The 144,179-nt window shown below is 34.9% G+C and overlaps 1 protein-coding gene across 26 annotated transcripts; it reads left to right on the plus strand.

Annotated features, from left to right (window-relative positions):
• Nucleotides 1–22,125: 22,125 nt before the first annotated feature.
• TRIQK (triple QxxK/R motif containing) lies at nucleotides 22,126–107,209 on the plus strand. Of its 26 annotated transcripts, XR_012019852.1 has the most exons (11): nucleotides 22,130–22,266; nucleotides 34,129–34,288; nucleotides 36,318–36,503; nucleotides 40,555–40,659; nucleotides 64,555–64,633; nucleotides 65,165–65,230; nucleotides 66,902–66,983; nucleotides 88,940–89,091; nucleotides 98,706–98,791; nucleotides 99,661–99,741; nucleotides 104,036–107,209. XR_012019852.1 is itself a non-coding variant. In XM_072803927.1 (9 exons), exons 5-9 carry the CDS (start codon nucleotides 66,923–66,925, stop codon nucleotides 104,147–104,149), a joined length of 402 nt encoding a protein of 133 aa, XP_072660028.1. In that variant the 5' UTR covers nucleotides 22,130–22,266; nucleotides 34,129–34,288; nucleotides 64,555–64,633; nucleotides 65,165–65,230; nucleotides 66,902–66,922; the 3' UTR covers nucleotides 104,150–107,209. The 26 variants fall into 26 exon arrangements, 25 of the variants coding, with proteins under 25 accessions (XP_072660041.1, XP_072660048.1, XP_072660029.1 ...); XM_072803927.1 differs by lacking the exons at nucleotides 36,318–36,503; nucleotides 40,555–40,659; nucleotides 88,940–89,091 and adding an exon at nucleotides 102,410–102,469; XM_072803931.1 differs by lacking the exons at nucleotides 36,318–36,503; nucleotides 40,555–40,659; nucleotides 88,940–89,091 and adding an exon at nucleotides 102,410–102,469 and having other exon boundaries at nucleotides 66,905–66,983.
• Nucleotides 107,210–144,179: the final 36,970 nt, after the last annotated feature.

A 144,179-nucleotide genomic window follows, 5' to 3' on the forward strand; every position in this document is an offset into this window, starting at 1 on the left:
CTTACTTTTAGCTCAAAGATTTGTTCAATTTGTGTCAACAGTAACAACAAGAGAAAAGCATTTTACTTACATTTTCCTCAGTTAACTAACATGTTTTTGGTCAAGTTTGTCAGACTCTTTGTGACAACAAGGCCTGGGGGAAACTTGGAAGACTTTAGGATATGTCAGACATGGACAAACAGTTAGATACATGACATTAAAGGTTAGCCTTTGGTTTCCCATAGCGAATGGCAACTGAAAATATAGTAAAGTCAAATCTCCTCTAATGTCTCTAATTTAAGCTATCTCCCAGTTTGTTTGTTTTTTTCTACCAGGAATAAATAGGTGTATTGGATTTCATCTACTGAGAGTTTCATCTAGGAGTTGTCAAGGCAATAAAAAACAGAAGTGGAGGAAGAAATAGGAGATGGAGTCTAGAAACTATTGAGTAGTCATAAGGAATAGAGAAAATATGGTCACTAGCAAAATTTGCAATGAGCATTTATTGTACAGTACTAGCTTTTTCTCTCTCTTTTGCACATATAGACACATGCATACTTCAATTCACATTTAAGTAAAAAATAAAGCTATGTATTTTAGAAATGGCATTATAAAGTTTGGAGAATAATAATAGTTATACAAAATCTATTACAGTGTCAGTTGACTTCCAAAAAAGAAAACTAAAATACAATAAATATATAGTAGTATCTGACTTAAGTCTAGGAAAAAATAAGACAATGCATTTATTAACCTTTGGACACATGACAGGTGGAAAGGAATTTGTCATGATAATTAGCAGAAGAATAATTTATTCTGCATGGAATTAAGCTCAGTTAGAGGTAACAAGTGCTGCATTATGCATCATAGTTGAATATTACTGTTGTGGTTTCCAGATTTTATAGAATAAATACATAAAAGACATACATAGTCAAGAAAATTTTTGGAAAAATAATGAAGAAAATGTAGGGGAAAGACAGGGAGAGCCACAATGGAAGGTAAGAGAAGAGAAAGAGGAAAAAAAAAATTTTTTTCAGCCTACCTAAAAATTGTAACCTGGGACTTCATTGAACCGGCACATCATTTTCCAATTTGCATGAAAAACAATTTGATCTTAAGTTTCCATTTAGGTGATTAAAAACAAATTTGTAAATGTTAAATAAGTAATGACTTTTTGCAAAGGAGGTATGTTTGAAAGGTAGGCTAATGTCTTTAACAGAATAAAAAGGGGAACTAAAGAATTAAGCTCCTCTTTTCAATTCTTTAATGAAGAATTAGCTTAAGTAAGACCCTATACTTAGGTTTCTTTCTTATTCTGATATCTAATATAATATTAACAACCAACTGAATTCTCCACTTTTCAAGCCTCTGCTTAATGTGACCTTTAAAAACTTCTTTCTCCCTTTTCTTCATTTGAATCTTTGTCTTCCAAATCCTTTGCTCATTACAAAATGGTAAGATCCTGTCCCCTGTGATGACTTCATTATTTTTTACCTCATAGCTCATTTGAACCTTCTCAGTATAAGAAAGTGTTAACTAAATATCGATTCTACTTGTATGGTACATGTGAAATTCAAATATACATCTGACATTTAAACACCATGATTTGCACAAGGATGCTAATGGACTGGATGAAGACAGGGCCGAGTGGAAATAGAATGCCACATCGTTACTACAGTAATTTTTCAGCCATCTTTTCATTAGTAAAAATAATGCCTCATGCTTCCTAATTTATAAACACATTTTCATGTATTATTTCAATTTAACTTTCCATTTCTGTGATTTAGATAGACATTTTTTCAGGTGAATGAAACTTGGAGAGAGGTTGAGTGATGTCAGCTTTACAAAGAGATAGTAAAAGAATCCAGCACTGAACTAAGATCTGCTGAGCTGAGCTGATCAGTAAATCATAAACTATTCTTGAGTTTAATCTTCAATTTAAGCAAAGATTGGATGTTTATTTTGAAGATCACGTGAAATGAGCATGCAAAAGCTTAGGTGAGGAAATTAAAAAGACCAAATGTCATTGACCAAATGACAGCTGTGGCAGAAACAATGTTATGTAGTTATCACACTTTATTTCCTTTCCACCCTGGGCACACAGAGTATATCTGCAAGCCTCCTCTCTTCCAGTACATGCGACCATGTATGACTAAGTTCTGGCCAATGCAATATGAAAAATTTGGGAATGATATATACTGCTTCTGTGTGTGGTCCCTAAGAATGCATCCATTTGTTTCTCTGATTATTCTTTTGTACTTCTGCTTGACAGATGCAATAGATTCACCCAAGATTTTCAATACCTAGGAATAGTGGCACCTGTAGGTAAAGAAGCCTGATTCTCTGGGTGACTTCATGGAGCAGCAGCCTCGCTGTCTTCCTGTATCAATTATGGACTCAGCAAGAAATAGCCCGTGACTCTGTTAAACCACTGAAATTTGGCACTTGTTTCTTATAATAGTTACTCTACTCTGTACATATGAACAGCTGAGGAATATTTTGTTCTGACCTGAGTTGAAGTGAAGTTCTCTCATCTGCTGTCTTCCTCTACTTTGTGTCTGCTGTGGCATTACTCCAATAGAGTGACTTGAAGAGACTAGTAGTGTCTTACCACATAGATAGCAACCCTGCTCCTCTCTTCAGTGTAGCTAGGTCTTACAGAGTAAATAAAAGCAATTTAGAGTAAATTTAAATTTAAAAACCATATAATTCATAGTACAGGCTTCACTGTATTTGTAACTTTTCAAACATCATCTTGTATAATTTTTATAGTAGCACTGTGAACTGGATATTATTATCCTAATTTATGGATGAGAACTCTAAGGCATAGAGACATTAAGTAATTTGTCCAATCTGTCACAATATAGATTTTAAAGACCTAACATTTAAATTCAACTCTGAAAGGCCCCAAAGCTCCTTGAAATGGATTGTAGCAAGGTCCATCCTTCTCTTAATACTTCCTCGAGGCACTACCACCCCCACCAAAGAGGAAGAAGAGCCTCGATATCACATCATAACTTTACCTTCCTTCTGAGCTTATGATGTGACTCCCTTCAGGAAGCATAACAGAGGACAGTTGGCTGTACAGAAAAGAGAATATAGTAGCTCCCCTTGATACCTGGGGCATCTGGTACTGCAGGAACACTTAAAAGACCAGTATATCCTTAATCTATTCAATCATTTAGAAGTAGAAAAATTATTTCTCTCAGATTTTTGCATCAGTTCTAGTGGATGTTCCAGCATGATAAAATTGCCCTGAGAGCAGTCAATCATGATCTCTTCCTCATCCTGGACATTTCCCACAACTGAACAACATATGGTTAATTCAGTGTCAGAATGCTGAAGGAATTTTTTCTCATCCAGTAATCATGTATTCGGCTGGCTGACAAAACACTTTATTGAGTTTGCAGAGTACAATTATAGTTTAACATTCCACAACAAATATATTATATATAAAAACATGATTTCCATTGAAATTCAGAAAATATACATTGCTAAAATTAAAGTGGACCAACTGTCTAGCTTTTCCATTTTTAAGTCTAATTGAATCTCAAAATTATGTTTTCCATAGAAAAATCCCCAAGTAAGGTAATATTGCAAATGATGCAGTTGTTAATTGAGCAGATTTCAAATAAAAAATTACCAAAGAGAAACCAGATTTCCAAAATTAATGATGTCTTTTTACTACCTATTGCTAATTTTAAGTATTTCTATTTTGTCTTCATTTACTGATTTTTTTAAGATTCTTAACAAAAATAGAATCTTATTTACCTATTTCTGGATATTATGAAAATGAGACTTTATTGTATATTCTGTAATATAAAATGAAATGTATTATTTTCATAAAGAAAAATAATGCCTTTGAGATATGGTAAGATGTAATAGAATAGCCTAAAACACTATTAATATACCAGGATCAAAATGACACAGTAGGTAAATGCTGTATCCTATCCTTCTGTTTCAGTTTCTTAGAGTTCAGAGTAAAAATATTTTTTAAGTATCCAGGATTACATTGGAAAACAAGAAGGATATTCCTTTTTGGTCTAGAAACTATGAGAAACTTTAAAAGATCCAATCAGATTGCATTCAATAGAAGAAAGCTCACCTGCAGCCAAGGACACATTATATTAGGACATAATGGAAGAAATAAAAAACAAATAAACCAGAAACTTGTTAAGAAAAAATTAAATAGCAATATTAACATTAAACCAAATAGAATTTAAGGTAATCAGCATTAAAATGAAATGATATGAAATATAATAGAGGAATTTTAGCAGTATAGACCAATAAAGGTTCTTTATGTACCAATCAGCATAGTTGAAAAAAACATAAAGTAAAACTGATAAACACAAAAATTTAAAGAATCCGCAATCATAGTCAGAAACTTTAATAAATACCTTTAAAAACTTTTCATTTGCTGAATTGAGGATATAAAAATCAGTAAGGATAAGCACTCTGAAACAGTATGGAGTTTCCTCAAAATGTTAAAAATAGAACTACATTACAATCCAGCAATTGTGCTACTAGGTATTTATCCAAAGGATTCAAAAATAGTGATTGGAAGGGGCACATGTACCCCAACGTTTATAGCCACATTATCAACAATAGCCAAGCTATGGAAAGAGTGCAGATGTCTACTGATTGACAAATGGATGAAGAAGATGTGAAAGAATGAAATCTTGCCATTTGCAATGATATTGATGGAGCTAGAGTGTATTAAGCTAAGTGAAACAAGTCAGTCAAAGACAAATACCATATGATTCCATTCATATATGGAATTTAATAAACAAAACAGATGAATGTAGGGGAAAAAAAGAGAGAGGGAGGCAAACCATAGAAGACTCTTAACTACTCTTAACTACAGAGAACAAACTGAGGGTTGCTGGAGGGGAGGTGGGTGAGGGATGAGCTAGATGGGTGATAGGTATAAAAGAAGGCTCTTGTTGTGATACAACTGATGAACCACTAAATTCTGCTCCTGAAACCAATATTACACTAGGTGTTAACTAACTGGAATCTATTTAAACATTTTTTAAAGATTTATTTATTTGAGAGAGAGCAAGTGAGCAGGTACATGCAAGTGGGGGACAAAATCTTCAAGTAGACTCCCTGCTCAGTATGGAGCCCAATCTCACAACCCTGAGATCATGACCTGAGCTGAAACCGAGGCATTTAACTGACGAAGCCACCCAGATAGCCCTAACTCAAATTTAAATAAAAACTTGAAACATAAATAAAATCAAAAATAGCAAAACAAACAAAACAAAACAAAAACAGTAAAGGGATGTCTGGGTGGTTCAGTGGCTCAGCCACTGGGTGGCTTTATATAAATAAAGTGTCTGCCTTTGGCTCAGATCATGATCCTGGGGTCATGGTCCCACATCAGGCTCCCTGCATGGAGCCAGCTTCTCCCTCTGCCTGTGTCTCTGTCTCTCTCTCTCTGTGTCTCTCATGAATAAATAAAATCTAAAAAGAACAACAAAACAAAAACAAAAACAACCCAACCTTGAAACAACAACAAAAAAAACAAAATTAAGAGTTTAAGCAAGGTATAATATATGTTAATTCTAGATTCACCACGAAGAGAATGAAGGTTATAAAATATTTGTATAACGTAATTAGCAAACTCGATCTAGTAGATACATAGAGAATTTTATAGACGTTTGTATTCAATAGAGGGTTTAAACACAAATGGGACACCAAAAGAAAAAAAAACAACTGACTATGCACTAAACCACAAAACACATCTCAAAAAAGTCACCAGAAACTGGTATCATAGAGGACATATTCATTGAAGATACAAGAAAATAAGAAATTAACACAAAAAATTAACTCTCTTACAAGCCCCCTCCAAATCTACAAGCCTATCAATTAAAGAAAATGCTTTTAAATAATTATTTAAGAAAAATATAAATCTTAAACTATTTTTAAAGAATAAAACCACTACTTATCAAAATGTATACTTTGTGTTGATGACAGAAGTCAGAGAAAGATTTATGAATCTTAATTCTTTATTAAAAACAATAAACACTAAAGATATGTAACAAATATAGAACAAAAATAACATAAGCTTAAAAAAAGAAGTCAGGAAAATTAAAACATACTAATAAAATAACAAATAGAAAAATACAAAAAAATTCTAAAGTTGATCAACAGAAATAGAAAGCAAGATTTTTAGAGAGAAAAATACAAAATTAACTGGAAATTATGGTCATGAAAAAAGGGAGAAACCCATTAGGAACTCAAATGGACAAAGTTACTGAATAAAGTTTAAAATATTATAAGAAAATGTACAAAATTATATGCCATAAATTTTAAAACTACAAAAAATGTATATATGTTTCAAGGAAAATGTGAATTCCCAAGTGTATTCAAGAAGAATTAGAACGATTGAATTAAACCTTTAACCTTACAAGAAATTGCAAGCCCAGAAAATTTTTGCCTAGATAGTGAGCTCTGGCAAGAATTCAAAAATAAACTATCTCTCTTCTTCTGCAAAGATTTCCAAAGCAAAGAAAATAAGGTATAAAGCTCCTAACTCAATTTATTAACCTAGTGTGCTCAGTAGCTACCAAAAGTGAGCAATGCTAGCAAGCACCACACACACACACAGACACACACACACACCATACACACATCTCACAACATGCCATTTATATTTATAAAATAGACAGAAAACCATATAAAATATTAACAAGTCAAATTAAGCAATATTTTTAAAAAGGCATAACTAGTTAGTGTTTCTTCAGGGTAAAGTATATTCCCATATTAGAGTATCTATTAAATGTAATGATAGTAAAATGTTATTTGTTTATCTCAATGAGTAATGATAAACATTTAATAGAAATAAATATTCATTTATAATAAAAGCATTTAACAAAACAGATCTAGAATAGAATATCTTTAATTTAAAGTACCAGATATTTAAAAAAAAAAATAATAAAGTACCAGATATTTAAGGAAACACCATATTCCAATGGTGAAATATTAAAAATATTTCAAATTACAGTTAATAGCAAGATGAAGATTCTCTCTATTGCTCCTATTCTGCAACATTATATTGGAGGTCCTAGTTACTGGAATAATGAAAGTAAAGTAGTATCACTTGAAAAGGAAGAAATGTCTCTGTCATTCATACACGATGCCAAATTCCAAGATAGTCCATTACTATTTGTACATGATCCCAAATTTCAAGATAATTAGCAAGCACAATTGGCAACAGCAAGTGGAATGGCTTGATACAAGATCAATAGGCAAAAATCAATAGCTTTCCCACAAACCAGAAGTAGGTAATTAGAAAATATAGCAGTGTGTAGTAAATACCATGCATAAAACTACAAAACTATAATATTCCAAAAAACAAACCTAAAGAAAAATGTGCATGACCTGAATAGAGAAGATTATGAAATTTTAGTTAATGAGCTATAAAAAAGACTAGTAATACGTATGTTAAAAAATGAGAACACAATATTAAAAAGGCATCTAAAAATCAGTAATGTGAGTGAAATGCCCACCAAAATGTCAACAAGATTTTCATGGAATTTGAAAAACTGATTTTAAAATACATATAATAGTTGAGAGGTCCACATCTAGTGATATGATTGAGCCTAAATACCCAGATTGACCTCTGGAATTCATTGCTTAATTCTTAATGCCTAAAACAACTAAAAACAATGAAAAATGCTTAAATATATATCCAAAGAGTTAGTAAGATTAAAGCATTTTACAACCACAAATATAAGAGAAGGTATGGCAAATCTGATTTTCCAAAGATGAGTATAGTAATTCCTTCCACCCCACAAATCTGCAATGTGACCTCAACATGCTGTGAGAATCCCAAGCCATACCGCGAGGCTTTGTATAGGTCCTCCTATCAACAGCTCCAGCTAAGTGCAATGCAGCTTTCAAAACTTCTGACCCAGGTACCAGATATTTGTATAGAAGGGCTTAGACCATTCCAACTACTAGCCATTTAGATCCTTCCTTAGCAGTTCAGACTCCCAGGAGAGACTTCAGATACTTTGGAACAGACACTTCCTGTTGAGTCCTGTCCAAATTACTGACCCACAGAATTTTTGCTCCTAATAAAATTATCATTTTATACCACTGGATTCGTGGTGGTGTAACAGTAACAGTTCATTGGAACAGCTGTATTTTAGCAAATAGCAGGAATACTGAAAGTGCTTTTGCCCAGAAACTATATGTCAAAGGTAGAAACTTTTGGTGGTTCTCACACCCTTTAGGAGTCAGGACCCATCCAAGGCAACTCTCAAACACTGAATTGGGAACCTCAGTGTAAGAAGGAAGCAAAGTTAAATATACTCATGCCTCTATCTTCAAAGAACTGTTGTTGCCATTTCAAAGCAGAGAAAAGAAAAAAAAAAAATCCCTGAGAAGTTGTACCGACAAGCTAGACTTTACATGTACGTGCAGACGAAAGTTGACATTCTTATGCTTCAATTCAATTTTTTTAAAGACCTTATTTATTTGAGAGAGAGAGAGAACACAAGTAGGGGAGAGGGACTGACAGAGAGGGAGAAGCATACTTCCCACTGAATAGGGAGCCTGATGTGGGGCTCCATCCCAGGATCCTGAGATCATCACCCAAGCTGAAGGCAGATGCTTAACTGACTGAGCCACCCAGGCACCCCTCAATTAGGTTTTAAATGATTCTATAGTCTTACTGCCCTAACGCGCTTACTAGGGTGATACAAATCTTCTCTGAAAGATTGCACCTTTCTCCTACAACCAAAAGGTTCTGATAATTTATTTTCAAGTACAATTGAGTACCTCAGAATTTCTGCTGTCTGTTATAAGTAAGCAATAGATATCAGAGCTAATTTTCACCTGAAACAAATAAATTCAACTGTATCTATCAAATACAAATACAATGGTGGACATTAGGCAGCATAGGACATTGATCCCCACTGAGATGAAAAATTTTGAGGCCAGGGCTCTGAATGCCCTAGTTTACTGCTTGGACAGTTCCTAGGCTACAGTGTAGGGAGAGGAGACCCAGCCGGAGGCTGCTGGTACTCCTCAGTCAAGATGATGAGTTGGGTATCTGGTAGGGCCAAGGCAACTACAGTTCACAGGAAGGAATCTCAGACCTCGGAAACCTGCAGAGTGAGAGTTCTGTATTGACATAGAAGTTCCCTTTTCAAATTTCAGCTGAGTACCTGTCAGTGAGTGTGTGACAAGAGACAACCTGAATTTGAGAAAGAACTACTTGAAAGAGGCAGAGGGAACAATCTATGGGGCTAACACAGTCATTAATAGTTTATGTTCCACCAGGCAAAGTGGAAATGCATCATAATTCAAAGGGCATTGTTTGGAATAAACACAAATTTGGGGTTATTAGTGGAGAAAGATTAATAGACTAAAGTCTGCTCAGCTTCTGCAAAGCAAGCCTGAAAACGATTAAACTATTTCTAAGTAACAACTGTATTCAAGAAAACAGCTCAAAAATATTTCAGAAATACAAACATTTCTAGCATTCAAGAAGGCAAAGTTCAAAATACTTGGCATTCAATTTAAAAAGTTGCCAGGCATTCAAAGAAATAGGAATATATGATTCATATGATGAAAACAAAAGATCAGTCAATAGTAACAGACCCAGAGGTGACACAGATGATAAAATAAGCATATAAGAATGATGAAATAGTTATAATTTATCTTCTAAATGCTAGAGAAAGCAGAGGAAAAGAGGTATTTGTTAGGGAAAGGAACGAATGATACAGAAAAAGTTAGCAAATTGAACTTCTAGGTATAGCAAGAAATTCCTTACATGAAAAATACACTGGATGGGATCAACAACAAAAAATATGAATGACTTGAAAATAATGCAATGGAGCAATACAAACTATCAAAAGTATATACAGAGAAAAAAATATGAACAGGTCAAGTAGCCTAATGTGTATGTGTTTGGAGTCCTTGAAGGAGAAGGAGGAGTAGGAGGATAGAAAAAATATTTGAAGCAATGACTGAAAAATTTCCAAATTTAACAAAAATCAAAACCACGTAGGTCCAAGATACTCAACAAACCCCAAACATAAGAAGCATGAAGAAATCTATATTATAATCAAATTGCTTAAAGGGACTGAAAAAGGGAAAATTTTAAATGCATCTGGAGAGAAAAGAATCATTAGTTATAGAAGAATAAATATAAAATGATAGCAGATAGCAGACTTCTTGTCGGAAATAACTGCAAGGCAGAAGAAAGTGGAGTAATATCCTTGAAATGCTGAAATGAAAACCACCAACCTGGACTTCTATACCCAGCAACAATGTCTTAAAAACTTAAGACAAGATAAAGGCTTATTCAGTCATACAAAAGGATTCACCACTACAGGCATCATAAGAAATGTTCAAGGAAGTCCTTCAAGCAGAAAGAAAATAATACCCAGTGAAATATGCATGCACGCAAAGAAGTAAACAGCACTACGAATTATAAATATGTAGGTAAAGATAAACTAGCTTTTTCATATTTTAAAAATATTTCTAAAGGAAAATTATTAAAAGAAAAATAATAACATAGTGCTGAGTTCATAACATACATAGAAATAAAATGCATGACAATAACAAAAAGCCTGAGAAGTGTATGTATATTGTTTTAAATATAGTAATATGTAAAATAATATAATTTCCTATCAGCAGAAATCAAGGAGGCCATAAGAGCAGACCACCTGGGACAATACATGTTATACAACCAGGTCTCCTTGGTCAGTTGCTGATATGCAGAAGAACTGAAATTATACAATTCATATGTCACAGCTCATACATGCATATGCATTTTGTTCTTGCTAAAACAGTAGTCACACCACACAAAACTAACTCAACTATTCTTATTTCACTTCTTTTTTTTTTTTTTTTAAATTTTTATTTATTTATGATAGTCACAGAGAGAGAGAGAGAGAGAGAGGCAGAGACATAGGCAGAGGGAGAAGCAGGCTCCATGCACCGGGAGCCTGATGTGGGATTCGATCCTGGGTCTCCAGGATCGCGCCCTGGGCCAAAGGCAGGCGCCAAACTGCTGCGCCACCCAGGGATCCCTATTTCACTTCTTTATATGTGTACATTCTGCCAATATTCAACTGATATTACCAGTGACTTTCATAACACACTTACCTTGTATTTTGTGTCATGCTGAACTCTCACACGTCACCATCTGCCAGAATTATGGGCTCACGGGGCATCCTGAACTCTACATGCAATGGGACGCCAAGGAATGGTTGCAAAATGCATACCATATATATCTCCTCTGTTCATGCACATCCTCCATTATCCAATTAGACTCCCTTTACAAAAGAAAAGTTCAAAGATAAAATTATTAAGAATTTCTTGATGGCAACAGTAGAGCATTGAGCAAGCACAGGGCCTTTCTGAGCATGGGGTCCTGTGGGCCCATATAGTTCTCATGCCATTACTCTGGCCTTGAGTGGTATATTCCGGAGCTCAGTAAAAATTAGGGGGAAGTGTTGGGTTTTAAAGGACTGCTTGGCCTAACACGTAGTGGGACTGGCCTTATCCATCCTCTTCGTTCACTTCCTTCTCTCTTTGGCCCAAGTAGAGAAGATAGTGTTGTCACCCTCCTGGTTGGGGTCATATCATGTGACATGATGCCAAAGGATGAAGAAAGTTTCTGGCTCCCAATGTTTACCCAGGCCAATAGCCAGGGCTTCAACTGCACCTGGTCAGATAGTGTGAAAGGCCCTGGGGTTAACTTCAACATTGAAAATTATATAATTCATTACACCAATAGGAAAAGTGGAAAAACGTTATGATGATTTCAAAGGATGAAAACATATATTTGATAAAGCCAATATGCACTTGAAACCAAAAGAAAAATTCTTTGAAAGCTAGATGCAAAAGGGAACTCCCTGAACTTGGTAGAGAATACCAACAACAACGACAAAAAAATTCATGGCTAAGAAATACTTAATGATAAAACTGATGTGAAAATGTTAGGGTTCAGAGTGAATGGTCAAGAAAGAATTCAGTGCAAAGAAGTGTTTTTTTTTTTTTTTTAAGGTATGGGGGCATGATGAATGGGCAGAAGGAGCTGCTTTGGGGTTGGAAGGAGTGGCTAATTATATACTTCCAAGTTGGAAGGGTTTTAGGGATAGTGTAAGTCTCTATGGAATTTGGAAGCAAGGTTTCCAAGATCTTGAGGGGCTATCTGTTGTTAGGCAAAGCATTTACTACCGACTAATAAAATCTTAGTCATGAGACCTTTCAGTTGCATACCAGTGGGCCATATGTTTGAAGAATGATTGCTAACATATATTTTGGAGGGTACAAATAAAGAAAGCTTCCAAAGGAATTTTTCATGTTAAATGAGACTTACTGGGTCCTGAAGGTCAGGCTAATGTTAAGCTAAAGTATTAGCATTGAGGCAGTTGACTTCCTCAAGGAAGGTCACTCTGCCTGTCTCAAGGACTTGTTGTAAGGAAATTTAATTTTTTTCTTTTTCCTTTGTTCCCCACATCAAAAATGTGTAAAGCTTTCCCTTTGAGAATATGGGAAAGACAAGAAAGCCTGAGAAAGAACTGATAAATATTGAAAAGAAAAAATGGTCATTATTTACAAAATGATTGTGTAAAAAAATAAAATGATGTAGACAATTAAAAAAAAGTTTAGCAGAGTTTTGAGACAAAATGAAAATTCAAATATCAATGTGAACTTCTGCTTCATGCCATGATAGAATGGTTAGTGCTAGACTAGCCCTCCTACCTTAACAACTGGACAAAATACGTGAAGCAATATTTTCCAGGCTTTGGGCAAGACTTAGCACATGACTGTGATTCCTTAAAGAAATGAACACTTGACATGGGCCCAGGTTCACTGCAGCTCTCTGAAGCCAATTTCCTGATCATAGCATAAGGAGATAGAGCACAAGCAAAGCACATCGGTTTCACTGATTTGCAGAGGCAGATTTCAGCATTTGAGGCTGTCAAAACAGCTGGAATCTGCAGGATATTGGAGAGAAGACACATTAGAAAGGATCCCAAAATCTGTTTGGGGGTTTCCTACAGGTCCTTGGCCAAGGAATAGGCCAGGCACATGCAATGAAAGACCTAGCAAGGCTTACCAAAGACCAGTGGCTATGAGATTGGGAGAATAAAGATATTAACGATTGATCAGAGCTGAGAGCTGAAATTCCAGCCCAAGTAGAATGAAGAAACCTCAGAAATACTCCAGGAATAAAACGGAGACAGCAGAACAACCACAACTTAAGTGCAAGGGCCATGTTCTAAAGAACTGCTCTGGACCTATACCATCAGAGCTTAAAACCAAGCTTGGACAAAACAGAGGGGAAACAGAGTTCAGAATTTGAGAATAGCCAATGCAAAGGGTTTTGGGAATCATTTTGGAATTTTCACGAATCCACCTTCACAGAGTATAAAACCAGGCCTGGACAAATGCAAGGTGATTGGATATAACTGAACTTGCTGATAGTAAACAAACAAACAAACAAACAAACAAAATAAGAACAACAACAACAACAAAAAAACATTTCTCAGAGGAATTTAACATACTGTAAGGCCCCTACAATGTATCATCTACAATGTTCAGTATACAATAAAAAGTTACCAGATATGCAAAGAAACAGGAAAATATGACCAACAGCAAAGAAAACAGCAGTCAATAAAAACTGATCTTGAGAAAGCCTAGGTGTTTTAATTACTAGATAAAGTGTTTGAAACAAATATTATAAACATGTTCAAGGACTTAAAGGGAAAGAGCCTTAATGAGTAAAGAGTTAAGGAATCTCAGTAGCAAGAAATATAACAAATAGAAATAGAAATGTAACAAACATTTAAATGGGAATTCTATTCTACAGTAGCTGAATTAAAAAAAAATACTGAATAAGCTTAAGGGCAGATTAAAGACAGCAAAAGTGGGCATCCGATTTGAAGAACAAAGAGTAAAGGTGTAAACATTACCAGAGCCCCAGTGATCTGGGTGATATGTTATCATTCATGTAACTGGCATTAAATAATGAAAGAAGAGATGTTAATTACACTTCTCTGGTGAGAATTGCATAAATGTATATAATTGTCAAACCACTATGTTATACACCTGAGGCCAATATAATATTGCATATCAATATACTTCAATAAAAGATAAAAACAAGAATGAAAGAAGAATGACAATGGGCCAGAAAAGTTAATTGGGAAATTATAGCTGAAAAATTTCCAAGTAGTGCAAAGCCTTGGCTTATAAATCCCAGTTAAGCAAAATCAAAGTAAGATAAATGCAAAGAGAAGCACATGTATACACCTAGACATGTGAAAGTCACAAGACAGAAAAACCAGGAGAGCATCCTGAAAGCAGTCAGAGGTGCGGAAAAAACAAAAAGGTGGATTGCAAACAGGTACAGTAAGATAAATAATGGCTAACTTCACAAAAGAAACATGGTGGCAAGAGGACAATGGAATGACATATTTAAAGTGCTCAAAGAAAAATTACTTTGGCCTTAAATTTTTAAGGAACTTTCAAAAAGGAAGGAGAAAACATGTTTTTTCAGATAAACAAAATCTGAGAGAAAATATCACCAACACACTTGGACTATTAAAGAATACTAATTCTTAACACTGTTTATTGAAGAGACTTCTCTCCCCATTGCATATTCTTAGATGCTTTGTTGTAAGTTAATTGACCATATATACATGGGGTTATGTCTGGGATCTCTATGCTGTTCCTTTGATCTATGTGTCTGTTTTATGTCAATTGTTTTCATTACTATAGCTTTGGAATATAGTTTGAATTCAGGGAGCATGATGCCTCCAGCTTTGGCTAAACGTAAACTGGTTGTAGCCACTGTGGAAAGCGGTATGGAATGTGCCTCAAAAACTTAAAAAATAGAACTACCATATGAGCCAGCAATTCCACTTTTGAGTATTTATCTGAAGAAAATGAGAACACTAACTCAAAAAGATACAAGCACCACTATTCATTGCAGCATTATTTATGATAGTCAAGATGTGGAAACAACCTAAGTGTCCATCGATAAGTGGATAAAGAAATTATGCTATGCATATATTACGGGTATATATATGTGCATATATATATAATGTGTATACGTGTATAATTCATACAATGGAATATTACTCAACCATAAAAAAGAATGAAATCTTGCCATTTGCGAAAGTGGATGGATGTCAAAGGCATTATGCTAAGTAAAATAAGTCATAGAAAGGCAGATGACATATTATCTGCTTTATATGTGAAATCTAAAAAGAAAAAGAAACAAACAACCCCCATCCCCCCAAAAAACAAACAAACAAGCAAAACAAGCTCATAGATATAGAGAACAGATTGGTGGTTGCCAGAGGCAGGGGCAGGGGGTGGGAAAAAATGTACTCTAATTGCATTTTCAATCCAGCATCTATCTATATCTATATCTATCTATATCTATACCTATATCTCTTAATCCTATATCTATGTCTGTACCTATATCTATATCTATATCAAAATCTTGGATTCACTCTTCTATGTATTCATTATCATTTTTGAAGATCTACCTAGGAGGTTCCCAACAGTGAGCTAAGTAAGCACTATACTATTGAAGAGTATTGGGTTAGGGAAGATGGATGCTAATTAAAAAGTAAAAATACACAACAAGTTTTAATGGCTTATAAAGTAATTGTTAAAAATTTAATCTCCCTGACCCTCAATTTCCTTATTTCTGAAGATGATGCAGGGTAGTAAATGTAACTTCAGATAAATGTTGCAAGAAATAATTGAAATGTATCGACATACTTTGTTGAGTCCAAAGAAAATGTTCAAAAGTAAAAATGTATGTATGTGTTTATTTGTACTTATTTTTATTTGACATATATGCACACAATAACAGAATCATTTATAATCTTGTATTTTGTGTGAAATGACACTTGAAAGTTGGAGAGGATAGAAAAATATACTAATTCTACACTATAAAGGGAATTGATGTTATTCAAGATGTAGGAAAGAACAGAAAGCTCCAGAAATGGCAAATATTTGAGAAAACATAAAAGACAATTCTCTGTTTTCTTCAAAACAGCTAACCATCTAGGTCAAAAGCAGATACATTTTAAAGTGAGGCTTTGTAATGCATTTAAAGGAAACATATACAACAGTAATACAAAAGATGGAGTTGGGCCAGATGAATGGAATTACACTGTCATAAGGTTCTGACATTTGTGAAGTGTGATGTATGAATGAGAAGTGTAAAGTAATATGTGTGAAATGTGCAACTGTGAACTCCAGATCTGGGCCACTGGGAGTGGAGGAGAAAACTAAGGGTGTGAAGGAGGGGCACAGAGGATCACTCAAATACATAATGTATAGACATAATATGAATCTTAGCAGTGATTTTAGGATATATATCATCAATTCTAGAATTCTAGAACACTATCCAATAAATGCTGAACACACATTCTTCTCAAGTACCTTGGGAACAGTCATTGAGATAAATCATATGCAGGGCTATAAAATAAATTTCAGGGATCCCTGGGTGGCACAGCGGTTTGGCGCCTGCCTTTGGCCCAGGGCGTGATCCTGGAGACCCAGGATCGAGTCCCACATCGGGCTCCCGGTGCATGGAGCCTGTTTCTCCCTCTGCCTGTTTCTCTGCCTCTCTCTCTCTCTCTCTCTGTGACTATCATAAATAAATAAAAAATTAAAAAAAAATAAAATAAATTTCAATAATTTTCAGAAGTTCGAAATCTTACAGAGTACATTCTCTAACAACAATGGAATTAAATTAAATGTCAATAGTAATAAAAGACATTTAGAAAACCTCCAAATACTTGAACTCAAAACAATACAATTCTAAATAATTCAATGATAAAACTCACAGAAAGAGAAATTTAAAAATATTTTCAAATGAATGCTAATTAAAACACAACATATCAAAATTTATGAGATATCACTAAAGCAGTCCTTAGAGGTAATTTTCTAGCTTTCAATGCCTATGATTTTAAAGTTTAACAATTTAAATCAATTATCTTACTCTCCACCTAAGATTATGGAAAAATAAGAAAATTAAGTAAGTAGAAAAAAAGAAATAATAAAAACAAATCAATGAAATAGAAAACAAATGTGGGAAAGTTAACAAAGCCAAAATTTGGTTTTCTGAAAGGTCAATGAATCTCATAAATACTTCAGTTAGGAGGACAAAATACAACACCTTGGGGGAAAAAATGTAGTATTACATTTTTATTTAGAATGTGGACATGCTCAAAAATCTCTGATTCTACTCCCAATTATAAACCAAAGAGAAACTCTTATAAATCTATACCAGGAAATTTACATAAGAGTGTTTATAACTACCCTGTTTATTACAGAACAAACCCTGACATAGCCCCGAAGCCCTACAATAGAAGAACAGGTAGATGAATTGTAGCATATTTGTGCACTAGAGTATGATAAGGAACTAAGTCAATTACAGCTATGCAGATCGATTAATTTAATCAAAAATTTATTGAGTGCCCATTAGGTGCTTGACACCGATCTCAGCACTTGGGGTACACCGGTTAAGGACAGACAGGATCTCTACCCTCAAGCAACATACACTCTTGAGGTAGAGAAAGATAATAAGTAATTCACATAATAAACAGGTAAATTATGTATAAAGTACACTAAAAAAATGATGGACGACTAAACAAAAGAGCAAGTGAAGCCGTGGTAAGTGGGCTCTGCAGTACTTGAGCTGGAGAAAGTGGGGGGTAAGATACGTGGGGAGCGCAGGAAGGTTGCTGTTATCAGTGTGATACTCAAAGAATATGACATTGAGGAGCCTTACAGATAGTGAGTGACAAAAGCACATACAGATGCTGTGCCTCAAGTCCGTGCTGTAGCAGTGAAAACTATAAAATCCTGCAGTTGCTCTTTTCTCCTGATATGAGGAATTCAGAGGCTTTGTTTTGAGAGGGAAGGGGTATGAGATCAAAGCAGTTTTGATTAATGAGTCACCACCTGGATATAAGGCAGCTGTCAACTGGAAAGGCCATTATTATTATTATTATTATTATTATTATTATTATTATTGTGTCCCCTTAAGAAGAGAAAAAAGTCCTGTGGGGAATTATTTATAAACTGTATCCTGATTTTGGTTTAGAGTCATTATCATACTGGGTTAAATTTTCAATAAACAGAGAAAAAAAGTAAATGTAAACAGTTTCAACTGGCTACAAGATATACCTTTTACCGACATGTCATTTGTTGGTTAAAGAAATAGCTGGCATCTATACATTGAAATTATATCCTCAAAATATTTTGTAATATGTGTTTATAACTTATTTTTTATGGCTTATTAATTTTATGAGGTTTGTGAAGGAAGTTTTTCTTTAGGAAAAGCATACCCATTTTCAAGGTTTTATTATAGCATTATGGGCTAAAACCACGATTTTCAAGCTCTATTACACAATGTTGCTTGATTAATTATTTTTAAAAACAAGTTAATTTATTCTTGGTCTTCTTATTTGGCTATAATTTTAAGATCTTGGTGTTTAAAGACATTTAGTAAAAAAATAAATAAAATAAAGACATTTACTTTGCTATATGGCAAGGTTTCCATATATATATATATATATATATATATATATATATATATATATATATTTTTTTTTTTTAAAGCAGAACCTTAAATTTACATCTGAGTGTATTGCATAGAAGCCTATTTTATCAATAAAGATGAGCAGTTAAAATAGAAAAAAATGAAGACTTTGGGGATCACAGGGGTTTCTTAAATGAATTCACATGAAAAGTCATTTCTTTAAATGTCTTAAACAAAATTCACTTTAAATGCCTCCCTATGGGACACCTGAGTGGCTCAGTTGGTTAACCGTCTGCCTTCACTCAGGTTATGATCTCAAGGTTCTGGGATTGAGCCCCACGTCAGGCTCCCTGCTGGGATTGGGGGGAGCCTGCTTCTCCCTCTTTCTCCGCCCCTCCCCTCCTATTCATCCTCACTCTCTCAAATAAATAAAATCTTAAAAAAAAAAAGGCCTCCCTATATTCTAGGATGACTGAACAGAAATAGTAATATGTATAGCCGATCTACTAAGCAGCCATTTTCTGGCTACTGAGAGGACTAATTTCGATATTTAAACTTTAATATTTAAGGCAAAGCACTGCTGAAAAATATCAAATAATTTGATATTCTATTTATTTTAATATGCCTAATGAATATCATATATTTTGACAGAACCATAATTTCTGCAAATGATCCATATTGGTTCCCCCAAATTTCAAGCTATATGCATATTCATCTAAAGTGTTAGCACATGTAATTATTAGATTCCAATTTATATTTCAATCTACTACAAATTTAAATAAAGCATGTCTGTCATTACATGGCAAAGGAATAAGCATATTCATAACATACATCTGGATGTTTTAATTTTACATTAAGCCATTTACTTCTTATTCAATGTCCCTAAGATACATTTTATTTCATATTAGGTTAGTTTGTACTTCATTATTTCTTCTAATGTATATTTGTGCCTACGGGGAAATTTCAAATTATATATGTGCCAAGTATTGGAGCAGAAGCATAAGTTAAAAAATGAATAACTGAGGCATGGATAACGTGAGACTCTCCTACTCCAAAGTGGAGAACTAGAAACATTATTTTTTGGAGTTTAACTATTTGGATAGAAGTACTATAAAACTACATTGCAATGGTCATATTCGTATAGGGTGAGGTGGCTAGTGCTCATTTTACAGAACAGCAAAGTGTTTGCAGCACAACTTGCCAGGACAAGCTATTTCATGAGAAAATGTTCAAGATAAGAAAATTAGTGACAGAGACTCATTATTCATTGTTCTGGCCTGATTTCCCCATTGCGGGTAGAGTTTTGACGTGTATTCCTATGGATTTGTAGCGCAGTATTTTCTACTGGATGTTTAAATAGATACCAAGGTGTAGAGTTCCAGAAATTTGAATGTATGCTTCAAACATCTGGAGCTATACATATGGGAAATATACAGCTGTGTTTATTTCAATGATTACACATTTACATGCATACAATACATTTATTTAAATGTATAATCTCTTATATATGTGAGAATATTCAAACAAATGCATTTGCTGTACTTATTTGAATATGCAATTGAAAAAGGATTCAAATAAATAATTCACCACTTTTATTTTAAATCTTACAGTATTTATTTATGTAACGTGCTTATTAATATACAATCATAGCTCTTTCTTTTTAGTCTAAAACCAAATATTTTTAAAAGATTAAAGAAACATAATGGTGATCATGAGTCATACAAATCAAGAAATTCTGGGGAGAGGTATTCATCGTTAGTGAGCTTTCAGAAGAATCTGAAAATTCAGCAGGACAAGAGAATAAAATCAGTTGCGATTGGCATGTTTCTTCCCCCCCCCCCAATTTTATCATAGTATAGTGGATATTTTAAATATTTAAAAAAATATTTTATTTATTTATTCCTGAGAGAAAGAGAGAGAGAGAGAGAGAGACAAAGACACAGGCAGAAGGAGAAGCAGGCTCCGTGCAGGGAGCCCTATGTGGGACTCTAACCTGGGACCCCGGGGTCACACCCTGGACCAAAGGCAGCACTAACCCACTGAGCCACCCAGGGCTGCCCTGGATATTTTAACTGAATCTCAACGCACTTCTCGTCCAGAAGTATTGATTTGTTTTGTTTTCCTTTATGATTACAACCGTATCCGACAAGGTAATACACTCCTGGGCATTGGTTTAAGATAGAAGGAAAAGGGGTGTGGGATCCCCGGGTGGCTCAGTGGTTTGGCGCCTTCGGCCCAGGTCGTGACCCTGGAGACCCGGGATCGAGGCCCGCATCGGGCTCCCTGCATGGAGCCTGCTTCTCCCTCTGCCTGGGTCTCTAACTCTCTCTCTCTCTCTCTCTGGGTCTCTTACGAATAAATAAATAAAATCTTAAAAAAAAAAAAAAAAAGAAGGAAAAAGGGTTGCACTATTTTAAAAACCTCGTGTATACAAATCTGGTTAAGAGTGTTAAGATACCCTCCTTGAACTCCACCTCTATTTCTGGGACAGAGACTGGAGACCAGCAAATGATGGAGGAGAAAATAAAATAAAATCCCATTTTGGATTCAATTCCTGGCCCTGATACCCTGAGAGATTTCAGAGACCTTCCAGCTGGGTCTCTATTTACCCTGGTCTCAATCCTTCTGCATTCTGCGTGCTAGTTCCTTTCTCGGGGCGGATTTTTTTCGTTTTTTGTTTTTGTTTTTGTTGTTTTTTTTGTTTTTGTTTTGTTTTTGGTCCAAAGCGCTGGCCCTACATACAGGAAAATGACTTGACACTGGAGCAAGGGAAACACTGAGAATTAAATTAGAACTCGCATTTTTTTTTTTTTTTTTCCTTTGGAAAGAGGGGCCGCCCGGGGTGGCTGAGCGGTTCAGCGCCTCCCTTCCACCCAGGCCGTGACCCCGGGGTCCCGGGATCGAGTCCCACATCGGGCTCCCTGCGTGGAGCCTGCTTCTCCCTCTGCCTGTGTCTCTAATTTAAAAAAAAAAAAAATTTTTTTTTGGAAAGAATTTTAAATTTGATGGACCACAGTCTTAAAAATAAAAATAATAACGATGATGAGCGCAGACACTTTTGCAGTGGCTGGAGGATGAATCCCTGCAGCCCCCCGCGCCCCGCCCCATCGTCCAGAGGTCCTGGGCACCTGGAGCTCTCCTTGGGGGTCGGGAGGGGCACCTGGGCGAAGGTGTGACTCACTCCCTTGCCCCAAACTCTCTGGCTCCGCAGCTCACCCCCATCCAAGTTGTGGGTCCCGTTGCCCTAATTGCCGGACCTCGGGCGAGAGGCTTCAGCCCCGCCCCCCCCGCGGTTTTCAGGGGGGTCCGATGCCTCCTCCAGGGATGCTCCCCGGGAGCGCGGATGCCGAGTGCGTGCACGCGCGTGTCGGGTGGCCAGGCTTCAACAGCGAAATTACGCAGTTCTGCGTGTGTTTTCTGCCTATAAAACAAGTCACAGCCCTTCGTTCTTCCTTCCAATTCCTCGGGGTCGCCTCATGGGTCCGGGGTCGGGGCTCCAGGAGCCCGCGCTCGTGGGCGGCCGGGACCCGCGGCGGCGGCGGCAGGAGACACGCTGGCCAATCAGCGCGCGCGGCCGCCGCCAGGCCCCGCCCCTTCCGCCGGGCCCCGCCCCCTCCCGCCCCGCCCCTCGGGAGTAGGGCCGCGCGGCCCGCTGGTCCCGCCCCTCCTCTGAGTGACAGCACCGTGGACAGCAACCGCCGCCGCCGGACGCCAACTTTGTCCGCCCCGGGCGCCTCGGCTGAGCTGAGGTGTGTGTGTCCGGCGACGGCGAGGAGGGCTGGAGGGGGAGGCCCTGCCAGGGAAGCCCGGGGCGGGATGGCGGGCTGCGGGGGGGGGGGAGCGTCCAGGCCTGGAAGCGGCCGCACGTCCTCAGCGAGCGCCCCCCGCTCGTGGGCCCCCCACAGGCCTTGAGGAAGGCTCGTCCCGCCCCCTGAGAGCGGCCCTCGGGCGGGCCGCGTGCGCGGAGGTTCTGGAACGGGGCTGTGCGGGGGGGGAACCCGAGGCCCGGGAAACGCAGGAGGTACGGAGCCACCTTAGGGACCCCTTCCGGCGTTCGGGACGCTCGCGCGAGGGGGGGGTGCAGAGGAGAGGCGGCGGGGGGCGTGGCCGCCGCTGTTGCTTAGCAACGCGCGGTTCCCGCCCTGCCAGCGTGTCCGGCGGCAGCGCGGGGCCCTGGACACTTTAGCCCCGCCCACCTCCCCCCCACGGGGCCTGGGATTGGCTCCCTCGTGCTGTCACTTACCTCGCTGTCGTTTCTCGCGCTGCCCAGCGCTGCGGGTGTGTATGTAGTGCTTGCTCCCTCCTCCTCCGTGCCCCCCTCCCCCCCCCCGCCCCCCCCGTCTCTTTACTTTTTTTTTTTTTCCCCTCCGCCTTTCCTTCCTAATAAGTATCTGCAGACCAACACATTTGCAGGGAAAAGCCTCAGGCAGCGTGACGGGTGGCTTTAGGTGCAAGGAAGCGGTGGGGGTGGGATGGGGTGGGATGGGGTGGGCATCTTCGCCTGCTGCTTGGTGCGTCCCTGAACCCACAGTGTCGGTGTCCCTGTGCATGGCCGGGAACAGGAGGTGCGGACATCTGCTTTCTCGGACCTAGAATTCTCTTTTTTTTTTTCCTGCTGCTGCCCGTTTGAGCTCAGGGGGCAAGCTCAACAAGTTGAAGCAACTCAGGTTTGGACAGGCCCCACCCCAGTCCATGACCTCCCTTTCTTGACCCTTCGGTGGAAAAGTGGGTGATACTCAGCGCCTACAGCCCCTTTGCTCCATTGACCCACATTTAATGATTAACTGTGAGCTGGTGACTACAGATGATAACCCCTTCGGATCTCCTGGCTCCTATCAGTTGGCCCCAAATGATTCAGCAGAACAAACATTAAGGAGAGAGAAAACACAAAAGGAGCTAAAAATCTGCTTTGACTTCCTTCTGCTAGGCTTACTGTGTAAATCCCCAAGAAGGAAGGAAGCTTGTGCTGCTTGATAAGGCAGTGGAGGACTTCTGGCCTAGAAGTTAGAAACCTGGCAGGGTTAGGAAATATTTGTCCTTGGGCAATAACCTTCGTAACTGTATTCTCATCTATAAAGTGGGGCTACTGTGCTCTTTGTTCCTAAAAAAGTAAGGAGGGATAATTGATCATGAACATATTAGTAATGATCTACACAGATGTGAAGTATTATTGGCTACACTTTATCTTTTGGTCTGTATGATCTGAATTTGTAGACACCAAAGAAGTATGATGATTCAGATTAAAGTATTTTCGCACTTCCCTTGTGACTTATGGTTGGGCTATTTAGAATTGGGGAAGAAACTCCTTTATTTGTTATTGATTCTCTGATAGTTCTGGTTACATAGCACCGTAAATGTCTTGCATGACGTTCCCCCCCCCCACCCCTTGACATCGCTAGGTTTTTCAAAGTATGTACCTAGCCTGCAAGGACTGGGAAAGATGACCTTCAGATCCAAAAATGAATGACCTTTTTGGTGTCATATACTACCTTGAGAAGACAAGGAAAACTGATGACTCTCCCCTGAGAAAAAGACACAGTTTGAAGCATTAAGTGGTCCTGGATTAAGATCCTGTTTTGGATCAACTTCCTAAGGGATAAAGAAATCACTCTCCCCATTGCCTCGACCCAGAGAGAGACTGAGTACGTAGCTGGGAACAGAATGGGTCTTTTTCCTTTCTTCCACAATGCATTTTACCATAACTTTAATTCAAGATTTTAAGTCAATCCCACCACCACCCTTCTTTTTTTTTTTTTTTTAACTATTTAATAAGCAGGAACTAGTAGTGCTCGATAAATTTTTGCTGTCTTTTCAAAACCATGTAAGCTATAATTTTTTTCAAATGCTTTTTTCAAAAGCAAGTGGAAAGAGAAATTATTGTCAAATATTTTGAGAAAATGTGAAACTGTAATTTTGAGATAAACATTCAATACATAAATTGTCTCTTCTATAAAAGTCCATTTTTAAAAAAGATTTTATTTATTTATTCATGAAAAGCACAGAAAGAGAGAGAGGGGGCAGAGACACAGGCAGAGGGAGAAGTAGGCTCCATGCAGGGAGCCCGGTGCGGGTCTCGATCCCCGGTCTCCAGGATCACACCCTGGGCTGAAAGTGGTGCTGAACCACTGAGCCAGCCAGACTGCCCAAAAAGTCCATTTTGGACAAAGAAAAGCTGATTATTTTTAGGATATGCCAGTTGAATACTATGACCTGACTCCTAAATCTCTTTTCTTAAGTGAGTTATCTTTTATACTATTTTAATTTTCCTGTGGCTAAGATATATTGTGGTTGCATTGTGGTTCTTTTCCTGATTTCTATATTTAAATAAAAGGCTATAAATAGTTACTTTGTTTGCTGAAGTTTCCTCACCTAGGTTTCCTTACCTAGGTTTACCAATAAAAGTGGGTATCTAGTAGATATTATTAGATAGGGAAACATTGAAAAGAGAAAACATTTATTGCTTTTGTAATAAACATAAGAGTATATAGGAGCGCTTGTTTTCTTTATTAGCATTTATAATTTTATTGAACTCTTTAATATTTAACTATTCCTTAACTCCATTTCTGGATAAGAAGCACATATAAAGACAAATTGATTAGGGAAATCATTCTAATGAAGTTAAAGTTTTAGGGGCTCAATAGATAATAGCTTTTTTTCTCGAGTTTGTAGACAGGTGGAATTTACAATATCAGCTTCATGACTAAATGACTAGGCATAATGCTAGGCATTATGTCTGACTAGGCATAATGCTTTGGATAGGAGACCAAAAATGAGTACTTCCCACCCATTTCTACGTCCCCTTCTTTTTCTCAGAACCTAGACTTCAGTGAGAGAAAATTTCAGTTTGCTGAAAAGGTACATTTACGCAGAATTACTGATATGCATGGTCCAGGGCAGAAAGTGAAGTAAAAGAAGGAAAACCTCTGATATTTACAGGGTTATAATAGCTAATATCTACCCGTTGGAGCAATATGGACCAATGGATTTCAGCCGCCAGTCAGATAACTCTCCTGTTGGGAAGCTGCAAATAAGGAGTGGGATCTGAGACCGGGACTGTTAACCTAGTGCTCTGATTTTCCAACCTGGATCATCCCTTCGGGTCATTTGAAGGAAGTGGAGGTGTTTTCAAATTATTACTATATGTTTAAAAGCTACTGGCAATGGGGGCCCTGTGTAATGTAGAGGTCCAGCTCAATGAAGAATTTTCTTCCCCCACTCCCAATGCCAAAAACATCTCCTTTGAGAACCACTGTTCCAGTGGAAGTTCCTCCACATGGAAATGTGTGGCTAGGCCAGATTTCCCGCTCATCTTTATTCCTCTGTATTCGTATTTTTGATATCAATAGATTTAGCTCTAGGTGTGAAGGTTTTAATAAAAATATTGCTAAGAAAAATTATAATTTTTTGGCATTCTTCCAGAATGTCTAAAACAATATGGAAAATAGTGATACATATTTTATATTTGATATCCTTAAGACATTTCTAATGAACAGATAAAGATCAGAATCCTAGAGCTAAATCTTTTCACACCTGTTTCATACGCACCTGTTAAGTATCTTTGCAATGAAGGAGTGAAATAGGTATGCATTTTCTTGAAAAAGAAAAGATGATTTCCTAGCTTCTTAATGTGGAAATGTTAAATAATGATAGAAAGACAAATATTCTACTCAGAGGCTTAATAAATTCTGTTTTGTTGAATCAGAAAGTGGAGGCAGTTCCATAAGTGAGAGGATCTTATCAATTTCATGGTTTTCAAACCACTGAACATGGAGAATGACAAGAATAAAAAGAAGCTTAGTTCTTCCATAATAGTATTATGTGGTGGTGTAGGTGCAGCCTAATAAATTGAACAACTTAAAATTTTGTCTTTTGGCAAAGACAAAAGGAAGATGGTTTAACCCAAAAAACATTTTAACATACTTTAGATATTAAAAATATCCAAATATTGCAGGATGTAGAATAACAAATCGTGTGGATACCTGTGACAAAATCCTACTTGTGGATGACAGTTTATAACCTACCCTAGGTAGAAGGTGCAGGGGACTGAAAGTCTTAGACTTGTCACCAGCAGTAGATACGTTATTTTGAGGGAGGGTAGTTACAATGTTCCAGGCATCAAGTTCCTTTTATGTGGATATACATATTTTATGTGGATATACATATTTGAAAATTTGTGATATTCTTCCATTTTTATGAAGAATGTACTTGAGCATTATAACACATTCTCATTATTCACAGTGGTTCAATATAGCACTGAATGTCTCTGGGCAGGAGCATATCTGTTTTTTTTCAGGATGGAAAGGTATAATTTTAAAAAGAACCAGTTTCTGATTCCATTTTGTCATTTCCTAGGTGTCCATTCTCTGCCTCTTCTCTCCACAACATCTCCACCCCCCATACATACATACTTACATTTGGAAAACACTGGGCTATGTAGAAATGATCTGTATAGTCTCTCTCAATGGCAAAATATTCTGGATAATAAAGTGGAACCCCAAAATCCCACAGCTCCAAGGAAAATGTAATCAGAAGTTTCAGTGGGATACCTGTGAAAATCAAGAGTTTTAAGCTAAAGAAGAATATTTGAGGGAATTGTTTGACATCTAACACATGCAAGAATTCATGGCCTCTATGGACAGGAGAACTCCATATAAAAAGAAGAGACCATGATTAAGCAACAATAAGAAGATAAGATAAAACAAAAAGACGAAAAAACTAAAAATGAACTGTATTAGTTTTATATTCCTGCTTTAACAAACTGCCACAAATTTACTGACTTTAAAAACCACAGATTCATCATCTTACAGATCTGTAGTTTGGAAGTCTGACATAGGTCTCACTGGGTGGAAATCGAGGTGGTAGGAGGGGTGCATTCCTTTCTGGTAGGGGATGTTTCCTTGCCCCTTCCTGCTGCTGGGGGATGCTCGCATTTCTTGGTTTATGGCCCCCTTCCTTCACCTTCAAAGCCTGTAACACTCCATCTCTGTATTTTTTTGTAGTCAAATCCTATTCGGACCATAGCAGGAAAAGATCCACTTTTAAAGACCAACAGGGATAATTCATGATAATCTCTCCATTTTGAGGTTCTTCATTTTAATCACATGTTTAAAGTCCCTTTTGCCATGTGATCCTCACAGGTAATCACATATTCACAGGTTAGGGAATCAGGACCTGGACAGGACATCTTTGAGAGGCATATTTTTCTGCCTCCCACAATGACATATTAAAAATCCCATATTTGGGGCAGTAAAAAACAGAATTGGTATTATTGCAGAAAGTTTAATCAGTGTGGAAAATAGACTCGAAAAGTTCTCTGTAAATATTGAATTCATGAACAGAAATGTGATATAAAGAGGAAGAAGAATGAAGCCTATTATGTGAATATTTGGAGTTTCTGAAGAAGAGAGACCGGTATATAGGTAATTGTTCCTAAAGAAGAGTACACAGATTTTGGAAAAAAAAAAAAAAAAAAAAGCAAGGAGGTAACAGGAAACAAAACTTTTCTGAGCTAAAAAAAAAAAAGGCATATAGATGCAGAAAGGACATATAAAATGTGACAACTCAAAGAGACACAATATCAAAAAAGTTTCAAATTAGTATAATGATAAAAACATTTTTCATATACCTAGAAAGAAAATAAGATAACATATACTGTTGGGAAACAAAAATTAGGCTGGTCTCAGACTCCTGTTCTGTAGCAGTAAATACCAGAAGACAATAGAGCAACATCTTTAGTTTTTTGTTTATGTTGTTTTTTGTTGTTGTTGTTGTTGTTAAATCCATGCAATTTGTATTTCTTGTGTGATGACAACAGAAAACCATTCCTAAGTTTATAAGAGACCCTGAACTACACCTTGTTTGCTTTTCTGGATTGGGGATGGAGATGGGGGGAGAACTTAAGACCTACAACAATTTATTAGAAAATTATATAATATAAATGCAAAAGTCATGGCATATTAAAAAAAAACAGCTGATGGTATATCCTAGGGTTCTAGAATATAGATGTAGCTCTAAATAATTTTGTTAAGTCGAGTTAGAAAATCAAATGCAAAAAACTGCTTGTATGAGAAGATGTATAAATGCAAAAGTTAATTCAGCAACAACAATCTAGATTTGAATAACATTTTGTGATTTTTCCGATTTATTTATGCTGGCAGTGAAACCTGGTAATTTAAGAATATGAACAGATTTTAAAATATACCTAAATCATTCATCGCAAACTATGATCCACGGGCTCCCCAAATCTGGCTCACTGCTTGTTTTTGTATGGTCCATGACCTAAGGAGAGTTTTTATGTTTTTAAATGGTTGGGAAAAACAATGTTCTGTGATGTAAACATATGAAATTCAAATTTTGTTTATAAATAAAGTTTTATTGGAACACACCTACCCATTTATTGACATAGCATATGTGGTGCTAAAACAGCAGTGTTGAATGATTGCAGCAAATACGCAGATGTGTTGCTGTATTGCTTTGCATGGCTCAGAGCACTACAGATTGTTGTGACACAGTTGTAATTTGATTTTTCCTCTTGACCTTCAAAGCCTAACTATTTATGATCTGGCCCTTTACAGAAAAAGTTTGCAACTCCTGCCCTATAAACTTTAAACCATAAACTTTAGTGTATAAAGATTGGAATTTTCTTATTATTTAGGTAGCCAAATTTACTAAGTAATTGCCCTTTGGTGTTCTATCTACCCCAGCATTTCTTTGGTCTTCTATGGACCGGTGTTAAAAAACACGTCCGATATTCTTCATATTTAATCATCCAAAATTTCTGTTTTTCATCTCTGTGCCTTAAATGAAACATATTCATGTAAAGATTTTAGAATTTCATTTCCAACACATTCAGTTAGCTATTACAGTCTTATTAGAAATAGCAATGTTTTACTCTTGTATGCCAAAAATCTGTGTGCTTATAGAGATAAGCATGTACTGTATCAATAGGTAAGTTAGGTTATCAATCAGTTAATTAGCAAAGATTTGTTTGGCAGGTACAGTTATAGGTGAATTATATAGGGACAGTGGCTTTGAAATGAGGTTTTGAAGGATGCCTGTGAATTTAAGGTAGATGAGGCTGGGGCTAAGGTAACATCAAGGCAAAGAGAATGAGATCTGTAAAGCTGCTAAGCTGCCAATAGGGTCACATAGTTGGGAAATGAAAGAAATTCAGTGGCTAGAACACAATTTGGAGAAAAGTGACTGGAGTTGAGGCAATAAAGACCTGCTGGCCCAGGCTGAGAAGGCTGTTATATGCCACACAAAGTGATTTTCATCTATAGGCAGTAAGGATCCATTTTAGATTTTCATGCTATGAAGCCAATGTAATTGGATCAGTATCTTAAAATAATGGCTCTTAAACTTTTCAAATATACCACTCTCTAAATTTTTTTTTTCTAAATTTTTTTAATGCTAGGAATATACCATCACAGAACAAAAGTAGCATTGGGCTATACCCCCTATGTCCCATTTGTAATAAAAGTTTCCTTGAGGGAGGATATATACACAATCCCCTAATTATCCTAATAATTTATATAGTATGTAAATTTTGTGAGGAGGCTTTTAAATAAAATCAAATAATTTTAAATTTTCAAAATATTAAGAAGTTACCTGTAAAGCAAATCATCATCATCATCATCATCATCTGTCTGGCCTCTCCTGGGTACACAGAACTACCTTAAAATCAAACAATGTATGTTTACACACTGTACCAGTTTTATATGTGGCTTGTAAAACCTTTTTAAAACTAGAGATGGGGTGCCTGGATGGCTCAGTCGTTGATATTCTGCCTTTGACTCAGGTTGTGACCCTGGGGTCCTGGGATCCAGTCCTGCATCAGGCTCCCCGCAGGAAGCCTGCTTCTCCCTCTGCCTGTGTCTCTGCCTCTCTCTCTCTGTGTCTCTCATGAATAAATAAATAAAATATTTAAAGAACAAAACAAAAAAACCCTAGAGATAGATGTTTAATTATGGACTACTTGAACATATTTGGATTTTCTTTTCTTAGATATTTAAAAAAACAATATTAATGCTTAGCATTTCTTCTGATAAAATAAGCATATTTATTTTGAACACCTGTAAAGAATCTGACTAAAACTATATCTCACTATAAACATTGATTTAGATATAGTAATAAAAGTAGTTTTCCGGGTAATATTGTCTCACACTTACATGGACCTTTATATTTGCCACATTGTTTTCATAATAATGATCTTATTTCATCCTTACAATAATCTGTGATATATATAAAAGTGTTCTTTACTCCATTTTATAGATTTGAAGTCTACATCTCAGAGAGATTATCTGAACATACTCTGCACTGTAGAAGAAAGCCAGTGTGCTCTGTGATCAGATTTGCATTCAAATTTCTACCCTTTTCTTTGTTAACTGTGTGTGCCTGGAAAAGTCACTTAATCATTAGGAAACTCATCTTTCACGGTTGGAGTGAATTGTACTTATCCCATAGGCATGTTATGAGAATTTCTTTCTGATAATATGTATGACATACAAAGCACAGTAAATGGGGACTGCTGATAAGATTATTGTTGCTAATATTAATCGTCATCATTAATAAGGGCCCAACACCCATTAGTCATATTTTCAAAACCCTAATGTTCTGAAAAAATAAAAAAAAGTTCTGCAAAATAAGTTTTTCCCCAAGTTTTACATAAACTCAGTTGTGGCATAACCATATTTAAAATGACGTGGGGCTATTTATGTAGTGTTGTTTACTTTTCTAGTCAGTGTCAATAGTGGTAAGATTTTGCTATGAATTACTAATATACTGATCCTGCTTTGCTCCAGGAGAGTTACATAATTATAGTAAATGGGACATATTCCCTCTCTGGAATCTAAAAACCTTCAAGACACAACTGGACCAAACATTTTAGATTAAGGACTATAAATATATTTATTATTTGTGACTCTTTTAATAACAACTTTATTGAAATGTATTTCACAACCATTACATTTATTACTTTAGACTGTGTAATTCAGTAGTTTTGTAGCATATTTACATAGTTGTACAACTATCCCCACTATGTAATTCTAGAATGTTTTGATAAGCTCAAAAAAGAAACCCTGTATCCATTATCAGTCATGTCCCATCTCTTCCACTCTCACTCTCAGCCTTACATAACTGTTAATCTATTTTCTATCTCTGTGGATTTTCTCATTCTGGACATTTCATAGAAAGAGAAGAAGAGAAATGATGTATTAATTGGAGTTTTGTGCCTGGCTTCTTTCACTTAGCATATGTTTTCAAGGTTCACCCATGGTGTAACACGTATCAATATTTCATTTCTTTTTATGGTGGAATAATATTCCATTGTATGGTTATATAACTTTTCCTTATCTATTCATCATGGATTGTTTCCACTTTTTGGCTGTAAGAATAATGCTGCTATGAACATCCATGTACAAGTTTTTATGTGGACATATGTTTTCATTTCTCCTGGGTAAATATTGGAGTTGCTGGATCATATGATTTACTTTATGTTTTTTGGGGGGAACTGCCAAATGGTTTTGAAGGTGGCTGTGCAGCATTATACTTTTCCACCAGCAGTGTGTGAAGGTTCTAGTTTCCCTTAATCCTCACTGACACTTTATATTGTCTGTCTAGTGAAGTAGTTTTGATTTGAATTTCGCTAGTGACTAATGAAATTTAGCATCTTTGCATGTGCTTGTTGGCAATTTGTTTTTATTCTTTGAAGAAATCTCTATTTAATCCTTTGCCCTTCTAAAAATTGGATTATTTGCATTTTTACTGTTGAGTTGTAAGAGTTCTTCATTATTCTGGGTGTAAGTCCCATATTGGATATATGATTTGCAAATATTTTCTCCTTTCCTGTGGGTTGTCGTTTCACTTTGTTGGTCATGTACTTTGGAGCACAGAAGTTTTTCTTTCTTCTAATGAAGTGCAATATACCTATTTTTCCCATAGTGGCTTGTATGTTTTGCGTTGTTTCTAAGAAACTGTTGCCTGACTCAAGGTCACGAAGTTTTACTCCTCTGTTTTCTTCTAAGCATTTTTAAATTTCAGTATTTACTTCTAAGTCTATGATTCATTTGAGTTAATTTTTGTGTATGGTATGAAACAGTACTTTGATGTAGGAAAGATGTTAAGATTTGGACCCGACAGCCAAGAAAGAATTCTTGAGACATCTTTGGTCCAATAAGGTGATTTTATTAAAGCACAAGGTTAGGACCTATGGGCAGAAATAGCTGCACTGGGGTCATGAGCAGTGGCCAACTATATCCCAATTTTCAAGGTGAGAGTTGGTTAAGGACAGCATAAGTCTCTAAGGAACTTTGGAAGCAACATTTCCAGGACCTTGAGGGGGCTAGCTATTGTTTGAGAAAAAGTCATTTATTACTATCTAATAAAATCTTAGTCATGAGACCCTTCCAGTGTATATCATTGGGTCATATACTTGGGGGATGATTGCCAACATGTATCCTGCGAGGAGGTAGAGGTGAAGGAAGTTTCCAAAGAAATTTTTATGTATTAAAATGGACTTATAGGATCCTGAGGGTCAGGCTAAGATCGCCTTTTGCCCTTAGCAAAGTGTTCGCATCAAGGCAGCTGAGCTCCTAAAGGAAAGTCACTCTGCCTGTTTCAAGGATGTGGCAGTGGGCTGTAGAGAGTAAGGAAATTTAATTTTTCTTTTTGCCTTTTTTTCCCATATCAGACTTCCATTTTATTCTTCTGCAGCATCATTTTTTAAAAAGACTATGCTTTCGTATTATCATGCTTGAGCTGGATTATTATCACTACTTAAAAACAGTCTAAAGATTGCAAGCTATTTTTAATGATATGATTAAAATTAGTGAAACTTGTGTTCTTAAATGCTTGGGGTTAGATTTTGAGTTGGTGTTATTATTATGAGACAGTGGTTAAGAACCATTTAAACTTGATACTCTTATCTATAAAAGAGCAGTTGCAACATAAAACTAGAGGTAAGTTCAGTGCCTGGCACATAATAGGTATTCAGTAAATAGTTGCTGAACAAAAAATGAATAAATAATATGTTATTTGATTATTTTTATATTGCTTTTTAATGGGCATTTAGTTTAGAAAGTAGCATATTTAAACATTTAAGGTTAAATAAATACAATTATTTTATAGGTCAATACTGTATAAATTACAATAACAGAGAACAAATTCAAATTGGTCCCTTTATATCATATTCAACTCTAAAATACAGTGAACACATCTCTAACTACTTTTCAGATAATCACTATAAAATCAACTATTCTTAAAATATGATCTGCAGAAATAATGTTACTATTTATTACAGTGGAAAGGGGGTCTTTAGTTAAATAAATTTCAGAGACATTGGGTCAAGTAAATTAAATAGACTTAGTACAGGATTTCTCAGAACCTTTTTTTTTTTTTTTTGAAGGTGTGCCTTGTGAAAAAGGGACACAGTATACAACATTTTCTGAGTATATTTGACCAAAGAAACTTAATTCAATTGAATATAGAACAGACTTAGCAAACCCAGAAACACCTCTTGGAAAATGCTACCACAGTGATTTTATTTTGCGGGTATTAGGGCACTGGAGGTCATCCATTTTTAATGTTTCCATATACTCTATTTCAAATTCCAGTAAGAAAAAGCAACCAAGAGCATTGTTATTGGTATCTGGAATTGAATTTGCCAGGAATGCAAGCACAGCTTCCTCAGTAAAGATCTCGCCTTTGGAAACATCTTACCCCTTGGCAGCTCTCCAGAGTTCAGACTTGGCAGCATCAAGGACACAGCACAAGGTGTGTTTATTTGATTTAACATTTGGCAAAAGGTGTTTTGACTTGTGGTTTGTTTTCTCTCACTTGTTTTTCTTGTTTTGGTTTGTTTGCTTCTGGCAATGAACTTGAGTTTGGAATGTGGTTCTTTCTTAAGGAAGATGGGGGTATGTTTTTACTTACATTTGTTTTGTGGCATTTGGGCAAATCCAAGTAAGTAAAGCAAGGTCTGCAGAGCTATAAATCTATATCTGACTTATTGTTTAAATCGTTTAGTATTATTAGTTGTCTATTAGGATTTGGTCCTCCATAAAATACTTCATCTCTCTTATGTTTGATACACTATGATACTTTGGTACATCACGATATTTTGGTAATTATACATAGATTATAATCAATGTCCCTATACAGTAAGTAATGAACAGATTAGGATCATCATAAAATGTCATTCAATGTCACTTTTAATCTTTCTTGATTAATGGGTATATTTGCGTTTCACCTGTTTTGTGGGAAGAGAAAATATGTTACCCAATCAAAGCATATGAGCCCCCATACATCTCTGACCTTATCTTCTGCTGTCCTCTTCCACCTCTTCCTCTGCTCAGAACCTTTCAATGGCTCTCTCTTTGACTCAAGATAAAAGCTAAAGCTCTTAAACTGGCCTATAGGTCTCTGCAAGAGATGGTTCCTTGTTACTGCTCTAATCTCATCTCTAATCACTCACTTGCTCAGCCATACTGGCTCCTGTCTTGTTCTTTGAACATACCAGACGTGTTCCCATCTCAGGGTTTTTATACTATTCCCTCTATTGAATTACTCTTCCCTAGGTATCTGCATAGCCAATTTTTTTTTTAATTTTTTTTTTTTAACTTTTATTTATTTATGATAGTCACAGAGAGAGAGAGAGAGAGGCAGAGACACAGGCAGAGGGAGAAGCAGGCTCCATGCACTGGGAGCCCGACGTGGGATTCGATCCCGGGTCTCCAGGATCGTGCCCCGGGCCAAAGGCAGGCGCCAAACCGCTGCGCCACCCAGGGATCCCTGCATAGCCAATTTATTTACTTTCTTTTGGGTCTTTATTATGAAGATCACTGTCTAAATGAGGTCTTACCTGGTCACCATCCAAATATCCCTGCTCTCTATTTTCTACTCCGCATTTAACACGATATAATAAACTGGATATTTAATACTTAATTGTGTTGCTTATGACATTATTCTTCACAAGAATATTGTTTCCTATGAGGGCAGGTGTGTTTGTTTGTTCTCTTTTACTCCATCTCTAGCAACTGGAGTCATCCTTGGTCCCTGATGAGCGAATGAATGAACCACCAGTTAATATAGCAAACATTTTTTAAGCGCTTAACCATGAGGGAGGCACGAGGCTGATTGGTGACCACACATGTGGTGTCTAAATGGAGTGTGTCTCCATCCGATGGGGGTGATGAAGTCATGGCACAGGAGGTGAAAGAATCACCTGGGGCAGAACAAAGGAGCCAGAAGTTTATTGAATACACTGAAAGGGAGTGGTGAGCAGAACAGCAGAGGAGAGGTTGCCTGCAAAGAGGCTGTTTTTGAAGGGAGAAGGGGAGGAGGTATGCCATCGGATGGACTTCTCCTTTCTGGTCTCTGTGCCTAATTATAAGTATCCCATCGGTCAGGTAGAGCCTCTGGGCATTTTGAGGTGGGTCTCCCGATGGGCCCTTCCACATTCCATTGCTGAAGCCTGTTTACCTGAGAGCTGCCTCCACGATACAGGGATGAAATACACAGGTCCTGTCCTCAGAAGTACCGTTTGAAGGGCGGTGGGCGGTCACAGCAGCCATCTCACTACACTGTAGTGTTGTGATAAGAGTATGAATACCGTGCTGTCATCACTCGGAGAAGAAACAGCATTTGAGTCAGAGTGTGTTGGGCTTATGGAAGGCTTCTTTCTTTAAAAAGGTAACTTTTTATTTTTATTTTTATTGATCAGTTGGAATAGCCTAGGTTATGCTGTAGGAACAAACATCCCAATTCAATGTCTTTACACAACAAATGTTTGTTTCTCATACAGATTACATGTCCAAAATGTGTTGATAGGAAGGCTCATGTACTTCCATGATCCAGGTGCAGCAATGGGAAGAGAGTGGCTAATTATGCACTGGCATGTAGAGTTTTATTGGTCAAAACAAATTTCAAAATGAGGACTGTGAAATGCAATATCATCTCTACCCAGAGGGAAAGAAAAATTGGAAGATATGTGAGTAGAATTAATGACTGCTATACCTTTCTACTGTTTTAAAGGAGTAGAAGATATCCAGGTAAAGAAGTACTTGAAAGTATTTCAGAGAGGGGAGGAGCATGAGCAAAGGCAGTAAGATGTTATGTTGTGTGATAATTTCAGGGAACTGTATGCAATTCAAAGTAGTCAGAGCACAGTGTTGGTGTGGGGTTAAGACAGGTAGAGAGTGGAGGGAGAACAGGGTTTAGATCACATCAAACTACGAAATTAGAACTCCATCCTAAAGGACATAGGGAAACACTGAATGATATAATATACTTCAGGGAAGTTTCTTGATTAAACTTAATTTGTGGAAGATTATGCTAGAAGCAGTGTGGGGGATGGTTTGAGGGGAGCAAGACCTGAGACAGCAAAACCAATTATGATACTAATGCAGTAATGCTGGTGAGACTCCAGATGAAGGCAGACAGAGAAATGATAAAGGAGCAGAGCAAAGGGTAAAAAGGCAGGAAAAGTATATACATGGGGGTGGTGGACTCCAGGGCACTGAGGGGGCCTTGGTAGAAAAAAGGGCACTTAGTCCACTGAGATGATAGTAGAGGTAATGGCATGAACAGTATTCATACCTTAGCATGTGTGTGTGGATTTACGTGTGTTTGGTGTGTATATAAATGTGTATGTTGGTGCGTGAGAGTGTGAGTTAGAGTAGGCTTGTAAGTGTGCAGTTCTTACCTAGTGATCCGTATATTCTTTGCGGCTTGGGGAACCAGCTCATGTGCCTAGAATAAAATGAAGGTGGGTTGAAGACTTTAGGAGAGCCCTGCAAGTTGTAATGGGTCAAATGGGACATACCGCCAAGTTGGAGCAGAGAAGTTGCTGGGAAGTGTCATTATGTACTTGAAAAAAATCAGATTATACATTGTACTGCAAAAATTGCTTTGGGAAGCTCAGTTGCTTTTTCTTTAAATTGTTTAGAGTTCAGTAATAATTCAAAAATGTACACTTGAAAAGACTTTTGTGTATACTACTTCCATTAGAGGGACTCATGAGATGTAATCTAGCTCCAGCCCCAGAATTTTGGTTAATGTGATAATAAGGACCCAATCATTTCACAACAGAGGGAATACAAATTTCTAAAATTAGTGAGGTAGTTATCCAGTGCTTTTGTAAAATCCTTCTTTTATGATACACTTTCAAATAAAGTAGTGTAATGTGACAGTGAAGTTTAATTTTTGAAGAGAAGATAGAGAAATGACTGGAATACTTGTGATATTTTTCTTAAAGGTTTTAGAAGAGATGGTTTGGAATGTTCTATAATTTAAAGGATATTTTAAAATCATGTTTCTTGTTTGCCGTGGTGTATTAGACCCATGGTTAAGATATTTGGGAGCTACATTTATTATTGCAAATTAAAGTTTTGAGGCCTGGATGACAGAACCAGTTTTATCTAATAGCAGAGTACTTCCCTAGGGACCCATACTGGCCTGCTCAATGCATGTAGTGGGAATATAGATACATACAGATATCGATATAGGTATATTAACTTTATATATATATATATACACATATATAAACTTAGTACAACTTAGAGATACAGTTATCAGTTTTAAAACTGGAGAGAAGTGTTTAAGCCTGTTTGATTGTTTGTTTAGAAGCCAACCATTTTACAAAGTATTTTTGAGTACTGATTATGTGCATATACTGAAAGCATATGAAAGCATGAAAGTGCTACTCTCTTAATCCAGGATTTCCAAGAATACTGAGAATAAAACAGCATATGTAATTTGGCATCTTAAAAGTTAATCCACAGATACTTTTGTTGAAGCCATTTAGCTGATAATAGAAGATAGGAGACCAAATAGTAGCAGACAAGTGTATAATTTATATGTAATTAAGTTAGTATAGGCATAGTATATCCTGAGACCATTCTCATACTCTAAGAACCTTGAACTATAAAGGAACTCATTGACTTTTTAAATGAATGTGAGGTCATCAAGTTCAGGTTGTGTTTTTTGTTTATAAAAGCCATTTGGACTGTGTTGTAACCTCAACAGTGAGTAACCGATTAAACCGGCATGACAGCATGACGTAATGATACTAATAACATTTAATGAACACTTACTATGTGAGAAGCGCCATGTTAAGTACTTTATATCTTTAGCTATTTAATTGAGTGTTCACAACAGCTGTATGGGAGAGGTATTCTTACTGTGCCTATTTTAAAAATGGTAAATGAGCTTAGTTTGGTAAATAAGTAAAAAATTATAGAACCAGAAGGAAATAAGTTAAAATAGAGAAAAGTTAATCCATCTTTTATCAAGCTCATATTCCTATAAGACATAGAGAATTAATAGTTACATTTTAAACCTCCAGGTGTTTTTAACTTTTTACAATAACTAATCATAAAATATGGGTGATTTAAGTTAACACAACTGTCTTCTGAAAAATATTTACTCAATAACGTGTATTGAGTGTCTACTATGTGCCACAGTTTTCTAATTGTTTTGGGTTTCAGTATATAAAAACAAAGATCCCTGCTCTTGTGGTACTATATTCGAATGGAGGGAATTCAGAAAATAAACAGTAGAGTAAATTTGATACTAAAAAGCCTTTTTAATATTTTCAAATAGTTGATAGAACTAAGGAAAAACAACTTTTCTGTTGCAACATTGATAGTCTAATTGTTCCTATTGTTTTATAGTGCTTACGTCAAATCATGAAAAGGATGAAATATTGATTGTCATTTATTTTAAATAATTAATTTGAGATTAAATATTATTGACCATTATTTTGAAGACATCTCTCCCTTTCCTCCCTCCTTACACACTGAAGATGCAGCATTCCAAGAAAGCAATTAAATGTCATTTGCCATTTGTAAAAGAACTTTGTTTTGTATAATTACAGACCTGGGTGGTCTGTGGCTAAAATGGAAGGAAAGTGAATTGAAAAAAAAGAAAAAAAAGTCTTCGGACATATTTTTCCTATGAAGGACACATTAAAGTGTGGTCTTAGCACCTTAAAATAACTGCAAATGCTCATGGTTGAAGATTCAATTTTGCTCTCTTTGTTCATCTCTATCGGTGTGTCTTTATGTGTGCATGAGAAAAAAGAGGAAGGGCAAGAATAAATATGAGATTGAATTATGCCGGGGCTCCCTAGGTGCTTTTGTTACAGGAGCTTTTCAGAATCCTACCACTGTAATTCCAGGAATTGACTAAACATTTACATATATTGTTAGAATACAGGACGCCATTTGTCTGTGTCTTGGGGTTCTTCTACTCTCTCTTAAGCGATCTTAGTATTGCTAAATAGGATCTTCTTTTATGTATGCATCTCCAGTAGACCACTCTGAACCGCTCTATTTGGTAGGCCATCTTTCATTAATTCTCTCTTGTGAATGCTTTAAGGAGTTAAATAATGGATATGGTTTATGGACTTCATTATTGAAGTAGTAATGATGTGGTACAGTGAAAAATTAAAATGTTCAATCACAAGGTCATTAACAAAGAATGAAAAATAATTAAGGGCAAAAGAAGAAAGACGGTTTTAAGATAAAATTCAAACTTGCGTATAAAAAGACCACTGTGTTGAGAGGCATTGGAAAGATTTCTGCAAAGGATAGAATCTGTATTAAAAGAAAAGTCCAGTTCTGTTAGTAACTAGATTTTTGTATAGAAGAGATAACATGAAAGTCTTTGGAACAGGCTGTAGAAAGGTTTTGGAAAAAGTAGAGGTAACTAAAGTGACAAGTGTAGTTAAAAAATGAACAGTAAGGAGTATGATACATTATGGAGAAATATGGTCCCATCAGAAATCATGATCATGGCTAATAAATGTGAACAAGTTTGAGAAGATTTTTTCTTTATTAATTGCTTTAGGGACTTTATTCATAGACTAAGAGTTGCTTACTTTCATGAAATCCTGTTTTCTGATCTGAGCTAAACAGGGTAAGTTTAAAGTCAGGGGCTCAGAGCAGTTCATAGCCTTTTTACTACATTCATTTTTAAATGCCTTATTTGAAAGAGGATGTCCTAGTTTATGATTTTCATGTTTTTTTTTTCCCTTTTAGAAAGAGGCAGATGGTATGAAAACTGGACTCCCTTATTTAAAGGGAATGTTGATATTTATAACCAAGCTTATCTCCAGCAAGATTTGTTTTTTGCAGCTGTTCCAGGTTGGAAAAAAAATATTATATTAAAGCCCTGGCTTGTTTTTCTTTCCATATTTGGGGGGTGGGGGGAATCTTCAGAATGTGAAAAAGTGATGTTTGATTTTAAACATGAATGCAATGTAAACTGTGATTTTTTCCTTCTATATGTGAATTTTCTGTTTGTATGCTGTGATGATATTACTCTTTTTGTTTCGCTGATCTATTTCCTAGATACATCACACTTGAAAAATAATTTACTCATCATTTTCATATCATCAAAGTATTCTAGGAAGTATAGTAGACTTTTATTAAGAGCTGGCCTGTTTTATTAAACAAACCATTTTCTAATTTTCTATTTTGATATTTTAGTCATTTTCTTTCTGCTCAGAGCATCTTTTTCACTGGGAAATTAAGGTTTTTTTTAATGTTTTTTTTAACATCTAATATTTATTTTTCTTTTTTATTTTCTAGTCTTTGCTTTGGTTTTTAATAGAAGCTGCTGGACCATTTCTGTGGCATAGTTTAGACATTTTAAAAATAAATAAAATTAAAATTAAAAATTAATTTTATTTTATGCTCTAAACTTAATACATGGAACTATCTCTTTGGGCACATGGTAACACTAAATGAATATGCTGTACACACAAAATCTTTGTGCATATTTGTCCTGTATATGTACCCACACATACACAGTTTTTCATAAAGAAGGGTGTCTTTGTAGTAAATATATTGATTCATTGTGAATAAATGTTATTACTGATTTATTAGAGATAATTTATGCAGCTTGCTTGTCAAATTAAAACAAGCTCCACTATCTTCTTGAATATGAAATTTTATGCAAATTATGATTGTCAGACTTATATATTTTTTCTTTTTAACAATTGAAACCAAAACTTTTATTTGAAAGTTTTTATTGCCTGAGATGCATGAGTGGCTCAGTTGGTTAGGCATCATCTGACTCTTGTTTTAAGCACAGGTCATGATTCAGGGTGATGGGCTAGAGCCCTGTGCCAGGCTCCACACTCAGCACAGAGCCTGCTTGTCCTTTCCCCTTTGCTCCGCCTCATCTGCTCATGCTGTCTCTCTCTCAAATAAATAAGTAAATAAAATCTTTTTAAAAAGTTTGTATTGCCTGTCTTTTAGCACTTATAGTTAAACTATTTATTTTAACATCATGAAGACTAGCATATTTGCTAAATCTATTACAGATAGTTTATTTCCAGAGAGTTTCTGTTTTCTGAGTAAATCCTGTAAACTTCAATCTTTAATTCACAAAATTATCACTCTTATCTCTTATTATGTAGATAATGAACACCTTTAGTTGATTTTTATCAGTTCCATTTGTTACAAATCTTTTATTATTCTCTTATTCGTTATAATGATACTCATAGTTTAAAGTGTTAAGTGAAGGACATGGGAATTCTTTGTTGGTTATCACTTATTTGTCTTTTCATAAGGAACGCTTTTCATGCTAGTATAACAGTTCATTGCACAAATGCCGTTCTTTCCTTGCATGGATGTTTGCCTAAGGTAGGTTTAGTAGAAATTTAAATGCAATTTTCAAATTAAGAAACAAATCGACATGAAACAATGAAAGATGTTAGTTAACATTTTGTTGCTTTGTCTTCTCACCATGTAACAAAGCAAGTGATTCTACAGAAGGTATTAAACTGTGCAAATAAAAATCATGCATGTCACTATTCCTGGTTTTCTTGTTATTACTGCATGTTCCCAATGGATACCTATATGAGTGAGCATTTAAGGACCATGTGACTGGGGTCGTCTATATTCATTTTCTAGTTCTTTAGCCAAGAGATCCAAAGTATGTTTTTCAAATTATTTGAAAATAATAAAGGTGAAAAGATGCTTTTTCAACCAGTACCTTATATTTCTGAATGACATATAAGTTCAGATACAAATGGCAGGGGCAGAAATAAAATGAACTCTTATATGACATAACTGAAGGAGATGCTATGTTTAATCATATAAATATAGAAGTAACAGTGTATGAGAGAAAATGAAATAAAGTATATTTATAAAGAGAAAATGAAATAATGTATATTTATAAACTATATTAAAATAATTGACTTTTTAAATTCAGAAAACATTTATGTATTTCCTGTGCTTGTGGCCTTTAAACATCAGTGATCATTATTCTGTTTGTTCATGAGGGCAAATAGCAAACAGCTGACAATAATCATTCTCTTTTAGAAATAACTTCTAGAGGACCTGGTTCAGAGGCAAAATGTTAATTAATTAATTAACTAATTAATTGATTAATTTTTAAAGATTTTATTTCTTCATGAGAGACACAAAGAGAGACAGGCAGAGATACAGGCAGAGGGAGAAGCAGGCTCCCTGCGGGGAACCCTATGCGGGACTCCATCCTGGGACTCCAGGATCACGACCTGAGCCAGAAGGCAGACACTTAACTGCTGAGCCACCCAGGTGTCCTGCAAAATGTTAATTTATCTGGAGGAGGATTTTATCAACACTGTTGAAAATTGGCCAGTGGGAAAGAGAGAAAACTTGCAGGGTACTAAAGCTGCCTTACAGTAGAATAAAAATTGATCCTAAAATAAAAACCATTAAAACATGTTTGTTTGTGTTTTAAGATTTTATTTATTTATTCATGAGAGACAGAGAGAGAGAGAGGCAGAGACACAGGCAGAGGGAGAAGCAGGCTCCATGCAGGAAGCCTGATGCAGGACTTGATCCCAGGACCCTGGAATCACAATCTGAGCCAAAGGCAGATGGTCAACTGCTGAGCCATGTAGGCACCCCTAAAAACATATGTTAATGTAGTGACATTTTAACTTATTAATAAAAATATAGTTTAGGAAAGGATTCTTTAAAATTACACATTATTTTGTGTTTAAAAATAATTACTAGTAATAACTTGTATAGCTGTGTTTAACTGAATAATTACTATCAGGTGACCCATTCCAGGTATATATTAATTAGTTTTCTTTAGCTGCATAACAAATTACCATAAACTTAATGGCTTAAAGCAACAACCATTTATTAGCCCCAGTTTTGTGGGTCAGAAGTCCAGCGTGGCCTGACTGAGAGTTCTCTCCTCAGGATCTTACAAACCTTAAATCAAATGCCAACCACGATGCTTAGGGCTCTGTGGCAGCATCTACTTCTAAACTCGTATAAATTGTTTGCCAAATGTAGTTTCTTGTGGTTGTAGGACTGAAGTCCTCATTTCCTCTTAGCTAAGTGACCTCTTTCAGGCCACTCATATGTCTTGCCACATGGCCTCATCCAGCAGTGGAGAGTTTCTCATGTATTAAATCCCTTTCAGATTGAATCTCTCTAATTTCTCTATGACCTCTAAATCAAGATTTAAAGTGCTCTTATTATTAAGTGAATCCCACTTCGATAATATCCCTATTTTAAAGTCAGCTGATACAGCCATTAATTAAATCAGTGAAACTTCTTTTGCCATTTAATGTACCGTAATCATAGAAGTTATATTTCATCATATTCATAGATTCCCATACTCAAACTTTGATTTATTATGTGCTCCAAGATCACCTCATTATTTCTGTAGCTAATACCAAGTCTTTCTTGCTTTACTCAACGTTTTTGTATTTACATTTGACACACCACTTCCTACATCTCTGCCATATTACCATACTTTTTTCTTACCTGGGTTTAAAACAGGATAGACATAGAGAATCCACACACTGAGATTTCTATTTTTAAAAAGCAGCTTATGAATTTCTAGGCAAAGTTACTCTGGGTCTCTACTGGACATTCAAAACTCTTTTGAGAAACCACAGAGTATCCCAGTTAATTGCAAAAAGCTGTAATATATTTAGGAAATGATGTGAGAGAAGTATAGTAATGAAATATCTTATAAGGTCATTGGACAACATATTTTGAGGTACAGGTTAAGCTGGGTGCAATACAAGGGGGGCATGAGAGAATAATGGAAAAAAGAAAACCAGTGTGAATACAAGGCAGTTATTACGCTGGCCGTGGCTGCAAGTAGAAAACATAGACTTTTGTTTAGTCAAGTGGGAAATCTCTGGACATGCTGTACAGAGCCAATTATAGTTGACCCTTGAATAACATGAGTTTGAACTATGTGTTTAAAATATACAGATTTTTTCAATAGATACAGCATTTTCTCTAGCTTACTTTATTATAAGAATACAATATATAATACATACAATATACAAAATATGTGTTAATTGACTATATTATTGGCAAGTCTTCCATATAATAATGAACTGTGAGTAGTTAGGTTTTGGAAGAATTAAAAGTTATGCATGGATTTTTCCCTGTGTGGTGGATTGGTACCCCTGACCTTGTTCAGAGGTCAACTGTAGCTGAACTGAGGAAGAGAAAGAAATGTATTGCCCACATCTTCCTATCTTTTGTTTCTCATTTGTCAAAACTCATCTCATGGTATGTTACTGTCTATGTGCTTTTCAGATTGTTGTTGGAGAAGTCAGATCTCACACTGTATACTGTGGGATCATTAGGATCTTGGAGGTGATGGGAGGAGCCACGCTTCCTATGGGTGCAAGAGTAGGTATTTCTGTGACTGTGGAGATGGTAGGGAAGTTGTGCTTTTTTACCTTCACACCCAGAGGATGTCAAGGCAGAGACTGGTATTAGAAGATGAGTTGAAGGTAATGGCTGGTGTCGTCCACTGGGCAAGTGACTGAGGCCATAGTAGGCAGTGAATCTGGGGAAGTGCATAAATTAGGTCTAATTTATGATTTATAGCGATTGCATCTGGCCAACCTCTTTAAAGATTCTTTATCATATGTAAATATGATAGCATCTAGGACACAGTTAAAAGTCATTAAATGCTTGTAAAGTTTAATTTTTACATAATCTCCTTGGTTCTTAGAGTCTCTTCAGAATTTGGATATTTTTTTGGGGGGCAGGGAAATATTTCAATCATAATTAATATGGGAAGCAATAGATATCATTCCTTTGGATACCTTTGTTAATTGAGTCCTAGCATGATACTGAAAAACATTGATCTTGTCGATGTGTGGCATTTCAAATGTGAGAATTCTACTAGGTCAGTATTCTTTACTGGTATAGACAGAAGCCATTTGTCTAAATTTCACACAATTGCAATAGAATTCATATTAGAATTATATTAGAAATATTAGAAAAATATTTTCTTATTGTCATTTATTTTGCTGTCATCATTAGCAAGATCAGGGTAGGGTGGAACCCCAGTTCTCTGATAAAGCTAGTTGAATGGTCCCAAGAACCCCTACTTGGATAAAACGTAAACAGACACCAAGGCACATCAAAATTAAATTGCTAAAAACAATGACAAAAGAAATCTAAAATAGTCAAAGCAGGGGATTCATATGAAGTAAAGAAAAAAAATAAATTTGAAGATTTTTTTAAGATTTTATATCTTTATTCATGAGAGACACAGAGAGAGAGAGAGAGAGAGAGAGAGGCAGAGACATAGGCAGAGGGGGAAGCAGGCTCCATGCAGGGAGCCAAAACAAATACTTTTATATCTAAAAAAACAGCTGAGAGAATTTATTGCCAAAAATTTAAACTACAAGAAATATTAAAGGAAGTTCTTCAGGAAAAAGGAAATTGAGGCATCAATCTATACAATGGATAAAGAGCTGGAAATGTAAATATGTTGGTAAATATGAAAAGTATTTTTCTCATTTTTAAATACTTAAAAAATATACTTGATTGTTTAAAGCAAATATATTGGCTATGACTTATTTAATTTACATGTAGATGTAACATGTATGATAATAATGGCCCAAAGGATTGAGGAAAGGGAATGGAAGTTTACTGTCGTAAAGCCTTATATAATATGTAGTAAAAGAGTATTTGAAGATAGACTGTGATAGCAATACATATACATTATAAATTATAGAGTGACCACTAACAATGCAAAACAAAGAAGAATACAAGTTAAAAGGGAAGATAGAATACTAAAATATGTTCAGTTAATCCCAAAGCAGCACATAAAGAAGAATAAGAAAAAGAATAGATGGAACAAATAGGAAATAAATTACATGATAGCAGATATAAACACAAACACAATTCTATTAAATTAAGTGATTGTCACACTTCATTTATTATTTTTTTTTAAGATTTATTTATTTGAGGGGGTAAGGGGCAGAGGGAGAGAGAGTCTTAAGCAGACTCTATTGGGATGAGCCCCTCAATGTGGGGCTCAATCTCACGACCCTAAGTTCATGACCTGAGCCGAAAGCACGAATCAGACGCTTCACCAACTCTGCTACCCAGGAGCCCCTTAATGCTCCATTTAAACGAAATATTTTCAGATTGGGTACAAGAGCACGACCCAACTGAATGCTGTTTTTGGATCTAATTAAATATCTTTGTGCAAGCAATCTCAATTTTATCTGTCTTTTTTGTTTCCACCAGATAACCAAAGAAATTGATTTTTTGATGTTATTAAGAAGCATGAAAATTTATATATGTACTATATATTTTCCCTAAATAGTATCAGCTATTGATTTGAATTTATTTATTTATTTATTTATTTATTTATTTATTTGAGATAGAGATAGAGCATGAGGGGGGAAGGACAGAGGGAGAGGGAGAGGATGACTCCCTACTGAGCAGGGAGCCCTACGTGTGGCTGTGTGGCTCCATCCCAGGACCCTGAAATCATGACCTGAACTGAAGCAGACATTTAACCAACTGAGCCACCCAGGTGCCCCTTGAATGTTTTAAAATGTTATATAAATGTATTAACTTGTGTATCATTGTCCACAGATGTAAAAAAATATATATATTCATTTATTTTAGAGAGAAAGAGTGAATGGTAGGGAGGAACAAATGAGAAGGGAGAGGGAGGAAGAAAGAATCCCAAGCAGATCCTGCCCTGAATGCAGAGCTCGGGCAATCCCATGACCTGAGCTGAAACCACGAGTGGGGTGCTCACCTGACTGAGCCACCCAGGTGCCCTTCACGGCATACACATTTTAGCTGCATTATATTTCATTGATGAGTCAATTGTGGTGTACTAACAGGGCTTTGGATTTTTTTTTTCAAATTTTAAAGTTTTGCTATTATTAAAAATGTTGCATTAAATGGTCTTATTAGTGTTCTGTTCACATAGAGGATTATTTTTCTAATTCATATAACTAGCAGTGGAATTGATGATTCTGGTATATACATATCTTAGATCTTACTAGATATTGCTGTTGCACTCCCCCAAATGCTATTAAAAATGTTGCATTAAATGGTCTTATTAGTGTTCTGTTCACATAGAGGATTATTTTTCTATTTCATATAACTAGCAGTGGAATTGATGATTCTGGTATATACATATCTTAGATCTTACTAGATATTGCTGTTGCACTCCCCCAAATGCTCATTAATACTGCGCTTATTTTATTATAACCTATTCTCTTAAAAAAGTTCCATAAGAGTTTTTGCATATATTTTACAGGTATTCATAGTATTTATAGATATTTAAAAATTTGTATTGCTATAGTAATTATGATTTTTGCATATAAATTTTATAAATTGTAACTTTGCTGAGTTTTTATGAAGAATCTTGTGCAGATTCAAATAATTTGCCTGTAGTTTTTCTCTGCCCCTTCCCAGTCATATTATTTGTGAATAATAACTTTTTTCCCCTTTCCAATCCCTATATCTTGTCTCCCCTTGTCTCGCTATATTACCTAGATTTCTGATAACAGTGATTATCTTTGTCTTGTTCATGATTTTCACTATTAGAGATAATCTTTTCTTTATCTGTTTGCTGTCAACAAAGTAAGAAAGTTCTTTTCTATTGCTATTTACTTCCTTCCTCTCTCTTTTCTTTCCTCTCCCGCTCCTCCCTTCTTTTCTTTTTTCATTCTGTAAGAATCAATAAATACTGAATATAACTTTTTTTTTCCCCTGTATCTGTTGAGGACTTCCAATTTTTTTCACCTTAAATCAGTTAATACTGAGAGTATTATTAGTGTGTTATCTAATGTTAAACGATCCTTCCATTTTTGTTATTTGCCCAGGTTTATCCTGGTAAATTTTGTTATTATGATTATGAATACTCTATTTATTTTCAATATTATATTTAGGATTTTTATCTCTCTCTTTATAATTGAGTCTGTCCAATGATTTCCCGTTTTCATAATGTCCTTGCCTTGGGGTCATTGAAAGGATTTGTTAGCCTTATGAAATGATTTGAGAAGTGTTGTACCTATTTGTATTTTTCAAAACAGCCTATCATTTTATGGATATGATATAGCCTGTTTACGTGGATTATCTGCTTTTGAATGGTTAATAGCACTTACCTGTAAAACTATCCAGTCTTTTTGGTTTCGTTTTATGTGTATATCTTTTACTTTTTAAGGGTAGATTTTAAACACTGATTGGTTTCTTTAAATGACTTTCGTTCTATTCAATTTTATGCTACATTTACCTTCTTGAACTATTTAGAAAACAGTAAATCTGTATTCTAAGAAATGATATTTTATCTTAATTTTTAAATTTATTGACAAGAAATTTTTTATAGTATCCTCTTGTTAAATAATAGTAATAGTTGCTGAATGTTTAGCCATATTCCCTTATATATTTCTAATACTTTTGTACCTTTTTTCTTGTTCTGTCACATTTGTTCCATGTTCTTCTTTTTTAAAAGTTCAACTTTTGTCTATGTTGATCATCTCATCTCTTTTGCATCTTTATTTCATTGTTTATTGCTCTTAGTTTATTTTATCACTTCTTGTAATGTGGGGGGCGTTACTCCTTTTTTTCCTAGTGTTTTTAGTTCCTTTTTTTCAGTCTCTTGTCTATTTTTATTTCTTTCTTCTAAGTATTCTGTTAGTTGAATCTTATATTTTTTGTAACTTTTCATTGATGTATAATATGTAAATTATAAATACATAATAATACATAGAACAACATAACACAAGAGCATTAGATGTTCACCTTTCACAAAATGAACACTCATGTAAACAGAACCCTGATAATGTCTTGGTAATTTGCAGTTGAAGTGTTTTAATGTCAGTAATCCATAACATTGATGGAATGTAAAGTCTTTTATTTCTTTTTAACTATTTCAAATCAACATTTTCTATATTTTCACTTGATCGCTTTCCTTTATTTCTTTTTTCTGAAACTGAATGCTCCTAGGTCAGCTATCAAGCAATATTTTGATATCTTCTTTAATGAAATGCCTTATAAAAGGCATTACTGGGATGCCTGGGTAGCTCAGTCAGTTGAGCCTTGAACTCTTGGTTTTGGCTCAGGCAGTGATCTCATAGGTCATGGGACAGAGCTCTGTGGTGAGGCTCCACACAGCAGGGAGTCTGCCTGGGGATTCTTTCCTTCTGCCCCTCCCCCACTCACACAAACACACTCTCTCTTCTCTCTCTCTCTCTCTCTCTCTGGAATAAATAAATAAATATTTTTTAAAAAGACATGGGGTACCTGGGTGACTCTGTGGTGGACCATCCACTTATGGCTCAGGTCATGATCCTGGGATCCTGGGACTGAGTCCCGCATTGAGGTCCCCTGCAGGGAACATGCTTCTCCTTCTGCCTATGTCTCTGCCTCTCTCAGTGTGTCTCATGAATAAATAAATAAAATCTTTTAAAAAAGATATTACGTATTTGATAGAATAGGAATTAAGGAATAGGCAAGGGTAAATAGAACTTGGTACACAATAGAATTTATGGTTTTCTCATTTGTGTTTTGGCTCATACCTGGGATATTTTTTCTCTATTTATCCATTGTTATAGAAACCTATAAATGTACTTTTGGGGTGTGCCTGGGTGGCACAGCTCGTTAAGTATCTGACTCTTGATTTTGTCTCAGGTCATGATCTCAGGGTCCTGAGATCGAGCCCCACATTGGGCTATGTGCTCAGCATGGAGTCTGCTTAAGACTGTCTCTCCCTCAAATAAATAAATAAATCTTTAAAAAAGAATAAATGTACTTTTGTATTTTTGTACTTTTTTTCTCTATTTTTCTTTATTTTCTTATTTCTACATAGTGGAATTATATTAGTTAATAACCCAGTTCTTCTCCCCATTAACCTTTCTCCACATTATTTTCTCAATTTTTAAACTTAATACTTTTTATTGTATTAATCTGGTAGTTTAGTTTGGTGGTTTTAAAAATGAGTAATGTGCATCATTGTTTATAAATATAAGGTTTAGTAACGCAATCTGTTTGAAAACTACCAGTCTGAGAAATCCTTATATTAGTTAAATGGTAATGATATAATCACATGAGACTTCAATATAATGAATGCATTTAAATGCAACTTCTATGAAATTATATGTGTACTAGTTATTTTTATACTTTTGATACTTATTTACTAATAAAGCTATTTTTTAGTAAGTCATACAATATTATGAAACTATTAGAAACAAAATTATCATAAAGAACATTCTGATGATTGCTTTGAGATGTTTATTTCCTCTTATGTACTCAGATTATGTTTATCTCAGTGAACATATCTTTCATTGGTTTTAAAAGATATGTTTAAGATGTAGGTAATATTATTATTGGGCCTCTCCAATTTGTTTGTTTCTAGGATTTATTTCTAGGCATGAAAATAATTATCCTTAACCTGATACAAATGTTCATGTATACTCCTCCTTTCCTCTGCAGGCAACAGTTTATTCTTTGTACCAAGAGTCTGTTTCTGGTTTTTTTTTTTTTTTTCAGGTTTTTGATTTGTTTTATTTTTTTAGATTCTACATGTAAGTGAAATCATATTTTTGCTCTCTCTAGATGGACTTAAGTGACTTTTCCCAGGATGTTTTTGTTGAATTTGAAAACCTAATTACTTGAAAGAGATAATATACATTGAAATGACTAATAATTAGCATAAGTTATAATTGCCATACATAATAATTGTCACAAACTAAAAGGCAACTTACTGAATGGGAGAAGATATTTGCAGATGACATTTCTAATAAAGGGTTAGTATCCAAAGTATATAAAGAACTTATACCACTAAATACCCAAAGAACAAGTAAGACATAACAGACATTTCTCTAAAGAAGAAATACAGACGGCCAACAACATATGAAAAGATGCTCAATATCACTCATTATCAGAGAAATGCAAATCAAAGCTACAATGAGGTATCACTTCTCACCTGTCAGAGTGGCTAAAATAAAAAACACAAGAAACAACTGTTGACAAGAATGGAGAGAAATAGGAACCCTCCTGCACTGTTGGTAGAAATGAAACTGGTGTAGCCACTGTGGAAAACAATATAAAGAATTCTTAAAAAGTTAAAAATGGAACTACTCTATGATTCAGTAATTGCACTACTGGATAATTACCAAAAAAAGAAATACAAAAACAGTAATTCATAGGGAAATATGCACCCATATGTTCATTACAGAATTATTTACAATATCCAAATTATGGAAGCAGTCCAAGTGTCCATCGATAGATGAGGGGATAAAGAAGAAGTAGTGCATATACAATGGAATATTATTCAGCCATAAAAAGAATGGAATCTTGCCATTTGCAACAATATGGATGGAGACAGAGAGTGTAATCCTAAGTAAAATAAGTCAGGGAAAGAAATGCCATATGATTTCACTCATGCATGGAATTTAAGAAACAAAACAAGTGAGCAAAGGAAAAAAAAGAGAGGGAAACCATAAATCAGGCTCTTAATTATAAAGAACAAACTGATAGTTACAAGAGGGGAGGTGGTTGGGGGCATGGGCGAAACAAATGATGAGGATTAAAGAGTACACTTATGATGATGAGCACTGAGCACTGTACAGAATTGTTGAATCACTATATTGTATACCTAAACTAATATAATACTATGTGTTAACTATACTGTAATGAAAATAAAAGGCTTAATAAAAAAAAAGAAAATTTGAAAACCATCATTTTCAAATCTTAGATTAAGTGATGAAACCATATACTTACATGTAATTACACCATATAGTTCTTGAATGTTATCAATTCAATCTATTTCTTTTTTATGTATGAATATTTATGTATACATTGAAATGACACTTTTAGTTATCTGTTTAGAATTCTATTAACCCTTACCTTCAGAGAGCCTTGATTTTATTCCACTAGCTGCCCCTCCTGTATGCAAATATATGCTTATGAGAAATAGACCCCATGGCCAACTTTAGGGATAGGCCTAAGTTGTTTTAGGAGCAGTCTCATTTTTTCTTGCCATAGAGTGGAGCACATGCCTGTAAGCCATAAAATAATGTGATTGGCATCTGTGGGGTATTTAAGATTTGATAACACTATTATCCTCAAGTTGGTCTACATTAGCACAGGTTAGTTACTTGTTAGATTTAGTTCAAATAAGCTCTTGCCCATTGTTTCTTAGGTGATCTACAAGTTAAAAAAATCTTTGATATTAACTTTTTATTACTGAATATTATACAAAAATTAAACATGACAAATTTCATTGATAATAATGTTGATAGGTTTGTCACTGTTAGAGAAGAAAGTTACAAATAGAAATGTGGAAAGCACAAAACTACTACAAATTGTGTGGCATTGGATTGGAAATTGGAAGCACTGACTTCATACCAGTACATATGTTCTCTAGCTCTGTGCACTGACAAGCTTGGAAACAGTGTCACTCATTAGCAGTGAACATAACCTGTCCCCAGATCTTGACATATAAATGCTATTCCTCATTGAAAGGTAACTGGGCTCATGGGAGAAATGGCAGATTCCAGGGCAGGATCAAGGAAAGTGTAAGATGAACCTTGAATATTTTATTTTGCCAAAAAGAACAGGTGTTTAAAAAATGACAGCAGCCTATGTCAAAAGTTACAGATTACTTGAAGGACCTTCCATTGGCTAACTTCAGGACAATTTGAGCATCAAAATAAACAAATGATATAAGTGAATTTTAACCCATTGAATAAAACAGCAATTTATGAGTATATACTGATATAAACACAAAAATGAATAAATGGGGAGAAGAAAACACTTTTTCATACCATAGAATATGAGCTAATAAATGCAGAAGGAATGGTGAAATTAGAAAATCATCATTTGACAATTGTATGAGTATAATTAATTCATCACAAAACATCAATAAATACTAAACTAGTAGTTGCAAATTTGAGGAAGAATAGGATATTTATATAATTTCAAAGTACCCCCAACCAAATACTTAGTAATTACAAAGAGGAAAAGACTAAATTCTCAGTGGAGAAATCAGGCACATTATCACATTATCACTTTGATCAAGTGATCAAAGTTAGCACTACCAGTTAAGGAAAATATGCAATGAGAAGAAAACAGCATTGCTTCTTTGACATTCCTATGAGTTTAGTTAGAAAATAAATGAGATAGAATGTAGGAAAAACAAGTTGATCATTGGGAGAAATGGGAAATTCATGTTGTCATTCCTCAGAATGGTGCTGGATGTATGATCGAGAAGCCAGGGCTAGAGATATAGGCCCTTGATACATGTATTCCAGGGAATCAGGACCCAAGGAGAGCATATGTGAAATGAATGAACTATGGGGAGCACCAGTGTTTAACAGGTAGACTAAGGAAGAGTGAATATGAAGATGATCAAAAAGAAATCAAGCTGGAATAAGGGAGAATTGGGACAGTGCTAACTGGGAAACTCAACAGCTTAGTTTCAAGACCAAATACTCAGTAGTGTGATGCGTCACAGAGAAATTCATAAATGAGGACAGTTTGTGCCATAGTACAATCTGATACCATGGTCTTGTGTATGCAGCAAGTATTGTCTAAAATAATCACTTATTTCCTGAAATGGAAGTATTCCAGGAGATTTTCCATTCCTTCCTTCTATTGCAACACCTTATGAATGACAGAACTAGTTGAGGGACAGTGTGCTATTGTGAATTGTACTTGTATACTTTATAGTTAGGGCAAGAGTGCGCTAGGGCAGGAGTTGGCCCAGGGCAGTCCTGGTTTATACTTGCTGTCCTGGTGTCACAGAGTTCCCTTTCACTCTCAAAATGTTCTGGCTTGGGTGGTAAATTTTATGGTCACTCTATGCTAGATCTCTGTCGGCAGGATATTCCTATCCTCTGTGAACCTGGGGAGCTGATAAGCGTGTCTCTTAGCCAGTTCTGGACATCTTTTATTCATTAACCAGATGCTTATTCACTTCCCTTACAATCCATCTAAACCAGCTTTCCAATAATCCCTCTATTTCACCAAACTTTACATCAAACGGAGGCTTCATGAGATGATAATATGCAAAATTTGAAAAGTTGGTCAAGTCACATTGGAAACATGACCTATTCAAGTCTTCTTTAAGAGATCGACAAGGCATTTGAAGAGATTCAGAAAAACCGTTCAGTAGACTTCTCAAAGTTCTTAATATATTGTCTTAACGTGACCATATTTGGAGAATTTGGTTCATATTTGCTTCAATGTAAAATTTATGCAAACTAAGAAAAATGAAAACTTTAACTTTAAATAAGTCAAACTTGGTTATTGTGATTTTGTTAGATATAGAGTGTATCAAAAAATTAAAAAAAAAATTTAGAGTGTATTAGAACAGTTCATGTATACTGAACACAGATATATTATTTGGACATTCCCAGTGAAATGCGTTTAAACTTTTGGGCAAAAAAAAAAAAAAAAAAAGTCCTTTTTGTCAGTAAACCTTTGTCTCTGATAATTTGCCAAAACCTCTGAATCATAAGAATTCACTAATGTTACTTGAGAATTAAGAAAAAGGAGTTCATATTAAGAGATTATGATAAAATAGGGCAGCCGGGGGCTCAGCGGTTCAGCGCCACCCTCGGCCCAGGGCCTGATCCTGGAGACCCGGGATCGAGTCCCACATCAGGCTCCCTGCATGGAGCCTGCTTCTCCCTCTGCCTGTGTCTCTGATCTGACTCTCTCTCTCTCTCTGTGTGTCTCTCATGAATAAATAAATAAAATCTTAAAAAAAAGGAAATTATGATAAAATAGATATACATCTGCTTATTTAGGAATTACAGAGATAAGAATAGATGCCATCTGAGATGTTCGCATCTAGAGCTTATTGTTTTCCTTCATCCTTTAGCTACCAGTTTTTGGTGCCATCTGGACAGAATCAAACTTTCTATTATCTGTATGATAATTGAAACAATCTTGGGTTTCATATAATTCTCTTAAAATATAAAAAATCCTCTCTCAATGTAATTCTCTTAAAATAACTAGTTTCAGGGATTATAAGTATTGAAATATCAAGGCTTGTGACCTTTAGATCTATAATCCTATTTTCAGTCATTCTTTGTCTCATCAAAAACAAAAACCAAAAAACAAACCAATCTAAAGGTATATTAATTAGTTAGTGGTCAAAGTAGACATGGAACTGCCTCTTCTCTGCCTCAGGATCTTCTCTGCCTTATGCCTTATGTCTCTTCATCAATCAGCACTTTGAAATAGTAAAAACAGGGTCTGCAGTTTTATTTATTTGGTGCCATATTCTTGTAACCTTAGAAATGTTTGAAAAAACATAAAAAAATGACAAAAAATCCTTTGTTTGAAAGACAATATAATTTAGGTCACTAATGACTTTATTGACAATAAGAAGTTATGTTGTAGGCCAATCCTAGTTTAACTAACCTATCCTATCTCCTTTTGCAAATGTAGTACAAGAGATTAACTGAAGTACATGTCCCATTTTGCTGAATTAAACCCTCTAAATAGGAAAGATTATTTTTCCACTTAAGAACGTGGCCACTTACTTGGTGGAAATTTTCTCCTCAGATTTGAAGTGTTTATTCCTTTGATATTTATGCAAAGTTCAGAATTAAAATAATAATAATAATTCCATGGGACCCAGCTACTGCAGCACCCCCTTCCCCCAGTGATGAGCATTGTTGATGGTATATGCAAGGCAGCTTTTTGTCTATTCTGGGCAGTATAAATTTAATGTGTTGTTTTCGAGTATGTCATGTGTCCAGATGCCACAACAATCTGTGCATTAAAAAGGCATTAAAATAAAAGTAAGTAAAATATTTGTGGGGATTTTTTGATGGAGGCCAGGGAATTAGTGATACTATTATGTTTAGATAAACTAATTCTTCGAGGTTTTAGGAAAAACAAGAGCTTGTTTCCTTACAGCAATTACAAATATTTTATAATGTGTATTTTTAATACTCTCCTACCCTCACCACCTACCCTTTATCTTTTATTCCCTATTACCTCCTTTTATTACCTATTTTTGTTAATGACATACTATCTCTCTAACCAGATATTTTGCCAAGTGTGGTCCATGTACCACCTGGGATTGAAAACCTTGGCAGGGAGTTGGTGCTTGTTAAAAATTCAGCTTCCTTGGTCTCTCCCCAACCTTCCTGACTGGGTATCTCTGAACAATGAAGCCTGGGACTTTGTATCTTAATCATCACTCAAATGTGAAAGCATAGTTATCTTTAGCTCTTCTTCTGCCCTGTGCCTCCTTCCTGCTATTCCCAAATTCTGAAAAGTCAAACACTAAATGTCTCTTCCTTTTTACTTACTATGTTGCTCTCTTAGTAGATTGCCTTTGGAAAGTACCTAGATTTGTTTTAAGCTTGTTAATTATCTTCAACCTTCTAGCCTTTCTAATCACATTAAAAAGTAACCGCTTTGATTACCTCATTGCACAATACCCTCTTAATGTTCCCTGTTGAATTTAGAAAAAGTCTGAAGATTCAGCCAATTTTTAAAAGCTTCTAAAATTTTGTCAGACTGCCTCATTCAACCTCCACCAGAGAGGCTGAAGGATCTTCTGGTCCCTGCTGAGTCCTTCCATCTACTTCCAGCAGCGTTTCTCAAATGCTAGTGCACAGAATTACCTATAAGCTGGTTAAAAAGAAAAGTAGTGATTCTTAAACATTAGTGGTCAAAAAACAAGAACAAAACACACAAGCAAAAAACCCCCCTCCCAAAACTCTGGAGACTCATGGACCTGGGCCCTTGAGATTTTGATTCAGTAGGACCATGATGGGGGAGTCTGCATTTTAATGAACATCCCACACAACTCTTGACATTGGTGATGGATGGACAGCATTTTTGACAAATGCTGACCTAGAGCCTCTAGTTGTTCTGTTGAGTTCATATGCCTAACTAGACTCTAGAGACTGGAGTCTTTCTTCTGAGGTGTTCAGTTCCAGCCAGTTGACCCTTCCCAAAGGGACTGGGATTCCTCATTTTACCTAGGCCACAGCTGACTCAGGAGAGGCCTGAGTACTCGATGCAGTTTGGAGATGACCTAATAACACATTCCTGTTATCTTTCTTTGCTGTCCAAGATGACACATTGTGACCATTTGTCCTCCCCTGAACACTTATGCCCCTGTTATTCTGTGGCTCATTTTCATTGTTTTACTGAACCAATCTCTTGCTATTTTCTTCCTTCTAGTTCTCTTTATATCCCTCTTGAACCCTATCCACCCTCAAGCACTCCATTGATTATCACTTTACCCTCTTGACATTAATTGAAACCTGATTTTTCTCATAGACACCATTTCCCTAAAGCCTTCTTAAGTGGAGACTCTTCTTTCTTTAACTCTCCCCATACCTGTGGACCATAAGTCTGGTTGTTATCTTTTTATTTTCTTATTGCCACTTCTAGTTCATTTACTTTTCCATGCAAATAAAAACAAACAAGACAAATGAAGGAAGAAACCCATCTCCTTTGTAGCTGATTCCTTCTGACTGTAGTACCCTCGACCTCTCTTTATTGCTGTTAACTGTGGCTATGCAGGTCACTCCTCTGTCTTCCTAACTTAGAGTCTTTCTACCTTAGCCCAAATCCTTCAACCATTATGGGTGCCTTCGCTAACCACATGTGTGAGGTTTGTATTGTTCTGGCTTCTCATTTCCTTAACTTGTCTTCCCTGCTGGATCATAACCTGCTCTGTCACAGCAATAACATCGGTCACTCCATAACTCTCTGTTAATAGCCTTTGTTCTTTAGTCAAAGAAACTCTAGTTCTTTTCTTCCCAAAACTTTGGTTATTTGATCTCATCCAAATCTTTAGGTCCAAAAATTAGTCTACTTTCTGCCTAACTCTACACCCTTTGCGGTTTTCACTTCCTTTTCTGTCTTTAGACACCACGGCATATCACTTTATCCACTTTATATAGTATCCTAAGCTTTATGGCCCTATTGCCCTGCTGTCATGCGTCTCTGGGAAAAACCTAAATTTTGCTTAATCCAGCTGTCTGTCCCTTCCCAAAGCCAGCAGTGAGCAGCTGAGCATGCAGAAAAAAATAAATGCTATTTTCAATCATGTAGTTTAATGCTACCATGGATTCTTGGTTACCAAATTAATTCAGTCTCATAGTGTTTCTCATTAATCCTGTTTTCCCCGGACAGCCCTCTCTATTTGTCCCCAGCATAATTTTTCCCCAGCATAAATTCCAGCCTCTGCACTCTCAAATTTGCAGTTTCTACCTTCCGTTTCACTCTTAGAAGATAATCATGCCTCTTACTTCAGATGAATGTGGAGCTGCCAGGTTGGAACTCCTACTTTGGGCTACCAGAACTCAAAACTTAACACGTATTCTTACTATCTTTCTTTTTTTCCTCTTTCCTGTTAAAGTGAAAGAGGTAGCTTGCTATGATTATTATGTCAAGTGTGCGCTGAATTCTGTCCCTTTCTACATACTTGAAAAGCCCAGTAATTTTTAATTTTTTTCCTGTCTTTTTACCCTCTCACTTTCTGCTACTGGCTCCTTGTACTTATTATTTATACGGACTCCAGTTTTCATCTGCATTCAAAAACAAGCCCTCAAGAGTAAAACAAAACAAAGTATAACCAAAAAAGCTTCCTTAACCTCTCCCTTCCTCTCTGCATAATATCCTCTCTCTCCCCTTCCCTTTACTTACTTTGTAATAGATTTGTCTATGCCTTCCATCTCTGTTTTCTCAACTCTCATATATTCCTTCACCCATGGGAAGTAAGTGTTTTAATGAGTGTTTCAGGAAAGAAGCAGGGACCACCATTGTTAAATGATGTCACAAGGGCATAAAACTGATGAATACTCATTTGGTTTAGGTCTAAAGGAGCCATTGCTTCTTTCACTCAGCATACTATTTTTGAGATTTATCTTCATTGTATATTATCAGTATATATATATTTTTTTGCTGAGTAATATTACACTGTATGAATATATGAATAAACCGCAGTTCATCCGTTCTTCCATTGATCAACATGGGGGCTATTTCCAAATTTTAGCTATTGTGAATAGAGATACTGTGAACATCCTTATACAAAGCTTTTTTTGTGGGTGTATGTATTTATCTCTCTTAGATAAATACCTAAGAATGGAATTGCTGGCAGTTAACATTGTAAGAAATTGCCAGTTTTCCAAAGTGATTGTGATTTTATACTCTCATCGGCAATGTATCAGGATTTCAGTTGTTTCACATCCAATATTTTGTATAGTAAAGCTTTATTTGAACCATTCTAGTGGGTATAGTGAAATTTTAATTCTTATTTTAATTTGCATTTTGCTGACTACTAGTGGTGTTGAGATTCTTCATGTACTTGTCATCTGTTTATCTTCTTTGATGAAGTTTCTGTTCAAGGCTTTCGCCTGTTTTTTTGTTAGTTTGTTTGTTTTTATTGAGTTGTATGTTATATATTACCTGAGTAGTTCTTTATATATACTGAGTGTGAGTTCTTTTTTCAGATACAGATATTACGAGTATTTACAAACTGTTTATAAATTACACATTTATTTTCTTTTTTCTTCCCGGTATCTTTTGCTGAGCAAAAACTAATTTTGATGAAGTTCAATACATTTTTATTTTTTGCCTTTATGGTCTATCCTGTTTGTGTTCTGAGAAATATTTGCTTACTCCAAGGTCATAAAGATAATCTCTTTTTTTCCTAGTAGCTTTATTGTTTTAGCTCTTTTGTTTAGGTCTATGACCTATCCTCAATTGACTTTTACATGTGGTGAGAGATAGGGGTCCAATTTTGGTTTGTTTTCCCATAATGATATACATTCATTATAGTATTCATTTTAGTTCCATCATATGGCTGAAGGATGAGTCCCAACAGCTAAGATTCCTTTCCTAGAATATGACTTTTTGGGGTCACACAGACAATTATCTTGCAGTTACTTTTCTTAGGAATTTTTATGTCAATGTGGTCAAATGATCAGGATTTTAGAAATCACTTTTCCACGTATTCAAGCCTTTTTTTTTTTTTTAAGATTTATTTATTTGAGAGAGAGAGTACGAGCAGGGGTGAGAAGCAGAGGGAGAAGGAGAAGCAGACTCCCCACTGAGCAGGGAGCCAGACGTGGGGCTCAGTCCCAGGACCCTGAGGTCATGACCTGAGCTGAAGGCAGATGCTTAACTGACTGAGCTACCCAGGTACCTGCCCCACCTAGGTGACCCTCAAGTGTTGACATATTCTTTCTGTGGCTCTAAAAGAAATTAATTTGACAAAGTGAAGATGAGGTGGACACTTTGATCCCTGAAAACACTTAGAAGACCATTGTTTAACTCTCCAGTTTTACATAATAGGACTTTGTCCTACTTGTAATAATTTATCTCAATATATATATTTATGTCAAAGTATTCATTGTCTACTGTGTCACACTTTGATAGTGTCCCAAATGACTTCTTTTTTTCATTTCCTTAAGTGTGGAGGATTATCTTTGGAAATCTGAATCATGTGCCCTTGCTTGAAATATTAAAATATAGATTTCACAAATGGGAGAATATGAAAATGACATTTAAAGTACATTGCAGAGCATGAGTAAATTCATAAAAATGTGAACGAGCTTGTCAAAATCATGGAACTAAAAGCTGAATTTGATAGTACACCAGAACATGAGTAAGGAGAACAGACACTTGTGTTATTAATGGTTCTGTATATTAAGAGTTTTTGCTTTATCTAGGAAATGGGCCATTATTTGGATGACTTAAATATGCTGCTTACACAATCAGCTTTGAATTTTTAAAACATCAGTCTGGAATAATGAATGCATCAGATCAGGGACAAGTGCCTTCTTTATTTACCCACTACTCTGTTCATCCCAACATCTGGCATAAGATTTTATTTTCATGATTGGTTCTCAATTCTGATCCAGCCATAACCAAACATCTTTTCTGCCTATTTATAACTTCATACTAAAGTAAGAATTTTTTGAAGGAAGGGTCTTTTAGCCTTAAAAACTGAGATCATTATTTTTTCTGTGGTCATGGGTTGAATTTTTTAATAACCTGTGTTTTGATCTGTATTTAAATGTCACAGTCTGGATTGAATGCTTTTTCTGGAAGCAGAGACATATGTGAAGGCTTCAGGTTTCTTATTTCTTTACTTGTTCTTTCTGGATTTCATAAAAAAGGTATAAATGAGCAATAAAATACCTTGGTCAGAATGTGATAGGATATTGTACTACCTTTGTTTGTTTTTAAAGGTCACATATTATATTTAAAAATACATGTGGCAAATTGCTGTGTAAAATTAGGTTAAGAAAGGATATTAAAAACAAAAACATTCTCTTTAATCTGAAAAGTCCTGGAGAGTGTTAAGTTTTAATTAAATAAAAATTAATTATGAAGTATTTTAATATGCAATTTAGGCATTAAATAAAATTAGCATTTTTTTCTTCCTTAAGTATGTGTTATCAAGTTTCAAGAATGTTAAAAACTTCTCTGATGATTTAATCTGAAATCATTCCTACAGCGAAATTCATAAATAATAAATATTATCTTATTAATCCATATTTTAGTTTAGCTGGGTCTCAGAGCAAGTTAGTTCCTCAGGGAATGCGGTGTTCTTTATAAAAGAAGGTGATGAGATGTAATCTCCAAGGAATTAAATTGTGAAAACAATCTTGGTATTGTACATGCTAATATAAATCTGTTATTCCCTTTCCGCATCTATCACAACACATTTTAAATTGTGGCTGATCTTGTATGCAAATAGCTGTCTTATTAGAAATTGCGGCTCTATGTGCTAATGTCTCCCTGGATTTCTTGGGAGTTTGCTATCTTACCATCAAAGCAATAGAAATGAATGATGATTACTGCAAGGCTTTGAAGAACAAAGAAAAGTCAGAACATTTTAGAGGTTCTAGATGTCCGAGGCACTGACAGTTTGTACCATACACATGAATGGGAATCTCTTTCGATCATTTAAAATAGCCTCAATGTGTTTATTAGAAAAGTAAGATATTTTCTGCCTTCTTGTGTTTGTTACAGGTAATAAAATGTAAGTCATTTTTGCATGGGTGTGTTCTCTAGGCGTGTTCTGGTTTCAACATTTGGTAAAATTTTATTTTGCTTAAAGAATAGAATAGGGTAAATAAAGAATAGAACAGAATAATTTCAGGGAATAAAGTTTTAAAATTTGAAATTTTGGTTAAGGATTATCAGTCACTAAAATCATTAGGAACAAAAATTTAAAGCTAGTTCTTCTTTAATGCATCTCTTAGGTTGATATTCTTTTAAAGATTTTATATTCACAGGTTATATGCATATAAAATGTATCCATAGAATACCGGCCTTTATAAAAATCCAGGTTTTTTTTTTTTTTTTAGCTTTTTTTGGTATCACTTTATTTAAAGTACATTTTAAAGTAAGTAAAATCTAATTCACTTTGTTGAAAAGATACTCTCTATGAATCTCTTCCTTTTTTATTTACTATCGGTAAGGAATGAATAAAATACTGACCTCTAAAATGTTATCTCTGTTAGGATGTTGATTCAAATGACCAAGAAGGAATTGAGGGACGCAGTGAGTGACCATTTTGGTAGTTAGCCTTAGTAATTTGCTTTTTAAAAATTTAAGCTATTCCATAAAGGCAGCACACAAAACTAAGTTGAAAAGGAAATAATGTCTGTGTATTTATTTATTTAAGCCAACTTCTCTCCTAAAATGGAGTAATATTTTTTTAGCTCCTTAATAATCAAGATTAAAATAACTTGCCTTGACTCCTCTTTACAATTAGTAAATGCAAAACGCTATGCAAATGGTTGCTATATGAATAAATTATAACATATCTATTGATATTTTTTATGATGCTTGTATTAATGTTCTGAATAATAACAAGTGAGAACATAGGATTAGGTGATGACTTAGTTTCATTTTTGAAATTTTAAGGTTGTATTATCTTAGATATGATAACTACATGTTTTATGAGAGGTGAAGATTTAATTTATTTGACTTTTTGTCTTACTTTGCACATTCTTCAATATTACCATAATGTTAAATATGAAGATTATTACAAAGAGAGACATAGATTTCTTTTTAGCAGAATTTATAGTTTCTTACACATAAGTAGTAATTTTTAATTTGGGGGTGCCATTTACTGTATTAGGTGGTATCATTGTTGGGATTGCCCTGTATGACCATATGTGTAAATAAACAATACAGTTTGATCTAAACCAATTTCAAAGACATCTGGCATTTGAGAACCTTAATAGTGTTCTTTAGGATAATTATAGTCCAGTAGCTTATACAGGACATCTATATATACTTGTTTTCCTTAGGGTGATTCTGTTAGCTGTAACAAATAAATCTAAAATGTATAGAGGCTCAAATGCTACAAGTTACTTCTTGTCCTCACAGCAGCCTGAAAGAGAAAAAACAAGTAGGTTGAGTAGCTTTCCTTTGTGTAGTCATTCAGGGCCCAGGATGTCATAGGCTCTTGCCATCTTCATTAGATTATTTTCAGCACCACTCTGGGGGCGTCTCATTTTAGCCAGATGAATGAGCACATATGGAAAGTCTTTATAGGTTGGTTCTAGAAGTAGCAAACACTAATTTTTCATATTCTGTTGGCTGAAACTTAACCACATGCCCATAGCTAGCCTTAGAAGAAGTTGGAAACTCTGTCAAGGGAGCTCAAGAAAAAAGAAAAAGCAAAAACAAAGGAGAACATGTATTTTAGTAAGCAGCTAGCAATTTTTCCCATAGTTCACCTTTCTGGTCATGAGACAGCCATGCACAACATTTTTCTTATCTCTTTTGTAGGAAGATCTTAAAGTTCCCTACTTACTGCATCCAGAACAAAGTCAAGGATCTCAAGCCAGTGCACAGTGCTCCTTCTCAGGTTTGAATGTGGTTCCTTGAAGTTTACAGACAAACTTTCCTAATGGTGAAGCAGAGAATGATAACTGCTTCATATCCCCTATAATCATTCCCATTTAGAAAGGGAAGAATGGGAAAAATGGGAACCACACAGGAAGCACTGATCCAGCATGAGGACACTGAGAAGGCCCATTCATTGAACTGACAGAAGTTTCTTCCTTGGACCATAATTATGATTTTTTTAGAAGTGAAATTCCCTTGTCCGTTGTTCTTTATGGCTCTGCCTTCTGGAGGGTTCTGCGTCCTAGTCACCTGTGAAGTGGCTGTTACAGATCTATAGCGTTTGCCTTCCTTGGGAGCTGCAATGGGCTAATTTAAGTTTAGAGGTCCAAGGATTTATTTTCATTCTCATACTTTTTTTAGACAAATTTGGTTTCCTTGTAAATATAATTCCCTCAGATTTTAGTAGCCGTCTTAATATTTCTGGCTAGTTTCATATGACCATGCAGTTTCTTTCTATAGTTCTCACACCTATTTATTTTCTATTCCTCAGAACTCCTCTACTTGTCTCTTTCTACCTGAGTGGCTGCTTCCAGGTGATCTGAAACAATAGGTCCAGGTGAGAGAAGAGGATCCCAATCTACTTTTTATCTCTCTTTCTGTCTCTTTGAGAAGTCTTAATGGACCTTTGTTCTTCAAAGCCTTTTTCTCTTCTATTTCTTGCTATTTGGCTTTTAGAAGAAGCTGGCTTTTCCAACCTTGTTAGTCCCCAAATTACGTAGCTCTCTATCACTTTGTATTTTTGATTATGAATTGGCCAGTTCTTGCCTCACCGCATCTTTATTCCGAGTTCCTTACTAGAAGCAGTGAGGTGCAATTTCTAGGCGCCACTCTGGGAACAATTAAGTCTGTAATAAATAGACCTCACCACCCAACATATATAAGTACTCTAGAATTTCATTCCTTTTTCAGTCATTCTACTTTTTGGTAAAGTACTAAGATGATAAACAAACTAGAGTTTATCCTCTTCCACCCCAGGCTGACCAAAGGTACTGCATTCATACAGGTACCCTTAAGGTTTGTCAGGGGATAATTTCCGTTCTAGCCAATTGGAAGGTGAAAGAGAACACAGCCTTCAACAAAGATTTTAATGTTCAGGTCTAGAAGTGACATACATGACTTCCATTCATATTCTTTTGACAAGCACTAACTTACATGTTTGAAATGAGGCTAGGAAACATAGTCTACCTCCATGCCAGGAAGAAAAGGAGAATTTGAATTTTAGTGAGTAGGTTATAATCTCTGCCATATATTTTTTCAAGTTTCTTTTTTTTTTAAGTTTCTTTTTTAAATTCAATTTGCCAAGCATATAGCATAACATCCAGTGCTCATCTCGTCAGTTTTTTTAGTTTTTATTTAAATTCCAGCTAGTTAGCAGTGTAATGTTAGTTTCAGTTGCACAGTATAGTGATTGAGCACTTCCGTACATCACCCAGTGCTCCTTGCAAGTGCCCTCCATAATACCCATCGCCTATTTCACTGTGGCCCAACCCCTCTTCCCTCTGGTAACCATCAGTTTGTTTTCCGTAGTTAGGAATCTGTTTCTTGATTTCCCTCTCTCTCTCCTATCCTTTTTTTTTTCTCCTTTGCTTGTTTGTTTCTTAAATTCCACATGTCTGCCACATATTTAATTTCAATAAAAATAATAAGATTTGAAAGATGTGTTGTGGACTAAATCAAACAGTGCATATAATGTAGTAAGCATGAGAATATTAGGAAATGGTAGCAATTTATACTATTTATAGGAGAGACAGACTAGAACTCAAATTTATGCACTTTGTTACCTATGTCATGCCTTTTTTAAAATGTCATGTCTTTTAAAACAAGATTCAAAGTAACTGAGATTCAAACTTTAGCCTTTTTGTGTAACAATAGCATACTGCCAAGAGCATGCCTATAACCCCAACCCGTCTGAATAAATAGTACATGATTTTCACATTTACAGATAATACTCTCTAACACTTTGGTTTAATTGGGTATTGATAATACTTGATAAAATGAATGTTACCAAGAACAAATAATTGGGAAATTTAATTACCAGCAATTGTATCCTGGATAATTTATTTGAAAGAATTTTGTGTTCTTTACTGATATCTAATGGGAGTAAGTCAAAGACATTTTTACCCATTGCTTTAAAAATGAATTTTATGGAATAAATTATTCCTGAAGTTTGTAGATAGTCCTTTTGATTTTTTTAGGACTTCATCATAATTATTTTCTTTCTTTGCAGCAGGCATTTTGGAGATCAAAGATGGGTAGAAAAGATGCCTCCACTATAAAACTTCCTGTTGATCAGTACAGAAAGCAAATTGGTAAGCAATGAATTCCCTTTGATACATTCCTGTGAATTAAGATAAAGAAAAAAGCAATTATGTGTGATATTAAGAAAATAACTTTTCCCTAATACATATGATACACAGAATATGAATACAAAGGATTATATAGTTTTTAAAGAGCAAAAAATAAGTATAGCCCTGCTTACTAATGCAGAAATACACTTTGTGTACTTGTGATTTTCAAAGCTCTTATAATTTTTATTAATTTAATAAAAACAAAAATACATTTTATTATTTTTATTAAGGCTAGAAGCTTCTATATAGTAAATATTTTAGTATCATCATCTATTAAATCATTTCTTTTTCTTCATGTAAAAATTTTGTTGATTCAATGACAATAGTTTAATAAGCCTGAAATTCCTTAAAATTTTATTTTAACAAATGGTGGACCAAAGTCCACTTACCAACATGAAAAAAAAAACAACAACAAAAAAACCAGGAAGCTTATCTATTTTAGATTATATGCTAAGTACAAGATTTTCTACCCATTCTTTTCAAAGGTACATGAAGTGTTTATAAAAAATTTACCCACATACAAAGTCATAAACCAAATCCCCCCAATTTTAATGAATCTATATCCTACAACTTTGAGCAAAGTGTAGGAAAATTAGAAATTAGAAATCAGAAGCAAAAAAGGTAACTTATCCTTTCCCATTTTGCATCTTGTCTTTTTACATGGTTCTACTCATTCCCACCCATTCCCACTTCTTTGGAAATAGAAAAATAATAATTAATAAAAAAACTTCTAAAAAACTGAATGATAAACAGAGAAGTTACAACAGAAGTCAGAAAATAATTATTAATACCAAAAGAGAATACACTTATTTTCTAAATGTGATATATAAGGAATACTCCATAAAGATATTTTTGTAAAACAAAGGAGATGCAAAATGAAAAGAATATCTAGACTATATATAACCAATTGAAAATTTATATGTAGAGAAATAAAGTCTTACTATAAATAACTAAAGTAATCTGGAAACCCAGTGGTAAAATGGGTAAAAAAATGAAGAGGCAATTCATGAAAGAGGAAATCTAAATAGGCAAAAAGAATAAAAACAAAACAACTGCTACTACAATAAAAAAATGATATCAAAAGGGCCTTACAAAATGATCTGACTCATCTAACTGATAAATCATATTACAAAAGTATTTCTAACTAGATTGATTTCTTTTTTTTAGAAGTTTTATTTATTTATTCATGAAAGATAGAGAGAGAGGCCGAGACACAGGCAGAGGGAGAAGCAGGCTCTATGCAGGGAGCCTGATGTGGGACTCGATCCCGGGTCTCCAGGATCATGCCTTGTGTCAAAGGCAGACGCTCACCTGCTGAGCCACCCAGTCATCTCATAACTAGATTAATTTCTTGAAGGATGGTTTATGATGTTTGATTTTTTTTTTTTTTTGTATAGCCTTTCTTCCTTCACTTGTAGGATGCCTGATGAATGAATAGTGTGGGTTGTTATGTTATTTACGTTTAAATAGGACTGACTTGATCATATTAAAGTCTCTGATCCAATGGCATCTGCTGACCACATAGAGAATAGTCATATTGTGGATCAATTCATAGTCCAAATATTAAATACAAACTCTTAGAATTTTGACAAGCATATATACCCAGGTAACCAGAAATACCAATCAAAATAGAAACATTTCCATTTTCTCAGGTAAATCTTCGTATTTGCTTCCAGTCAGTCTTTACCTACCTCCATATGCATATGCAACCACTGTTCTGATTTCTATCACCATAGATGATTTTTTTTTTGCTAAAAAAATCTTGCAAAGGCTTTTATTGAAATTGAATTTTATGTAACGATCAATTTTGGAGAATAGACACTAAAATCTAAAGTCTTGTTTTATAAACATGACATATTTTTCCTTTTATTTACTTTTATTCATATTTATTAGAGCCAAGGGAGGGTGAGACAAAGTGATATAATATGAAGGCCTCAGCCCTGTTCTTATACTAAATTGTTCAGAGGGTGCTGTGATAGGCATTATATTCCCATACAAAGTTCTCTTTCCTGTTTTACTTCTTCTTGAAAATATTAACTTCACAGATGCACCTGTCTCACAAGATTCTTTGGAAATCCATAAGAAGGGTTAGACCAGTTTGTAAAGTACAGTGTTGCATGGATACGAGTTATCCTGTGTGTGTGTGTGTACTTTGCAAATATAGTAATCATAATCAAACACAATATACTAAAAGTAAAAGAGTGGTGGTATACTTTTCTTCACTACTTTTAAGGATAATGCATTGCAGTCTTAAGATATGCATATATGTATATACATAAGTATATATGCATATACTATAGAATATTATAATATCTAAGTTTTTTTAAAGACAGAGAGATGAAATAGAAAAGACTACTGACCAGTTAGTTAATACAAACTAATTAATTAAGATATTAACTAATTCAAGGATTTTTCTTAAGGAAGGATTTTTTGATTTCCTGTATCAAGGTTAGAAAATACCACAAGCCTAAGATCATACTAAGGATGATAGATCTATCACTGGCACTGTCTCCCCTAAATGGAGTCCTATGCAGATGTTTCCCAGATCTGATCAAAAGTGTGAGGAGAGAATAAAGCAGCTAAAATTATCTTGAAGAGATATTTTAGTATTGGTGGTTAAAAAAAAGAGAAATATAAATAGCAAAAGAAATGAGTATCATAGTGTTTTTTTTTTGTTTGTTTGTTTTTTTACTATTAAAGTTATCAGTAAGCTACTTTAGTTGCTAGTTAATAAACATTCACAAAGAATAGTGGCATTACATATGTGCATTGTCCTCTTACTAAATCTCACCTATTTATATAATTTCTGTTTGGTCAATCAGGAACTGTATTTGGTAATACTGTGTTGTTTTTTGAATGATGATTTTAATATCACTGTTTAATGTTTATCTTCTGCCAAAAGTTTTGCCTTTTCAATTAGGTACTAAATGACAGTGATTAATGGCTTTCATAAAAGCTTTCTTTATATTATTCTTTGCTCAAGTAAGAATAAAGTGAGCTAATGCTGAGTGGAAACACCTTGTAGATACTGATCTTTACACTAAATGGACACTGTTTTAATTACTATAACATGATCTTGAAATGTGTAGTGAACTAAGATGAAATACCTTCTTGCTTTCCAGGCAATGCACCTAAGAAAAACAATATTCTGAAATATTACCGGCTAAAACAAATTGGTTTTGGTCCTATCATTTCTTCAGATATAATATTGAAAAAATGGATAGTAAGATTGTGTAATATTACATGTATTGTTCTAGAGATAAATCATTTCAAAATTGGAAGAAAATTTTATAAACTGCTTTAACATAATTATTTTCTAAATATATGTTTTTAAGTATATCAAGCCAAATAATATTTATATGTGCTAGGTAAATCATTATAAAAAGACAACTAATTTACTTGTCAATCTCTTTTTCTTATATATTAAAGTTTGCTAACTATTATTAAGCATCTTGTGCCAGACACCTCTTATTTTATCTTCACAGTAGTCCTGTAAAAGAGCAACTACTATTATCTCCATTATTAAGATTAGGAAGATTTGGCACAGATGGGTTAAAGAATTTTCCCAAGCTTCTACAATTGGTAGGAGGTAGAGCCAGAACTCAATTCCAAAGAATTGACCACAGAATCCCTTCACTATACTACTTCCTTGGGGTTGAAGACTATAGTAGGTACTAGCAGATGAAAGATAATTAAGTTATAAGATTTGAGTTCATGGAATTGACAGTACAATAGCACTTTGGCTGTCAGGAGATTCTGAGGTAACTCCGCTCCTAATTTAGAAAGACAAAAATACGATGCTTCCATTTCTTCTCTATTTTTAAAATTTCATCATACTTTTTATGATATTGATATACCATTTCTTAAAAGTTTTTATTAAAATTCCAGTTACTTAGCATACACTGTAATATTAGTTTTAGATGAACAATTTACTGATTTATCCCTTCCATACAACACCCAGTGCTCATCACTACACGTGTATGTATTAACCGCCATCACCTATTTAACTCATCCCCCTACTCTTGCTGGTAACTATTTTTGTTCTTTATAGTTGAGTCTGTTTCTTGGTTTTCCTCTCTCCTCTCTCTCTCTGTTTCTTAAGTTCTACACATGAGTAAAATCATATGGTATTTGTCTTTCTCTGACTATTTCACTTAGCATAATACTCTTTAGCTCCATCCACATCTTTGGAAATGGCAAGATTTCATTCTTTTTGATGGCTGAGTAATATTCCATTGTGTGTGTATTGTGTGTATGTATCCACAATGTAATATATTACTTTGATATTACTTTTATATTATACTAATTATATATTAGTATATATACTACACACTACATCTTATTTATCCATTCACCAACAATGGACATTTGGGCTTTTTCCATAATTTGACTTTTTTTTTTTTAAAGATTTTATGTATGTATTTATGAGAGATACACAGAGAGAGGCAGAGACACAGGGAGAGGGAGAAGCAGGTTCCCTGCAGGGAGCCCAGTGTGGGACTCAATCCCGGGACCCCGGATCACACCCTGAGCCGAAGGCAGATGCTCAACCACTGAGCCACCCAGGTGTCCCCATAATTTGACTATTGTTGATAATGATGCTAAAACATCAGGGTGCATGTGTCCCTTTGAATCAGTATTTTTATATCCTTTGAGTAAATACATAATAGTGGAACTGCTGGGTCATAGGGCAGTTCTATTTTTAACATTTTGAGAAAACTTCACACTGTTTTCCAGAGTGGTTGCACCAGCTTGACTCCCACCAACAGTGTAAGAGGGTTCCCTTTTCTTCCCCATCCTTGGCAACATCTGTTATTTCCTGAGTTGTTAATTTCAGCCATTCTGACTGGTGTGAGGTGATATCTCATTGTAGTTTAGGTTTGTATTTCCCTGATGGTGAGTGATGTTGAGCATCTTTTCACGTGTCTATTAGCCATCTGTATGTCTTTTGAAAAATGTGTATTCATGTCTTCTGCTTATTTCTTAACTAGATTATTTATTTTTTAGGTTTTGAGTTTGAGAAGTTCTTTCTAGATTCTGGATACTAGCCCTTTATCTGATATGTCATTTGCAAATATCTTCTCCCATTCTGTAGGTTGCTTTTTTTTTTTTTTTTTGTTAACTGTTTTCTTTGCTGTGCAGAAGCTTTTTATCTTGATGAAGTCCCAATAGTTCATTTTAGCTTTTCTTTCCCTTGCCTCCAGAGACGTGTCTATTAAGAGGTTGCTACAGCCAATGTCAAAGAGGTTGCTGCCTATCTTCTCCTCTAGGATTTTGATGGTTTCCTTTCTGACATTTAGGTCTTTCATCCATTTTGAATTTATTTTTGTGTGTGGTGTAAGAAAGTAGTCCAGTTTCATTCTTTTGCACTTTACTGTATAGTTTCCCCAATACCATGTATTGAAGAGAGTGTCTTTTTCCCAGTGGATATTCTTTCCTGCTTTGTCGAAGATGGGTTGACCATATAGTTATGGGTCCATTTCTGGATTCTCTAATCTGTTGCACTGATCTCTGTGTCTGTTTTTGTGCCAGTACCATACGGTCTGGATGACTGGAATCTTGTAATATAGCTTGAAGTCTGGAATTGTCATGCTTTGAGATTGCTTTGGCTATTCGTGTCTCTTGTGGTTCCATACAAATTTTAGGATTTTTGTTCTAGCTCTGCAAAAAATGCTGGTGGTATTTTGATAGGGATTGCATTAGATGTTTAGATTGATTTGAGTAGTATAAACATTTTATTGTTCTTCCAATCCATGAGCATGGAATGTTTTTCCATTTCTTTGCATCCTCTTCAATTTCTTTCATAAATGTTCTCTAGTTTTCAGAATACAGATCTTTTACCTCTTTTGTTAGGTTTATTGCTAGGTATCTTCTGGTTTTTGGTGCAATTGTGAAGGGTATTGTTTTCTCTTTCTGCTGCTTCATTACTGGTGTATAGAAATGCAACAGATGATTTTGTATGCTATGACCTTTTTGAATTCATGTATCATTTCTAGCAATTTTTTGATGGACTGTTTCAGGTTTTCTACATAGAGAATCATGTTGTCTACAAATAGTGAATGCTTGACCTCTCCTTTGCTGATTTGGATGCCTTTATTTGTGTTATCTGATTGCTGAGGCTAGGACTTCCAGTACTGTGTTTAATAATGGTGAGAGTGGACATCCCTGTCATTCCTAACTGTAGAGGAAAAGTTCTCAGTTTTTCCCCATTGAGGATGATATTAGCTGTGGGTCTTTTGTATGTGGCCTTTATGTTGGTGAGGCATGTTCCCTTTATCCCTACACTATGGAGGGTTTTTATCAAGAATGGATGTTGTATTTTGTCAAATTCTTTTTTCTGCATCTATTGAGAAGATCATATGGTTCTTATACTTTCTCTTATTAATGTACTATATCACATTGATTGATTTGTGGTTACTGGCTACCCGCACAGCAGAGGAATAAGTCCCACTTGATCGTGGTGAATGATTCCTTTAATGTACTATTGGATTCAGTATCCTAGAATCTTGTTGAGTCTTTTTATATCCATGTTCATCATAGATATTGGCTGTAATTTTTCTTTTTTGTGGGGTTTGGAATCAAGGTAATGCTGGCCTCGTAGAAAGAGTTTGGAAGCTCTCCTTCCACTTCCATGTTATGAAATGGTTTGAGAATAGGTATTAATTCTTTAAATGTTTGGTGGAATTCCTCTGGAAAGCCATCTGGCCCTGGACTTTTGTTTGTTGGGAGTTTTTTTTTTTTTTTTTTTTTTTTTTTAATTACTGAGTTAGTTTCTTGGCTGGTTATGAGGAATACTGTTATTGTTGAAATAACGTTTTCTCTGGTTATAGAATTCTCATTTGGCAGGTTTTTTTCTTTTTTTCCCCTGTGTGATCTTTCAACATAAAATATTTCCACACTGTATTTTGGCTATTATTTTTGGTCACTGGGAAATCAATCTAAATGTTATGTCTTTAAAAATAATCAACCTTTTCTTTTGTACCTCCTTTTAAAATTTTCTGTGTCTTTGGATTTCCGCAATTTCACTATGATGAGTTTAAGTATAGATTTGACTTCATTTATCCTACTTGAGGTATTGTTATTGTAATGGCATATGTTATTGTAGGTCCATTTCTTTAATATGTTCTAGAAAATTCTTAGCCATTGTGTTTACTTCAGTTTTCTTCTTCTTTTCTCCTTTTGGGAAAATACCAGATATTCTATTGTGGTGTAATAGGATATATGTATTTTTAGCTGCTAAGTTGTTCTCCAAATTGGTTGTACTGTTTTATAGTCCTATGAACAAAGTGTTGTCTATTTCTCCATATCTTTTTGTTATCATCAGACTTAAATTTTTGCCAATCTCATGCACATGCAATTGTATTTATTCTTATTTTAGTTTTCACTGTGTTGTTTACTGAGGTTAAACTTATCTCATATATTTACCGATTTTTGGATTCTTTTTCTTTTGTGAATATATTGCTGCTCATATTTCTTTTCTTTCCTTTTTTTGGTGAGTGGGCTTTTAACTGCTCTTTCCTTTTCTTTTTTTCATCTGTTCATATATCTATAGTTTCTTTTTTTAATTTTTTTATCTATAGTTTCGAGAATGAATTTGGATAACACATTTTGTGGTAAAGTTGAATGAACTATATTAAGTTGTTTTTCTCTCATTGTATTGAATTCTTTATGTACACTGATAATAATGCTCTGTTTCTTTATTATGTTATTAAACTTGCTTATTGCCTTGGAAATATTATTATATCATAATAATACTTGTTTAATTACTACAGCTTTGGGTTTTTTCTAATTTATATATTTTTTAAAGATTTTGGGCAGCCTGAGTGGCTCAGCGGTTTAGTGCTGCCTTCAGCCCAGGGCGTGACCCTGGAGACCCAGGATCAAGTCCCATATTGGGCTCCCTGTGAGGAGCCTGCTTCTCCCTCTGTCTGTGTCTCTGCCTCTCTGTCTCTCATGAATAAATAAATAAAATCTTTAAAAATATTATTTATTTGAGAGAGACAGAGATAGTGATAGAGATCATGAGAGAGAACATGAATGGGGAGGATACAGAGAAGCAGGCTTCCAGCTGAGCAGGGAGCCCAACATGGGGCTGGATGCCAGGGCCCTGGATCATGACGTGAGTCAAAGGCAGACACTTAACTGCCTGAGCCAGGAGCCCCTTACTACAACTTTTTAATACATCTTGACAAACGGTAAAACAAATCCTCTCCTCTCTTTGTTGTTTTTAAAACCTGTGTCAATTAATTTTGGTCTTTTATCCTCTTGTGTGAATTTTAAAATTAACTTTGTACAGTCATGAAAAAAGGACATTGGTAGTCATCTTGGGATTATAGTAGATTTATAGATTACTTTGGGAAAAATTTATATCTTTATGTATGAAAATTGCATCAATTTTATCATTTTAAATAACATATAGTTGGTGCATTTGATAAATTTTCATTATTTTCTTTATAAAGTTGTTGAATTTTCTGAGTTAAACAGAAGTGATACATATCTCAATTTTTTGCTATTATTGTGGCTAGATCTTATAAAATTATATTTTGCGATTGGTTGTTACTATATAAACATGCTACTGAATTCTAATTGTTAATCCTATATTAAGCAACTTGAGTACATTTTATTACTTGTAAAAATTTGTAATTTCTCTTTGATTTTCTGTGTAGTTTTCTAATAGGTACACTTGAAAAAAATCTTTCAGTTCATCTTTTATATCTTGTTATGTTGTTTTTCACTTGGAAATAGAGATATTCTGTTCCTAACTTTAAAGAAAAAGTTTCAATCATTTTGCCATTATGTGTCATGTTAGTTCTAGGTTTTTGGTTACATACTTGTTGAGCTAAGGAAATTCCCCTTTGTTCTTACTTTACTAAGAGATTTTTTCCCCCTTTTATAAAGTAATGAATTATGTTGCATTTTATTGAAGATTTTTTCTATCAGAAGAATATTTTTTCTATCAAGTTATAGTAATAGATTTTCTTTTTTCCTTCCTTTTTTTAAAGATTTGTATGTCTCATGACACAGAGAGAGAGGCAGAGACATAGGCAGAGGGAGAAGCAGGCTCCCTGTGCGGAGCCCAATGTGGGACTAGATCCCAGGACCCTGGGATCATGACCTGAACCACCTAAGCATCCCTATACATTATTTTTTTAAAAAATGGAATTGGCATATGTCTTTTCATTCTCTTATCATCTTTGTTCAGTTTTAGTTTGAACGTCATACAAGATTTCTATAATGAATTGGAGATATACTCTTCTTTTATATCCTATAGGACAGTTATACAAATTTGGAAATGTCACTTTCTAGAATGTTTCTAAAAGTCTCTAGCAAAACCTCTGTCTGAAGCTTTTTATTTGAATGGATCTTTAACAATTTTCTCTCTTTTTTTAATGTTTAAATGACTTATATTTTTGAACCATGCTAGCTAACATATTCAGTGACAAAATTGAATGAAAAACTTTCAAATGTATTCATAAAGTGTGTACATTTTTTTAGTATTTTTAAAATATCTACTATAGTTTCTATTTTTAGTTGATGCAATCTTTATTAATATTAGCTGAGATGTCTAATATTTTACACGTTTTAAAGAATTAGCTTTTGGTACTATGTATTCTGTTGTTTCTTTTTCCATAATTTTACTCTTTAGGATTTCCTTCATTGCGATTCCTTAATTTTTCTTTCTTTTGTAATTATTTGAGTGGAATGCTTTGCTATTTGTTTTTAAACTTCTTAAAAATAATGTATTCATGTAATAGATCAGTTTTATATCATATTGGCAACATAACATTATAGCATTCTTGAGCTTTTATATATATTTATATATGTATTTCATATATATTTATATATTTATGTAATTTTAATTGATTCTTAAACTTACTGTTTTTGTTCAGAAACTTTCAGGATGATGTCAGTTTGCAATATTAAGCTTTTCTCTATTGCTCAGTATGTGGTCAATTTCGTGTATATTCTATCCATGCTTGAAAGGAATAGGTATTCTCTAATATTAGAAACCTACACTGTTTATGTTAATTGTGGTGTTCAAAACTATTTTATACTTTTTATGAATGTTTGAGCTGTCATTCCATGAGAAATAAAGTTAAAATATCCTCATTAAAACTATGGAGATATTAATTTTTGTAATTCTATTGGTTTTTGTCTTTTATATTTTGAGGGTATGTTTTTTGTTGTATAGTATTTCTAAATTGTATATATTTCTGGTAATTTCTCTTTTTCTATTTATCAAATAATGGTCTTTTTATTTTGAAAAATGCATTTAAGTTTTTCATTAGGGCTTTTTTGTCTTATATTAATATTTGTAAATAACTTTCTTTTGTTTAGTATTCTGATAATTTTTTTCATACTGCTTTATTCTTGTTTCAACTTTTGCGTTATGTTTTATGTTTTTTATATAGCCTAAGAATCTTTGTTTTTGAGCAAGCAAATTTAAATCTATATCATTTACTGTGAATGAAAAATCAAGATATATTTCCATAATACTATTTTGTTATCTTTACTTGTGGCAGGTTTTCTTTGCTAATCTCTACCCAAACCTTTTTTCCTGAGAAATCTGGAGTTCTTCTTGTTCAAATTTTGAAAGGTTTGCATTTAATTTAATTTAATTTTTCTTCCTTTTTTCCTTCCTTCCATCCTTCCTTCCTGCCTGCCTTCCTGCCTTCCCTGTTCATCCTCCTACTCTTCTTCCTCCCCCTTGTTTCCTCTTCTTCTTCTTTGTCTTCATTTTCTTCCTCTTCTTCAATTCCTCAAATTTTATTTTGTGAAATCTTGGTCTTAGTGAAATCTAAAGTCTATTAATATCTTTATTTATCCAAAGCAATATAAAGATTTTTAACTCTATATTATTACTCTTTCCTGTTGCTCATGTAATTGTGTTTATTACTTTATTTCTCTCATTTTCAATACCACAAACTCAATTATTACAGCTATCATTTTGTAGTTTTAGTCATCAGTAATTACTTATATCTAACTTCATACTTGCTTTTTTTCCTTTTTGTATTTCACATCTGCCTTCTGGTAAAGTTTCCTTATTTTTGCCTTCATGCAAATATCTATTAGTCTCGGTCTGTGTTTATAAAGCAGTAGTACTACATTGTACTTATACTTGAATTATAGTTTAGCTGGGTACATAATTTTAGGTTGATATTTGTATCTCCTCAGAACTTTGAAAATACTGTTTTGCTCATTTCCTGTTTCTGGTGTCTCTGAGAGATATCTTCCAATAATGTAATTGCCACTTCTTTTAATTATTCATTCCTGTTTTCAGATTTTTCTTTTTAACCTTTTTAGCTTTAATCTAATGCAAATGCTTATTTTTATTTAGTAAAAAGAAAAAAAGACTTGAAATTTGGTGTGCTCCTTCATCCTAAAGATTCTTGCCTTTCTTAAGTTATGGAAAGATTTAAATATCTTATTATTATTATTATTATTATTATTATTATTATTATATTATTTTGTCTTTTGAATAATGGCTTTCTCCCTTCTCTCTAATTTCTCCTTCTAGAATTACTATTCTATATAAATTGAGTCTTCATATTACAACATTCATCTCTCTTAAAATCATAGTTACATATTTTCTCTCTTTAAATTTCTGTCATATTTTGGGTTTGTTATTTCTCAGACTTATTTTCCCTTTGATTAGAATTTAAAAATTTTTATTCTTTCTCAATCATTTATTTATTACTATGTCTAACTTGTATCCATGGATATGTGATTTCACTGACCTTTTCTGCCATGTGTAAAAGGACCATTTAATCACTTTAAAAATCATTCTTTTTTGTTCTATTTCTTTGTGTTTTTTTTTCCTCTTTAATTATTTTAAACACCAATTGTACATATCATTCTTTCAGGCTTTTCCACTGTTCCTTCTTATGGTACCAACTTGCCCAACTGATATGTTGGCTTATTGTACCTCATGCTATTTTATTTTTCTTTCTTTTTTTTCAATCCTTTTATGGTTTATGTTTCTCCTCCCCTCCTCTGTATGTGTGTGTGTGTGTGTGTGCATGTGTGTGTGTGCATGTGTGTGTATTCATCTTCAATAGAGTCATTTGTTTTCCTTTCTATTTTCTCCTGCTGTGAGAGTTCCTGCAGTCTGAATTGTTTAATAATCTTACAGAGCAGTGTTTAATTTACTTACTCACAGTAGGGATTTTATATATTTTGGATCATTATTCTGACTTACTTATTGGCCTAAGATTCTTGCACTTGGACCTCACAACTTCTTTTTTAGTCTGACAGGCTTAAGGATTGTATTTCTCACAGGTGACACATCTTGTCTCCACACCGAGAACTTAGAGGAAGTAGAAATATTTCTTGCTATTTCTCCAAATAAGTACAGGTTATTTTTCTGTCTTTTTTTGTATGATTCAGTCAGTCCTTTGAAGATCTCAATTTTACCCATATATTTCAGTTTCAGCTTCTTTTTCACAGCTATGCTGCACATGCCTGGGCCTTAAAAGCAAATGTGCAAGCCTCTTGATATCTACAGCCAAGAGCAGGTTTTAGATTGCCGATCCTCCACCTCCCCACTCAAGGCTATTAGGATATCCCCTAAAACTAGCTGTTTTGCTTTGAGTTTTATCTTTGTTTCTACCATTTGAACATTTCCATTTTTCCTTTTATTATCATGTATGTATGTATGTAAGTATATACACCTTCAATATTTATAGCTTCATAGGATGGGCTTTTTACTACTGTTTCTAGGTGTTTATATCAAAAAAGGATCCACCTCAGCTCTGCCTAACAAATTTTCAGAACTGGAAGTCTTTTGAGCATTTTACTTGGCTGATAGCACATACTACTTTTTTCTTTTGTATTTTTTTTTCTTTCTTTTGTATGTATGTGTGTGTGTATATATATATATGTATATATATATATATATATACATATATATTTATACCTGCTGAGATCTAAAGATTAAAGACAGAAGCTCTATCTAATTTTATTTTGCATCACTGATGATCACTTCTAATGATAGAAAGTACCTAAAAATATTTTTTTTTAAAATCTCCCTAATTCTAAGGTAACTAAGTTCTACATACTCTTTGTATAATCTACTCTGTTCATATTACTCTTAAGTGTTCTATTATATCTCTTGAAATAATGAGTATCTTTAACTCGAAAACTTACTAAAATATGCTGTTATTTAACTTTTCTGAAAGTTCCTGTTTTATCTTCCCTGTGATACTTTTTTAAAGTTTTCCATTGATTTTTATCTCTGTACTGCAAGGATATACTACACATAGCAGTTACTTTGAAAACTACTTATTTGCTTGTTTTGGCTAGGTGCAAACTAAAGACTGATATGCTTTATAATATCTTCTACTGAATGACATATGCTTGGTCAGCATTCTTAGTATGATTTTTTGAGAAATTAGTTAATATCTCATGAGCAACTTGCTGGTTTATCTTTCTAGCAACCCAAAGCATAGTGCTTGTTTCCTAGTCCTTATGTATGTTATATCATGGTGGATCCTCTGCAATATATGACTAATATAAAGGTGTTCTCAGTATTTAAAAAAAAAATTGGTTTGAATTGCCTTTATAACACAATTTTTAAAGTTTGCATGAATTTTTATTTTTAAGGATGAATTTACTTATTTCCTCTCCTTAGTCCAAATATCCGTAAATAATTTTAAAAAATATAATTTTTGCAAATTGTACATCATATTGTATAACTGGCTAAATGTAAAGGTATACTATACCAGTGATAATCCACTGGATCTGTATTTTTTATTTTTTATCTATTTTATTATGTTTCTCGTTTTGTAAAAAGTTTTACATCAGCTTGATTAACATTCAAATTATTATTTTTTGCCTGTGACCATGGAAATTTCTGATTTTATTCATTTTGTAGCTATCAAAATGCTGATCATTTGTTTATTGACATAGTTACCAGAATTTGCTATAGGATTCCATAGGAAAGACTATAGATCCTTGCTTTTGTAATGAGTTTTCTAGTTATTTGTAGTTTATAATATAGTAACCTAAATTTGTGTTCATATGGCAGGGAAATTACTTTATATGCCAAATTACATTGCTCTTTTATATGTAATGCAAGTAATATGGTATGGTAATACCATATGGTAATCATATGGTAAGATGAGAAAAGTAAGATTTCAAATAGTGTTTTGCTTTTTGAAGAAGAGGGGAGGGATTTGAAACAGTTGATGGGAAATTATTCTAAAAATGTTGAAGGAAATATAAGTCTTTACTTTGATTAACAAATATTATTTGTCAGTATTTTTGGCATGCTGTAAATAACTCATCTTCCAATAATTCGTTTGAGTAATTAAATTTAGATTGCAAATTTTTCTTTTCAAATATTTTGACTCTTATCTCCTTGCTTTTCTATTGTATCTTAATTGGTGTGGTCTCTATAAATGGACAATAAATTATATATCTTTGTTATAGAGATCAGACAGTGAATAGAACTTGGTATTCATCCCAGACAGAATTATGATTGAATGTATTTGCAAGATTAAAGCACTGAATTTACTTTTTTCTAATTAAAGGCAATTAAAGATTTCCAGACACAAATAAAAGACAATGAATTGAGGAATAAGTGTAGGAGCAAGTCCATTTGCAGGTGAAAAGATGTGCCTTTGAAGCAGAACCAGCTGTATTTTCATTGAAAGAATAACAGTTTAGGAAGCTTTTCTGCATGTGCTTGCTTGATAGCATAATGTACTCATAAGCAGCTTATGCAGTATTCAGAAAATAACAGTGCATTAATTTTTAAAGCAGCAAAGGCAGAGGAAGAGCAGTACTGCCACATGATGATAATGAGTGTGGCTAGTGTAATGTCGACTGTTGAGAAAGAGACAAACAGTGAGCTTCTGAAAAATGAACATTTATAAAACAATAAGCAGATATTCACATGATAATGAGCTTAGACAGCAATATCAACAAAGGGCAAAGATGCAGTCTTGTTTCTGGACAAAGTAAAGGAATTGAAAAGCAAAAAGCCAAGAGCAGTTAAGTAATCTATTATTTTGTTCAACTAAGAAAACTCTCAGTGAAACTATGGCATAGTTAAAGCATGTCTTTAAAGATGAAATAATTTATTACATAAAGTAGGTTTTTAAGTTGAATTAAGTAGAGCATATAAATTATTCTGTTCTTTTCTAAATTAGTGTAATATGAGGAATAGTATATGACAATATTAAAGTACTAAATATTTATGACTTTTATTAAATGTTTTTGTGATTCTTGTGATTCTTTATAGAAATGGTGCCAATGTTAGAGTTAAATATATTTTCACATACTGAATAAGAAAGGAAACTTTAACACAGATAATATCTACTAATTAGAAATTATAACTGAAAATTACTTTTTAAATTATTCTGTTTTAAAAGCAGATACTACAAAGTCTGCAAAGTATATATAAATAAAAATTATGAATATGTGTGGAATCATCTTTGCTATCAAAAAATCCAGGTGTAATTCAGAAATTATTTTGCATCAGTGTTTTACTTTTTAGTTATGATTTTGCTTTTACTTGATACTCATAATCCCTGTTTAGACGTGGAGCAGGAACTTCTGTTGATTATGTGCCATGAGTTTTCAAGTATATATTTTTAATCTATATTTAACAGGAGAAATCGGAGACAGGCTAGTTTGATTTGTTAAAGTTGCTGGAATTGGGAACTAGACGCATTTTATTAGGTGCATCTTACTCTTCTGTAATTGGAAGAAAGTTGATAATTTTTTGAGTTTAAGAATGATTAAAGTGATCCCAAGGAAGGAGTATCCATTCCACTTTGCTCTTCATTTTATAAGAATATGAACCAGAGCAGGAAATAGCCATGATTCTAGAGTGAAACAAGAAATACAAACTGGTAGTGGAAAGAGAAAGTCCTTCAGAGTCAAGACTGAATTTCAAGTCAATCCCAGCTGAATTCATTCTTCTCTTATCTCCTGGAATAAAAAATTAATTAATCAGTCTCTCTTTGCCTCTCTCTTTCTTTTTCTTCTTCCCTCCCTCTCCGCCCTTTCTTATTTTTACATTATTTCAGGTTGGATTTCTGCCCTTTATCATTAAAATAATCTTGAAAGGATCTTCAGCTACCTATATATTTTCCAACCAAGCCTGGGACTACTGTACTCTAAGTCTGGGATCTTCAATGATATATATATATATATATATATATATATATATATATATATAATTGATCTATTAATAATATATCAATATATCATATCAATAATAATAATTGATATATATTGATATATAAAGAAATGAAAGTTGAGGTTACTATTCTCAGGTCTCTAGCTGGTTGTAGTAGTTGTAATTTATGACCTCCCTCCTCCAAAATTCATTCTGAATCTTGTTCCTAGCAAGTGTCTTAGTCTGATGAGTTCTTTGTCTTTAGTGGGTAACCCATGTCTTCATTCCTAAAGTTTCTATGTGATTCTTTTATTTATAAAGTTATAAAGCAAATGGACTTGCTCCTACACTTATTCCTCAAGTCTTCATAACTTTATAATGACAATAATAAATGACTTTATTATTGGTCATAATAGTACCTGAGATTACCCCAGAAGTTCCCTAACATCTTTCCAAATTCTTTTGGCCTTCAATATGTATTAACGAATCATTTTATCCATGATAACCAGCATCCATTACCCTAGCCAATACTGCGATTCTCCGTGTTGCCTGTTTACCTGTAGGCATAGATAATCCAAACTGACCAGGTGGCAGACTCAGTATCCAGTTCAGGAAAACTAATATTGTGCCTTTCTTAAGTTACCTCTTTTCCTATGTAAAACAACAAAATGTACTGCTCAAACTTCGGCCACTGGGAGGATTTCCTTTATAGGTTTTGTTCTAGGGCCATCTCCAAGGATAGCAGTCTGCTTCCAGCTGGTGTCAGCATGTTACAAAGAGCCATCCACAAACATTTTTTTTTTTAACTGCTAAAATGGTACACCCAATTTTATGGTTTGTTGAATTAGATAACCTCCAATTCATAACTGGTAGCTCTGGCCAGATGGTCTCTGAGTCTCATGACCAGGTAGTCAGTCTCCATCAGAGCTTGGTAGCAATCCAGGAGTTGTTTCTTAGCAGCTGTTACCTGCTGAAGGATGTATGGCACTGTTCCAAAGCCCTAGAGACTGCCACTTCTTTTTGGGGGGACCTGCTAAAGGCTTATTTCTATGTCACAGCTAAAAGCACTTCAAGCTTCATTTATTCTGCTATGCCATAAACTCTAAGAGGTAGAGTCGCTTGCATAGCAATCTACTGGAGAACCTTTTATTGTCCCATGCCCCACTCAACACCAGCAGCTTTTCAGGTTCTCTCTGTATCTCAGATATGTATGTAGATTTTAAAAACACAATTATAGCATGGACAACTACGTAACCATCATCCAGCTTAAAAACTGGACGTACCCCAGTACCTGAGAACCCTCTTTAGGCCCCTTCCTAACTGCAATAGTCTCTAAGCCTCAGAGGTAAACCATAATTTTGATTTTGTAATAATTTTGTTTATGTGCCAAACAATATATTGTTTTGTTTTTGGATTTTATATCAATGAAATCATACCGTATATATTATGTAATTTGCCCTGATTAAACATCATGTTTTAGAGTTTTATTCTTTTTTAAAAAGATTTTATTTATTTAATTGAGAGAGAAAGAAAGAGCCACAGAGATAGTGAAAGGGTGCATATGTGGGGAGTAGAGGGAGAAGCCGAGTCCCTACTGAGCAGGGAGCTTGATGCCAGGTTCTATCCCAGGACCCTGGGATCATGGCCTGAGCCAAAGTTAGACACAACTGACTGAACCACCCAGGCGCCCCTAGAGTTTTATTCTTATTGATGAAATTTGATAATAGTTTATTCATGTTTTATGCTTTATAGCATTTCATTGTTTCTGTATACCAGAATTTTTCTGTTTTCCTGGTTTTGACATTGGATCATTCTCTGTTTCTTTTTTTCTATGAATGTTATTATAAACACTCATTGCATATTTTTGGACATGTCTGTTCTTTGATGATATGTACAAGAGTTTCTCTATAATATATACTTAGTAGAAGAATGTTGTGTCATAGATCATAGAAGAATGTTATCAAATCATGCCAAGTACTTAAGTTAGACCTATGTCCCTATCTTAATGGTAGATATAGCATAAAGCACAGAAAGGTGGACGTTTTTTCTTGGAAACAATCCTAACATGCTCCAAATCAGTGGACCTCCATGAATCAGAATTTAGGTGGCAAGTTTCTGTATTTAACAGAATGTTCCCTCTTTTCCCTCTTATGCACATACCTGAATGAGGCATCTCAGGCAGTTGTCATGTCTTCTCCAACCTTATGTCATATCATTGTCATTGTGATATATTGTGTAGTAGTGGGACAGTTAAATTCTCTTGGAATGAGACCATAGCCTTGAGACAGACAGTTGTTCTAGTTCTTGAGCAGAACAGTAAGTATACTGCTGTTCCTATCTAGTAAAGGCAGATAGTCTCTTGTACTTGTGATTGGAACCTAGAAAAAAACATTGACTAGAATAGTTAGCTATTTGTTATCATGTGTGAAGGATTTTTTATAGTCTCCTACTGTAAGAACAATAAGAAAATTCTACCACAAGTTTGAATGTAATAGCTCATTTGGTCCCTGAAGACCAACTAGTCACAGTAAAAAAATAAATAGATCTGTGGAAATAATCCGTGTGACTGAATATTTAGTTTTGATGATAATAGTGAATCTCTGAAACTTCTCCAGGAATGAAGATTTTAGTAAGGAAAGGGAGTAATATTTCCGCTTTGCCTTTACTTTCAAAATAGTTCGCACAGTACATATCAGGGAACCAAGCTTCAGATCCTGCCTATCATTTCAGCGCATACACCCAGAAACTGTCAATGTTCATAGAACCTGAAATGGACCACTGAGCCTAGCATCAGGAATTGAACTTTTTAATTTGAAATTTACTTTATTTTGTTTTTTTAATTGAATAAATTTGACATGTAACATTGTGTAAGTTTAAGGTATACAACGTAGGATTTTGATACATTTATGTATTATGCTGCTAATGTAGCAAAATTTATCATGTTGCATAATTAAAGAATGACATTTTTATCTATATTCATTTTATTGTGCATTCAATCTCTATGGCTTATTTATTACTTGTTACAAGTTTGTATACTTACACCATCACTTCTCTCCCTCTCTTCCATCCATCCATCCATCCCCTGGTAACTTACCATTTTACTGTTTGTTTTTTTTTCTTAACAGGCTTAGCTTTTTTAGATTCCACATATAAATGATACCATATAGCATGATATCATCAGCACCTATTGTCTCTTGTCTTTCTGATAATAGCCATTCTAACAGGCATGAGGTACTATTTCATAGTTGTTTTGATTTGCATTTCCCTGATTAGTGATATTGAGCATCTTTTCATGTGTCTGTTGGCCATTTTGATGTTCTCTTTGGAAAGATTTTTATTAAGTTATTTTTTAATTGGATTGTTTGGGGTTTTTTGTTATTAAGTTGATTTGCAAAAGTTTTCTCCCATTCTACAGTTTGTCATTTCATTTTGTTTCTCTTGCTGTACAGAAGCCTTTTTTCTCAGGACTACTTTAGCTATTTAGAGTCTGTAGTTCCACACAAATTTTAGGACTTTTTCTTCTATTTCTGTGAGGAATGCCTTTGGCATTTTGATGAGGATTGCATTAAATCTGTAGACGACTTTAGGTGGTATGGCCATTTTAACAATATTAATTCTTCTAATCCATGCATGGGATTTCTTTCCATTTTTAGTTTCTTCAGTTTTTTTCAGCCAACTCTCGTAATTTTCACTGCATAGATCTTTTACTTCCTTGCTTAAATGTATTCCTAAGTATTTTATTGTTTTAATGCTGTTGTGAATGGGATAGTTCTATTTTGTGAGATGCTTCATAATTAGTGTAAAAAAATGCAATTGATTTCTGTACGTTGATTTTGTATCCTGCCATTTACCAAAATTTAAAATTGTTGATTCTACATACAAGACTGAATCATCAGCAAATAGTTTACTTTTTCCTTTCCTGATTTGGATGTCTTTCAGTTCTTTGTTATGTCTAATTGCACTAGCTAGGGCTTTCAATACTATATTGAATGGGAGTGGTTGGAATAGGCATCCTTGTCTTATTCCTAATCTTAGAGGGATTGCTTTCAATTTTTCTCCATTAAGTATAATGTTAACTCTAGGTTTGTCACATATTCCTTTATTATGTTGAGGTATGTTCTTCTATACCTGATCTGTTAAGGATTTTTATTATAAAGGGTGTTATATTTTGTCAAATTCTTTTTCTGCATCTACTAAGATGATCATATGATTTTTATCTTTCGTTTTTTGGATGTGATCATATTACATTTATTGATTTGCATATATTGAACCATCCGTGCATCCCAGGGATAAGTCCCTCTTGGCCGTGGTGTATAATCCTTTAACGAATTCTTGAAATCAGTTACCAAATTATAGTGGCTATATTTTTAATGTTATTTTCCTTTGACCTTTACAGTATAGTTAAGAGTTTAGTATATATTCTAAAAATGATTCTTAAAAAAAAAAAAAGATTTATTTATATATTTGAGAGAGAGAACAGGAGCAGGGGGGAGGGGTGGAGAAGAGGTGAGAATCTTCAAGTGGACTCTCTGCTGAGCATGGAGCCCCAAAGCTGACCCCATAACCTTGAGATCATGACCTGAGCCTAAATTAAGAGTTGGACATTTCAACAAAATGAGCCACCCAGGCAACCCTATTCTAAAAAGATTCTTCTTGTCACCTTCATCAGAATTTTGTGTACTTTTGTCTTTTTTTTTTTTCAGCTTGATATCCTTATTTCAACATTTCTTGTGCAACAGGTCTAGTGTCAGTGAACTTCCTCAGCTTTTATTTATCTGAGAAAGCCTTTATTTCTCCTTGTATATGAAGGATAACCTTGCCAGAGAGGATATTCTTGGGTGACAGTTTTTAATATTTCAGTATTTTAAATCTATCATTCCATTCTCTCCTGACCTGTAGAGTTTTTGCTGAGAAACTTACTTGTTGTGAAATAGGCATTCCTTTGTAGGTTACTGCCATTTTTTTCCCTGGCTGCCTTTAAAATTCTTTATCATTGACTTTTAACATTTTTAATAAAATGTATCTTGGAGATGATCTTTTTGCATTAAGTGATAAGGTGTCCTATAAGCTTCATATAATTATATCCAATCCCCTGTATTTGGGAAGTTCTCAGCTATCACTTATTTAATTAAACTCTCTGCCCTCTTTTCCCTCTCTTCTCCTTCTGGAATACCCATTATTTTTATATTGGCTTTTCTAATGGAGTCTAATAGCTCTTGTAGGATTACATCACTTTTTAAAAAAAATCTAAGTTCTTTCTCAAACTCTTTTACCTGAGTGATTTCTAGATATCTGTCTTCTAGCTTATAAATTCTCTCTTCTATCTGATCTGATCTAGTTCCAACACATTCTAATGCATTAGAATTATTACAGAATTTCTGTTTTGTTCTTATTTAGAATTCCAATATTTTTTATAAACTTCTCTTTTTGGTTTGCTATTTTTATTCCTGAGATATTTTTAGTGCCTCTCTGAGTTTTCTTGGAGCTCACTGAATGTCTTCAAACAGGTATTTGAAATTCCTTTATCCATTAGATCATGATATTCCATATCTTTGTGTTCAGTTGCTAGGAAAGTGTCATTTTCTTTTTGTGACATTGTATTATCATGATTTCTTATGTTTGATGAAAAGTGCCTCTGCCACCACATTGAAAGTAGTGTACACCTTTTGTATTTAAGTAAAGTTTTGTTTAATGTGATTCTAATGGTTCAACAGGTTGATAATTAGGAGTCTTCCTTTTGCCTTCCAGAAGGTGGTGGTATAGCGTAATTTTTTGGTTTCCCTTCTCACAGCTGATTCACAAGGTTGGGAGTCCAGACATTAAAAAAAAATAAAGAAGATGTGGTTTATGTATACAATGGAATATTCCTCAGCTATTAGAAATGACAAATACCCACCATTTGCTTCAACGTGGATGGAACTGGAGGGTATTATGCTGAGTGAAGTAAGTCAGTCGGAGAAGGACAAACATTATATGTTCTCATTCATTTGGGGAATATAAATAATAGTGAAAGGGAATATAAGGGAAGGGAGAAGAAATGTGTGGGAAATATCAGAAAGGGAGACAGAACGTAAAGACTGCTAACTCTGGGAAACGAACTAGGGGTGGTAGAAGGGGAGGAGGGCGGGGGGTGGGAGTGAATGGGTGACGGGCACTGGGGGTTATTCTGTATGTTAGTAAATTGAACACCAATAAAAATAAAAAAAAAAAAACTGGCGGCAAGTGGGTGAAGGTGTGTACTTCACTTTTGGAGCTCTGGGTGTGCCCATAGCTGTCTCTATAGAGGGTTCCATGATTGTGAAGGAAGGAGTTCCATATGACTTAAGGTGATCCTATTGCCGGGAACCTGAGGCAGAGAGCAGGAAACACTTCTCTTTGTCTTCCTACTTCCCTCTTAAGAGAAAGCAATAGATTCCCCAGCTGCAGAGCACACAACTGGGTAGACCCTACTCACAACCTTCACCTTCCACCTTCTCTGTCAGAAAGATTTTGCTGGCACATAGCCATGCCTGAAGCAGCCTTCTGTGCAGCTGCTACCTCTGGGGCGACTTCCCTGGCTCCCCTGCCTCCTCTGCCATCTAATCAACCTGTTTTTGGGTGTATGAATAGCTTGAGTGTCCTGGTATGTGGTGCAGAGGCACTTTTCTTTAGTGAGGGATATCTGGTTGTAAATGAAAGGGGAGGGAAAAAAGGAATAATGCATGCTGCCATGATGCTGACCTAACTCTTAGACTTTCATTTTGTTACCTATAAAGCACTTTTTTTTTTCTGACTTGAGAGACTTCAGTGACATTTTGGCCCTCCAGAGATTCATGTTTCCTGAGTATTTGCACTTTGATGTTCCCAGTATTTGGAATTATTTCTACAGATAGCTACATGACTTTCTCCCTAAATTCATTTAAGTATCTAGCCAAGTGACATTAACTAATAATGTCTAGTGACATTACCGAGGAGGCCTTCTCTGACCACTGTTTCTGAAACAGTTCATCTCTCCCTTTTATTTTCTGCCCCTTACCAACTTCATTTTTCTTTTTGGTGCATTTTATCACCTAGGAAACTGAACATTTTTTGTTTGCTTATTATTTATTTTTTAACAAGGGTAATAGACAGTTGATCTGTTTTGCTCATACTACTGTATGTTCAGTACCCTTAACATTGTTTAGCATCTTTTATTACATGGTAAGTGCTCAATAAATAATTTTTTAAAAAAGATTTTAAGTAATCTCCATACCCAATGTCGGACTCAAACTTACAACTCTGAGATCAAGAGTCAGGTGCTCTACTGACTGAACCAGCCAGGCATCCTCCAGTAAATATTTTTTAAGGAATGAATGAATCAATAAATGAGTTGTTTAGGAAATGGGATATAAAAATTCTGATGACCATAAGGGTACATTTTCAATTATGCTTAATTAGGTACAAGTGATAGTCAGTGATATGATCTAATGTCACACTATTCTCAGAGGTTCTGATAATTCTATCTACTAACCTTAAGAAGTCATGACTCATGCAATTAAAATTTTGGATGCAGGTGAAAATAAACTATCATATACATTTTCTTATATTTTTCTTGTTTCCTGATGGACAATAATTAATATTTTGTTATTTGCTAGCCAAAATATCCCTACTTCAGAGTTTTCATCTTCTACTCAATAACTATGTGCATATACTAATAGTCTGGTAATCAGTGCTGATATTAGTTCAAAGAGCAATTTTATGACATATTTTCCTATATGAAAATGCAAGTTTTAATGTTTCTTAATTTTGAAATGTCCATTTTTCAGCATTAAATCCAGATTCATTAAAAAAAAAAAAAAAAGCTAAAATTGACTATGGAATAAATACTAAAGCTCACACATCTTAAATGTATTTTTGTCATATGTAAGTTCTTATAAATCCAAGCATTCACATAAAAAATAAATTTACTTTATTGTTCTAACTGCATTAACTATATCATTATCATATTTGGGGAAGGCTTTTTCACTTTCTCCCCAAAAATGCTCTCGAATTTTACATGCAAAAAGGTTTTGTGATGAGTAATTCACATTTATACACTCTCTATTTGTTAAGAATCTCAGATTGATTTGAAAGAATTTTAACTCTCAGTGTCACGATTTTCAGAGAAATTTTTTGTTTGGATTGGTAATCTTAATAATGCAATTATCAAAATGTATTTTCCTTAATAAGAATTGTACACAAGGATAATAGAATCTGTATTCTTACAAGGCCATAAAAACAGTTTTCCATATTATAGAATTTTCTACTAGAAAATTAATTTTGAAACCTTATTTTAAACATACAAAAATAGCATTTTATTAATATAAATATATCTCATAAGTTTAAATTATAATATGTAGTCATTTTAGAGAGAATTAAAGAGAAGGTTATGGCTATTTTGATGGTGATCATTGAGATTGGGAATTAAGAATGGCATTTATCGGGATGTCTGGGTGGCTCAGTGGTTTAGCTCCTGCCTTCAGCCCAGGGCATGATCCTGGAATCTTGGGATCGAGTCCCACATTGGGGTCCCTGCATGCAGCCTGCTTCTCCTTCTGCCCGGGTATCTGCCTCTCTCTTTCTTCTGTCTATCTCTCTCTCTGGGTCTCTCATGAATAAATAAATAAAATCTTTAAAAAAAAAGAATGGAATGTATCGTCATGTATCAACCTGAACATTACATCTTATTTCTGTACATTGTTTTGGACTCACAATATCAAAAAAAATCTATTAACATAAATTGTCAAAAATAATAATGTAACTTTTTAATAGTACAGATCTAGCAACTTCAGGATACTCTTCAATTAAACCAGTCACAAAACTGGAGAGAAGAGTAGTAGGAAATTATATTTCAAAACTAAATCACAGATATTATATAAGGATAAGTTATAGTTTTTATCATGAATATAAAGTTTCAGTAACAAGAATATAATAATCCTTCTAACTTTACAAATGTGTTTCACTTTTTATTTCAAAACTATTAGGCTATAATAAGAACACACATCCAATGGCTTTATGTTATACAAGATTATTATATAAGAACATATAGCCTATTTATGTTTTCCTTAAAAATGCTTGCCTGGCATTTTTTTATATTTTTTAAAATTTTTTTATTTATTTATGATAGTCACAGAGAGAGAGAGAGAGAGAGGCAGAGACACAGGCAGAGGGGGAAGCAGGCCCATGCACTGGGATCCCGACGTGGGATTCGATCCCGGGTCTCCAGGATCGCGCCCTGGGCCAAAGGCAGGCGCCAAACTGCTGCACCACCCAGGGATCCCTTGCCTGGCATTTTTAAGGAAAACACACCTGTGCTACAGCAGTCTATTCACTTTTATAATTCTTTGCTTGCAGACATTTAAAGGCCTAAATTAATAGATGTCCACTGTATACATCAACATGACACATGTCCAAGAAGTTCAAATATAAGCACAGCAAAATCAAGTAAAACTAGCTCTACAAACCATTATATTGCTTATTTCCATTATATTAGAATATGAAATTTATCAGTGTGCATATTAAAATTTTGAAAATAATGTAGGTTCTTTTTAAAAATAGCAAACTGAATAAAATATTGATTTAGAATCTAAAGAATTAAGTATACATTTTGTAATCTCTAGGGCAATTTTTAAAACATTAAGAAATATATCAAAATCATAATAGTTTAAATTGAATACTAAAATGTTTAAATAATTCAAAAAAAGGCAGGAAAAGTAAAGCAGGAACAAACCAAAGGGAAGAAAAAGAAAGCAATAATAAAACAGATCTAAATAAAAACATTAATAGTTGTATTAAATGTTAATGGTCTAAACATACCAATTAAAAGACAGTAGATTTTCAGGTTGAAATTTTATAAAATCACCTAAATCTAGGCTGTATGAAAGAAATAACTTCAAATACAACAACATTAAAAGTAAAGAGAGGAGAAGTACTTTTTGAATAAAACATAAGGATCCGTTTCTCTATAAAAGCAATAAAAACAATGGCAAAAAGAAGTCAGAATCAACTTTTTCAGAAATCTGTAAATTAATGAAACTCTTACAACAGTCCAAGGAATATTTGAGAAAAACAACTGAATCTCAATAAGAAAATTTGGCTTTGTTCAGTTTTAACTGGTATTAATTCCATCTTTGCTTATCCTTACAATTGTGGTAGTTGTGAAAAACAGCATCCTGTAGTTAGTGGAGAAGGCAGAATGAGTTTGGAGCTATGCCACATTCCATCCTCACAGAATTGTCCTTATCTGACCTGTCTGATAATCACTGAAAAGCCTCATTCTCAAAACTTGTCCTTATTTAACTAGACTTAGAACTCACTCTGTGTGAAGAGCCCTTCCCAGCATTTGACAAATACAGTCAGTGGCAAGTTAGTATCACAACTACTTGAAGCAGCATTACGAGTTGGGACTAGCTGGAGGCTGTCCTAAAAATATTGAAAAACTGGGCAATGATATGTCTGTAGGGTCTTTAAAAATCTCTAACATAGGTTTCTGGGAATCTAGAAAGCCACAGACTGTGCAGGGCTATGCCATGTCTAATAAATACCCAAAAAGGCTATAAAATTTCTCACCTCTTGATGACCTTTATGAAGCTAGCAGGAAGAGAAGGCTAAGGCAGAACTATAAACCCCTGTCAAAGGATGGAAAATGTATAACAACACACATGCACACACACACACATGCATGCACACCCGCACACCCATATATACCATACACAACTCCCCAGCAAAGCTGGAAGACATTGGTTCAAGGCATTTAAGAAAGTATTTGTCCAGTCTTTAGGTGAACATTAAGCTGAGTGGCTGCAAATGACAAGAGAACACAGACTTTACAGAATTAGACCATAAAAGTCATTAAAAAACAAACAAACAATAGGGATGCCTGGGTGGCTCAGCAGTTTGGTGCCTGCCTAAAAAAATTGAAATATGAGAATGATGCCTCATTAAATAAGGCACCTTATTATAGAATTGTAAATTATGTATATTTTTAAAAAGCAAATAGAAATTCTAGAGTTGAAAAATACAGTAATTTAAAAAATTTCACCAGAGGGACTTCACATCAGTTGTGAACTGACAGAAGAATCAGGGAACATGAAGACAAGTTAATTGAGATTATATTTTATGAGGAACATGAAGAAAAATAATAAATGAATGACAAAAAATGAACAGAAATCTGTAGGACACCATCCAGCATATCAGTCTATGCACAATAGTACAACCAATCTATGTACAATAGTTCCAGAATGAGAGGAGGAAGAGAAAGGATCAGAAAGGTATTTGAAAAAATAATATCCAAAAACTTCCCTAATTTGATGAAGCACTTTAATTTTTTTTATCCAAGAACCTCAACAGATTTCAAGTAGGATAAACACAAAGAGATCCACTCTGGGCTACATTATAGTCAAACTGTTGAAAGTCAAACATACAGAATGAATCCTGAAAGCAGCAAGAGAAAAGTAACATATTACATATGATGTGTTGAAAGCAATAGACAGTCAGCCAAGAATTCTATATCCAGCACAACTGTCCTCCAAAAAAGGGAGAAATTAGATGTTTTTGGATAAACAAAACCAGATAATTTGTTAATAGCACACCTGCCCTGCAAGAAACACTAAAAGAAGTCCTTGAGGCTAGGATGATAGTACACAGGACAGTAACTCAGATCCATATACAGAAAAAAACAAACAACAACAACAAAAAATAGGTAACTGCATAGGTAAATAAAGTCCACATAGATTTTTTGTGTGTAACTCTTTTCCTCTCTTTACTAATTTATGAGATGCTGCTAAAACAGTACCTAGATGGCAATTTACACCTGCTAAACAGTATGTTTATGAAGAGGAAAGATTTCAAATCAATAACCTAGCTTTCTGCCTACAAGGTTAGAATATGAAAAAAGCAAACTAAGCCCAAAAGGAAATCATAAGGATTAGAGTGGAAAAAAACATAGAGAACAACAGTTAAAAAAAAAAATTCACTTAGATCAATACAGTTAAAAAACCTCTAGTTATACTATTTTTTTAATAAAAGGAATGCTTAGATTACTAATATCATTAATGAAACAGGGTACATTGCATATTGACCTTTATGGATATAAAATGGATTATAAAGGAATATTACAAACAGTTGTATGCTAAAAAATTAGATAATCTAGAGGAAAAAATACTAATACGAGTTCTGATGTGACACTACCAGAACTCTGTTCCATTGCTGGTAGGTATATGAAATGATACACCCACCCTGGAAAATGGTTTGGCAGTTTCTTACAAAGTTAAATATATACTTATACCATATTGACTCAATAGTCCTACTCTAGATAAATTGAAAACTTGTGTTCATATTAAAACTCATACACCTGTGCTTATAGGTAGCTCTTGTAATAAGCTTGCCAAATACTAGACATAACCCAAATGCACTTAAGTGAGTGAATGGATAAACAAACTCTGGTGCCTTTGTATAATGGAATACTAATCAGCAATAGCGAAGAATGAATAGGTGATTCATGCAACTTGGGTGATACTTAAAGGCCTTATGCTGAGTCAAAGAAGCCATTGTCACATTATTGCCATCTTACTGAAAAGACAGTTATAGAAATGGACTGTAGAGCAGTGGTTGCCAGGAATTATGGGTGGGAGGAGGCATGGATCTAAAAGGATACCACATGGAGTTTTTTGAGATAGAACTATTCTGTACCCTGATTATGGTAGTAGTTACATGAATCTATACAAGAGCATTAAAATTCATAGAACTTTATACTGAAAGGGGAAAAAATCAATTTCATTGTGATAATTTAAGAATAAAATATAATAAAGTAGTATTATGGGATTATATTGGAGAGAGGAGGCATAAATCAATCAATTAGGAAGCTCAGTGATGGAGGAAAAAAAGCTCTTATTAAACTATGCTATAGGAAATGAAAATACAGAAATGTGCTGAAAGGTGTCATTGAACAGAGAAACTAGATAATTGAGCCCCAGATCAGCTTCATAGGCTTAAATTCTCCAGGTTTCCTCTCATATAAAATGTAATGAGCAGTTGCCAAACAGCTACGTTGGTTATTGCATTATTGATATAACCAAAATCAAACCCAAATGTGTCTAAGAAGCCATCTACATATAAAATCTAGATGTTTATATATGGATTATATATTTGTGTATTTTTTCTAAATTAAGTACTTAGAAGGCAGGGACTTCTGTGTTTTACCTTTTTTTTTTTTTTTTTCTTTTACAATTGTGTAGGCATAGGTATCCTTCTTGAAGCCATAAAAAATTTAAATGTTGAAAACTTATTTGGGTATAATAGAAATATCTAGTTTTAGTTCTAAAGAACTTAACAGATACCCCAGTAAACGTTTTCACCTAGTAGACTGAAACCTCATATTTCACTATATACTTTTGGATATCATACTTAGCAAGCAGAATGCTAAACTAATGACAGATGCACTATTTGGAGAAGTACCAGGTGCAAATAATTTTTAAAACCTTCTATTTATTATAAATACAGTTTCAAATGTTCGTATCAACTTTAATATGCATCTGGAGGTATTATTCTCTAAGAATCAGGAGTTAAATTGAAATGGAACACATTATTTAACCAGTGAGTTCCATGGCAAGTGAAGTAGAGTGATAAATTCTCACTTTAACATTGACTCTTTAAGATATATTTGAGTCTGTTTTACGGCAGACACATCTTCCAGAATAATGCACACATGTATGAAAAAATTTGGTTAAGACGATCCTTTTTCCATTTATTTTTCCCCATTGCACCCAGAGATTATTATAGGGCATGTGTAAGATAAAACAAGAAATGGCTTTTTGGCCTCAGATCTATAATCTTCAAATTTCTCTTTAGATTCTCTTTAAAAATTTGCTTTGTAACCCTGAGTGGAGGCATTTGATGTGTCACCATTTTCATTGTTCTGAGCTGTTTATATCTCAGCAGGGATAATGACATGAATAGTTTGACTGTTGAGATGTGAAATCAGAGTGAACACTTGTCAAGGCTTTTTCAGCAAAATTAAATGTTGCTAATTTAAAATGGGTCAGAGTAATATTTTTCTGTAGTTTGTTCATTTCATAATTTAAATTTAGATCATTTGATGTACATTTTTACAATTGGTTCATTTCTGGATCATTAAACCTTATCATCAAATAATATTTATTAAGCTTCTGTTGTTCATAGATCCAGAATGACTGCTACATGATAGCAGTTAAGGAAATAGAATATACTGGCTCTTTTAAAAAAAACACACACACACATAGCTCTTCAGCCAAATAAACACTTTTATGTGTCTAATGAACACAAATAGAGCATTTCTTCATTACTCCCATCCATTTGACTCACTTCTCCCTGCCATTTCTGATTCTAAAAATCTATATGGAATTCTAAAGGCACTTTTGAATCATTAGCAAACACATTATTTTATTGCACATTAACTTTTTATGATATACTATAATGTAGATCCACTGCTTTCAGATTTATTTCAGTGTAAGGAAGATGAGGAAATTAAAGTTAAAAGTTGCATTATTTACATAAAGGAGATACAGGGTAAGATTTGGAAAGGAATTGATCATGAAGGAAGGGGAGTAAGAGAAAAAAGGCAAACTAAGGAGACTATAAAATTTTGAGAGAATATATGGTCTTAAGCTAACTCCCACACAGAGTGACATACTGTATTCGAGACCCATTGACCCAGTTCTTAGCTAAACGTTCTTTTGGTTAACAAGAGTATATCATTCTGTCAATGTTTTTGTTACTGTTGTTTTTGATTTGTTTTGTTTTGTTTTTTTTTTTGTTATTGTTCAATCTATTTTCTTCACAGGTTATGTAACTCATCAGTTACATGCAGGTCATATACAAACCCAGGTTTGTTACTCATTCGAACACAAATGGTACATAAAAAGGGAAATTTGTTGATGCTTAGTTTTGTTCATCTTGGCTGTGAAATGTGGTAAAGAGGATTGAAATTCATAGTTAAATGTAGCTTTTATCTAGCCATATTTATTCTGTCCTCTTGTAAGAGCAAACAAAAGTTAAATATGTGTTTTTCTAATGAATTCAGTGACAAAAAGTTAAGTATTTACAGATCTTCCTCAGTTTCTTACAGAAAACTTGAGGATATCCCCTCAAGTTGATTATTTGGATATTTTACATATTCTTAATAAAATAAGTGTACAATGAACTCTTACTCTTCTGTAGGGTGATAAAGTTAATTTATCTATTAATGGGATCCTGTATATACTCATTTACCCATTTGTTTTTAAATGCTTCCAAAAGGTTCACTGTCTTTACTTTAAACATCTTACTCTCTAAAATAAGCTTTTATGTTTTTAGCTCTTCACTACACACTGAATCAAAGATGTCTGTCATATCTTCTTCCTGGAAAAAAAGTAAGAGAGAAATTGACCTTAGTGTGACACATTTATGACTTCCATAACTGGGAGCTACTTTGCAGCTCTGTGTCTCCGTCTTACTGTATTTAAACATTCTTTGACATTTCAGATGGCTGTTAAACTTGAATTATATATATGCGTAGTTTATTGCCTGAAATTATTTCTTTCTAGGTAAACAAGATTATAAAAAAACCAAACCTATTTTACGAGCAACCAAATTAAAAGCAGAAGCAAAGAAAACAGCAATAGGCATAAAGGTACCTGTATTTGGTAACTTTAAAATTTGATATATGCATGCCATTTCATTTTCTAAAACTGGATTGCATAAATGTTGAATGCTAAATGTTTTATGACATTTCAAAATCAAAGTCAATGCCAGAATTGAAGGTTTTTATAAAGAGTTTACTTAATGGGAAACATCATTCTGATCCTGAGATTTTTACCGGTCTTAAAATAAAACACAATGTCACATAAGACAGCCAGTTCTATTTAAAGTTGCAATTTATTTTTTCTCTAGCTACTGTAAATATTGTTCAGAATTTTCAGTGATTTATGTGGCCTGAATCAAAAACTTCTTTTGTTTTCAATACATTTGATCTTATGGTTATTGAAGTTTTATTTTTTATAATTATACATATTTAGGTCATTAATATGTATGATTTTACTCTGTGTATTATTATTGTTGTCAGTACTCTCTATGATGAAATTCTAACGATGTCTCCAAACTTGTTCTTTTAGAAAACCAGTGTTTTAACTGCTTAGGGAGGGATAAATGGATCTGAGAATGATGTAAGCAGATATTAATCCAATGTGCTAGCACAATGAAGTTCAACAGAATTACATTTACATTATTACTCATGTCAATTTTTTTGCCAAGTATTTCGAGGTGAATCAAAGTATAAATACAAAAATTAACTTGACAGTTCTACTGTCAAATGTATAAAATTAAAGCGATTAGTATATATACTTTATTGAAATATTAAAATGTTAAAAGAAGATTTTGGTTTTTATCTGGCAGATGAAAAATCAATTTTTCTAAGTTATAGCTTATAACAAATGCCAAGGTATTACTACCAGGCTGTAACAGCTGTTGAACTGCCAGATGATATATTTGGTTGTCTTCCAGAATTTGCTATTACGATCACGAAACACTGCCTTCTTTTTACTCCTGATTGCTGATTTTGATCAAGCATTGCCGTGTGATACGGTATGTTTTCACAACACACTCCCCTCAGTTAGTGCTATGTGTCAGTTTTTAATGAAAAAAAAAGTAAATTGCCTTTTTGTTTAAAAGAGAGATGATTCATCTTTTGAAGTTTTCATTTCACAAGAAATTTTATTCATCTTTAAAATTATTTCCATGACATGATATTTCTAAAAGCCATACTTAGGGGTTTTCTTCTTTGTTTTACAGTTAGTTACCTGATGATTGTCTCTGGTAGTAGGAGTGCTATTTGTAATTTTCCACCAAGGCACTATGTCACTTTTATCTCTCACAATATGGTGTTTTGCTCTTGGAATTTTTCAAAGAAAAATATTGGGGTAGCAAAATCCACTTGTGGCACAATATAATGAGCAGCTATAAATTAGAATTTGAGAAATGGTGCAGCCATTCATTTATTAATATATACATATTCTCTTTTTCATTTGCTCATATAATTTTTGTTATTATTCTAATTTGAGGAAATGACTGTCTTAGAATGAGATAAATCTACCATATAGTGCAATTTTCTAATATATTTTTATGAATATTACAGAATTTGCTTTTCTTTTTTATGAGAAAAAAGTTCTTAGATTTCATTTATGATTTAAAGTATGTACAAAAGAGTTTCTGACTGACATCCAGACAAAGCTCTTTTTTAATAAGCTGGCATATCATTTTGATATGTAAACCTATGGAAAATAAAAATCTTAACTTTAAACATTGTTTACTTTGCTTAAAAAATTACATGAAGAGCCCATTAAAATGATATGGAACTTTTTAGAATCAGAACCATAGAGGTAGTTTACATTTCAAATCTGGCATACTAATTAGTTTGCCCTGTCAAACTTTGATTGCCTTGTCATTTTAGCATAGGATTTTAAATAACGAAGTTTCTTTCAGCAATTGCCATTTAATGCTGTTTAATTTCCCCAGTGAGTGATTTTATCCATATTGATAATGCCAGAGAAGCAACTAAGGACTAATGAACATCAAACATGTTTGACTCTTATCTAGTTGATACAGGATGACCATAATATTATAGTATTTTTATCACTTTACTACTTATTTTTAGAATGAATCATAGTTATCTCTTAAAATAATTTAAATCTATAGAAATATGAACAGCTGCACGGAATAGAAAAATAACAGCAATGACAACACTGATCACAGAAGAAAGAGGCCTAGGATCACATTCCTCTTGCCTCTAACTATTGCCATCATCTAGCTAAGTATACGCTGACATATTTGCAAGATGGCAATTATACCATTACCTCACAGGGTGGTCAGGAACGTTAAATAATACCATGAAACTCTTAACGTTGAACCCAGGACATAGAATTCATTTATGAATTGTTAGCTGAGAAAATATTTCTTTGAATTAGCCATTACTGGTTTGTACAAATAAGACTTCACTTGGATGTTTGTCAGCGGCCTCAAGATCCCCCGCTTCAACTAAGTCTGCATTGTATTAGATATTATATATCATAAAATGTTCTCAGCTTTGCTGTGGAGATAGTGATATGGCTGTTGTAAAGTTTTCAGAGAATTACATAATTTTAATATCCTTTACATATAGATTATATAAATCTTAATCCTTCATTATTTGTTTAGAAATGCTGTATTATGATGTTGTAGAACCTGTAGAAAGAGAGATGACTAAGACATGATCATCTTGGAGGAATTTATACAAGAAATAACTTCCAGATTTCATTACCATGTAAAATCAACAGTATTGACTGAGAAATCTAGGACTAGAGATGTAAAGAATACACAATACAGTCTCTATGCTCAAAGACTTTTAGTGCCTTTTTGTAAACTATGTTTAGTAATAGAAAATGTTTTGAGAGAACAATAAGTTGTGCAGATTCAGAATAAGATGTGAATATTACTGGATCAAAATCTGGAATTAATTTCTGTTCAGAATCTATTTTATTTCCTATGTCTTACCAATGTAAACAGAATGTTATAATTTATGACCCAATAATTAGTGCCACCTAAGAAATATTTGCACAACTAATATTTCCTATTGCATTGCTATTTAAAAAATAATTAGGTGATTTTTCAAGAATTGTAGTATCATTAAAAATTTTTTAGAATGTAAATATCCGTGTTTTCTAATGTTTAGAAAGAAAAAGATAATTCGTATTTGTTAATTAGTTTATTTGAAAGGTTTATTTGAAAGGTGTAATCTAATAAGAGAATAAGTATCAAAAATTTAATTTATCTGTTACATAAATAAAATACTCAAGTGTCAACCAGATCCTGCTGAGAACCTCTTGGGATGAGCCATCTGGAAACATTATTTTTCTTCTTTTTTGTGATTTCAGATGTAAAACTGAAAATGGCCAGGGGGTGGGGGGGGTCATAAATGCCTACAGGTCTCTAACTTATGGTTAGTGTCACCAGCATCCTGAAAGCAGTATTTTCAAATTTTATCATTATTTTAACCCTTTATATATCCAGTCCCCACAGTGTTCATCTTCTCAACTTTTTAAAAAAGAAAATGATGCTATTCCTCCCCCATTCAATAGTCTTTAGCCCTACCCCCTCCACCATATATTCAGTAGACTTAATTGAATTAATGGATCCTCTAAAGCTGTATTCTATGAATGTTCTCTACTTCCTACCCTTAAAACCTGTTTTCATGCCCTTGGGTATCCTGAAAATGTAGAGTGAAGATTACAGAGAGTTTTTTGAAGGGCAAGGAGCAGTTGAAAAGCAGCAGTTAGAGGTGATTATCAAATGAGATGTGGATGATGGCCTCCAATCAAGACAAAAACTTTATTCTTGCTTTAAGCTTGTCTGAATGGGGACTGCTGTTGAACAGTTTTGTTGTCCACTATACAGAACAGATGGAGTTTGCAGTTGTGTGTCACTTGTTTATTACATCCTCTTAAAATTAGTAGCTGTGTAACCAGATGGGTCTGGGAGCACAGCTGTGGATATAAGAATATAAATGAAACCTGTCTGATGCTGCCGTGCCCTTTTGAGATGCCAAAGTGTTCCAACTGCAACAAAGAAAAATTCACTTTCATTTGACATTAAATTGATGTATTAGATTTAAAAAACGAAACCTTACAAAAATAGTGGACACTGAGTCTGTCAACCCCATGATTTTTATCAATATTTTTTTTCATAGTCTGGAAATCTAAATAAATGTAAAATGTCTGCATAAGGTACCCATGTGTGATTTCAGCGCCCAGGTAAAAATTTCATGTTGATTATAAACCAAATTTATTTTACTGTTTTTAAAGTTTATTAGGTGGCATCTGTTGAATTAATAATTTTACGTTCTGATGAAATGTAAAATATATTCATGTAAATGCAAATAAACTGCTTCTCCATAAAACAATGCCAGGAATGGGTATGATACACAATTGAAAATTAGAAAGGCATATTAGGCTCTTTAGGGTATGGAACTGGCACTAGTTGCTCTTTTTTTGCTTTTTTTAGCCAAATGATATGTTAATATTGAGAACATTCCTTAAAGTGTATGTGTGTGTGTATACTACATACTGTATACTATATACTTCATATATATATATATTATGTTTATGGAGTTTTTAAGAGATAATAGGATTTTTACCATAATACATGTAGTAAAATTTTTGTCCACTATTTTAACATAATTAATATAATCCACATCAAATCACCAAATGAAATATTCAGAATCAACCTTCACAGTTCTGGTACATTATACTGTATCTTGCTTCATGAGCGAAGAGTACTCAGTTTTGTTCCCCTACATTATGAACTATAGAATTCAGAGTTTAAAAATTAGAATTTCAACAAAATAATACATAAAAAAGCTTTACAGAGACATAATTTAGAAACTGGTTGTAATAGTTTCTTCCCATTAGAAAAAGAAAGATAAACCAGTGTCCAAAAGCTACAACTAATAACAAATTTATTGAAGCAACAAATAAAGTCAAACATACTCAGATAGAGAACAGGGAAACTATGTAGGCACAAACTACACTGCATGCACTCAACACCTTGATATCCCAACTATGAAAATATGTTAAAATTATGAAGTTTGATTTTACTATTAGAAAAGCACAAATTGCATAGAAATAATAGTAGAAATCAGTCGCCCACTGATGTACTTGTTTTTGCAGTCGGTATTAAGTATACTTAATGACAAGAAGTGTTAAACAAATAGAATGTGATTAATTAGGTTCAAATAATTATTCTGGATGATAGAATTAGGTTGCTATTTTCTCTGATGAAACTTATAACATGAGCCAATCTCTTTTCATCAATTTCAAACCTACTTTTTTTTTTTTCCCCTCCTCAGGAAGTTGGCCTCGTACTTGCAGCTATATTGGCCCTCCTACTGGCTTTCTATGCTTTCTTTTATCTCAGACTGTCCACAGATGTTGACCCTGATCTGGAACGAGATGAAGATTAGCTGAACAGCAATCAATGCATTAAAGGGAAATAATTTTATAAAAGTACCCCTTGGGACCAATACTTTTTCTAAAGTACTGAAACTGGAACATCTTGAATTCTTTCTGCTGGTATTTTCAGTTTTCAGAAACATCTTTTTAAATAGTTGCATAGGATATCAAGAAAAGAACCTTACCTAGCAACGTAGTATAATGTATGCTACTGGATACTTTTATAAATCTTTCTACTTTGACAGGCAACCTATTCATGGTGCGTTTAGATTAAATGGAAAACAGATCCTAAATTCTTCGGATGTCTCAGCCAATTTATGTGTATAACTCCATCACTTACAGATTACTAAATCTATTTTTGTCCCATATACATCATAAGTAAAAGTATATATCCTCATTTACAGAAACATTCTCAAATCACATTCAGAACCTAAGAAGGAATGAAAAGTCATGGGAAATTTTTCATTTTACAAAGAAGCCCTGCTTTCTTTCCAGACATATTTTATATCATTAGAGAGACTATCTGCCATACATCTACAGTAATCTTTTTCCTTCTTTGCCAACTGTTCAGTGCACATGTGCTCCATCAGAAATGGCACCTGGATGACAGAAGCTCAAAGAGTCACATATGTCTGTAAAATAGAGTTCCTTTCCTCTTGGGCTGTCTGAACTGGTGTAAATAGAAAGTTCAGTTGATCTTGATTTTAATTAACTTATTATTGTATTAGTATAAACTTGGAATTCTATTTTAATTACGTTGTTCTGGCTGCTTGCAGTATCAGTTTGCCCCTCTTGTTAGGGAGATATGTAACAATCTGTCATTAAGTTGTGCAGTTCTGTTTTGATTTTTTTCTCCTTCCCACACAACAGTAACAGAAGTCCTACCTATTCAGAATCATTTTCTTGGATTGTCTCTTAAATCTAAACAATACAAAGTTGGTTTACAAAATTACGCTTTGTCTCTTGAGAGTTAATCAATTAGAACTGTTTCGTGGAAAATAAATAATACAAGAAGATAATATGTCTTCTATTACTCACATATGTGATTTCTTGTTTACATGAATTTTCAAGGTACTTTGCATTTGTTGGAGTATAACAATCAATATAGTCAATATTTTTATGGGTAATGGATTTTTTTAAAAGGTATTTTTAGAACACACAAATACGTAAAGCTTTGAAAATGGGAAAATCTGTGTCCACAGCAGACTTGTTAGCTACTGCCTTATATAAAGATGTATAAAAGATTAATAGTTTAAAACATGCGCAACAAAGTGTTTTATATCATAGATACTGTACTTATGAAGAGCAAATAAAATGTTAAGATTATTTCCATATTTGCCAAGAGAAGAAAGCTTTGATGAATACCCTCGATATTCTTTGAGACTTTTGCAAATAGTTGAATAGGACTGTGTAGCATTATTTTCTGTAGAATTTTTTCAAATAGCATAATTTATTTCATCAATGTGAAAACAGCCCAAAGTTCCAGTATCCTCACAGATCATTTATGCCAAACATCTGAGGGCAAAATTTAGCCAGTGTTATTTACTGGATCCTACCCCTTGAAATCACAAACACATGAGACAGACCAAGAGTTCTTATACACTCACCACAGCAGACCAATCCAAGTGGCATTTTTAGGAAAGGTTGCAGCATTTAATGCCATGTGGTATGTCTGTTCGAGAAGTGGGTGGAAAGGGAATATCCAAGCTGGCATTTTGGATATGATGGGCCTTTTCCTTTCCTGAGTGACATGCCACATGTCAAGAAATACTGCTTTTCCCCCACTCCTATCACATTTACGTGAACAATTTTCATTTAGTTACTTTACCTCCCATATGGTGTTAAAAAGTCAGATTCAATAGAGATTATTTCTAATTTCAGTAGTAATTTAAATGAGAAGATATGTAATAATTGTTTATTAGATACCTATCCAAGTGAAATATAACCAAATTTACAGTATTTAAAATAGGTGAATATGCTCTTGGCGATATCTGAAAATTCATTACCCTGAAAAAAAAATTTACTCTTCCCTTCTGTTCTTGAGGTATTCTCTTGAGGGAAAAAGGTTGTTTCTGATAGTAATAAATATTGATCTATACATAGTATAATTATAGGCTAGTTTGATTACCTCATTTTACCGACACCCTGAGTCTCTGGCTAGTTCATTTGTGCAGTTGACTTATGATGGCTCCAGAGAACCGTTAAATCCGTTAAGTCCCACTCTGATTTTAACAAATAGCAGGTAAACTGAGACAATATATGTTTATACAACACTGTTTTCATGAAATGCAAATTTTTCAAACTCACATTAACTGGGAAGCAACCTGTAGAGAAATTCCAGCTTGAAATCAGGTTTGAATCTTTGAAGATGGAGAGGTGATGTCCGGCCTGCATTTTCAGGGGACCACACTTCTGAATAGTGACTGATGTCTGACAAAAATCTAAGACTGGCATCAGACACATATTTTAGGTGTGGGTTTTTCTCCTCCAGCAATTCACTGCTCAGAGTGATTCAGAAGACAAAAAACAGAAAAATTATAAGGACTTTTCAGAATGTTAGAATCTATTTGTTAACATGCTCTGCAGGATCAATTTCAGCTAATGCAGCAGAGTTTACATACAGCCTGTGGGGTACTGTGAATGGAGCTAGAAGAGTTACTGGTTCTTACTCTGCGTGCAAAATAAACATCTATAGATTCACCTGAGAAGAGATACTGTAAAAAATATAACCTCATCCAGGATTTCTTTTAAAGCAAATGAACAAAAAGCCTATCATTGTACCCATGGAGAGTTTGTTTTCAGGTGGCACATACTTGAAGATTTTCCGTCTTTTCAATTTTTCTGAAATACTTCTACCCCAACCAATGATTGCAAGATCCTGAAAATATGTTCTTATTCATTTCTGTAATTCCAGTAGCATAGTGATCTGCACATATTGAATAAATGCATGTCAAAATTTAAGTTAATTTCTTTTAGTCCTCTCAGAATCTGGTACAGTTGCTGCATGTAACAGATAATCAAAAATTATTTGCATTTAATAAATAAAACTTAGAAATCACTATATTAATCAACTCAGCATTTAGCATTTATGATCATCGAATGTTCTGGGACAAATATATGTTTCATCCTGTTCCTTTTTAAGATCAAGACACCTAGTGTTAAGTTTACTGCAGAACAGAGACGTTGCTCTTTTCTAGGAAATCAAATATGTTATTTTTATCTTAGTATTGTTAAAAACCACACTGTTTTTAATTTGACCTAGTATACATCCTCATACCCAATGAAAATAAAACTAAATTGTCATTATGCTTATATTTACGTGAATGCTCAAGCAGTATATTTTCCAGATTCTAAAACAATATAGTCAATGATAATCCAATAAACTATGCTTTATTTAGATGGGCTTCAGAAATAAAACTTGTAGAAATTAAACTTAGAGAATTTTCATGTATTTCATCCATAATGTAAGGTTGTTGAGCCAGAGACTATCTAAGATAAGTGCACTTACCTTGGGCTTCTCTAGGGAGATTCCTACCATTTCTCCCTTAGCAGCACTGCCTTCTTTTATTAGAATTGCTCCAATGCAGCCTGGATAGAATGATGTTTGCTAGATTTTGTTTCACTGACATCATATCTAGAATCAGTGCAACCCACAGTAAGAAAAAAAAAAAAACTAGCAGATGAATTCAGTGCCAATAGAAACATCCTTACGATTTTATTTTGTATGTTAGTGATGCAGGTAAGTATGAAGGAAACTGGGAGAGCTACTCAAAGAATTATACCAGTGTGGAAATATCCAGAATGGGCCAGTAAATTCATTTAAAACAATTGAACTGCTGCCCTATTCAACATAGTGCCTCATTCTTAAATAATTTTTTTTTTATCCTTAGCAACAGACATGAGATCCTTATTTCAAGAAAAATAAGATACTTTACATGCCAGAAGATTTTTTGATGACAGTACCCCCTCCTATTCTTCATTTTTTAAAACAACAACCAAATTGGTGGGGAGGCAGCCAAAATTTGAGGTACCAATGCCTCTCGAACAGATGTCGCACCATTATTTTTTAGCTCGTTTAGATGAATAAACATGTTAAACTGTGAAGTATTACATTTTAGATTTTTTCATTAAAAAAAGAGACAATCTGTTTACTGTCCTAATTGAGACAACAATCCTTGTGGTTGCCAGTTTTGGCAGTCATAACAATGAACTATAAATATTTGAACCAACCAAGTAAATGGTGACTATAAAGGCTATAGCATGTGTAAAGTTCTGTTTTCATGGGCACCCATCTTAGTATGCCTTTTTTTTTTTCTGACTTCTTCAAATACAATTGTGTAAATCTGAAGTTTCATGGTAAGCTTAAAAGAAATTGATTTCAATATCTAATTTCGTTCTAGTTTATTATCCTTTTTAGCGTTCAGCTATCCATCTGCTAACAAATTGCTACTGCAGTTGCTCTACTGAATGTGACAAGGCAGGTCTTTCATTGGATTGCCTTCTCTGTACATCCTAGGATAACACACACAAAAAGAAAATTAGAAGTTTTTTTTTTCTGTTTTCATATTTATAAAGTGAGGTTAAAGACACGGTACATCTCTTACATTGCAGCAGCTATTAGTTTTTTAAGAGAAGGTTTTATAAATAAACCATGTTGAGATAGAACTCTGGCTGTAATGTCCATGAGAAGCAGGTCACAGTCTTAGCAGCAATAGGATGCTTTGCACGAAGCACTGGCGTGTGAGAAGTTGGTAGATCACAGAGAAATAATCCAGGCATAAACAATCATTTATTACACGAGTTCGCAAACATTGGTGATCCAGATAGCCAGCGCCCTTGTAGGCATCTTATTTGAGGACCCTTGCTCCCTTTTCTACCTTTCAACTTCTCCTCTCCCGACCCCAGCTCCACACTCTAGGCAGTTTCCAACATTTGCTCTCTCAGTTTGTGTGAACCTCACTGTACATCAGGTCATTCTTAACTATGTACTCACCGTATTAACTACCTCTGCTCTTTTGCTTAGAACCAAGATTGATCCTCATCTATCTTTCCCACCACCTCTCACTCCTTAGCCCTTTCCTTTTTATTACCAACCACCTGCATTACACAAACTAGAGAGAAGAGTATAATGAACCCCAGTGTACCCATCACCTGGAGTCAACAATTACCAATATTTTGCCACTCATTTCCCCCATTTCTCTTTTTTGTAACCTGAGGTATTTTAAAGTGAACCTCAAAGAAGGTGACATTTTACCTATAAATATCTCAGTATACATCTCTGAGAAGAACCTTTACTTTTTGTTTATTTGTTATCTTTTTTCTCGTAATAAATTCTCAGGAAGCTATTATTACAGCTAATAGGATTAGTTATTTCTTCATATCATTTACTACTAAGTCCATCTGAGAACGTCCCTAATTGTTTTCAAGATATATATTTATATGGATAGATAATAGATTTTCGAGTCAAGATCTGTACTGCATTTGATGGTAAACCTCTTAAATTTCTTTTATTCTGTAGCAAATCTCTTTGTCTTTAACGCTATTGATTTGTTGAAGAAACCACATTATTTGTCTTCCTAAATGTCCAATATTCTAGATTTGGCTATTTTCATTTTGTTATTTATTTTATACCTCCTTTTTTCTTTTATTTTTAAAAGGTTTTATTCATTTATTCATGAGAGACAGAGAGAGGCAGAGACACAGGCAGAGGGAAAAGCAGGCCCCATGCAGAGAGCCCGACGTGGGGCTCGATCCCTGGTCTCCAGGATCACACCCTGGGCTGAAGGCAGGCACTAAACTGTTGAGCCACCCAGTCTGCCCTATACCTCCTTTTTTCATATTTTCTATGAACTAGTATTTAGATCTTAGGCTAGATTAGATCCAGATAGTTTTGTTATTGTTATTTGTTTGTTTTTAAGGCAATAGAAAGTTATAGTACGTAATGAGACACATAATCTCTAGTCTCATTTGTAGATGTTGAAATTTACCAGCGGGTTCATATGCTACTAACCCAACTCCCTCCAAAATAAGGTTTATATCAACATTTTTGCCTGAAGCTTTTAGCATCTGTTTATGATTATTCCCTAGGTCTAGTATATCATGAGGCATTACAGAATGATAATTTTTTTTTAATTTTACTTATTTTTTTAATTGGGAGGGTGAGAGAGCATGTGCACAAGTGAGAACCTCACTTGGGGGGAGGGGCAGGAAGAGGGGAAAAGAGAGAATCCTAAGCAGATTCTGTGCCCAGCACAGAGCTTGCCCTGAGGCTTAGTCTCAGGACTCTGAATCCTGACCTGAGTAGAGATCAAGAGTCAGATGCTTAAATGACTGAGCCACCCAGGCACCCCAGAATGATAATTTTCTATCATTTCTTCAGCATTTAAGTGAAATAATTAAAAAAAAAAAAAAAAACTTAATCAACTTTTTGGTTACCTTAAAACATGGCTCCTAACAGTGAAGGAAAGATAAATACTTGAATCTTTCCCTTTATCAAATTTCAGAGTAATAGGTTAGTACTCTTTAATAGTGGCCAATGGACATTTCCCATTGCTGTTCCTGTTGTTGCTTTTATTATCATTGTAAAGCCATAGATTTTACACCTGTGATGTGTTTCAACCCATTGCAAACATCATTCTTTTCAGTAATGAAACACAAATTCCATTATCATGCTTTATATTAGAGATATTATTATTAAAATCATGAAAGTCTTATGCTTTTATATGATTTTACATTTTTCCAAAAGTGACAGCCAATGCAGTCAGATTTTTAAAACAATAAGTGGTAAATGTGGGAAAAGACTAATATTTACAGATTATATGATTAGCTGGAAAACTAATAAGATATTGAGTTAAATTTATATAACATGATCCAATGGAAAATAACTATATAAGAATTAATAGCTCTATCTACCTAATAATTATAATAGCTAAATATCATAATATAAAAAATATAACTTAGAGTCACAATCAAAATTATGAATTGTCTAGAAAAACAATCAGCAAGAAATATAAAGAGTCTTCATTGGAAAAAAGACCTTACAGGATAAGATAATCAAACTTTAATAAAAAAGAGACCAACTGTCTCCCTGGATGAGATGATTCAATATTGTACAAATTTAAACTTTCTTCTAAATTGGAAACAGAAAGAGAACCTTAATCCACCAGATATTAAAGTGTATTATAAAGTTATAATAATTAAAATAATCTCATAGTCAAGGAAAGTAGACAAAACAATAAAATGTACAGTCTGGAAATGGATCCAAATATAAAGATTCACTTAATGTATCCTGTAAGTCATGAAGATGGAAAGATAGATTATATATTAAATATATTAAAAAATTGAGTATCCATCTGGAAATTAAAAGATGCCTATAACATGGCTTAAAACAAGATTAGTTTCTAATGGAATTTATTATTTCTAAATGGAAAAAAAATCATAAAATATTAGAAGAAACTACAGTGTTTTTAGAATCTTCCAGTACAGAAATTATTTCTAGGCATTGATTCATGAGTCAGAAATCATAAAGGAAATACTGTTGGATTATAACACATTAAATTAAAATCTAACACACAGCCCAGCACTCAGTGTTAATTAAAGATGTGAGGAAACAGTCTCTTTCATATACTGCTTGGGGGAATGGTAATCTCACACACTTTCTGGAAGGCACTTTTGCAGTGTACTTTAAAAGTCTAAAATTTCATATTTACTTTAGTTGCTTCCATATATCTTTAGAAATTCTTTCAAGATAATAACGCCTGTAGTGTGCAAAAATGCACCCAAGTACATTAACCACAGCTTTGTTCATAACTTCAAAAAACCTGAAAGCAATGTAAATGTCCAACACAAGTCTTTTTAAACAAACTGTGTTACATCTATTAAATAAAACGTGATGAATTCATTAAAATAGTATATTTTAATATCTATTGATATGGAGAGAGGTAAAGAAGCACTTAAAAGTAGGATACTTGTGATAGGATTCTAGTTTGCTTGAATGTGTATGTACATACATGTGTACCTATATGAGTGCATTTGAAGAATATTTTAAAAAAGTAAGAAGCATTTCCGGATATTAGATTTTAAGTGATTTTTACTTCTTTGTATTGAGTGACTCCATCTCCACTCTGCAGAGAGGACTAGAAAGACTTATTGAGCTATATCGTGAGTGCAGACACCTGATAGGTCTGTCCATTTTTTTCCCACTACATTCTTCTATTTGTCATTCATTTAATAACCATTAAGCACCTATCAGGTACTAATAAGTCATCTTTCAAATTCCCCATCTCTACCCAGTGTAAGTAGCCTGGAAAAAGGCAGCTCTGCTTTTTTCATAGGGAGAAATTTAGAATGTTTCAGAAAGGAACTGATATTTAAGTTTATTCATTTTCATCCAAAAAAGTATTGATTGAGCATTCGCCATAGGGCAGAACTGTACTTTGTGCTTGCAACAAATCCACGAACATTAAGAACGAGAAAGCAAACTTGATACTCTTGCTCTCATGACATGTGACCTGCAGACATGGTGACGGTCTCATTGTTAACCTTCTTCCCTTCCTTGTCCTAAAGCCTTTTTTTTTTTCATTTTCTCTTATTAATCTGGAAAAATGCCTGCATATCTATCCTCCCAAGATTTATGTGTTCCCCGATAAATCGCTGGACTTTCCCCCTAGAAGCCCCCCAGCCCTGCCCACCCAAGGCTAAGTTAGGTGATTGTCCTCTTCTATAGAATTTCTTCCATGATTATCCATTTATGCACCTCCCAACCAGGCCCTGAGATCTTTAAGGAAGTAACTCTGGGTTTTATTGCTTTATTTCGAACGCCAAGCACTGCCCTAGACCCATGGCTTATTCCTCAGTCCATATGTTGGATTAGGTGCTACACCTCATTCCCTAGAACAGGATTTCTCAAGCTGGGCATCACTGATTGACATTTTGGGCCAGGTAATTCCTTGCTGTGGCGATCCCTCCTGCGAACTGTAGGAGGTTTTGCAGCCTACCTAGGTGCTAGCAGGCAACTTCATGCCAGCAGCACCTGCTCCTGCCCTCCTTATAGTTGGGGGACGTCATCAAGAGGATATGACCAGTGGTGGACCCCTGAGCAGCCTGCAGCCCGCAGCCCGGGGAGCAGTGGGCAAGCAGAGGCCCCTCAGGCCCACCCCAGCCTTTGGAACGTGGTTCCACCCGCTGCAGGTTTGCACAGCCCGAAGGGTCACTTTTCAAGGCTGCAACTTGACAGCGGTGTGGACCGCACACTGACGGAACCCAGGTAAGGCCTACAACCAAAAATGTCCCCAGCCATAGCCAAATGTCCCCTGGCATCAGAATGTCCCCAGCTGCAGCACTGAGCACCACCACTGTCCCAGAGCTGCGACTGCCACCATGGCATCGAGAACAAGGTAGACGTGGGGAGGTGTGGACAGGCCTTTCTTGGGAGGTACTTCAAGTCCTTTCTCAGAGGTATTTAGTTTTTGTTAACTCCCAGCACTCCTAGTCTATACTCATTGTGACTCAAATCCAGTACTCCGCCTGGAGCGTGGTGGTGGTGGTGGTGGTGGTGGTGCTGGGGGAGGTCACAGGAAAACCCAGACATGCCTGAGCTGGACCCACCTGCTGCTCAAATCCCTAGTGTTACTGCAAGCTTGCTGGGTTTCTTTTTTCAAAGGAAAGGGAGAAGGACTTTAAGATGTTGATGTTATCAAACAATCTAGAATTTTTTTCAACACACTGTGAGACTAAACTCCTAAAGCAGGAAAGGATGGCCCTTCCACCTTCTTTCCTTTTCTTTTTTCTTTTCCTTTCTTTTCTTCTTTCTTTCTCTTTTGTCTTCTTTCTTTCCTTCATTCCTCCTTTCCCCTTTCCTTTCCCTTCCTTTCCTTTCCTTTCCTTCCTTTCCTTTCCCTTCCTTTCCTTTCCTTTCCTTTCCTTTCCTTTCCTTTCCTTTCCTTTCCTTTCCTTTCCTTTCCTTTCCTTTCCTTTCCTTTCCTTTCCTTTCCTTTCCTTTCCTTTCCTTTCCTTTCCTTTCCTTTCCTTTCCTCTTTCCTTTCCTTTCCTTTCCTCTTTCCTTTCCTTTCCTTTCCTTTCCTTTCCTTTCCTTTCCTTTCCTTTCCTTTCCTTTCCTTTCCTTTCCTTTCCTTTCCTCTTCTCTCCTCTCCTCTCCTCTCTTCTCCTCTCCTCTTTTCTTCATTCAACAAAACCCATTCAACAAAACCCATTCTTCATTCAACAAAACCCATTCAGTGCAGCCAGAGAAATTTCATATGTAGGTAGCTAAATAACGAGCCTGAGAAACAGATACATAATTCTTAGAGTTATTAGAAACTTAAATGTATAAATTCTTTTTCATGGAAGCAGTGTCTGAGCCCCCATTTTATCATTTTAGAATGTAAAACAACATTTTTTAAAAGCCTGTGTGTATACATGTGTATTGTTGAGAGAGGTAAATAAAAAGAAATACTCATGCAACTAGTGCCCAGCTTACTGACATTTGCTATTATCTATTTTACCTTTTTGCCTTTTTTAAAGGGTATATAAAGATGTTTCACTTTAAAATTTTCAGTTTCCAGATCATCTTGATTGTTTCGCATTAGTTTTACCATTGATTCTCTAAAAATTTCCAAGGAAACTCTGCTGTCATCTGTAAATAGATACTTGATGTTGTTCTTATCCCATCCTTATTGTTTGCATTTTCCCTCTAATCCAAGAATTATTTAGTAGAAATTTAACATATATATGTAATATATATAATATATATTAATTAATTAATTAACATATATATTATATATTTCTGTTCTACAGGTAGAACAGCCTGGTATTTAAGTTTTAGTTTTTGAGTTCAAGTTTTACTGCACGGTAATCAGAGTCGTTTGCATCATTTCTATTTTGTGGAACTTGCTGATGTTTTCTATTTGACCTAATATATAATTCCTTTTTGTGAAAGATTCATGTGCACTTTAAAAAGTGGTATATTTTATTATAGTATTATGTTCAATATATAAGTACACAAAATCTACCTTATGCTATACAGATCTTCGACATTTTTACTTATTTTTCATCCATTTGATTTACCTTATATTGAGATTAGTACATTAAGGTTTTTATTATTAGGTATTTATTTGTTCATGCATCCTCTATAGTATTTGCTTTTTGAACGTAGTTGCTCTGTTATTTGATATATTGATATTCATAGCTATTATATCTTTATTGTGAGTTTTGGCTTCTAACATTCTAGAGAATTTTTTGTACTTTTTGGCCTGAATTCTACTTTTTTAAAATGTCAATATCACAATTCCTGCTTTCTCATAGTTTTGTTTTCCTGATAAATGAAAAACCTTTAATTTCAACCTTTGACACACTGTATGCGAGGTGAGCCTCTTGCGTGGAACTATAGAGTTGATATTTACTCTATGAGCCAACTAGGAATTTTTTTCTTGTAATGGATGAGTCAAGCCCATTCACATTTTTTGATGTGGTTAATATATTGGTATCAATTCTGTGTATAATTTTATGTACTAATTACCATATTGATTTTGTTATATGTGTTGTGTTTCTCTGATATATCTCTACTTTTTTAAAAAAAAGATTATTTTGGTACTTTTAAACATTGCCATTTTTATTGAGAGGTCTCTCTCATATTTCTACATTTTTTTGCATATGAAAACATTTTTACAAAAAATGTTTTACTCTGTAGACTGTCAGTCTTAGATGATATCCTTGATTCTTATCCATTGCCTATAAAATAGTCAGTAATCTTATTTTCTTCTTTGTCTTTTCTTTCTATTTCAAGGTGTTTTCTTTCTAATTTGGCAGAGTATATCATATGTAACCATAATATGTACACAGTATTCTTCCTTCCACCCATGCTACTACCCTCCTTTTAGGTATTTAATTATTACATTTAATTCTAAAATTAAATATATGAAATGCTTATCATCATTTCTTTTGCCAGAGTTCTTCAAGTTATGTCCTAGTTAAGTGAAGCTCATCCAAACAAGGAAAGGCTCGTGTGTAAAGTATTCTGTGGATTCATAAACCTTTAAAAGTGCTTTTCTATTGCCTTGCCACTTGAGGGGCAATTGGTTGTTTCTAAAATACTTGGCTTGCGAGTTCTTTCCTTGAATATCTTCAAGGAAGACTCTTTTCCACTGTTGCTTTGTTTTGTATGTTGCCCTTGAGAAGTTTGTTGCCAGCCTATTTTTTTAAATAGTGATTGTAAGTAATTTGATTTTATTGTCTGTATACCCTGAATGTTTTTCTGTCTTTAAATTCATACTGTTTCTCCAGGATATGTGCTCGAAGTTTGTTTCTGAGTTTTCAAAGACTCACAGTGGGCCTTTGAATATGTAAAATGGTTACTTTTCTTAGTTCTGAAAAATTGCCTTTGATTATAGTTTTATATATCAGTTATAACACATTTTGTTTTCCTTCTTCAAAGACTTCAATTATATGTATGTTGAACTCTCTGCGTATCTTCTATTTCAACTGTTTTCTCTTTGACTATTTTACTTGTTACCTTATCTCATGTTTATCCTTTTGGTTTTTTTTTTTTTTTTTCTTTTCTTCTAAGTCTCTTATTCAGTTTCACTCGAATCTATTATACCTTGGATACCTTTTCATTTATTCTTTATTTCTGAGATGTATATTTTTTTTCTTTAATTTGTTTACTGAGATCAATTAACTCTTAATGATTTACTTTCTTTTTTCTCATTTATGGGCTTAGTTTTAAAATTTCTGATTCTTATTTATATCAACATCTACATCTATGCATATATCTGTATATTAATATCTAATCTCCAACTTCTTATTTAAGGTTTTTCAATTCAGTGAAAAATTGTCTACTGTTTTGTGGATTTTTCTTTTATTTTCTTGCTTTTCTGTTCTTGTTTGGTAGGGAGCATTTCATCAGCTGAAGTATTTTTATTTGAATTTTCTGTTTCCATCTTCCATTAGCTTTGTATGTAGTTAGCTTGAAGTTTTTTTATCCTATCCATCGGTACTTTGAGGGTAGAGTCAGTAGCTCAGGAGTGCCCCTTCAGTGTCAGTATAGTAAGGCCTGTTTCTTATATGAATGCCCTAGCGGTAGGGGAGACAGAGAATTGACATGTCTTAGTCTCTTTTATTCCTGAAAGATCTTCAATAGTCCCCTCTTAGTTTCTTCTTTCTCACTTACACTACATCCTCAAGGGCATAATATTTTCTCTACTTTTAGGACTGTCTCCAGGAAGCAACATTTTTTGAAGCTGCTGACTTCTTCAATACAACTCATTTTCCAGCCTCTTTCCTATAGCTGATATTGTGACCTTCCAAATACCAGACGCCAGATTTTGCCACTTAACATTGTACTTTCTTTTTCTGAGGTCTTTGGTTTGTCTGTGTCTTCCTTTCCTTTCCTTTTTAATGGTATCTCTTAAGCTTCCTTTTCCCTATGTTTGGCATCTACAGGCCCAGGGGATCATTTGGAATGTGGTGTTTATATCTCTACGGTAACTTGATCATGATATTTTCTATTTCCTAGTAAAGCTAAAGACATCAGTCATTTGGGGTTTTATTTGTACTGTATTTTGATATTATCATTTTGGGGGAAGACTTGAGGAGAGATTTGGTTTCAGGAGGACACCATTATTTCCAGTCCCAGAATTTCCTTGGAAATAGAGTTTGAAATTGGCTATTTTCTAGGCTAAATGTATAAGGTCACTTTGGATTTGTTTTCAACAGGTTTTATTATATTTTGAATTTAAATTTTCTGTGTGTAAGTTGCATATCCCTAACTGGACTCCATAATTTGAAGGGAGTGGTCTTGTAGTTTCAATTTTACCACAGTACCTAGCATATTACTGTACACATAATAGTTTCTTAATAAATATTAATTATTTAGTTATTATGACTATCATTTATTGATGGAAGAAGATGTTATTATATATATTTAAAGCAAAACATTTGGGTTATTTATAGATCTTTTTAAAAAAGATCTTTACATTGGAATAAATGTTCAGAAATATCTTCTGAAACAATTAAAATATAGTTCAATTTCTTCAAAGAAGCCATGTTTTAAGGGAAATACCTCTCTGAGAACACATTCTTATGAAATAATAGAAACTGAGTAATTTCTCCAATTCATATTTTTCTCAGTACCTTCTCTGTAAAAACACAAAAGAAAACTTACACATTTTGTTCTTTATTTTAGTACATGTAAAAATTAAAGTAGCAAACAATAAGGAAATATAACACATTATTGTAATCTCTATTTATTAATTCTTTTAATTTATATGCAAATTATATGTTTTAATAATCATAAATTACTTGGCATCAGGTTGTTCCTAGTAATGAGCAGTTCGAGAGATGGCACTTTTTTGAAATTCTAATAAAGCATTCCACGGAGCCTTCTTCCTTTGTGAACATTGCTGCCCCTTGAAACATCCTGAAATACAGAGCTGAAATGATTTGAAACCTCAGAAGAAGGTTTTTAAGGTTGGAATAGGAAGCCACTCTTGGCTTCATGGCTAGATCTGAACATTGAAGTTAAGAAGCAATTTCAAATCAATCTGTAGAAAGATTTTACCTCTGATCATGAGCAAACAGAGGCCCTCTCTCCAGTAGGTGTCAGGAGTCATGTGATGGACACTAATGATGTCTGCTGCCTTTTATCATCTGTCAGGGACAAGTCACATTTATTTCCACACAGACAGTGAGAACATTTAATGAAACAAAACAGCATTATCGAGCTCCAGGTTTCCCAATCCTCTTTGGTCCTAGAAATGAGGCTTCAGGTTCATTAAATTGTGGCTTGTGGAGGGATACCACAATTACAGTCTACTGAACCAAAAATTATAATAAAATCCCAAAGCAAAGCTTTAATATACACTAACCGCCTCTATTTCAAAAGTTCAAATCAATACAGCAAATATCACAGGTTTAGGGTATATATATTTATTTTTTATCATTCTTTAATATATATGTTTATTAAATAAAAAATACAAAAACTAATAAAAAACTCAATCCAATTCATATTATCTAGAAATATTCCCTAATAATATTTATATATTTGTACTTTTCCTTTTAGCCTTCTAGGGTTTATGGATATTACATATCCATATTCTAATAAAAATATGTAATTTTATTAGTTTCTAGCCCTCAATAGCCTGTGACTACAGCAATACCCCAATTTTTCAGTTTGGAAGCAGAGACAACTCTACCGTATTGCCGTTTTCTTTCTGATTTATTCATTCGCTCAACAAATACTTAACTGCATTTCTACTATATGCAAGGTACTTTTAGCAACTGGGAATATAGTAGTGAACTAAAATGTGTAACGTCCCTGTCCATGCAGAGCTCACATTCTGGAAGAGTAGGTAAGCAGAAATATAAAATAGATAAGTGAAAAAATACATAAACACAGTAGGCCAGGAGATGAACAGTGTTTTGGAGAAACAGAAGGTAGAGAGAGGGATGGAGAATGAGTATTTCCATCCTCCCACTTGCTCTGGCACAGCCACAGCTCACACTGGTCTTGATTTCACCAGACATGCTTCGACCTAAGGGCCTTTGTACTCACTGTTCTTTCTTTGTGACTCATTCTTCCTCCTCTCTCTCATCTTCATTCAAATGTCACCTTCTCATTGAGGCGTACCCTAACTACCCTATTTAAAATGGCAACCTGGGGGCACCTGGGTGGCTCATTCAGTTAATTGTCCGCTTTAGGCTCAGGTCATGATCTCAGGGTCCTAGGATGGAGCCCTGAATTGGGCTTTCTGCCCAGCTCCCAGCCTGCTTCTCCCTATCCTCCCTGCTTATGCTCTCTTACTATCTATGTTTCTCTCTCTTAAATAAATAAATTAAATTAAATTGCAACCTAATGCCACCTCTCCTGCCCCCAGCATCCCCACCCACTTAGCACAATCCTTTTTCTTCAGAACACTTAACATTTTTTAACATTCTGCATATTTTACTTGGTTATTCTGCATATTATCTATTTCTCAGCTTCCTTCCACTGGAATGTAAGGTCTATAATGGCAGAGACTTTTTTGTCTGGTCAATTGTGTATTCCAAGTGCTGAAACTAGTGCCTGGCACACAGTACGTGTTCAGAAATATATGTGAGATGGTTAAAGAGGAGATGTTGAGTAAGTGGTTGAATATCCAAAAGTCAAGTTTTGAAGAAGCCCAGGGTAGAAATACAAACACGGAAGTCATGTAGACTGACATTTTAAGTCATAAAATTGGAAGATGGGATGCCAGGGGGCTCCTTGGCTGAGCATCTGCCTTTGGCTCAGGGCGTGATCCCCGGTCCCAGGATCAAATCCCACATCAGGCTCCCTGCAAGGAGCCTGCTTCTCCTTTTGCCTGTGTTTCTGCCTCTGTCTCTCATGAATAAATAAATAAAATCTTAAAAAATTAAATTGGAAGAGATCTATGGAATGAGTTAAAATGGACAAGAAGAGAGGTTATTGGAAATTTGTTAGCAATGTCAATATTAAGAAATCGGCAAGATGAGGAAGCTTCAGGGAGAAAGGCTGAGAAAAGTGGAGACTAAAGTAGGAACACCCATTGAGCATGGCCTCCTGTGATCTGAGCAAAGAATATGTTTCAATAAAGAAAAGCCCAGCAAATTTTGAGTATCTTTTTGCAAAAGATAAATATGCAACGTCTTAAGTTTCATTGCCTTATAAGTACTATACTACAAGAGAAGCTCTGTATTTCTAAGTAATAAAAATAATTGTTATTGTCACTCCAAATCTCAAAGTGTTACAAAGATGCAAATTTTTATAAAGTTTAAGCACAGGTAATGCATGCGTAAACTGCAGCATGGCCTTGAAAATGGATAGCAAATATCTGTCATGTCTCAAGATGCCCTGATTCTACTTTAGAGATTGTGGATCTACAAAATAAGGCTTGAAGGGACCTCAGATTGAGATCATCCCGACAAGAATTTATCTCCTGCTTCCTCAGTTCTCTTGCTCCTCTGTTTTCCACATGGCAGGTTTTTTGTTTTTGTTTTTGTTTTTGTTTTTTTTTTCTGTAGAAGCCTAGCTGCCCTACCTGATTCTTCTTCCCTTTTCCAGCCAAGGGGCTAGCTCTGCTGGCTTCTCGTCCTGCCAGCTTCACCCCAGGCTCATTCCCATCTCCTGTCCTCTCTTTCCCTACAGTGGGCATCTTCTTCCAGGCCCTTTATACTGTGCTTTCAGTTTTCTCTTCGTAACCAGGTGTCCTAAAAGCAATCTCTTCTAGGCTCACCTGCATTCACTAACTCTCCCTTTCGTTCCCCACCTGTTGCACTTTGACATACGTAGGTCCTCCTATCTCCACATCTGTTCGAGCTGAGATTACCAACAGTGGCCTACCTCTCCAGTTCAGTGGACGCTCTTCGGTTCTTGCTTTGCCTGTCTGGGGATTTGGCATTGTTGGAAGCTATCTTTAGCTTGCCACTTTTTCTTCTCCTGGCTGTCACACCACATTATCCTTCTTTCCCACTTTTCCTCCTGATTCTTTGTAGTCTCCTCTGTGGCTTCCCTGTCCTCTCCCTGGCCTTAAATTTGAGTATCCTGTGGGGTACGATGTATGGTCCTTAGCATTCCTCAGGCTTTAATCCACATGAACCCCTTGTTCCAATCTAATTAAATCGAAATAAACTTATTCATTCCCCAATGGTCACCTGTGTTTTCCTTCTCTGCTTTTTGCTGGTGCTCTATCTACTTTCCAGATTCTTTCCCTGCTGTCACCACCTGCTCACTCACAGGTCTTTATAGTACTGGTGCTTCAGGATTCAACTGAAATGGCATTTTCTCTTCCTCCCTAGAGCACTTCAGCTGTCCCTTTCATAAGGCACTTACCACAGCTCATCAAGCATTAGAATTATTTATGTAGCCCGTTATTCCCCTAAAGTCTGGCCCTGCGTCGAATGCCTCCTTTCCTACCTTGGCCTTGGATGGCTGAAACTCAGTAAATAGACTGGAAACAGAATAGATAAATAGGAATATCTAATATTAGAGTCATAGCAAAAGTTCATTTGGTTAGCCATTTCCAGAATTGCCTACCACACTCCCAGATTATTGGATTCCTGTCCTGTTGAAAATACCGTGGTTGCAAAGCATCTCAGTGAGGGATGGTTATGGTAACAATTTATTGAGAAATAAGTATCTTTTTAACAGTTCTGAATAACTGGACACTAAAATATAGAAATGCATTTACAAATATGCAAATTATAGTGATTATCTTCAGGTACTTTCAAGGAACCATTTATATGTACATCAATACTGTTATTTCACAAGTTTTTATAATGTTTTAGATATTTAGTATGTATGACTTCACAGTTCAGAGTACCTTGGCAGAGTTCACTCTGAAATACAATTAACATTAATGATTATTAATAACTTTAATGGAGCATTATATTAACATGTGAGGCGATTAGGGCTTATTACACTTATTACTAATATCCCTCATATAATAATTTCTTTAAGAGTTCTAAAATTTATTGTGCCATTATTTTGGCCCCTTTTCCTTGAGCATTGCTTGGGCTTACAACCACCAAAACTACTATGTTTAATTAGCTAGGAATAAAAATAGCAACAGAAGTTATCATTTATTGAGCATTATGCCAGCCGAGGGCCACTGATAAGCACTTCTCACATATCATTTCCTTTGATCCTCACAAGATAACACTTGTTATTCAAGGAGCTCAATAACACTGTTATCCCCATTTTACATCGCAACTGAAGCTTTGAAAAGTGAAGTAAATTTTTTAAGGTCACAGTCTAGAAATAACAGTTCTAGGTTTCAAAAAAAAAAAAAAAAAACATTTCTAGAACCATTTCTAGGTTTCCTGATTCCAGGGCCTTTTAACCATGCGTATTCAGCTTCCAGATATCTTTGCTTTCAGTAAGACAGAGACTTGAGTAGGTGTTACCACTTCCATCTGGTTTGCTGGTTTCCATATTTGACATTGGTAAGGTCCTGTTGTACTTGGCTCTATGAAAAAAAATGTTCCCAAATAGGGAATTTATTAAAAATACTATGGAATGGGATGTCTGGGTGGTTCAGTGGTTGAGCGTCTGCCTTTGGTTTAGGACGTGATCCTGGAGTCCTGGGATCGGGTCCCACATTGGGATCTCTGCAGGGAGCCTGCTTCTCCTCCTTCTGCCTATGTCTCTGCCTCTCTCTGTGTGTCTCTCATGAATAAATAAAATCTTAAACGCTGTGGAGTGGAGTATGTTTACTGCATTTGCATCTCCATAATCTTTGATTTGAGAAGCACTAGCTTAAAAGAAAATGAGCCTGGCTTAATTTTAAGTGCTCACAAAAATACATTTTAAACAATCCATTCTCTACCCTTGACTGCATCAAGTTGTCTGACCCGTTACGGAATATCAGAGTGAAGTTTTCCCACCTCCAGTATTTGAAAATTTTGAATTTTAGTGGTTCCATAAGGATATCTAAGTTAGATGGATGAACTCACAGGAAGTTTCCTTGAAGTTCTAAATCAGGAATATTTGAAGGCTATCAGACCAGTGCAATTGAGACAGAAATTCTTAAAGCCTTCATATGGATTTCAGGCTTCGATTTCCTCTTACCAGCATTTACCCTACTTTCCCTATCTGAAGATCACAATCCTTGACAACCAAGGCAGAAAAATCATCAGACCTTATCAGATCTGTTCTCTACTTGTCATCCGTCAGCATTGTACAATCGGACCTGAATCACAGGCAAAGCTGGACCTTCCCTGCTCTTATTTGGAATATAGGTAAGTGAGACTTTCAATATATCATCTTTAGCAATTTTCACTCATTTCAGTTCATTTAGGGGCTAAGATTTCTAAGGGTATTCCCTAATAGTGTCTCTTCTTTAATATACCCTTGTACAGTGATATCTATTAGAAAGCTGTCTTGGGGGATATATGTAACTTCTGAAGTGATGATTGTAAACCATTTTGAATGAACCAACTTTAAGGAATCCGATGAAAGCTCTACATACCCCTGCCTCAAATAGTGCACCTAGACATTCAAGTTTCATATAATTTCAGGAAACGTACAAACCAAAGAGATTCATCTATGAAACCTTGTGGAGGAAATCCTGATTAAAATCACCATTACTAAAATAAATAAATAAATAAATAAATAAATAAATAAATAAATAAATAAATAAATATTAAAATAAAATAAAATAACCATTACTGAAGACGTTCTCATTTTCATTTTCATTATCACAATTATATCAAGGCAATTAAACTGGTAATATAAATAATTTAATTCTAACATATTTAATTGTAGAGTCTCATGTCACAAGTTTTTTTATTTTTTTTTAATTTTTATTTATTTATGATAGTCACACAGAGAGAGAGAGAGAGAGAGAGGCAGAGACACAGGCAGAGGGAGAAGCAGGCTCCATGCACCGGGAGCCTGATGTGGGATTCGATCCCGGGTCTCCAGGATCATGCCCTGGGCCAAAGGCAGGCGCCAAACCGCTGCGCCACCCAGGGATCCCCTCATGTCACAAGTTTATACCTGTCTTTACTCCGAATATTTTGAAGACCGCCTTCATAAGACTTGGTTACCACCTGCCTTTTCTAACACAGCTGTTTTGTATTACTGGTTCGTTTAAGGCAGTGTGTGTAATAGCAAAAGTCAAGGCTTTGAAAAATAATGTTAATCAAGGTATTTAATATCTCTAAGCGATAGTATTCCCATCTGCTGAGTGTGATTAGGATCTACTTCATTGCTTGTTTGTTTGTTTGTTTTTTAATGGGTGAGAATTAAGTGGGAACATCAGCTCCCCAACCCCAGGAGTATCATTGGTTTTGTTAATTGCTGTTCCTTAGTTCTAGTCCAGAACAGTGCCTGGCACATAGTAGGTGCGTCGTGAAGATTTGTTGACTGCATCAATAAAGCACACTAAATTCCTAGCAGATCATATGGCCTTAGTAATGACTTTTTAACCACAATGATTACAATAATGTTTCGGAAATGAAATAACAGACAAGACGTCTTTGGAACATGCCTTTTAACTGTATGCCACTTGCAGCCGGTTCAGCTTGTAAGTTCCTGTTGCTACTTTACATTTGTTGTTGCTTCCTCACAGATTCCTTCCCAGCAAGCCTGCTTAAGATTCCCTACTCTTGTCCTAAACCAGGAATTCTCTACTATTTTTCAGTCTCAGATTCTTCACAATCTATTACTTTATGCATTTAACTCACTCATCATCTCTTTCTCCTGTTAAAGTCCATATTATGAGTAAGGACTTTTTTTTTTTAATTTATTTATGATAGTCACACAGAGAGAGGGGGGGGGGGAGAGGCATAGGCAGAGGGAGAAGCAGGCTCCATGCACCGGGAGCCCGACGTGGGATTCGATCCTGGGTCTCCAGGATCGCGCCCTGGGCCAAAGGCAGGCGCCAAACCGCTGTGCCACCCAGGGATCCCGAGTAAGGACTTTTTAATCTCATTCACTTGTCATGACCCTAAGTCACCCGAAGTGCTGGACACATAGTTAGCACTTAACAAACATCTGTTAAAAGAACAGGAGAATGATACTTAACTCTTATTCGTCCTACGACTAGTTAAGGTTTTCCTCACACCTGCTAGTATGTTTAGGTCCTAGGCTCACAGAACATGGAACTCTACTTCCTCTCCAGGGGGCCCAGCTTTGGTCATCTTACTCTTCTGGAAACAATCCTGAGAGCTATTATCCAAATCTTGTTCTCCTGTCTCTGTCTGCCGTGCTTTCCATATCGTTTGTGATCCTCATCACAGACACAATTGCTTGCTGACCCAGCAGCCATTTTTCCCTTTTATCCTCCCTTCAGAACCCAAGTTCTGTTCAGTTATCCACACTTCGGTACACAGCCATTGTTCTGGGGGAGGTCAGGCCAGCCCCAGCCCGAGGGCATGGACCCTGATTAATCTAATCCAATCATATGTTCTTGTTCCTTTTTCTGGCGATTGACTTAAGTGTGGACTTGTGATTCAGTGCTGGCCAGTGAGATGTGAGGGGCTTTTCTTAAAATTTCCCTGAACTGGTAAGAAAGTAGATATTAACACCATACTATAAGTTTTGGAGAGCTCTAGAGAGCACTAGAATGGAAGAGTATAAGAAAGCAAGAGTGAGAGACACAAACCACAGAACCAAGTGACTAAGAAAATAAAAAATGAATACAAGAACGAGAGACAGAAGCTACCAGCAAGGCCCTGAGGGAGAGAAAATGAGTCCAAGAATAAGAGAGAAAGACTGTCCGTAAAGACCAGTTAAGTGAAAAGACCTAACTCTATACTATTTTCTAAAAGGATGAGCAAATAAAAAAATGACTCTTCTGTTGACCTGGCAGCAAGAAGCTTCCTTCCTGTAGAAGCTGAAAATTCAAACTGGATATTTCTACCTGCTGTTTACCATTGAATGACTATGTAATAAGTTTTTATTGTATTTCTTAGATTCTGTGGGAGACCTTACATATGTCTTTTAGTTACTTACGGATAGAATTTAACAAGTTACATCCTAAATATCCAGAATCCTAGAGTTTCTCAGAAATGTTATTATATTTTTCCACAATTCTTAGCCTCTATTTGCACGACTTCATTATACACTCCCTATGAAGAATGCCAAGGAACAGCCACAGGTGTCTGGCACACTCTGACTATGGCCAGGAGACCCATATCATTAGGATAATGGCCACGAGTCATCCTGCTTGGCTATGTGTTTGAAATCAAAACAAGAGGCAAAACCAACATAAGTGCAGTTAATTTAAGGCACTTTCTCTCTATTTATTAAAGCTAATTGCAAGTCTAGCTTACAATTAACAATAGCCCAAAGGATTAAAATGCCATGTCACTTGACATAACTGAAGGTCCATGGCACTGCCCCCTGGATTTTAATATTTCCAGGAATGGATCTCATTGCCTATGGTGTTATGGCTGGAAAGAGTCCTGCTGCTGTAAAATAAGTATCGACAATACCTCGGCAATGCCAAAACAATTTATGATTTTTATGACAGTCTATACTGGTGCCTGGTATTAAAGCAATACAGCTGGAGGCTAATTAATGGATGCAGGTAGGATGTTCCATCCTGTAAGAAGGAGGTTGCCTGTTCCCTCACCGGCTGCTGGCTGCAGCTCTCATACTGATATCATGTTGTTGCCAGTGTTGCCACCTCATTAGAAAATTAGCTTTTAATTAACTTTGGAAGCTGTTGCATGGGTTTCGATAGGAGGCATACATTTGTACACATCTTGTTGCAGAATTAAACCGCCCCTTCGTGTTTCTAATGGGCCTCTCCTGCCTTGCAGAAAAGCAGCAGTCTAGCCGCTTGCAGGCAGCAGCTCCGTGGGTAGCAGTGGCCACACAGCTCCAGCCTGCTCCCAATTACAAAGAGATGTCCTTTAGTGCCCTCGTGGGCAGCCCCTAACTCCAAGGCCACTTGAGACATTAAGCGGCAACAGAGAAGACCACAATCCCAGATGCTCCCCTTTCATGCTTCTGACCCCCAACCTGGCTTTAATGGCACATAGTCTGGCAAGAATGTGCCTTACCTCATTTTTATATTTAAACATCTCTGCCTGAGCACAGTGGTGATAAACCTACAGACAAGATAAATAGCTAGATTATCACTCTTCTCTCCAGGGGAAAGTCATGCTGTCAATTAGGCTAATGGGGGTTCCGGGTTCAGCTTTGGCATGCCCTAACACTAGGGAAGGCTTTTTGCCCTGCATAGCTGCAAAGCCCAAAGATGGATTTGAAAAGTGGCTACAACCCTAGGGTGGCCAATCAGCAAAGAGGGAAGTCAAGAACCTGATGATTAATCATCTGCCACAACAATGGGAGGGCAAGGAAGATGAGGCCCATGAGACCAGATCTTTTGAGCTTTATTATAATTATACATTGCCTCTTTCAATTCTATCTGGTGGCTTAAAAGGAGATATGGGTGCTTTCTGTTTAAGAAGTGAGGCTCCATCCTTTACTAAAAATAAGTGTTCTTTTGTCATACTTTTTCAAAGCACTTACACTGACATCTCATTTGATCTTATTACCAGTCTCTCAGGGACTTAGGGCAGGTGGCATTTTTCTCGTTTTGCAGCGGATGGAACTGCAACACAGCAGAGTTTAGTAATTTCCCTGTGATCACACAGCCGGCTGGTGATGGCACCAGAATGAGCATCCAAATACTCTAACCATCCTGAATACTTATTGATGGTTCTCCGCTGCATCATTCCTCACCCTCCAGCCACAGAAATTAAATTATGACCTACTTACAAACTATTTTGTAATTTTACCGGTTACATTATTTGTTATGCATAGGAGATGATCCTAAAAGGTACCTCCTCCTGGTAAATACAGTCTGCTAAACAATGAAGTAATTTATTTAATGCGAAATTTGAAAGCATAGTGTGAACCCTGATTCGTCCTGCAATTTGGATCACACGTTTTAGATACTAGCAGAAAATGACAAACCGTGCAATATAGGGATTTTCCATCCCAGAGACAAGCTCTCTGCAGTGTGAAGGTTGGATTGTAAGCAGGGTGACCACACAGTCCCCTGATTCACCTGGGCAGATACCAGTGTCGGGGGGTTGTGTAGGTAGTCCATTGATTTTATCATTTGTCCTGAACAAAAATGGATTAGTTGTACAGTAAATTTTCTGGCATCTCAATTTTAAGTCAAAGATTTATCTTCTAGTTGCATTGTTTTGCTGAGGGACCCACCCTGCCGCTGCCTCACTATTGGATGTTTTCAAGAGATGCTTTATTAGTTGTACATGTCCAGTGCTTCCTGGAAGAAGATGACATTGCTAATGAAGATGCCAACCATTTACTAGGCACTCACTTCCTGCCAGGTGCCATGCATTACGCTCTACCTGCATTATTACCCTTTGTAAATACCCCAAGCCCTCAGAGGTGGTTACTGATCTCACCCATATTTCACGTAGGAGGAAACTGAGGCTTGCAGTGATTGAGTAACCTGCTCAAGATCCAACAGCAATTTGGACGCCTGGGGTGGCTCAGTGGTTGAGTGTCTGCCTTCGGCTCAGGGCATGATCCCGGGGTTCTGGGATCAAGTCCCGCATCGGGCTCCCTATGAACCAGGCTCCTCCCTCTGCCTGGGTCTCTCATGAGTAAATAAATAAAATCTTAAAAAAAAAAATCCAACAACAAGTACAGGTCAAAGCTAAGATGTGAATTCAAGTCTCTCTGGCTTCAAAGGCCAGACATTACACAGCTAAGATATTTCACAATAGGCAGAGTCTCAGTGTGTGACAGTTCCCCGGGGTGCTTAACTCCCACAAATGAGGAAAGTCGGCTGGGTGTCAGGCCTCCCAGGCCGCATTCATTAGCTTCACCTAAATGACTGCTTCTCAAGCTTTAGCAGGAACAAGAGTGATAAGACATGCTTTATTGAAATGCATATTCTAGAGCCCTTTCTGAAAGACTGATTTAGTAGAGTGTAGGAACTTTCCTTTTTAATAAACCCCCTATGTGACTCCGATGTTCATGATTTCTCAACCACATTTTGACAAACACAAATCTCTATATTTCTAAGTATTAGAAAATGTGGGTCTGAGTTCAGGTTACCAAGTAGGCTGGATGAGGCATGGATAGATCTTCTATTTCACTGAAAATCCCTGAAACAGAGAACAGTAATGGTTTCACAACACTCTACCTGCTTTGCACCACACACGTTCATATATTTTACTGCATTTAATCTTTGCAACAATCTTGTTGGGGTATGTGTGTGTGTGTGTGTGTGTGTATCTGTGTATGTCTGTGTGTACACATTTTACTAATAAAAAATTGAGGCAAATAGAAGTAAAATGTCTCTTGATAAGTTATACATCTTGGTAGTGATATGGGGATATACCACTTGGATAGTGAACACGATTCAAATACTTTATTTATATGGATTGAAATACATAAAAATTTTAATAATAATGACATCTACTGCAATTATGTTCTAACAGTTTTTGTTTCCACTTCCATTCACGTATATAAAACAATTTGATCATCAATAAATTCATTCTCCAGATTTCACAGATTCACACAGAAAGGGCTTCTATTTCTCTTTCCACGTGATTTCAAAAAGTTCTCCAGACAGATTCCAATTTTTTCGACCTCACAATCCAATTGGAAATTAAACTGTCTAGGGAGGAGTTGGAAGATTAATATGATGGGCAACTTCCACTAAGGCCGAGGATTCCATTTGGGTGAGAAGCAGCCCCCCAGAAGAGAGATTCTATAAGAAGGAAAACTAAGTTTCCAAATTAGAGGGATGTTATTCTATTAAGAAGAAGAGAAAGAAGAAGCAAATATAGCTGATCCTGAGTTCATTTAACTGGGGCAGATGGAATAGTTGTTATTCCCAGGTCATGGGAGCTTGGGCATCATCACCAGGACACTGGGATCCCTGTGGATGGTGATGAAGGAAACTTAGATGATCAGAGAGCTGTGTGATTGCTACACCACGGCATGCCTAGGAGCCCACTTGATGCCAAGTCCTATAGGTAACAACTGGCACAATCTTAGAAAGTCTATTTGATGTCTACCTGGATGGGTCTGAACTTAGGAGAAAGAGTGAAAAAGGAAAATTTAGTCTTTGGTGCTCAACCATCATTCATCCGTTCCTTCAGTAAATACCTATGAAGTGGTTTATATGTGTTAAGCTGTGTTTAGGGCAGTGAGCACAGTGCAGTGAATGGGACAGATGCTTTTACTACCCACAGATGCATAGAAGACAGTTCCTAACATGTACGTCTCCAATTTCTGCTCTTGGGATGAGCAAGTAGGACATTGCTATAGCACCCCGCCTTTCCTACACAAATACTCATTTCAGCCGTAGATGGACTTCTAACAATGTCAGATCTGTTAGATCTTTATAGAAGCGTGCCCAACAACTGGATTTCAGTCTATGTTATATGGGTGAGGGACAAGGTTTCAAACGAATCCCAGATAAGACACATATAATTAGATAAATGAGAATGGCTTTTAGTTACTTACAAATTACATTATTGAACTAATCAAAATAGTTTCTGTGGCTATGCCTGTGTTTAACAGGTTCCCTTCTTTTTAGTTCATATCCTTTTAAAGGTCATCAGCATCATTTTCCTGATTAAGAAAGAAAAAATTCTCTCTTTATTGGTCCCGTATAATGAAAGGAATCCCGGAAGTTTGTTCTTTCCTTCTACTACATGTCTGCAACTAGATGGCTTTTAAATGTTTTGGTTGCATAGCTCACGAGGTTAGGATTCTGTTATAAAACGTAACCAGGAAAAACCTTTTATGAAACACATGAATAAGTCATTTTTTCCTTTAAGATTGATTTTACTTAAAATAGCAACATCAATCATCAAACTATTTGCCTATAAGATATATCTGAGAAAATGTTAGCTATTTTACTGTAATTTTAAAAACAAACATAGACTTTGATGTTCTTTGATGTTCAATTTAAACATGGTATATGTGATCATGTTGAGTTTCTGAACTGAAAATAGACTATTTTTTCATTTGGCTTTCTTTATGATTCTAATCTTTCAGGGAAGGCTTTGTGAAGAAAAAAACTCTGGATAAAATAAGTTTATTTCATTAAGCTGTGTTTAAAATATGCATAAAATAAAATAAAAAGGCCCTGCTGTAGTAACAAATCAAATACTGCCTGAAATTAAAGTTGAGGTTTACAGAATCTGAGGAGTCGATTTTCTAGGATTCAGAAAAAAACACTTTCTGAACTAATCTTTTAAAAATATGTTTGTGTCTCCATTTACTACTTTACAAATAAAGGCTTAGACTATCTCTCCTACTCCCATAAGAATTTCAAAAAAGTTAAGTGATAGAAGCAACATGAAAATATTTCGAAAATGCTGCTATTGTGTTATGTGAGACTGTCCTGTATTCATAAGCACACACATACTCATATATATATATACACTTCCATGAAAAGATGTATTTTATGTCTATTATTTTATGAGGCAATAACATCTATAAATATCTTGAGCTCAGGGATGCTGCCTCACTCATCTTGTAACAACCACAACTCTTACTTAAGCAGAGGAGACTTTAGCACATATTGTGACATCAATAAACATACCATTGCAAAGAGAAATATTAAGGGGTATTAAAAGATACTAGCTCTGGGATCCCTGGGTGGCGCAGCGGTTTGGCACCTGCCTTTGGCCCAGGGCGCGATCCTGGAGACCCGGGATCGAATCCCACGTCGGGCTGCCGGTGCATGGAGCCTGCTTCTCCCTCTGCCTGTGTCTCTGCCTCTCTCTCTCTCTCTGTGTGACGATCATAAATAAATTAAAAAAAAAAGGTACTAGCTCTAAAAACGTCAGAGATAGTTATACACAGTATGCACAATGCACATCGAAACACGAAATAAAAATGCACAAAAGATAAGTATTAGTTTTCCTCAAAACTTGAGATGATAGGGCAACCTAACAGAGACTATGAGAAAAGATGACTTTAAAACAAATACACACAGAAAGAAGGAATTTAAATAATGAGAAAAATTTCATTCAATTGTGGCAAAGGAACATGAATTTCTCTAAACGAAAAATAGCTTCAACAACAACAACAAAAAGGTTGTTTAAGATATTAAGGTCAATAATTAAAATAATAGAGTCACATCATCCAAATCAGTGGAGTATAAAGCCAAAAATAAAGAAAACCCAATCAATATAGGAAAAGGCAGAGAAAGAGAAAAAACGAGGGTAGGAAAAACTATAGTAAATATTAAAAGAAAATAGTCACAATGAATAAACGGACTTTGCCTTTTGAGAGGCAGATCCTTATGTTGGATAAGGAGCTAAATCTCATTTAAATGCTAGTTATGAAAGACATACTTGATGCATAAGGATATTGAAAGCTTGGAAGAAAATGGGAGAAAAATACATAGTAGGTATTTTCTAAACAACATGGTATTGCCAGATGAAATAAAAGATGACCAGTTAAATTTTAATGTCAGATAGATAAGGAATATCTTTTATTATAATACGTATGTCCCAAATATTGATGAGCAAACATACTGAAAAGAGTTCATTGTTTATCAGAAAGTCAAATTTAACTATATGCCCTGTAATTATTTACGAAATCTAGCAAACCTCAGTGAGAACAATGTTAGTCTGGCTGTATTAAAATCAGATAAAGCAGACCTTGGTTCAGAAAGAATTTCTTTAATAAGGCACAAACTGCATAAGCCATAAAGTAAGTGATTAAAATTTTAAAACTTCTGATCAATTAAGACACTATAAACAAAGTGAAAATACAATACACAGATTAGGAGAAGATGTTTGTGATTCCTATAACTGGTAAAAGAGTAAAATTGAGAATTTTTAAATTACATCTACAAATTAGTAAAGAAGGAAGCAAGGAAAGAAGAGAGAGATAGAAAGCAAAGAAAGAAAAGAACTCACTAGAAAAATGATCAAAGCACATGAATAGACCATTCAAAGTATAAACCCAAATGTTTAATACGATGGCAAACTTCACTAAGAATCGGGAAAATGAGGGAAAACTGATCAAGAGCTGACATTATTGCTCATATGACAACCCAAAACTTAGAATTCTGACAAATGTTGAAGAAGCAGATGGGCCCCTTTCAGCTTCTTTTCTACAATTCAATATTTATGTTCATTTATTTATATACTTAGGCAGAAGTAAGTTATTTCTCTAATGTTTTATGAAAACCAAATAATTTTTACACATATCAATTAATAAATTTGGAAATCAATTTGAGAATATCTAAAAAGGGTTCCACAAAGGAGTGTTATCTTTGAACCAGATGTTCTCTTTTGACATATCTAGAGCGGTACTGTCAAAAACAGTAGTCACTAACCACAAGGGGTTAAATTTAACCAAATTTAAATCTGGCTAATTTAAATTAAATAACCCCGAAAATTCTGTGCTTTGCTCATACTAGCCACATTTCAAATGCTTAATAGCCAGCCTCACATGTGGCTGGCGGCTATCATATTTGACAGAGCAGATAATAGAACATTTCATCATTACAGAAACTTCTGTTGGGCGATGACCCTAAGACTATTTAACAATAGTTTCTACAAGGAAATATTTCTTTTTCATTCTGGATTCCTGTTCCCCTCTCCCCCGCCGCCACCCTGCTACAACCTACCAGAGGTTATCTCCAACTTAACTAGCAGCCACTGCTTTAAGATAATTCATCTCAAAGGCATTTCCTATCTAATTTAGCTTAAGCACATTAAAAACATTAGAGAAATAACTTACTTCTGCCTAAGTATATAAAGAAATGAACATAAATATTGAATTGTAGAAAAGAAGCTGAAAGGGGCCCATCTGCCTAAAACAAGTTTATCAAACTAGAGACACGTGAGCCTGCGATATATTTTGTTTGCCCAGTAGTTTTGTTTTGTTTTTAATTGAGCTAGTGTCCACCATTTAAAAATAAAAATATTTCCTTAGAAAAACAAAAAGAAGTCGTCTGGCTTCTCTTAAAAAATAGAAAAATCTAGAAAACTGAGCTACATCTTCTGCCAGAAAACCTTGGCTAGTGGGGAAATCTTGAGTAGAGGGAACTTCCTTTTGGTAGGGCCCAGGCCTCCCAGTAGACTCCAGTTCTTCACCACTCCCCTCATTTCTGTCATCTGCCTGGACCCTGTGGGCTTTTGAGTTTGTGATTCCTGCTCCCAATATAGAAAAATGATTTCATTTCTTTCTAGCATCCCTGACACTCAGGGGCTCCGAGCTGTGCTGTAGCTGCATATGGTTGACCACATCAACTTGCGTCAGAATAAATCTGACTACGGCTTGAACTTGAAAAGTATCAGGCATCAGTTGATTGAGTTGTGTTAAGATATTTTGTCGTGAGCACATGATTCTCTGCATATGTTCGTTTCTAAGGTTTTATTTATGTAGACGTGTTTGCATTTATGCATCTGACAACTGTTATTTTGAGGAAATAAAGTAAAGGTGAAGGTCCAGCCGTCCTCAGCTGTTAGAAGCTAATATTACGTTCACAGATGCACCAGAAAAGGCTAACACTTTATTATTTTGTTTACACCTGAATTGAGGAGGGAGAGGGGGAAACACAGTGTAAATAAGCATAATGTTTCCAAGGAACATGAATGTTAAAATCAAGTGGCTAATTGCTTTTAGGGAAGAATACCTGACTATTCATCACCTCTGACCTGAATTCCTTCTCTTAATTAATTAGGCAACAAAAGCATTAACATAACTATTCAGGCAGAGGTTAAATGGCCATTCTTTAGGGATGTTGTAAAAAGAATTGCTACTTTGTTGAGTTTGGACATGATTTAGTTTAATAATGTGGTCTCTTGACATCTTGGGGGTAAAACAAAGTCAACAAGTTTAAATGGTTTGGGTGGTGTTTGGTGGGAAGTCTCCAGCTAGCAGGAAACGCTTAAGACTTCCTCTAGAAAAATGATAGAAAAATAAAAAAAAAGCAGGAGTTGGGGGAGAGAAACATCTCCTCATTCTGGTTAAACTTTGTGGCCAACCAAAGATGATGGAGAAATTAGAACTCCAGTGTGTTTCAAACTTCATTTCATAATCCATTTGTTGGTCTTGAAATAACATCAAGAGATAATTTTTAAACAATGTTTAATCCTTCTGTGTGATCTGCTTCTGGTACTTCTTGTTCTTTTTTTCCCCTGTTTTCTTACTTTTATTCTATTAAAAGAAAGACTTTTATTCTATTTTTTCTTTAGCCCTGTCTCTTTCCAGAGTTTAAGGAAACGTCAAACCTTCTGACACTCCATTGAACAAACAATAGGGGCACACGTTTTCCTGAACTACGACACCTAAAATCTAAAACACTAAGGAATACTATGGTGTAAACGATGTGGGCTGATTCACAAATTTCATTCATCTATTGTACTCACATGAGTATCAAGAAGAATTCAATAAAAGAGAATCAATCCACTTCAGTATCTTTAGGCAGGGAGGAACTTTCTGTAGGGAATGAGATGGGTTATAAAATAGTCCTGAGAGCCGGAGAAATGGGTCTCAAGAATGCCTCTCAAAAGCCACAATACAGAACTGAGTCATCAAAGAAATTGCTACCATGAACAAGTTAAGTGCAAGAAACTTACTTTTTCTTGGTATCCCTAGACCTAGTCCAGAGCCTGGAGTGGTTAGGGTTAGGAGCATCTCTAGGACTTGGGCCCTGCGTCTATCTCATTCCTTCTGCATCTGTGTTACTAGACTACTGGCATTTTGTATTATTTGGCAACTGGCTTCTTCTCTGTGAGCTTTTAATTCCTCATCTATAAAATGGGCCTAAACTTTCATAAGGTTAGCTTGGGATCAAGAAAGCAAATTCTTGTACAAGACCTGGCACAATTAATGTTAATTCCATTCCTTTTTAGAAAGGCTTATATCAACATGCAACAGCTCATGTGGCAATGCTTTATTCTGAAGCAAACAGTCAACTTGATGGATTGGGAAAATGGAACACCAGTTGCCTTTTTGAATCACAGAGGTATTTGTAGTCATAAACCCATGCATGTCATGGAGTCAGCATGATTGAATTGAAATTAGTGTGGTTCGTCCCTACAAAAATAGTGCTGGTAAATGACAGTGGACTGGATTCTAAATAGCTTAAATTTTATGCATAAATGAAATACAAATGATCAGTTTGATGAAGACAGCTTTTTTTTTCTTACATGATGATAGTTTAATGGAAAAAGTGTAGGTTTTGAATTGGCTTGAGTCCCTGTGGCATGATCTAAGAGCTACGTGATCTTATCCCATATTCTTAAACCTCTCTGAGCTTCAGTTCCTTCATGTGTAATAGCGTTTGGATGGATTGATAAAGCATGTGGCACAGAACAGGTACTCGGTGAATAGTGGGTATTATTATTGGTATTGTTGGTTGCATCTTTATCTTATTTTACTTTCTACTTTTTCTAAGTAGCATAGACCCCAGGTAGGCAAATGCTAGCACAGTCTGGTGGAAAGACTCTAATGCAGGTTCTTCCTTTCTGAAAGCCTTGAACCGCCTTGCTTCTTGGCTCAGCCTCCGACTTTTGGGTCAGTAGATCTTTGCTACAGGGTCCTCCATGCAGTAGTCTGTCTTTATCATCCCTGATTCCCAACTGATAGACATCAGTAGCTCATCCAACCAAAAGCAAGATAAAATTCTCATCTTTTGCTATGACTGAAAGAAAATTGGTATATGACATAGCTCTGGGAAATAATATTGCTGAGTTGATCTTTACTATTGTTATTTCAAGACCGGAACTATCAGAATTCCTTAAGGAAAAGAATATTTAAATAGTTCATAGATAAGACATTCATTGAATTGATGAAATCAGAATCCATTTGTTCTAAATAGGTGTAGGGGAACTGGATTATTTTCTCTCAGTTGCTTTGATAGTAAATTTAATAACTGACTAAGAAAACGGAAAAAAAATAAGAAAGAAAGAAACACGACTCTTTAAATTGGCCATCAGTTGGAAATGAAACAGATCCTGGCAAGCAATTTTACTGTGTAAAATAGATTATGTTATGTCATATTCACTGATGATAGATCTTTTAGGTACTTCACACATACTAAATAATAACATCTTACAGTATATAACAATTACAAAATTAGACTTGGCTTGCTTTTGAATGGTGAAAATTCTTTTTCAGAATATAAGTATTGTGACAAAATCTGTGGGTGTAGAAAGCCCTTGGGTATCAGCGAGTCTGAACTATCAAGCGAATAAAAGACACACAGCCTATATTTTCTCATGGAGTGAATAGTGCCAAACATAAATATTGCAGCACTGAACATAAAACACCCTATGCAAAAATATAGACCTTGTTTGTTTGATTCCCCTAATGCTTTAAAAAAGCTTACATCAACGGTACTATAAGTACTATATTTAAGAATCTAATTCAATTTAAGGGGGTTCTACACCGCCTATAAATTTTTCTATTGAATTACTGCCTATTTTCAATTTGAGGCGATGCATTGTTCTATGCCAACAAACCTTGTTAGATACTTAATAATAGCAATAATATATAAGGAGTGACTAAAGAGCTTGTTGAAAATTAGTCATTATTAGTAATTACTGGCAACTTCTTCCTACTAGAGTTCAGAAAATATAGTTCAAGACTATTCTTATTTTTTAAACTAATTTCATGGAATACCTACTATGTGTATGGTCATATTTAGTTCACTTTCCATGTGTACTTCACTTAATCATTTTACCAGTCCTGCAAAAAGGTCTTTTAAGGGAAGAATCTTTATCCATTATCTTGATCTATCGTTCCACAGAGAGGGCTTTTCAAATTTTCTCCCAGTTTGGGGAATTTTGAAGAGAGGGTTTCTGGCTTTATTCTCTCTACCTCATGCTTGCTCCTGCCAAGAGTGGGAGGGGGCAGGGAAGAACAGGTAATAACACTATTGGGCAACCAGTGAGTCACATTCCCATGCACCCCACCCAAAATCACCCCTCAGTAGTGAGAGAGAGACTCTTTCTTGGCTCTCTTGAGCTGCTTGTTTAAATAAGTGAGAGGGATGGGGCTCTTCCTCAGCTCCCTCTGCCCTCAACGTAACGGACCCAGGGAAGATCCCAGGACTCACTGTGCTCTCTTGGGCTCCTTGGTGCCTTCTCCCTGGAGCAGCAGTTGGTGAGCATCACTGCTCATCATTGTGAAGCAGATCGATTCTCCGAGCAGCAGATGTGGAACATGCACTCTGAAGCTCTTCAGGGTCTTCAGACCCTGCTCTTCCCCATGGCAGGTTGCTAAGGTCTAGACTCAGGAAAGGTGGGGAGGGTAGGAGGCAGCCATACAGACCTATTAGTAGTCACATCCCTAGCCATCTTTCCGTGAAAAATCATACTCTGGGAGTAGCAGACATCCCAGGCTGAGACTTTGATTTCCAGTTAGTTCCCTTTTCTGTTCCTTACTATTAGGCTTTGAAAACGATGAGGAATATGTTGTTGGGACCCCAAAGCTACAATAGGAGTGACTATATTTTGACAGAGACAATGGAGATGCAGAGAGGTGAAGAAGTTGCCCCAAGTGACCTATACATAGGTTATGATTTACAGCAGTGGTGCAAGATGATGTCTTGGGTGTGCAGATAAAATATTACAAGCTATATTACAAATTATAAGATACTTATTTTTATTTTTGTACTAACGTGGCAAAGGAGTTAGAGAGGTGTAGTTTGGGGTCTGCCTGCCTTCTGTGGCATCAGAAAGAGAATAGATGTACGAAAGGGGAGACAAATGGAGAACAACTTTCATACTGACATTTTTATCCAACTTATCACACCAGATTTACTTTGTTTGTATGCCCATCTTCCCTCTCCTTGAGCAAAAAAAAAAAAAAAAAGAAGTGTCTTTTTACCTCTATATCCTTACCATGCAGTTGTGCAGCAGTATAAGTTGGAGGGAAGGATGAAAGGAAAGAAGGAAAGAAAGAAGGAGGGAAAGGAGTGTTATGTATTATGTGATAAGCATATTTAATATAAGCTGGCAGTGTAATCACAATGAGACATTCTATGAAGTAGTATGAATTTAGAGCTTAGAGCTGAAGCAAGAGGCTCCAAGTAGTCTAGGAATCCAACTATATCACTTCCACAGAATGCTCCCAAATTAGCAACTTTTGGCTTTGTACTGCCCTGGGTTTTATTTTTGTGTGTTAGCTTTAAATTTCATTTCATAATAATCCTTCACACAGGTCATTATTTTGGAGGTGCCACAACTTCATTACCATATTGCAATAAATAAGAGGTATTTTTGCAATAAATTTCTCTGAATTCAGGCTGCCTGATGCTTTATGGGCTGACCTTATTATCTCAGTATCCTGCTTTGGACATTTTGAGTATTATAAAGCATTCACTGTCTGTTTCAAATTCTCTCACTCTCCTGGTGATCAGAGACTATTTTAAAACATTTCAGATTTTTTACCAGAGAGGATGAGATGTCTATATCATGGTGGTAAAATATTAAGTGTTTCTAAAAGAATCGCAGTATTCAGTGCAAATACTGAAAATTTACATAGGTGGTTCTAAAAATAGCTTTACAATGCTTAGAAAATATCCTTAAGATATAAGAGGGAAAGAGGAGAACAGCGAGGAAGGGGGAGGATCAAAAGTGGTGTTTGTTTATTTTGTGCTTTGCTTCAAGTATTTTTGAAATATTGAAATTGTGAGAAACTTTTAGGATGATTAAGTTTATACATTTTTTTGAAAGGAAAAACTTGTAGCATTGTTTTATACAATTTATTTGGTCTTCCTTTTTCAATAGTATTCAATAACTCAGTGATTTAATCTCCTGATTTAAATACAGATGCCTTACTAACTTTTCCATCCTTCCTAATCTGACCCCATCCTATTAACCCAGCTTTGCTTCTCACTACTCTCCATTCATGGCTCCTATGACAGTATTTTCTTATCCTCATTCATAAATGTCTTATGCATATTATTTGGTTTCCCAAATATTTATCACCTGTCTATAGTAAAGATGAGTGAGAAGTTCCAATGTGAACCTGACTAATAGGGCTCTATCATGTAAGAGAACATAGTCTTATTGGTGGGAAGATACTTCATAATAAATAATCACCATATAGCCCTGTGTGTGCTAGTGATGCTATTTACGAAATGCTATGAAAGCAACAGAAGGTGGGATTAACATATGTCTGGAAGAGCTGTAAGAAAAAAAATTTCATTTAAATGGAGTCTTGAAGAATTGAGTGAGTGCTTTCCTAAAGGGCTATGAGAAGTAAGAACAAAGGTGTAAAAGCCATTAATACAATCAATAATTGTAAAAAGAGGTTTCCACAATACTTTATTAAGTCCCAAGTTGCCACATATATTGAGGCCAATTATACACTTATTTCTTAGAGGAATTTCCTATGATATAAAAGCATAGGGAGAAACCAGTTATTTTCAATATAAGCCACCCAATGACTTAGACAACTTCTGAAATCTTTACATCTTAGCCTCAAAAACTTATAAACAGAACCCACAAGCTTTTCCCCAAGTAATTTGTAGCTTTCTAGAAGGAATTAGTGTTGTTTCATATAGAATCAGCCATCACTTCAATTTTTCAGAAAGCTAGAAATTGCATTTTCCTCCCAGGAAGAAAAACTAAGTATCTTGAAGCATAAATAAAATAATAAAATAATAGACACTTAAAATAAATGTTTTTAGATAATTTAATTCCTTCCTTGGAGAAGAGCAAGTTCTAATTAAATAGTAATTATTATTATTATTATTATTATTATTAATTTACACAACTGATGTATTTAGATAACTGATAAGAAAGATTTATTCTTCTGACCATTATGGGATAACAGAGACCAAACTTACCATACTGATTCATAACAACCAAAAAAACAGACAAAATATAGGAAGCAATAGTTTTAAGACATTGGATATCAGGCAATGAAGGACAGTATTCCCTAATGAGAAACAAGTCAAGTGAACCCTATAATTATCCCAGCTTATTGTCTTGAGAAAGCTTCCAGGCCATTTCACAGGGAAAGGAAAGCCAAGCAGAACCTTGCATGCTCTCTGAGTTGAGGAAACAATTGAGGTTCTGGAGAGACTGAAGCTGCTAGATTTTCAGAAAAGAGTGCCCAAGAGATAAGAACTACACAGAGAGAGAACCCCAGAGTTCAGAGATTTCCCCTTAAGTATTTAGCTGAGTGCTGACCAATGCATACATGTGAGGAAACTACCCATAGCTGGGAGAAAAAAACACTCAGAAGCATTAAAAGGAACAGAATAGGGAGCTCACACAGGTCAGGTAATAGTACTTGTTTCTAGCAAGCAGACTAGAAAAACTCACGGTCTACAGATCATTGAGGAGAGGACTGAAAGTCTGTATCAACCCTGGGGAATAATTAGCCAAATAATTAACTGAAAACTGTTTTGGTCCCATCTAACAAATCTTGCAAGCAACACCTGGAATCATCATACTGTTTCTAAGTAACTTCATTTGTCCCAGAATAAAGCTCAAGAATATTTATAGCAATACTAAATTATCCATTGCAAGGCATCCAATACAAGTTGCAGGCATTCAAAGAAGTAGGAAAAGAAAACCCATAATGAGGAGAAAAATCAATCAAAAATTGACCCAGAACTGACACAGATGTTAGAATTCCCAAATACATTAAAACTTATAAGGGTATTTCATATTTTCAAACAACTAGAAGTAAGATGGAACATGTTGAGACATGGAAGATATTAAAAATAAAAGCCCCAAATCCTTGTTCTACAGATTAAAATTATAATTTATGAGATAAAGAATACACTGGATAGAAATAATAGCAGATTAGATGTCGATAAGGGAACAATTAGTGAACTTGACGACAGCAATAGAAGGCACTTAAAATAAAACACACAGAAAAAGGGCAGCCTCGGTGGCACAGTGGTTTAGCGCTGCCTGCAGCCCAGGGTATGATCCTGGAGAACCGGGATCGAGTCCCGCGCCGGCTCCCTCCATGGAGCCTGCTTCTCTCTCTCTCTCTCTCTCTCTCTCTGTGTGTGTGTGTCTATGAATAAATAAATAAAATCTTTAAAAAAATTTAAAATAAATAAATAAATAAAATCTAAAAAAAAAAAAACACACAGAAAAAGATAAAATAAATGAATATAGTATCAGAGAGCATTGAGAAAACTTCAAATGGCCTAACAAAGAACATATCATTGTTTTTTATGCAATGACTATGGAGAGGGGCAGAATAAAGTGTTCAAGAAATAATGGCCCCAAATGTCCAAATTTGGTGAAAATTATAAACCTACATATCTAAGAAGTTCTATAAATTCTGCATATCAGAAATGAAGAAACCTGTACTACCTTATGATAATCAAATTGCTTAAAACCAACAGTGAAGAGAAAAATCTTAAGAGGAATCAAGGGGGGAAAAAAAAGATAAGGAAGACAGCAGATTCCTCACCAGAAACAGCATAAATGAGAAGATAGTGTAGCCCCCTTTTTAAGATACTAAAGGAGAAAAAGGGAAAAAAAAAAAAACCTATCAACCTAGAATTTTCTACCCAAGGAAGATATCTTTCAAAATGAAGGCAAAATGAAGACTCTCAGACATACAAATGCCAAAAGAATTCATCACAAGCGCACCCATATTATGAAAATGTTGAAGGAAGCCATTCAGGCAGAAGGAAAATGGTATCAGGAGTAAATAGGGATCCACACAAAGGAATGAAGAGCATGGGAAGCAGTGGGTGTATTGGGTTAATGTACAGGGTTCATTTCTTATTTTTAAATCTTTTTCAAAGAATATTGACTAGCACCTGGATGGCTCAAGTTTTTATTTTTATAGAACTTTATATATTTTTTATATTTTATTTTTATATTTATTTTTATATATTATATATTATTTATTATTTGTATATTTATGTTTATTTTTATTTATTATATTATTTATATATTTATTTTTTATATTTCATTTTTATAGAACTTTATTGTCAAGTTCTAGCTATTGGTGAAGTATTACAGTATTACACGAAGATGGTGTGATAAGATAAGGATATATACTATAAATCTTAAAACAACCACCAAAATGCAAAATAGTTATAGCTAATGAACCAACAAAGGAAATGGATGGAGTCAGAAAACAACACTCAATATAAAACTACTGTGTATTTTAAGACAAACGGCAATTCCATTAACCCATATGAAAATAAAAGGATTTACGTGCCCCGTACAAATATTTTCACCAAGGGAACTAATGTCATTCATATTGTTTTCTTCTGATGTCCTACTCTGATATACAGCTCAGAGAACAAATGGTTAAAAAACCATTTTTTAACAAATGGTTAAAAATACCTTTTTAGTCCAATAAGCCTTTATTGGGTCTACTTTTTGCCACAAGGCACATGAAGGATGCCTTCGATAAGTGTGCCACACTTTTAGTGCAGCAGAAATGCCCATGTAGGTACATTGCTAAATGCCTTGCCGTTCTCTCCAATACAAGAAAGAATTTAACATTAGGTGTGAGACTGACAATATTGACCTTCAGTCATCTTTAATTTATATTAAAAGGAATGCATTTACATTACCCGCTTAGTTCTTACTAGTAATGAATTACCAATGATGTATCTCACACTTACCTAGAAT

The sequence above is a fragment of the Canis lupus genome, chromosome 28, assembly GCF_048164855.1.
Source record: "Canis lupus baileyi chromosome 28, mCanLup2.hap1, whole genome shotgun sequence".
NCBI lineage: Eukaryota > Metazoa > Chordata > Mammalia > Carnivora > Canidae > Canis > Canis lupus.

What these genes read in the sequence shown, in the direction of transcription:
- TRIQK (XM_072803924.1), top strand. Translation starts at nt 36,444, where the DNA reads ATGAGGACTGTGAAATGCAATATCATCTCTACCCAGAGGGAAAGAAAA. An exon ending in AAAGAAAAATTGGAAGATAT is followed by an intron (nt 36,504 to 66,901) that starts GTGAGTAGAATT and finishes CTTTCTTTGCAG; the next exon opens with CAGGCATTTTGGAGATCAAA. An exon ending in AAGCATTGCCGTGTGATACG is followed by an intron (nt 99,742 to 102,409) that starts GTATGTTTTCAC and finishes CTGAAAATGTAG; the next exon opens with AGTGAAGATTACAGAGAGTT.